This window comes from Ipomoea nil, unplaced genomic scaffold (genome assembly GCF_001879475.1).
Source record: "Ipomoea nil cultivar Tokyo-kokei standard unplaced genomic scaffold, Asagao_1.1 scaffold1576, whole genome shotgun sequence".
NCBI lineage: Eukaryota > Viridiplantae > Streptophyta > Magnoliopsida > Solanales > Convolvulaceae > Ipomoea > Ipomoea nil.
In genome coordinates, this window is record NW_017618004.1 from 242,577 (window position 1) to 365,872 (window position 123,296).

General features: G+C 35.8%; 8 protein-coding genes and 1 long non-coding RNA gene across 14 annotated transcripts; 3 read left to right on the forward strand and 6 right to left on the reverse strand.

Moving 5' to 3' along the window:
* Nucleotides 1–5,374: 5,374 nt before the first annotated feature.
* On the reverse strand, nt 5,375–11,656 carry LOC109190384 (bidirectional sugar transporter SWEET1-like). The gene is made up of 6 exons (XM_019340848.1): nt 11,543–11,656; nt 11,420–11,456; nt 10,602–10,697; nt 7,577–7,856; nt 6,599–6,718; nt 5,375–5,677 (listed from the first exon to the last, which is right to left on the reverse strand). The coding sequence occupies exons 1-6, from the start codon at nt 11,583–11,585 to the stop codon at nt 5,519–5,521; spliced, it is 735 nt and encodes a 244-aa protein (XP_019196393.1). The 5' UTR covers nt 11,586–11,656; the 3' UTR covers nt 5,375–5,518.
* A 27,999-nt stretch (nt 11,657–39,655) lies between these two features.
* Nucleotides 39,656–45,207, reverse strand: LOC109190779 (pentatricopeptide repeat-containing protein At3g29230-like). 2 transcript variants are annotated; one of them, XR_002055788.1, is made up of 3 exons: nt 43,285–45,207; nt 42,983–43,049; nt 39,656–39,894 (listed from the first exon to the last, which is right to left on the reverse strand). XR_002055788.1 is itself a non-coding variant. In XM_019341375.1 (1 exon), the coding sequence occupies exon 1, from the start codon at nt 45,161–45,163 to the stop codon at nt 43,316–43,318; it is 1,848 nt and encodes a 615-aa protein (XP_019196920.1). In that variant the 5' UTR covers nt 45,164–45,207; the 3' UTR covers nt 43,222–43,315. The 2 variants fall into 2 exon arrangements, 1 of the variants encoding a protein (XP_019196920.1); XM_019341375.1 differs by lacking the exons at nt 39,656–39,894; nt 42,983–43,049 and having other exon boundaries at nt 43,222–45,207.
* LOC109190284 (uncharacterized mitochondrial protein AtMg00810-like) lies at nt 39,845–41,195 on the reverse strand. Its single transcript, XM_019340759.1, has 3 exons — nt 41,073–41,195; nt 40,529–41,024; nt 39,845–39,894 (listed from the first exon to the last, which is right to left on the reverse strand). Exons 1-3 carry the CDS (start codon nt 41,193–41,195, stop codon nt 39,845–39,847), a joined length of 669 nt encoding a protein of 222 aa, XP_019196304.1.
* LOC109190781 lies at nt 41,302–54,451 on the forward strand. Its single transcript, XR_002055790.1, has 3 exons — nt 41,302–41,312; nt 48,459–48,465; nt 54,363–54,451. It is a non-coding gene; the product is annotated as an uncharacterized LOC109190781 (long non-coding RNA).
* Nucleotides 48,911–51,143, forward strand: LOC109190778 (pentatricopeptide repeat-containing protein At5g39680). The gene has a single exon (XM_019341374.1). It carries the CDS (start codon nt 49,003–49,005, stop codon nt 51,088–51,090), a length of 2,088 nt encoding a protein of 695 aa, XP_019196919.1. The 5' UTR covers nt 48,911–49,002; the 3' UTR covers nt 51,091–51,143.
* LOC109190780 (polycomb group protein EMBRYONIC FLOWER 2-like) lies at nt 52,582–77,505 on the reverse strand. Of its 3 annotated transcripts, XM_019341377.1 has the most exons (22): nt 77,468–77,505; nt 77,316–77,365; nt 76,538–76,602; nt 72,426–72,469; nt 72,190–72,308; nt 69,643–69,778; nt 69,254–69,309; nt 68,692–68,803; nt 66,590–66,758; nt 66,387–66,428; nt 65,739–65,878; nt 64,716–64,778; nt 64,576–64,625; nt 63,904–63,968; nt 59,280–59,332; nt 59,125–59,178; nt 58,987–59,046; nt 56,726–56,769; nt 56,490–56,608; nt 54,378–54,459; nt 53,697–53,774; nt 52,748–52,849 (listed from the first exon to the last, which is right to left on the reverse strand). In XM_019341377.1, exons 6-21 carry the CDS (start codon nt 69,772–69,774, stop codon nt 53,729–53,731), a joined length of 1,287 nt encoding a protein of 428 aa, XP_019196922.1. In that variant the 5' UTR covers nt 69,775–69,778; nt 72,190–72,308; nt 72,426–72,469; nt 76,538–76,602; nt 77,316–77,365; nt 77,468–77,505; the 3' UTR covers nt 52,748–52,849; nt 53,697–53,728. The 3 variants fall into 3 exon arrangements, 2 of the variants coding, with proteins under 2 accessions (XP_019196921.1, XP_019196922.1); XM_019341376.1 differs by lacking the exon at nt 53,697–53,774 and having other exon boundaries at nt 52,582–52,849; XR_002055789.1 differs by lacking the exon at nt 54,378–54,459 and having other exon boundaries at nt 52,831–52,849.
* A 15,267-nt stretch (nt 77,506–92,772) lies between these two features.
* On the reverse strand, nt 92,773–93,504 carry LOC109190285 (uncharacterized mitochondrial protein AtMg00810-like). The gene has a single exon (XM_019340760.1). The coding sequence runs from the start codon at nt 93,502–93,504 to the stop codon at nt 92,773–92,775; it is 732 nt and encodes a 243-aa protein (XP_019196305.1).
* A 3,905-nt stretch (nt 93,505–97,409) lies between these two features.
* Nucleotides 97,410–105,920, reverse strand: LOC109190743 (uncharacterized protein At1g04910). 3 transcript variants are annotated; one of them, XM_019341325.1, is made up of 13 exons: nt 105,724–105,920; nt 105,401–105,554; nt 104,648–104,801; nt 104,078–104,261; nt 103,909–103,993; nt 103,454–103,521; nt 103,281–103,369; nt 102,948–103,191; nt 102,456–102,568; nt 102,076–102,166; nt 101,132–101,260; nt 98,638–99,191; nt 97,410–98,341 (listed from the first exon to the last, which is right to left on the reverse strand). In XM_019341325.1, the coding sequence occupies exons 4-13, from the start codon at nt 104,237–104,239 to the stop codon at nt 97,912–97,914; spliced, it is 1,965 nt and encodes a 654-aa protein (XP_019196870.1). In that variant the 5' UTR covers nt 104,240–104,261; nt 104,648–104,801; nt 105,401–105,554; nt 105,724–105,920; the 3' UTR covers nt 97,410–97,911. The 3 variants fall into 3 exon arrangements, with proteins under 3 accessions (XP_019196870.1, XP_019196869.1, XP_019196871.1); XM_019341324.1 differs by lacking the exon at nt 104,648–104,801; XM_019341326.1 differs by lacking the exon at nt 104,648–104,801 and having other exon boundaries at nt 105,401–105,578.
* A 2,554-nt stretch (nt 105,921–108,474) lies between these two features.
* LOC109190286 (protein FAR1-RELATED SEQUENCE 5-like) lies at nt 108,475–111,354 on the forward strand. Its single transcript, XM_019340761.1, has 3 exons — nt 108,475–108,484; nt 108,863–109,706; nt 109,923–111,354. The coding sequence occupies exons 1-3, from the start codon at nt 108,475–108,477 to the stop codon at nt 111,352–111,354; spliced, it is 2,286 nt and encodes a 761-aa protein (XP_019196306.1).
* Nucleotides 111,355–123,296: the final 11,942 nt, after the last annotated feature.

A 123,296-nucleotide genomic window follows, 5' to 3' on the forward strand; every position in this document is an offset into this window, starting at 1 on the left:
CCAAAATGCTAAAATTCAAAAAGCTGCTCAAAACAGTTTTTTCGATAAGCTTTTTGAGAAAGTCACTTTGCATGTAATTAGCTAACAGCTAATTTACCAAACATCCTTCTATAATCAGCTAATGCTATCAACTACTCAAACTTACTAACATCACACTATCAGTTCGGATGAGAACCCAAATCCTGGGTGCTATGTGTGCACTTAAATCCTATTCAAATAATGGTGCATCTCCTACCATGTGGAGAATTCAAGCAATAGCTGTTAAATAGCACATATTTGCTTGATAACTTCACATATATCTGCTTATGTAGATCATTCATGTGGTGATGCATCAAGGATTCTTTAGGCTAAGAGCTCGTCTCCACCTGTTGGTAAGTATACTAACTGATAAATTTGGGGTTAAGACTTTTTTGAGAGGTTTGATTCTTTGACAATGAAATGGAAAGTGTGGGAGTAGAGGTTTAATTGTATTTGTGTCTCTAAACATGTATAGAGGGTCTTATATTTAGATACACAAGACGTGTTGTGGGTTATTACTACAATCCTAAGTTATGATTTATATTCAAGCATTCTACATTTTCCTTTGTGCTGGAGCATATACTCTCAATCTTATTGAATGTTTATTTCTAATAGATTCATTATATTTTTGTGTAGATTTATTTTTAATATATTGTAAGTTAAAATGAACTTGTAATATATTAAAAATGAATCTGTATCAAGGATTTCATCTTAGTATAGGGGTATGTGAAGCATGGTTCATGGTATAAGAATTGGAAAAGCTAGATGTTAGATGCAAGCTTTGCAAAAACTTGTAAATGAGGAAGAGATTTAGCATCAAAGAGCTAAAGTTGATTAATGTTGGTAGGGGGTTAAAAATACCAAGTTTTTGCAAGAGTACAAGAAAGTCGTTTTATTCTTACTTTTTGACTTAGGTTGGTCGAAAAATTGAATAAGGAACTAAATGTGGAAGAAATTGAATAGTCATGCATTAAAATTGAAAATCTTGATAGGCAGGGATCTAATTTGGGAGAGGTATTATAGTTGAGGTACCAAAAGTTGAGAAAACTCTAGCTATAACAATCCCAACCTATCACTCGAATTCTAAGAACTACTTGGAGGTAAAGGGTAATTAGTGGAACCATTGTTTTTGACTATCACTTCCTTTGTTACTCACCTGATAGACTATCTAAGGGACTAGTGCTATGCTAAAAAGAATACCTAAAGAATTTGGATCAAACCATGGGTTTTCGCAACTAGAACTCGTTGTCAACAAAATTTAGGGGAAGAGATGGAAAATTCTGTGTTAAGAGGAAATTACCTTATGAGAATGAATGAAGAATTAGCTTGCTTGCAGTACAGCAATGGTGGAACTTGCTGGAAATCGGGAAGTTTTCTTGAGTTTTTTCACTTTTTGTCCCATGAGTACGAGAGGACGAGACCATTTTTACATTTGATCTCTATAACTATTAAAATTTTCATATTTAATCCTACTACTTTTAAATCCTTGCCACATTACATAAATTATGGCTGCCGGTGACAAAATTATAGGCAAGTGAATGATCTTAAGGATAAATTTGTTATTTTCTAATACTTTTTTCTTAAACTTTTTTCCCCAACCCTCTATCATCCAAGGTTAATAGTACATATTTTCTATGAATTCTATCAAAAATTTCAATGGCTACAGGTTTAGGTTCATGCTTGATGCTTCCAAAATGCTAAAAGTAACAAAAATGATAGAAAGCAAGGATGAATGATTAAAAGGGAGGCTGTGAAAAAGAAGAACATAAAAGAAAAAGAAGAATGATGGTTGGAAAAAAAAGAAGTGATTTCATATATCAACATTTAGTTACCCTTAAGGATACTTAATAGGATCTACGAGAAATCTAACCTAGCGGAAGCCGTGTTGATCTCTGGTCATAGTTGATATCTTGTTGTGTTGCCTCTTGAATGGCAGACCATTCATGTGAACTGAATGTGTTATATAATGTATATATCTTGTACCCATCCGTCTAGGCTTTATATTAGGCACAGAGTCTGGTAAACTAACAACTCCCTAGTTATCCATTCCAACCAAATTACTCCTAGTCAACTTGCACCCCTTAATTTAAGGCTCTAATATATAATATAACTAGAAAATCTTACATGTTGGACTTACTTGATTAATCAACACCAACATGGTTGTTTGGAACATCTTAAAAAAAGATAAGATTGCAACACGTTTAGGTTTTGAAAACAAAATATTATCCTCATTATATTCATCCATATTTTGAGGATAATATCATGTTTAGGGCGTCCTGTTCCTGGGAAAGCAAATGGGGAGTAAGGGATGTTCTTGAGGACGTTAGATGGGCCATTGAAACTTATTTGACTTCTTGAGATGGATTGAAGTTATCATTGAACAAAATATTCATAGGAGGGAGAGGTCTTTTGTGAGCTTAGTATTGCACTTTTTGCACCTTACAAATTTTTTATTTGTTTATATTTTTAAGTGGGGTGTAAAATTAAGGCAATATTGTGAATGGTCGTCCATCTTTCAGATTTGGACCTCAAACTTCTGGAACAAGGGCGGCGGCGGTCATGGCCATGGCCGTCGCCTTCGTTCCAGACGACCGTAGCCGTCATGCTTGGACAGCACCGGCTGTCCGGCGAGGATAGCCGGTGCTATAATCTCTTTTTAATTTTTTTTTTCTTAATTTGTAATAAATATATTTTAAAAAAGTTAAAATTATTTAAAAAGACACATGTCAAATTTGTGAAGAAATAGCCTGTAAAATAGGTCAACTTGGACTTAATTGAAATTTTTTATTGGTTTAAGGGATCTGAATTTTTTTTTTTTTTTTTTTTTTTTTTAAACTTAGGGAACCCAATTACACTATCCTTGACTTAGGGGGTTAATTTGACCATTTTTCCTATATTAAAAGAACAATATTCGTGTACTGAATGTACATTATACAAAATAATGTATTTTCTTGTTAGTCCTATTATATTTGTAATGTTATAATGTTACATTATTTAGTTATAGTTGATTTAGTACTACTTATCTTATGTATAGGGTTAGTTGGTTAGGTTTAGACTCCTAGGTCTTTTGTATCTCTGTATTGTTGACAGTTTGAGTTATACAGAAAACACACGTTCATCTGGTATCAGTTAAACCTCAGGTGATCCCTTCTCTCTCCACTCCCAAAATGTCGACTAATTCTAGCGAACGCACGGTGACCGCCGCCACCGTGCCACCGTCGGCCACCCCGACTTCCCTGACCACCGCCCACCACCTTGTTTCCCTAAAGCTTACCGCGAAGAATTATCTATTCTGGTGAACCCAATTGATACCGTTTCTCCGAGGGCAAGGACTGCTGGGCTACGTTACTGGTGATACTCCCTGTCCGCCGGCGCTTCTCACGACTCCAGCGAGCAGCGACGTAGCTTCCGGTGGTACGACGGCGACGACAACCCCCAACCCCGCCTACAGCCATTGGATCCACCAGGATCAATCCATCCTGTCCCTTCTGAGTACTCAAATAATGTACTTTTTCTGAATACAATGTACATTTTTTATATATTAAAAGTACATTAATTGAAAAGGAGTACTCAAATAATGTACTTTTCTGAATACAATATACTAATATACTGAATGTACATTATTTGATAGTATAGTCCACACAGTTGTGTGGACCAATGATTGAAAAATTAATAGTGACATTACATGGCAATGTAAAAAAAAAGTTCATTTTAATGGATAGTTAACGTTAGTAATAAAATCATTAAGTAAAAATTGCAGTAATCCATAAATTTTTAGGCAGGTATAAATGTGGTCATTTTACCGGCTCATACCAAAACACTGGAATTCAAACTTGTGGTTACAAATTTATATCTTTAACCATCTTGTCTGGGATTATCTTTGGTGTAATTAGACCTTGTTATGATGGATGGAGTTATGTTGGACATAAACATAACTCACTACAAGATTCTATTACACATTAGAGATGATCTTGTTAGATGATTCAATCGATTTTGGATGGGGAAGAGAGCATTTATTGGAGTTTAGTGTATTTGTAAGGTGAGAATTTGAATTGTTAATAGCTAAAAAAAATAGGAATAAGGGTCAAATAGGCAATCCAACTGTACACGATAATGTAATTAGGCCACTGAACTTAAAAAAATCAACAATTAGGTCCCTAAACTAATCAATTTCAAATAATTCTTCCAATTTGAAGGTTTCCAACATGTCAACAGATCATATCCCAAATTAATTATTTTTTTAAAAATAAATTTTAAAAATTAATTATTTTTTAATTATAAAAAAAAAAAAAAACTGGTTCCGGCCATGGAGACAAAGAGTTTCTTCTTTTCCATGGTTGGAGACGAAGAAACTCTTCGTCTCCATGGCCGGAGACGAAGATTTTTTTTTTTTTTTTTTTTTAATAATTAATTTTTAGAATTTATTTTTTAAAAAATAATTAATTTGGAAGGATGACCTGTTGACCTGTTGGAAACCGTCAAATTGGAAGAATTGTTTAAAATTGGTTAGTTTAGGGACCCAATTATTGATTTTTTAGGTTCAGTTGAATTATAGTGTGCAGTTCGATGGCCAATTTGAACCTCATTCCAACAAAATATTTACAATATTCAAAAGTTATTAAATTGTACGTCCTTAATTACAACTCATGTTAGAAAGACGCGATTTTTTCCATTCAAAATAATAACCATAAAAAAGACTAAGGGTGTGTTTGGTTGGTGGGTTTTGCCCATAGGAATGGGTATGAAAGTGATTGTTGTTGTTTGGTTGATAGATTTTTAGAACACTACTATGGGTATCAAATACCCTATCAATTGAAAAATCCATACCCAAATACAATAAGTGTTTCATTCCCTTATCCATTCTCAAGCATTACTATTAGTAACCATTCTCATTCCACTCTACTACCAAACATGTTAAATACTTTCACCAAAACCCATTACCATTACCAAGTATTTGATACCCATTCCGATTCCGATTCCTATGTGCGAACCAAACACACCCTAAATGTGCCACATTGAACCAACTTGATTATTAACGTGAGTGACCATGCACTTTCATTTTTTTAAATAGGTCGGGAGTTGAAAGCCCTCTCTCGTATAGAAAAGCTATCACTTTACCTTTTAATTAAGTCGGCTCAGTGCGAACATAGATTAGTTTTAATATGATATGAGTTTAAATGTAACTCTTATAATTAGAAGTAGTATTATAACACTATATATATATTTTTTGAATGCATTATAACACTATATTAATTAAGGATGAAGGTAAAATTTTTTTAGTCTAATTATTGAAATATATAAAACGATATTTATATAAAAATAAATGATATTCTACCCTTAAAAGCAATCAAGCTGGTGGCCCACTGAACATTTTCTCCATTTTTTTTTCTCTCTCTCTCTTGAATTGGGTCTCCTCGTGGCTTTAGTACAATTAATTGAAAGAAAAAGAAACATAAAATAGCAGAGCACATTGTGATTGAGTAAATAATCTGAAAAGTAATTAAGCAGTTCCATCTTGACCGTTCACTTTGTTTCCATTCCCCATCTCCACACAACCATCACTGTTGTTAGCTTTCTTGCCTTCCCCTTTGTTACCACGATATATAGCATACAATATCAGCTGCACCATTCCCAACAGCGATCCGACACCGTTTGGCACCTGCATTACATTACATTACATATTATAAAAAGAGAAAATAATCAAATAAACACGTCAACAGTAGCAATAGCGCAGTTAAGTTATTAAAAAAAAAAACTAATTAAACCATTAAACCGTAGTTAGACTTTTGAATTTGTAAAAAAAAAAAAAAAATACAATTAGCATTTTTAGCAAGTTAGCACTTTTTTAATTATTTTTTAAATATCAAAATTAAATTAAATTATTATTATTCTACATTAATTCTAAAAATATACGGAGTACAATTTAGTGCCAAATCATAAAAAAAAAAAAAGTCATATGTCACGTATATATAATACTACGTAACACAAGTTACGGGATGATAACCTGTTAAAAGTTCTAATTACACTTATTTTACAAGTTTAAGGGTTTAATCTAATTTTATTTTTCAGTTGAATAGCCTACTTTTTTATTAGTTTTAGAGTTTATTTAATCATTTTGCCTTGTAAAAATTGTGACGAGTACTACTTAAATGTGTAAGTGTATGTGTACTTCAAGATAATGAATATTGTACGACAACAATGTGAGTTTCACTCTATGTATTTTGTCATTTGTCTTACGTTTTTCTTGTCAAAATTTTAATAATTTGACATAAAACTTCTTATAAAATGTCTCACACTTATACCACTAGACTAGATTATAAAGTTTTAAATGGTGATTTTGAATTTTGAATTTATACTTAAGATTCTTAATTAGTTCTTAGTAATTTAAACATTAAATCTTGAATTTTTAATTTATAATCGTATGATTTTGTAAAATTTATAATAAACCAACCGAGATTTATATTACTTAGTGCATAACATATATATATATTCATTTGAATTGAACTACGTACATATTATTTATCAAGTAAGTATGTAGTAATGTAATTGAATACAAATAATTAATTAAATAATTACTTACTGCAATGAAAGGGTCCTTGCCAAGGAGTCCATAGACGAACCATGAAGTACCACACAGGAAAACGAACAACGACAAGAAGAATGGCATAAACTCCACGCTTTTCGTTCTAATCACCATCATCTACGCATCAAAAAATTTTAAAAACAAAAAATTATCTTCATTAATATAAATGTTTGGCTAATTAGCATTTTGTAACTCCAAAATGCTAAAATTTAAAAAGTTACTCAAAGCAACTTTTTCAATTAGCTTTTTTATAAAAGAAATTATACCAAACAGCTATCAGCTAGCAACTAATTTACCAAATACGTTTCTACAATCAACTAATGTTATCAACTAGTTATACCCTCTAATTAACCCAATCAGCTAACAGCTAACAATCATTTACCAAACAGGACCTTTATCACAAATCAATGTTGCAGAATGCACTAGGGGCTCGGGGGCGCCTAGTGCCTAGGCACCCGTCTAGGCGGCCGGGTAATTCGAATATATTGTCTCAACTTTTTCCAGTAAATGTTAGGAGTTGTTAGACTATTATAATCATCCAAACTAGTCAAATGCATATGTTAGATGGTTAGTTGAGTACACAGTTGGAGAAATATAGAAGAGAAGTAGCCGAGCATGCAAAAAAATCACTCGATCGACTGAGTGGGGCACCGACTCGGTCAAATTAGGCCCCCAACTCGATTGAGTTAGGCGCCCAACTCGACTGAGTTAGGCACCCAACTCGACGCCTAGGTTGTCTAGTTGGCCCGTTAATCGATTGACTGACTAAAAGCAGCCTAGGACGGATCGAAATCACCTCGGTCTAGGGACGCGCTTAGTCGGTGCCTAGGTGGACCGATTTTTACAACAATGTCACAAATACGGAGTAATAAATTTTATATTTCAGGACATTATGCCAAGATGCAATAAAATAAACAAAAGAAAATAAAATAATGTTGAGAGCTAGGATATGATAGACATATAAGACATACATACCATGATAGAGAGAGGAGAGCCATACATAATGATGGAAAAAATTGTAGCAGCAAAACCACAGAGAAGTTTCCTGGCATGGGCGTGAAGAGCAAGCAGAGATACCAAAGCGACTGCAGAGAAAATAGAGAGCACCACAGCCAATAGGGCAGAGATTTTGGCCTTTTCTCTCTTGGGCGCAAAGATGAGGAAAATAAGCACATAGATTCCCTCAAGCCCTGCTCCTGTCCCATTGATGATTGATACCAGTTTGTTGTTTGGTGATACCAGTGGCAGACCATACCTATTATATATATATATATATATATATATATATATATATATATATAGGTATCTCATTGTTAGGATTAAACGTTTATCACTATATCAAAAGCTATCGTGACCTAATTTTAATACCACTTATTAGGATCAAACGATTATTATGCCTAAAGCTATATCTCATAGTGAATGCGTAACTTTATTTCCTTATATACGTACAATTACATTTTCGAGAGGCAGGGTGCTGAACTTGACTCTTCACCGGCGTCTGCCCAACAATCCCCTAGCCACCCATTACTAGACTTGACCCTTTACTAGCCTCCGCCCAACATACACCAAAATCAACATTTTTTTTTTTTTTTTTTTGGGTTTTGCAAAAACTATAATTCCATTTCAATTTATTTTTAAGGGAAAATGACACTTTTTCCCCCTCAATTATTTAGGTAAGCACATTAGCCCCCTCAATTATTCTAAAAGTGGTGATTTTTCCCCCTGATATATTAAATTGACATTTCTACCCTTAAAGTAAACATTTTATTTATTTTACTTCTCCAACAAATTATCGCGTATACGTAGGGATGACCACGGTTCAGATCAAACTGAACCGGACACTATAGCAATTGAATTAAAAGTTACCGGTTATGATTCAGATCTAGAACCTAATATTTGGATTTCAATTTATTAAAATTATGAATAAAAAAAAAAAGATCTTGAATCGTGAATCGGCGGTTCTGGATCCGGTTCGTGATTTTGAACCGTCTTTATTTTAAAATTTTATTTTTTATTTTAAATAATCTAAATTTAACAATAAATATATTTTATTTTTTCAGTTCGGAACATGAATCGTCCGTTCCGGTTCGCGATTTTAATAAACTCTAAATATCGTGTTTCGATTCTAAATTGTAATTGGAATATTTTGGTTTGGTTGCTATAGTGTTTGTTTGGGTTGAACCAAATTATTGTCATAATTTGTTGGAGAAGGAAAATAAATGAAATATTTATTTTAAGGGTAAATATGTCCATTTAACATTTCAGGGGAAAAGCAGCCACTTGAATAATTCAGGGGGAAAAAATGCTATAAGTATATAACTTAGGGGGAAGAAGTGCCATTTTCCCTATTTTTAATATTGTTTGAGTGGTTAAAGATTAATCTCATGATTTAAAAAAATGCAAAAAGGCCCTTTCAGGGAAAATTAGAAATACAAGTAGGGATGACAATTCTACCCGCATTCTATGGGTTCTCCGCATACCCGCACAATTTGAGTAATGGGTGCGGGTATGGGGAGATTTTGTATACCCGCGCGGGTATGGGGGCGGGTGCCGGGAGGTATCCTCGCCCCGCACCCGCACTTATGTGTGTGTTATTAGTATTCATTTATTATATAAGTTTATAATTAAAAATGCATAATGAATTAAACTTCTTTATGAGCTAGTGCCTCAGGGATTCAATTGAATTATAATCTCATTGTCTTAGTCTTTTGTTTATGAAAATTGAATACGAACAACACAAATAACATAATGAGTAATCGCTTAATACAATTTATACTACCAACACAATTTTAGTTCCAATTAAGGACTAACTTCATTGGCTCTTATTAAATTTTAGAGTTATGTTCAAACTTATAAAAAAATTCATGTGATAATTCGAATTGTAGTATAAATTTTTTATTAGATTTAAGTATAATATTAATAATTAAAGTTGCGGGTTGAATATTACCCGCACCCACAAAATCCCCGCAGGAACAAATATGGGGTATGAATTTCATTACCCGCGCGAGTGTGGGTGTGGGGAATGAGTTGGGAATGCGAGTGCGAGGGCGGGGGATATATCCCCACACCCACCCCGCCCATTGCCATCCCTAGATACAAATTACATATATAGAATAGTTTTACAAAGTCGTACATTCTGCTTTATAAGTTGTGCTCTTCTCTATATATTTTTGAGAAAGCACAAAGTACGACTTTATATATAGAATAGACGGCATTGTAAAATTTTCTTGTAAAATAATAGTGCTATTTCTTAAAATTTTCATGAAAGTCATAACACCTTTAACAGAAAGGATATCAGCCCTTGGTCAATCAAATTATGGGATGCAAATTATTAATTTTTTTTTTCTTATTCATAATTAATTTTATTTTCTGATTCAGAAAAATCAATTTTCTCTCTATAATTAATTCTCGATAATCTGTATTTAAAAAAAAAAAAAAAATCACCCCTAAAAAACACCCTGGCCTCCGGCCTCTTACTAAAATTTTTTTTTCTTTAAGGGCATTTTGATCATAAATTAGGTTGAAAAATAAAGAAAAAATGGCACGGCTGAAAATTATGGAATTTCCGACCACCTGAAAATGATCTTAAATCAAGTCGAAAGCCTTGTTCCGACCATTTTTGGTATCCAGAAAAATTTTTGTTGCTATTTCCGATCACTTTTTAGCTTTCGACTTGATATAAGATCACTTTCAGGTGGTCGGAAATTACATAATTTCCAGTAGTGTGGGTGAAAAAAATTTCCCCATCTCTTTTTATTTTTATTTTTATTTTTTAATTATTATTATTACCAATGATATGTTATAGTAATATATATTGAAACAAACTTGAAAATTATATGACATTTGAACTTATTTTTTATATTTACTAAAAATAGAAAAACAAAACATATGTAAACACAATACATATATGTTATCTTTAAGTAGCATAGAGTACAGTTGTCTTTGGAGTTAAGTATATAATATAATATAATATAATTAATTATTTGAACAGACGACATACCAGGTGGAGAGCAAGCAATTGAGTAGTGTCATAACATATGGTATTCCAGAAAAGTCCTCAGTTGATCTCTTCTTAATCACCCTCTTGAAAGTAATCCTAAGACAAATAATTAATAACAAATTAATTACCAAAAATAGAAGCAGCGTTAATGTTTTTTTTTTTTTTTTTTTTTTTTTTTTTTTTACCTAAAATTTTCACCGTAAAACATAGTGACTAATCTCCTTGCTGAATTGTAGGCACATCTTTTGTGCATTTGATTTAAGTTATCACATTCTCAAAAATAGCTCGTTACCAGCAATAATTTAAAAGAATGATATTTTAAGAATTGTGAAAAAAATTAGGGTGTGTTTGGTTCATTAGTTTAGCTATCGTAAATTAGTTGTTAAGTGATAGCTCATTACATGCAAAATAACATTCTCAAAAAGCTTATCGAAAAAATTACTTTGAACAACTTTTTGAATTTTAGCATTTTAAATTGTATAACCAAGTTAAACATCTAATAGGGTCAAATAAGTTAAAATTAACTGATAAGCTAACTATATTACGACTTTTTTTTTATTCAATTATTTGGTTCATTGAAGGAATAAATCTGAAAAATTATATACCAATGTTGGATTAGTTTGAGGAATAAAAACATAAATATACAACAGATAAAAATTACACTTTACTGGTAAAAAAAAAAATCAAAATAAACAATGAAATAAATTCATTTCCGTAAATTATATTCAATTTTGAAGCATTCTATGAATCAAACATGCTATAAGGATAAGGATGAATATTGGGAAGAGAGAGGGAGAGCTAAGAGTATAATATCTCACACTGGGGCCAAGAAGAGAAATAAGCCAGTAATGTTCCCTGTTGCATGAATACAGTAATTAATTAAATTCATTATTTAAGAATTTATTTAGTTTCTTAAAGAAATATGGAGGAAAGAAGTATACCAAAAACTCCGAACGTAGTGTGAAGAGCTTTGACAATCGCCATGGCGGAAATATTGAGATGTACTTTCTGGTCTAGAGAGATAGAGAGACAGAGAGAGGGGAGAGAGAGATTTATCAAAACACTACACGGATAATATCCATATACACAGACCTATATATACACATTATATATATATATATATATATATATATATATATATATATATATATATATATATGTATGTATCATGTATGTATATATTAATATTAATAATATATCTGGAATAGTATTGCGTGCCTGTGTAAAGTGTTGATAAACGGTGCGGTGGTTGATGAGGTGTGGGTGTGTGTTTGTATTAGCAGCATGCATAAATTCTGCCAAAATATAATGAGTTTTTGCTTTGTCGTATGGATACTTTTGCTTTCATTTCGGTGTATTATTTACGTGAAGTGTATGTATTATATTGTGGGTTTGTATAATTGTATCCCGTCCTTATCTTTTTATATATATATATATATGGAAGTGTTCGGTGCGAGTATTGCTTCTCGTGCGATTGTGTCGTGTTGACAGACCTTAAGCATTAAAATTGCACACCTTAATTAAGTACACAAACCACAAACCACGCACATTGAGTATACACAAACAAAGCACCTTAAGAACACAAACCACGCGCACCTAAAGCTTTAGGCCGACGCACTTTAAGTATGGACGGAGCGAGAAAATTATTTGAGAGGGGACGAAGTTTAAATGATGATAGAAATGTCAATTACAAAATATCAAACAGTCATAATTAGATTAAAATACAAAATACATTATAAATTATAATAGAATGTTTTTAATAGATTGCATGATAGTTAGAATTGGAGCAAAAAAATATACTTGAGTGTGATCAAAATGTGAAAATATTAATGACAAAAATATGAAACATAATAGATAAAATAATTTGAATAACACTATATTCATAAATATTTTTTAATTTTAATTTTTTTAGTTAGATCAACTTTAAATTTTTCTAAATTAATTCGAGTATACTCTATTAACTCTATTACAATGCAGTATATGTTCATAACTACTTTATCAACCTACTGAAACACAGAGAATCAATAGCGCATCCACTGAGACTTGAACTCACAACCTCCCGTATGAGAGTTTAACTTGGCTAAGAGAGTGTTTAATTTAGACTTTTTAATCTAAATGTTGATGCTGCAATCCGCCGGAGCTCCTATTTTAAGCATTGATGGCACAAGGTATTCTAGAATTAAATGTTGATGATGTAGTCTGAGAGGATATGAACAGGATTGGTATTAGCTGGATTTTACGTGACTATCGGAGAAATTTTGTGGCGGCAAGCTAAGTGCGATGGGTAATTAGATGGGAGCTGGTTTACTAAAGGAGGCTAAAGCTTTGACTATCCGAGAAGTATTGAGTTGGTTAAAGAGATAGAATTATGATCATGTCACCATTGAAATTGATGATGCTCAGCAAATTATCACTCAAATGCCTCTTGAAAATCTTTCGCCATATGGTTTGATCATATCCTTCATGATATTAATAGGTTTCTATATTTATTTTCAAATGTTAATCTCTATTTTGTAAAGCGTTCTGCTAATGTTGTGACTCACTTATTAGCTAGGAATGCTAATTTATTGTTATAGAGTCGATTTTGATTTGATATCAACCCATTTTTCTTTTTCATATTTTGTGTAATGACTTGATGAGAAATATATAAGTTCTTTGTGGTTTTGTTTCAAAAAATAAAAATAAAAATTGAAGCATTGCTGGAGGAGATACGGGTTAACGTAATGGGTAATAAATGTTATAATCTTGTATTTGTATGTTGTGAATTAATATCAATGCAAGATGCCACTTTTACCATAAATTATATGTTTATGGTGTTTTTTCTTTCTGAATTATTTATATATTTACATTAATTCCTCAATTATTTCAAAAATAGTGATCTTTTTCATTCTGTTAAATGGGCATTTAACGGCTAAAAAGAGAAAAATAGATATTTCATTTAATTTTTCTTCTCCAAAAAAAATAAATTGTTTATATGTGAAAAAACAAAATAAATGAAAAAGAAACCGACACTATTTGTAAATATTAGAATTATAATTTTAAACTAATGTTAGTAACAGAATTAAGACCTAAACACAAATAATTTATTAATGTTAATTTTACATTGAAGTCCTAATTCTATTATTAGCATTAGTTTAAAATTGTAATTATAATATTTGTAAATAATTTCTATTTTTCATATTTATTATAATTTTCGCATATAAACAATAATTTGTAGGAGTAAGCAAGTGACTTAAAATGCCTATTTTATCTTTATTTTTAATTGTTCGAAAACCCATTTAAAATAAATGAAAAAATTGTCAATTTCAAAATAATTGAGAGAGTTCATATGAATACATGAATAATTCAAGGAGAAACAACACTACAAGTATATATAATTCAGGGAAAAAAATACATTTTTTCTAATATCAATTTTAATGTGATTGAATGAAATATGGTTACATCAGATATTACGAAATTTGATGACCACAACGATAATGCTACGTCCATCAAACCAAAATAATAATAATAATAATAATAATAATAATAATAATAATAATAATTCCTATTCACGAGGTGCATGCATGTATTGTCAATCTGACCATACTCACCTTTGTCGGGTTATTGATTTGCTTTCTACTACATCTTAGACGATAGTCGATAGGTTATTTGACTGGGGATCAGACTGATAAATTCCAAAATAGAATTATAAAAATTAATCAAAAGGCGTGACATAGATAAAAGAAGTTTGAGTTATTAAAATATGATTCGACTAAATTAATTTAATCTTGTAAAATATAGTATTATATAAAATTATAAATAAATTACTTACCAAATTAAAAATAAAAAGTAATAAAGTTTATCCATTTCGCACCCTTACTTAAGTATGATAAGAATTACAAATTGATATGTCCTTTTTAAAAAAATAAAAATAAAAGGGATATATTCATCATGACCTTCATAGACTTTTAAAGTTCATAAAAATTTTTAAAAGTCTATAAAAATTATGATATACAAAGTTATGATAACATTTTATTTTGATACGCAAATTAAAGTTACGATAACATTTTTCTTTATGAAAAAAGAATAATGGTCAACATTTTTTCAACATGCATTTGTAAATACTAATGGTAGGTTTGTGACTCTATTACAATGCAGTATCTGTCTATACATCGAAATTCGAACTTGTGATGAGGGGAGAACCACATAAATGCCATTGAGCTACAAGATAATATTTTGATTTTTATTCTATAAGATAATATTTTGATTTTTATTCTTTCTACCAACTTTTTATCTCTAACTTCTAAACTTTTTCTACGAATTTTTTTTTTCCCTAAATACAAGAACACAACAAACTTTATATATGCTATCTTCAAATTTTACTATATGTTCTTCGTATAAATACTTTGATGGATCTCAGCACTGCACAATGCTTACTTCCCCACGTTTAACCACAAAGTTCTTTGGTTATTTGATTGTCATATCATTCTTAAAAACAATTGGTTATAAGTAGGTGAACAGTAACCATTTAATCGCATCCTTCCATGGTAAGTCAAGTCTTGAATTGAGTAAGGGCTGAACTCAACCGACGCCCAACATACTTGTACATTTTGATTTTTATTCTTTTTTTGTTTATATTTATGATAGAAATTTTTTCCTTTTTTTTTTTTTTTTTTTTTTTTTTTTTTTTTTTTTTTTTTTTAACACAGGCTGTTGCAAACAACGACAGACTATTATTCACAACAACCTGTTGATCATCAAATTGTTTAAAATTTTATAAGTTAAACCCTTTCAGGGATCAAAATGGTGATTTCCATATTTTTAAATTTTTATCAATTTGGTCCATGGAAAGATTTAATTGACGAAATTTTAAAAATTTTGAGGATCAAATTAGTTGAAATTGAAAACTAGAGACTACATTGACAGTTGGAAACAATTGAGGGACCAAAATAGTAATTTTCCCTTATTATTATTATTTAATTAAAATAATATTTTTTTGATATACTTGAAATTGTTTCATATTAATATATAATTGCTCGATTTTTTTATTCACTATAATAAGATATATGCCTATGAATTTATGTACATATAAACTTATAAAGTAAATACACCTTAATACCTACATATTTAATTGATTCACTTATGAAAATATGTTTCTAAATTGAATAATAACTATGAATTTTCATTGATTTACCTACAACTTTTTTTGTAAGTAAATTTCATTTTTTTTTTTTCATGTAGTGATTGCTTCATAATGATGAGGCCATGGGCCTCCGGGGGCTATTTTATTGAGAAGATCTTGGTCCAAGAGATTAGAGTGATCCATTTTTATTTGTGAAATTTTGGCGAAGAAGAATAAAAGTCATGGTGTGTTAGAAAGAAAAGAGAGGTTTTAGGACTCATAATAGAGGTGTTGATGGCCTAAGGAGAAAGGAAGGGTGGCCTAAGTGGGGTGGTGTTGGTTCCCAGTTGTTATATTATAGACCGCGGTGCATAATCGATTATGCACCGCGGCCCATATACGGCGCCGTTTCTTTAAGTAAAGAAACGGCCTGCCGTTAGAGTTAACGGAGTCCGTTTGTTTGGTGTATTAAACACCAATTGACACTACAGTATATCCAAACCGACACTGCAATTATATCAAAATGATACTGTAGTTATAGTGAAATGAAACTGTAGTGTATATAAACTGAAACTGAATAACATTTCACATATTTGAGTGTATATTATACAATGAAGCTGTAATTATATCAAAATGATCATGTAGTTGTGTTTTAATAAAACTATAGTGTATATAAAATTAAATTAAATAACATTTTCACATATTTGAGTCTATAAATATCGAATGAAACTATAGTTATATCGAAATGAAACTGTAGTTGTGTTCAACTGAAACTGCAGTGTATACAAAATGACACTGAATAACAGAGTTACTTTTTGTAAAAGGGTGCGAAACGGCGGAAATAAACACTGTTAATTTTCATTTAAAAAAAAAAGACGCGCGGTGCATAATATAATTTGCCGTTGGTTCCGTAGAACAAGGGGGTAGCATCTAGGATAATAAAATGATTATTTCGTATTCTCATTATATACATTTATACTCAATTTTTATCGTGGATTCGGTCCCGATAAAACTATCAATATATATTGAAAATATTTTAGTAAATCAATCTATATAACATAAAATATAATGCTTAACGAAGCAAGTTAATACTATATTTTCATAATTAAAAGGGAAAAGGGTTAAATAGACCCTTCAATTACATAGGTCAAAATGCAACTAATTAACCCCTTAAACTAACAAAAGCTTTTGACTTATAGTTGAAGGGTCTATTTGACCTTATCCCTTATTAAAAGTATATCTTTAAAAAAAAATTATATACGTAGTATAAAGTAATGTTACATTATATTTTAAAAACTATTCTTTTTTAATACTCCGTATCACATTCATGAACCAAACGCGATTAGTGTCAAAGGCACATTAGGGAATTTGTGGCAAATTATGCTGTGCATCCGTATGCACCATGCATGGTGCATACGAATGCAAAAATGACGTCGTTTTAATAAAACGCGCGTCTCTTCTTAAATAAAAAAATCAGGTTCGATTCCCAGCAGCAACATATGAACTAAAATTCCATAATTGATGAACTATAATTCCATAATCGATGAACTATAATTCCATAATCTAATCTATGAACTAAAAATTCCAGAATGAATGAACTAAAAATTCCAGAATGAATGAACTAAAATTCCATAATCTATAAACTAAAATTTCAGAATCGATGAACTATAATTCCATAATCGATGAATTATAATTCCATAATCAGTGAACTATAATTCCATAATCTATGAACTAAAATTCCAGAATGAATGAACAATATAATGTTGTTGCTGGGAATCGAACCTGAATTTTTTTTAAAGGGGAGACGCGCGTTTTTTAATAAAACGACGTCGTTTTGGCATCCGTATGCACCATGCATGGTGCAACGGATGCACAGCATAACTATTGGGAATTTGTTGGTTTCATCATCGAAAGCAGGTCCAGATTTTGGGCTGTGCAAGCTGGGCTACCGCACAGGGCCTCAAATTCTAGAGGGGCCCCAAATTTTAGAAGCTCAATATTTTATTTTTACCTAGTTAGTTTAGAAATAAAAATTAAAAGTTTTTAATTAAATTTAAAAGGCTTTATAAAGAAATGGTAGGAATATGTATTTATTATATTTTAACTTTGAGGTCTAAGGTTCAAAACTTGTGCACACTATTATTATTATTCCATAATATGTCTATTTTTACTGTGCGTTGCACGAAAAAGATTTGTTATAATCTTAAAATTATAACAACGAATATTATATAGTGCAATTGATGAAATGAGTTGTATCGATTATGTTTTTTTTTTTTTTTTTTTTTTTTTTTTATGTTATCCTTGCTTAAATTCGAGCAAATAATTACCCAATTATCCATGCGATGTGCGTACGATGCACGAATAATAATTTTTTTTTGTTATATATTTAGATAATAAAATTACGGTATTAATTTTATAGATTTTAATTTTGATAGGACCTTATTTATTTATCTGAACAAGACCACAAAAAATCTAAAAACCGGCCCTGAATCGAAAGTAATAAAAACAAAGGTGATTTACAGATTACAGTACAAGACTACAAGTTTATAAGTCATGTGAAAGGTCCCACTTGTGATCTGATCGTTTACCAGAAATTTCAGTATTCAGTCGTCGAAGCCAAAGCAACAATTCACTCTTTTTTTCTATTGGAATGTGTAGCCACACTGGGACAAAAAGTTAAAATAACATTAACAAAAACATCATCAACAACAACAATAATTATATTCTTCTCTCTAAAAAAATTTATCCTTTATATTGGAATGTTTCAAAATTTTATCCTTTTAAAAAGCCTAACGACATTTGTAATTCTATGAATTTTTTCACAATAATTTAAAATTAAAAATTTCTCAAACAATAAATTCGATTAAATTAAAGCGTGTAATACACATTTTTCTTAAAATTAATTTTCTTCTTTTCAATAGTAATAGAAGCATTGAAGCGATAATATCTTAACACATATAATAAATTACAATAGTATAACTGAGCACTCAAACATACTATTCGAAAGTAGTACGAGAGAGAAATGAGAGTTTTTCAATTGTGCAAAAACATTCTGCTCAACACCACTATTTATAGTAGAGTCGGAGTAATTAACACTAATGGCATTCAAATCTACTTTAATCTGAAATAACATGCACCACAGGTTACAAATTAAATTCTCAATTATATTTAAAAATTGGAGTTAAATATTATACAAAGTAACCCCCTTAAACTAGCGGGAATTTAATCACCCTAGTTTTTTTTTTTGAAAGTTACTGACTCTATTACATTGTAGTATCTGTTCATATACTTTCTCAACCTAGAAGCTCGAACTCATAATCTTCCAAATGAAAGTCCAACCCGGGTACCATTAAACCACATAGTCCTGGTCACCCTAGTTAATTTTAGCAAATTGCAAAACAGAAGAGATTACACGTCCACTTCGAAAGACAAGTCTTAATAAGAAGATCCTTAGGCAACTGGTAGATCCTTGGTCAAATCGTAAGGTAGATCGATCATCACAAATTATGCTGTGAAAACATGTTCACCATGCGCATGATGAACACAAGGGTAGATCTATAATTTATATAGTGTAGATTCATAATTTTGTTTTTCATTTGTTGTTACAGATATTATGAATCTACAGTATAGAAATTATGAATCTACAGTATAGATGTTATGAATCTACAATATAGAAATTATGAATCTACAGCTTAGAAATTATTGATCTATCCCGTTAACAACAAATGAAAAACAAAATTATGAATCTACGTTTTCAAAAAAAAAAATTATGAATCTACAGTATAGAAATTATGGATCTACCCCTGTGTTCACCATACGCATGGTGAACATGTTTCCATAGCATAACTATTGGTAGATCATAGCACCATATCCCACATGTAAAACCTTTTTTTTTTTTTTTTGAGAACACATGTAAAACCTTAATTACCCTGTATGTGTTGCCAATTCTTGGATGAATGGGTCATGAGTTCAAGCTTTCAGAGTTGCAGAGATATTTTTGTGATTTGATTTGCACCCTTTCTCTCTTCCCCGTGTAAATGAGAGAGAGTCTGTTCACATTCAAAACTCCATTGTTCTCAACTCAATGAGTACACTTTGAGATTTAATTTCTCTTTCACTCATTATTTATTTCGAGTGTATATTATATCAAATTAAACTTCCCACTTATAAAATTTTGAATCCACTTTGACTCAAAGCTCCATTGTTCTCAACTCAATGAGTACACTTTAATTTGATATTTAATTTCACTTTCACTCATTATCTGTTTTGAGTGTATACTATATCAAATTAAACCTCCCATTTATAAAAATTTGAATCCACTTTGACTCAACCCAAGTTGGGAGTAGACTCCACTCAAAAGTCAAAATATTACATCAATTCAAAATGACCACTTAAATCCATTTTAACTAATTTTTTCAACAATTCCCTATACGAATGAATATTGATTTTTGGGACTACAAAAATATGATCGTGTTCAACGAATGTACTCATTGTTTGATTCTGTGAGAATTTCTAAAGAATTTAACTCATACAATTCTCTTTTGAAGTAGCTCTAATTATCTCTAACATAAGTGATTCTTTTTCCTAGTATCCCGCATACTTTACTCATATCAACTGATACATAAAACTATATCAAGCTAACCTCGTGTGGGACTCATTGTTTCAATAAGAGAGGATATGAGTTCAAGACTTCCACAATGACCACACTATATTTTATAATTTAGTTGTCCCTTTTGAACATAGGTGTTAGCCAATTAAGTATTCACTATAGAACTTTTATTCAAAAGGTTTTAGTTTCATTTCTCGTGACAATTTCTCTACCAACTCTTGCTCAACTACCCTTTCGTTAGCAGGTCCACTATGTTTTCTTTTGACTTCATGTAGTCAACATTCAACAAGATAACACCTGTTGTAAAAAGTTATTTAATGGTATTATGTCGTCTACGTTGTATATATATGTCTTGACATACCATTATACATATTACTTTGTACCTTCCCAACTAATGCTTCTATCGCAATTATGTATACAAATTGGAGGTACAAGTTTTTCCAACTTGAAATATCATCTAGAAAATAATGTATCCATTTAGCATTTTCACTACATTTGTCTAAAGCTATCAACCATAGATTTATCTATCATATATAGTTTTCTTTGATGATTTTCATGATACGGTTGCATCGACTAATGTTAACATGCAGCCAAACTTAGGGTTGCTTCGACTAACGTTAACATGCAACCAAACTTAGAGTCCTTAATTAATATCTGATATCAAGTTAAATAAATTTATTATACGAAATAACATTTCACACGTCATGTAAATAAACTTTCAAAAATTTATATATCCAGACAAAAAGACTATTTTCTTCTCATAAAATAATGTGTGCGATATCAATACAAAGCAAAAAATAAAATAAAAAGAAAGTGTGATAAAATTTCCACACCACCCTATACTATTATTTTTTTCTTTCTTCTTCTTTTATTGCCGGAAAGTTATTATTCCGTATTTAAATCTGGAATGGGAAAATTCAAAATGAAGTAAACCTCTGAGGCACACAGCCCGATGCATGCATGCAACGCTATTACTTATCCATCACAATCCTACAGCCTACAATGAATGCCACTGCCTTTCTCAAAAAAAATAAAAATAAAAAAATGAATGCCACTGCAACAAGTCACACAATAATAATAATAAGAGAAAATTATAATTTTGGTCCTGTAATTATTGTGGTCTTGTTAATTTGAGTACTTGACTTTTAAAATTATCAATTTAGTTTCATAACTATGCAATTTTTAACACATTTGGTCTTGCTGGCCAAATCGCTGGTCAAATGTCGCCGAAAAATTTAAATCATTTTGAATTATTAAATCTTAAGGGCAAATCGATCATTTTATGTTACTTTCTTCTTCCTTTCATTACGGCAACGAAATCTGGTTTTCATCCGGATGAAAATGTCAATACGCTGCCACCATATTCCATTTGGATGAAAATGTTAAGCGGTGACTGAAATGAAAATGTTAAACCCCTCATAGATTTCATCGGGTGGATATATTTCATGTCACTTTTTTTTTTTTTTTTGAGGTGGTATTTTTAACCCCTCATAACCAAATTAACATTTGAATCTGGATGAAAACGTCGCCACCAGATTCCGTCCGGTTCTGGTTCCGAGAACTGCTAAAGTAGCAGCGCTATTCTGGCTGCCTGAAGCGTAGTTCTTGATTGCATGCATTTTCGGCTGTTTCGTCGACGGCCATCGCCAAGAGAAGGTGACTATCCGCCACCAATTCTTCCCTGTTAGCTGCAGTGTTCGACATAATCATTCCTACTCCGCCTGCGTCTTTGACTACTTTGCCTTTCTGAACTCGGGGACTAATCCCTCTGTCGCATATCACAAATTTTCCCGCGACGGGCCGGTGGTCTAGTGTGCCTTATAAGCAGAGTGAGCTTGGGTACTGCTTTTGTACCGACAGATTCATATTGCTCATATCTTTGTAAAGTGAAGCTTGAACATGGCCGAAAAATCCATGTCCATGGTACTGGCGCCAATTGTCAGATTCAGATTCCATAGCAGCGCTGCAATTCTGGCAGGAAGGTTCGAGGAGGAAGAAGAAAGTTACATGAAATGACCGATTTGCCTCTATGATTTAATAATTAAAAATGATTTAAAATTTTCAAGCGACATTTGGCCGGCAGGATCAAATGTGTTAAAAATTGTATAGTTACGTGACTAAATTGATAGTTTTGAGAGTTAAGTACTCAAATTAACAAGACCACAATTGTCACAGGACCAAAAGTGTAATTTTCTCTAATAATAATAATAATAATAATAATAATAATAATAATAATAATATTATTATTATTATTATATTATATTATATTATATTATATTATTATTATTATATTATATTATATTATATTATATTATATTATATTATTATTATTATTATTATTATTATTATTATTATTATTATTATTATTATTATTATTATTATTATTATTATTATTATTATTATTATTATTATTAGGGAAAATAGCGAGTTTGGTCCCTGAATTATAATGATAGTAATGACTCAGTCCCTGAATTATAATGATAGTAATGACTCAGTCCCTGAGTTATGACCGTATCCATTTTTAGTTCCTGAGTTATGAACGAAGTGGCACATTTGGTCCCTGACCGTTAAAACTGATGGAAAAATTTAAATTTTAGGAGTAAAGAAGGAAATTCACATTTTATTCACTTTCTTATATTGAAACCACTTTTGCATCATTATTTTCAACTTCCTAGCATTCTATTTCAAGGTTCTTCAATTCCAACAATAATTCAATAATCTTCATATGACTTGTTAGTAACCTGAGTCTCGTATAAGGAACTTGTGACTCAGTACAAACAAGAGAATACTTGATCATTGTCTTCAAGCATGTAAAACACACCATCCTAAAAGTTTCTGATTTCTCTTACTAAACATAATGGTAATCAAACCATAACTTTTGAAATACAAGAATATATCAAATTTCTCAGTTATTTTTATGACAAATTCACCAAGAGAGTAACTTGAGAATTTTAGTACGTAAAATTCTTTCATAAGCTCTGCAATAACTTAATCAAGAATCGTATATCCTGACAATATATGAAAATTATATTATATATATACCCATCACCTCCTCTGTCTTCTTAAAAATCAGAGTAATGAATGAGAAACCTAAGACTCAGTTATGAAAATTCTAAAAACTGTTGTAACTTCTAAAAACGATTATTGACGATTGCATATGAAAAATTTGTACATACTAAAAATCTCAAGTTATTCTGTTGGTGAATTTCTCATAAAAGCAACTTGAGAAATTTGACATCATTTTGTATCTCAAAAGTTCTGGTTTGATTACCTTTGTTGCTTAATAAAGAAAATTGAAAATTGATAGGATACTGTGTTTCACACGCCTGAAGACAATGATAAAGTGTTTCTTTATTTGTGCTCACTGCTGGAAATCCTGCTATTTCCGTCCAACTTATGAGGGTTATTGGTCGGAAAACGGGTTTCCGTCCAACATTTCGTCCAAAATGAGACATCGGAAAAATGAACATCGGTAATTCCGTCCAACATCAGATGTTGGTCGGAATTTACGTCCAACAAGTCAAAGTTGGACGGAAAATCCGAATGATAACCCACCATTTTTAGGATGGGAATTTCCGTCCAACTTTGACCCGTTGGACGGAAATTCCGGATGGCAATCCACTATTGGATTAGGGGTTTAAACGAGCCGAGCCGAGCCCGAGCCTGGGTATGCTCATGCTCGAGCTCGTTAATGATAGCACTACTCGAGCTCGAGCTCGAGCTCGTGAACTGATGCTCTTGCTCGAGCTCGAGTTTAGGTTAGAATTTGATACGGGTTATACGGGCCGGCCCGTGTAACCCATGGGCCAACCCGTATAACCCGTATCTCCCACGGGTTACAAGGGCCGGGTTGGAAACGGGACGGGCTGGAAATCCTCCAACCCAGCCCGTGTAAAATACGGGTTAAACGGACCCAACCCGACGGGTTGGGCCCTTTTTGACAGCTCTACCAAATGTGTCACTTCGTTCATAACTGAGGGGCTAAAAATGGATACAGTCATAAATCAGGGACTGAGTCGGAACTTTGGTATAACTCAGGGACCAAAGACGCAATTAATTATTATTATTATTATTATTATTATTATTATTATTATTATTATTATTATTGTTATTATTGTTATTATTGTTATTGGTAGGTAATATCCCGACCGACATTATTTCACCCCGACTTCTGTGCCTTTGTCTTTGTCTTCTTGTCTTTTCAGGTAACAGGTCGGGCTTCTTGTGTTTAACCCGGTCGGGGTCCGACCTGGAGTTGCCCGAGCGGCAGTGTCGACCTCCGAGCGGTAGCCCTTTGGCGAGAGAGCTGACAAAGGACACGTGGCGGCTCCGTGCGACGACAGACAGGGCACCCGAGGGGATGACACGTGGTGGCTATGTGGAGAGCATGCCGAGCGACCGCATTTGTGTCTCCGACGCAGCGGCTATAAATACCCACAGTAGCTACAGCATGGGGGACTTTTGGACGATCGATAGGTTGTTGTTAGAGAATCCCGACCGCACTCAGTCGGTACTCAGAGCAACCAACTAGATTGTACTTAGGGCCTTCGTCGTGATCAATAAAGATTTTTACTTGCTTTAGTTGGTCTCCTATTTGTTTAATTATTGCTTACGTGGTAATTAACACTATCATTTTGGCGCCGTCTGTGGGGACCCGTGCAAGAAAGCAACGTCTTGACGAGCACCCGGTCTCTCATCAACAATGTATCCGTGGGCACACAACAACTTCGCTGACGACCAGGCGGATGCAGCGAGCTCATCCGACCACCACGCCACCCAACAGCAAGGTCAGACGATGGATCTGAATCTCAATCTTTCACCACCGCATCCATCCAATACATACTCGGCCGCCCAACAGCAGGTGAATTACATCCAACCGGGATTCCAGACACCTGGACAGCAGTATCAACAGCAGCCGATGATGTATCCCGGCCAGTATCCATACCCGGTCCCACCTCAACCGTACGGGTATTGGCCAGGCCAACCGATATATTACACGCCCCCGGTTGGCTACCCACCATTCACGCCTGCGTACACGGCTCCAGCCGCTGCCCCTCCAGTTTACCCGGCCGCACAAGTAGAGCCGCAGCATCAGCCCACTTCCCGGGCTCGACGCTCGGCTCGTTCGCGGTTGGGGTCGGGGGGTGCTGATGCGATGGAGGCATCACGGCAGGCCCAGCAAGCACAGGAGGTTCCTGCCCGACCGGAGGACCCTGAAGAAGTTACCCGAGCGGTAGCTTTCGATCGTCTTCGACCGGAGATGCGGTAACGTTTGGGACCCCAAGACCCAAGCCGGCAGCTGGAAGACGTGCAGATGCATGAAGCCAGCCAGGAGGCTTCGTCCGGGCATAGCGGGTCGAGATCTCACCGACGGCGACGTGCTCGGGATACAGCCCAAGCCGCCGAGCTCAACGAGACCCGAGGATTGCTCTATAACCTCCAGGCGGAATTCGCGCAATTCAGAAACGCGCACCCTGCAACGCCCCGGTCGACCAATCGACCTTGCTTAGGACGCCTTTCACAGCTGAGGTAATGGCTCAGCCTTACCCGCTTGATTTAAAGGTTTCCGAGGAGAGAAGCTACGATGGCCGGACGGACCCTGAGGTCCACGTTAATGATTTCTACGGAAACATGATGCTGAAGGGGGTATCAGACGCCGTGATGTGTAGGGCTTTCTATTCCACGCTTACCGGTCGAGCGGCGGAATGGTTCCGAACGTTACAGCCAGGCTCGATCGGCAAATTTGTCGCCTTGGCGGTCAAGTTCGTGAGGAAATTTATCACCTCCAAGGCAGTGAAGAAGTCCTATATGTACTTGGAGAAGGCCAAGCAGCTCGAAGGGGAGAGCTTGACCGACTTCCTCATCAAATGGAAGGCGGCGGTCGGGGAGGTCGAGCCCATGGATGATGCGACCGCCACCCACATGCTTCACATTTCCCTCCGGGCGGGATACTTGTATCAAGATTTCATTTTACACCCCCCGGCTACGTATGAGGAGGCCCTTCGAAGGGTCACGGACCATGCCAATGCCGGCGAGGCAAACGCTGTGAAACGCTCGCAAGAGGTCGGGACGTCTTCCCGTAAACCGGCTGGCCGGGCGGATCACCGATCGGGGGACGATCATCCCCGGTCCCGCACCAGGCACGGTGAGTTTACGGCCCTGAACCGATCGGCAGCGGAGGCTATGTAGTATGCCCAGTCCTGCAACCTTATCAAACTCCCCCACCCCGATCAAGACGGCCCAGACAAGAGTAAGCACTGCGCTTATCACCGGTGTGCTGGGCACGACACCGAAGAATGCACCCACTTGCGCCAACTATTGGAGGATCTGCTTAATCTTGGGAAGTTGGACAAGTGTGTGGGAAAGAGATAAGAGACGAAGAAAAGTACCGAGCGGAGAGATCACCGGCGTCCACATCATCGCTCCGATCGTTCTGATCGCGACGGACGTTCCGACCGGTCTGACCGGGATTGAAGAGATGATCGAAGGGACGATCGTCGTAGTGACCCCCCCTCTAGTAGCTGACCAGCGGGGAAGCCCACAATTCATGTGATATTTGGTGGCCTAGACGATGCTTCCCGGTCGAGAGAAAATTGCCCGGTCGCGGTGGTTGATTCCCGAGAGACCGGGAAGAGGCAAAAGATGGAACCCATAACCTTCGCTCTTGAAGATCAGCCCAGCAGTGGCGACCATGGCATGGAGGCGCTCGTGGTCACAATTGATGTCATGGACGGATGTCCAGAGGGTTATGGTCGACACTGGCAGCAGTGTAAACGTCCTTTATCTGGACGTGTTCGAGAAACTTGGACATGACAGGAAGGAGCTGACTCCGGTCGGTGTACCACTGTGGGGTTTTACCGGGGCTCTTGTGTACCCCGAGGGAAAGATAACGCTCCCGGTTGAGATCGGCACATCCCCGAAGTCGATCAAGACGGAGCTAGAGTTCGTTGTGGTCAACCTCCATTGCGTCCACAACATTGTCCTAGGCCGACCCGCCATTATGAAGATCGGTGGGATAATTTCTATGCCTCACCTGTGCATGAAATTCCCCACCCCCAATGGGGTCGGCGTAGTCCGCGGCGACGTTCAATCCGCCCGGAAGTGTTACACTCGAGTGGTCAACAGACGCGATTCCGGTCCATCTTCCCGGGTGAACACTATAGCCAAAGAAGAGGCTAAAGATCGGAAGGAACAACCCGAGCCTTCCGAGGAAATAGAAGAAGTTCCCCTATCCGAGGACCGACCGGATAGGAAGATTAAGATTGGCCGGGCCCTCAGCCCCGATCTCCGAACGGAAATCTTGTCCATACTCCGGGAGTATGCCGACATCTTTGCATGGGGGCCTGAAGACATGCCCGGGATCGATCGATCGGTAATTTGCCACAAGCTAGCCGTCGATCCCGCAGCAAAGCCGGTCGTGCAGAAAACCCGGCACCTTTTTTCCGATCGCCGCGAGTTTGTCAAGAAGAAGTTAAAAAGATGGCGGCGATCGAGCACATCCGTCCGGTCATCTATCCCGAGTGGGTGGCCAACATTGTCCTCGTTCCTAAGCCCCCAACTTGGAGGATGTGTATTGACTTCACCGACCTCAATAAGGCCTGTCCGCTCGACCCGTATCCTTTACCGAGCATCCACCAGATGGTCGACGAGACGGCCGGGGCCGAGCTGATGAGTTTCATGGATGCATTCAAGGGGTATCATCAAATCATGATGCACCATGAAGACGAGAGCAAGACAGCCTTTATGACCCCGGACGGGCTGTATTGTTACCGAGTGATGCCGTTCGGCCTTCGTAACGCGAGAGCGACCTACCAGAGGATGGTCAATATGCTCTTCGCCGATCTGCTGGGCCGAACGATGGAAGCTTACATTGATGATATGCTGGTCAAGAGTCGGGACCGATTCGACCACACTCGGGACCTCCGGGAGTGCTTCCAGATCATGAGGAAGTACCAGTTGCGGCTGAACCCGACCAAGTGCACATTTGCGGTTCAGACCGGCAAGTTCCTTGGCTACATGATGACCAAGAGAGGAATCGAGCCCAACCCGGCCAAAGTAAAAGCGATTCTGGACATGCAACCACCTTCTACCGTTCGGGAAGTCCAGCAATTGACCGGTCGGTTGGCAGCCCTCAGTCGGTTCCTCTCTAAGTTAGCCGAGCGCGCTTTACCTTTCTTCAAGGTATTGCGAAAAGTCAATGGATTCGTCTGGGACGAAGAATGCCGAGCGGCTTTTGATGAGCTGAAAGAGTATCTCATGTCACCAATCGTGCTCTCAAAGCCCGAGCTCGGAGAAGAGCTAGACGTGTACCTCGCCGTCTCCGATCGTGCAGTAAGCGCAGTATTGTGCCGAACCGATCCGGAAGGGGTCCAGCGACCGGTGTACTATGTAAGCCACGCGCTACATGGTCCCGAGCTCCGGTACTCCCGGTTAGAGAAGGTCGTCTAGGTCTTGTACATTGCCGCGAAGAAGTTGGCTCCCTATTTCCAGGGTCGAGCAATTCGCGTGTTGACCGATCGGGCCAGTCCTCCGAACTGCTTCATCATCCGGTCGCCTAGTCAAGTGGGCGTTAATGTTGACCCAGTACGCGATCGAATACCGACCGAGACCAGCCATCAAAGGTCAGACCCTTGTTGATTTCTTGGTCGAGTGCACCGCCCGGGATACCCGACCCCCTGAGGTTGCGGACCCCGAGGCTGAGTGGTGGTCGTTGGCTACTGACGGGTCGAGTAGCAAGAAAGGAGCAGGAGGAGGAGTGGTGGTCACAAGCCCGGAAGGATTCAAGGTCTATTTTGCTCTCATGTACTAGTTCCATCCGACCAATAATGAAGCCGAGTACGAAGCTTTTGTTAATGGCTTACAGTGCGCTCGGGACTTGGGGGCTGAGTACGTTCGAGCTCAAACAGATTCCGCGCTCGTGGTCGGGCAGGTTCTCGAAGATTATGAAGTCAATGGAGAGCGTTTGCAGCTATACCGAGACCTGGCCATGGAGAAGCTCGCTCAGTTCCGAGGGTATACCGTCCGACATATACCCCGATTGGATAATGCTGATGCGGACATCTTGTCAAAGTTGGCTCAAGACGCCCCGGAACATATGTCGAAGATAGCTCGGATTTTGGTGATCCCGAGACATAGCATCCATCGCCTACCGGTCAATCCAATCCAGCCGGTAGAAGACAATTGGATCACCGATCTGAAGGAGTACCTCGAGCACGGTCGACTTCCGGACGACCCCCAGCGTGCTCGGAAGGCCAAGCTTAGAGCCCCAAGGTTCCAAGTCTTGGACGGTCGTCTCTACAGGCGATCGTACGGAGGTCCTCTTATGCGTTGCTTGACCGCATTTGAGGCCGATCTGGTTATGAAGGAATTGCATTCGGGGATATGTTCTTCGCATCAAGGAGGCCGATCGTTAGCCCGTCGTATCATGTTGATCGGGTACTATTGGCCGTCCCTCCAGCTAGACTGTGAAAAGTTAGCTCGGGAATGTGAGACGTGCCAACTGTTCGCCCGGATGCCCGGACGACCGGCAACCTTCTATCAGCCAGTCACGACTGCTATTCCCTTCGCTAGGTGGGGGGTAGACATCTTGGGTCCCTTCCCTCAGCTCTCCGGTCGGAGAAAGTTCGTGATTGTCGCCATCGATTACTTCTCCAAATGGATAGAAGCCGAGCCCTTAGCAACGATCACTTCTCAGCAATGTGCTCGGTTCCTTTGGCGCAATGTGATTTCCCGCTTTGGTATGCCCGTGCATCTCATCAGCGACAACGGCCGCCAATTCGTAAGCCAGTATTTCCAAAACTTCTTGGCCACGATCGGGACGACCCACGTCCGGTCGTCAGTGGCTTACCCGCAGGGGAATGGTCAAGTGGAGAACGCTAACCGGACGATTTTGGAAGGTCTAAAAAAGAAGCTACATTCGGCTGGTCGTAGTTGGGCCGATGAGCTGCCATATGTGTTGTGGACTTATCGGACGACCCCGAGGGAAGCTACTTTGGAGACCCCTTTCGCCCTGGTTTATGGAGCAGAAGCCCGACTCCCGATCGAGGCTTGGATCCCGACCGATCGAGAAAGGACCTACAATGCGGAGGAGAACGAACACGCGATGGTCGTGGATCTCGATGGGGTCGAGGAAAAAAGAGAGCTAGCCGCTCGGCGTATGGCCGAGTATCAGAAGCGAGTCAAGAGTTCAAAGGACGTCCGGGTCAACCCTCGCTATTTTCAGGTGGGAGATTACGTTCTACGACGAAGGGAGGCCAGTCAACCTTTGGAGGGTGGAAAGCTAGCTCAAAACTGGGAAGGGCCGTACATCATCAGCGCTATTGTACGGCCGGGGACATACCGACTGGAAACGACAACCGGTCGGGTAATCGAGGGGACTTGGAATTCCGAGCACCTCGTTATGTTTAGGCATTAGCCTATTTTTTGTAATCTTTGGACGAAGTGGGGGCTCGACCTGCGAGTCAGTCCCGGTCGTCATTTGTAATTAAATTTGTGGTTGTAAATACTTATCTAACCGCCTGCGAGCGGGAAGGTTTAATGTACACACGATCGGAGATTGCTCGACCGTTTGCATACGGCGGCCCGATCGGTTATTTCCTTTACCTTCATTGCGCGCAGATCAGTTCATCGTCAAGTTACATCGACCGTGCGAGTCTATCGACCGGTCAAATGCGCTCCTCTTCGGCGGACATTCGGGTCACGCCACTGATCGGGGAAGCCAGGAGCTCTCAGCACAATTCCCCGATCCGTCCAACTTCTTTCCACTATAGCACCCACTCGTGCCTCGAGGGCACAATAGTGAGGGGGCTGGGATGAAGGAAGTACCTACAGGCCCGTCGTTCGGGAAAATCCCGACCGTAGAGGCTTACCTATTTTCAAAATTTCGTCAAGGCCTGGAGATCGGGTAAACCTGATCGGGTTGGCCAGTATGACGTCGGAATCTCGGATTCACAACTGGGCCATAAGGCCACAAGGTTGGGTATCGAGCGAGTTGAGTAGTGCACGACCGGGCCAAAAGGCCGTGAGGTCGAGCATCTAGGATCGGAGCATGCATGTTGAAAACAAAAGTTTAAAGCAAGAAACGAGCGGCACAGGTTAAGCAAAAAAGAGTTTCATTGATTAGAAAACGTGCCCGGTACAACTCGGGACCGGGCTCCCGATTCGGTGCTTACAAAAGGGGAAGACAAAAGCAGCAGGCTTCATTTCTTCACGGCTTCGGCATCGGCCGGATCAGCAGTTTCGATCCCGGATGGCTTCTCAGCGGCCGCCCCGCTCGGGCCAACGACCTCAATCTCGGGGTCGTATGGGTCCAGCCCGGGGTCGGGGACTTCAGTTGGGAGGGTGGTCAAGACTAGCTCGAGGTCTTCGCCCTCGAGCGCCTCCCTCATGTTTGCCTCCGTCCTTTCCCTCATATCCCTTTGACCGCTGTTGTATGTCCAATGGCCGAAGGACCAGAAGAGCTCGTCCGCAATCGCGTTTTTCTGCATTTGCCGAACGAAGGCCATCCCGGGCTCGACATCCCGAAAGAAGTAGTCGATCGCTGCGGCCGGGTTCGTGCTTCTCTTGACCGCTTCTTCCCGAACCTCCTTCTCCTTCTACAACGCCTTCGATAAGGCGCTCCGGTCGGTCCGAGCTTTCTTTAGCGCCTCCTCGGCCTTTTTTAGCTCGGCAGACATCTCCTCCAGCTCCTTAAATCGCCGGTCGGCGACCTTTTTAAGCCTTATGGCCTCGGTGGCCAACAGCGCTTGGCCGTGAAGGGCCGCCCCGACTCGCGATGCCTGCAGAGTTAAGCATGTTAGCCCGATTGAGGGTCCATCATACAAAAGTGAAAGAAAGAAGAGTTCTTACCTCGGCCAACTCACGACCGAGCCATTCAGCCAGTTGGGTCGGACTTAGTTTGGTTAAGTCTATCTCGACCGACGTCAGATTACCGATCCGAGATAGAATGGAGGCATCAGCCATGACAGACCCGACCGCCGGGGCCGGGCTCTTCTCCGTTCTCTGCCTCTTGCTCCCGGCCGCTTCCTCGACCGCCTTCTCCACCGCCTGCCCCTTCGCCTTACTAGTCACTCGGGTGACCAATGTGTCCGAGGTGTCCAGGACCCCGCCCTCGTCGGTGATGATCGGGGCGGAGCCCAAGGGTCGGGCAACCGGGATGGAGTCCCCTCCCGAAGACCCGGCGGTCGTCTTCTTTCTCCCCAGAGTTATTTTCGTTCGGGGAGGAGATTTTGGAGCTGCGCTGTTGAAGCGTTTCGGCGCCATATCCGCAAAACGGAACAAGTTCATTAGCTCGGGAATAAGTTCGTTGTTCGGGAAGTTAGGATCGGGGAGTTAGTTAGGGTTAGACCTTTCTTCTTCCGTTTACCCCGAGCAGGGGGACCTGCCACCACCACGCCCATCGGTACGGGCTTGTACTTCTCTGTCAGATCATATACCTGGTCCGGTAACTGGGCAGCCTCAAGGCTCTCTGCCGACCGGAAGATCTTGTATTCGTGGATCTCACTCGAGATCCGGACGACAGCCTCCCGAAGAGCCGGGGTCTCGACCGGCGTAACTTGCTTCCTGAAGCGTGTGCTCCAGACCCTCTCAACCGGGAGGATCCATGGGTTATATTTGACCGAGAAAATCCTCCTCTTCCACCCTTTGTTATTCCCGGGCAGGCTTGCGATCGAGCACCTTCCTTCTCGGGATTGCACCATCAAGAACCCACCTCCGTAGTTGCCCGAGAGAATCTTCACTTGATAAATGTAGTTGAAGAGCTCCATCGTGCAGGTCACTTGATGCCGAGCGCAAATCTGGGGGAAGCATGCTATGATGCGATGCGAGTTCGGGCATATTTGGGCAGGCATGACCTGGTAGTAGCCCAGAAAAGCGGTCAAGATGGCAGGGAACGGGAAGACGACCCGTGCCAGTAGGGAGTCGTAGTGCATCCCGATCCACTTGCCCCGGTGACGCTCGATAACATTCCCGAGCCGCCGACTTGTGTCGAACTCCACTCGACCACTTAGTCTTTCCGCGATCCGCGCGGCCTCCCCGTGGGTCAGCTCGCTCATTTGCTGGGCGACGCTCTCGCTGTTCAGATACTCAAACCCGTTGTCCTTTCTGGTCGCGGGTTCGGTCATCTCTTCCTCGACCAGCTCGTTTCGGCCCAGTAGATCGTCTTCTCGAGGGATAGTCTCCGGGTGATCCCCTATCACTCGGGTGGGCGTTTCCCTAACGCCCTCGGACCGAAGAACTCGTCCACTCGTGGAGGTCTCCTCGCTATCCCTACCCGAGCTTCCCGACCCGCTCGAGCCCGATCCTGAAGAGTCGCTTGTGCTCGAGGATTCCCGCTGCACGGGGGCTCGCTCGGGAGCTTTCCCCGGTCGTTGGACGACCTCAGGAGAGTAAGACATAACGTCTATCTCCTCCTCGCTGATTTGCTCGACCGCGTCGTCGTAGTCGGCAACCGAGACGTTCTGGCTATCTGAGTCTGACATCTTTTCTACCTAGAGGTCGGTCGGGGTTAGTACAGGGCTCGGGATGTTAGTTTGGAGTTAGTCCTATCCTACTCCTATGCAAAGCTAAAGTTAAGAGACAAAGCAGGGGAGTAGAAAGCTTACCGATTGAGGGCACTTTAGGAAAGACTTGAAGTCTGGTTTGCTTGACTGGTTCGCTGAACTGCTGCTCGGGAGTCTCTGAGGGTACCGATCGCTTCAGTAGATTGACGAAAGTTCAAATGAAGGCCTCAAGGGCCTATTTATAGGAGAGCATTTAGGCGGGACACGAGTCCACTTGCATGACACGACCTGCGCTGATTCCGAGGCGACCGTTGCAGTCGCAAAGGCCGGCAGTGGCCGACACGTGGCGAGGGGAGGAATGACAGCTGGCTGGTCGGTTTGATGGCCGGCGGTTGGGCTTCTTCATCCCGTCCCGTTTTTTCCCGGACGGTCAAAAAGGCCCGGGCTGGGGGGCTCTTGGTAGGGAATATCCCGACCGACATTATTTCACCCCGACTGCTGTGCCTTTGTCTTTGTTTTCTTGTCTTTTCAGGTAACAGGTCGGGCTTCTTGTGTTTAACCCGGTCGGGGTCCGACCGGGAGTTGCCCGAGCGGCAGTGTCGACCTCCGAGCGGTAGCCCTTTGGCGAGAGAGCTGACAAAGGACACGTGGCGGCTCCGTGCGACGACAGACAGGGCACCCGAGGGGATGACACGTGGTGGCTACGTGGAGAGCATGCCGAGCGACCGCATTTGTGTCTCCGGCGCAGCGGCTATAAATACCCACAGTAGCTACAGCATGGGGGACTTTTGGACGATCGATAGGTTGTTGTTAGAGAATCCCGACCGTACTCAGTCGGTACTCAGAGCAACCAACTAGATTGTACTTAGGGCCTTCGTCGTGATCAATAAAGATTTTTACTTGCTTTAGTTGGTCTCGTATTTGTTTAATTATTGCTTACGTGGTAATTAACACTATCAGTTGTTATTGTTATTATTGTTATTATTATTATTATTATTATTATTATTATTATTATTTGAGTAGACCAAAATTTTTATTCAAGTTCCCAACAACTCTTTCAAAAAGCAACAAATAAAATAATGAATAATTAATATTCCCTCCGTCCATTTTATGTGTCTAATTCGATTAACGAGTCTGACTGAAGTTATTTTTAATTCAATTTTTCATAATATTAAATTTAGTATAAGTATACAAAATGTATATATTTAAAAACTACATTAAAAGTACTGTTAAACAAAAAAAAAAATCAAATTTAAAAATGAGTAAAAATATTAAAGAAAATAAACAAAGAACATAGAATTGGTTTACCAATGAATAGCAAGTATGACAGATAAAATAGGACAAGGAGTAATATGCTATGGATTGAGTGGTATCTAAAACCTATATATCCTCTTATTTTAATACTAGTTTTTTACGCGCATTGCGCGATTGGGATAATGCCCAATGTTTTTTTTTTTTTTTAAATATGTACTTTAAACTATATAAAGGCAAGATTATATTGAAATTCTTCATGCATAGATAATTGAATGTTAAATTTGCGTATTTAAATAAGCAATTTTAAGTTTACAAATGAAAGATAATATAGTCAAGATTGATTATAATTGTCAATAAAATAATTGTATAGGTATGGTTGAAACTAAATACGGGACATAAGGGAGAGCAAATAAAAATTAGGGCATAAAATATTAAATATATATTAATATTGAAGAGCTAACTGCTGATTGTCAAACAATAACATTGCGAGATAGTTTTCCACTTCAATTTGTTGTGTGATTTGAATACTTTTTTTGTCAATAAATCCCTCAAGTAGTTAATATGATTGGCTTAATTATATTTTTTATTTTTTAAAACAATTATTATTATTATTATTATTATTATTATTATTATTATTATTATTATTATTATTATTATTATTATTATTATTATTATTATTATTATTATTATTATTATTAAATATATGTATACGTATACCCTTAGGTCATTTTACATGTTAATCTAAACATCTAATTTTTTTAAATATCTTTTCACCAACCTTTGATATAATTCGCTGGTCAAATTCGCTAATATAATTCGCTAACGCTAACCGCTAACTGCTGATTGTCAAACAAGGACATTGCGAGGTAGTTCTCACTTTAATTTGTTTTGTGATTTGAATACTCTCTTTATCAACAAATCACTCAAGTAGTTAATATGATTGGCTTTATTAATTATATTTTTTTTAATTTTTTCATGGTATTAATAAAATACTTGGTAAATAAATATATAGCATTATTTTGTATTATAACTTTGATATTTAATTAAAAAATAGTGCACAAAAAAGATAATAGACAATGTAGTGATTATAATCAATTGATGAATTTGAATGTAAAGAATTTATAAATTGGAGAAATATAAAGACAATATAACTAATAAAATTATTTCTCTTAATTAATTTATTAATCATAAATAATTTTTTTTAATAAAGATATTGTAGGGACAATGTAGCGAATATAATCAATTGATGAATTTGAATGTACAGAAATTTTATATTGGAGAAAAATAAATACAATATAACTAATGAAATTATTTCTCTTATTTAATTTATTGATAATGAATAATTTTTTTTTTGAATAAAGACATTGTAGACACATAATTCTAAATTAAAGAAATGCATATGTATTATTTTTTGTTGTAGCCACTAAATTATTATTTCTACAAATCTAATAAGAGCGAATAATGTTAGGCCCTTAACTGGAACAAAAAAAAATGTCGGTACTAATTGTTTCTTAAAATGAATGGTTCATATTATTTTGATTTTAGTATCTTTTAATGATTTTCCTTATTTACCCTCTATTATATTATTTTCTTCCCTTAAATAACCCTAAATTCCGTTAGTTTAAACTTTAGTAACGGAATATTCCGTTAACTATTTATTTTTCTTAACATACTCTTAATTTATATAAGGTCTTAGGTTCGAACCTCATCCCAAGTATAATTGACATAATTGTTAAACATATATTATGAATATGTTAAAATGTATTTAAAAAATATATAATATAAAATTTAACATAAACTTTGGTCAAATAATTAGCTCGACTAAATACATAGCATTCAAAGTTGAGCATCAAATATTATAAATCAGGAACTACTTTAAAATTATTTGATTTTCTTGAATTTTTTTATTAAAAAAAAACAAATTTATTTTAAGTTTTTTTTTTTAAAAAAATTAATCTTCTTCTGATTATTTAGAACAAAACTTAATATTTCAATTATGCTTTTGCATTATTGGAATGATTTAGACCATTATGGTATTAATATTTTTTTTTGTATTTTTTTATAATGGTATAATTGTACATTACATTACTAATATTATACTATTATTTTTTTATCGGACAATGTTCTTACATCATTGTCTGCGCGGCCTAACTACAAAGTTGTTGACCATAAATAAAATTACACATGGACTCTAAAACGGTAGGATCATTTTTCAAATAATTGACAATGTTAACATCCTACTAGCTCCAATTGAACAAGTTTACACATCAAAATTTTATCAATGCATGAAAACTTCTAAAAAAATTTGTAAGTTAATTTTTACTATATCACTATATTAATATCTATTGTAACCATATATTTTGAATTATTTATTATCATCCTCTATTAACAGCAATTGTAGCAATTGTTATGGACAAACTCACAAAATAATTTGTCTCAACAAGGAATGGAAATAAAAAAAAAAATCATTGATTTCATTATTGTTGAAGAAAAGTATGTACGACACTTTATTACTCTTATTAATTAAATAAATTAGTAGCTACAACAAAAAAGAATACATATGCATTTAATTAATTTAGAATTAGATGTCTATAATGCTTTATTTTAAAAAAAATTATTCATTATAAAAAAATTTAAAAGAAATATAATTTCATTAGTTATATTATCTTTATTTTCTACAATTCAAAGATTTATTACCTTCAAATTTATTAATTTATTATATTCACTACATTGTTCATTGTCTTCTTTTTTACATTATCTTGTAATTAAATATCAAAGTTATAATACAAAACATGTTATATATATATATATATATATATATATATATATATATATATATATATATATATATATATATATATTTATTTATTTATTTATTTATTTATTTATTTATTTATTTACCAAGTATTTTATACAAATATAATAAATATTAATATTTCGTTCAATACTTTTACATGATAACCTGCGACACACACCTCACAACACATGAAACATGTAGGGAAAAAAACTATCACTACTAAATATCAATAGGTGTTTGTACGCTAAAGAGTTCATATTACAACTAAAATCTCAGTCATATACACAGCAAGGTAAATCTAAAACTTCCTACACCATAATCTCATTGCATGATGAATCCCTCTATGCTGCTACCAGTAACCTAATTGCACATGAAACACTACCAATAAAAAAAAAACAAAAAAAAAAAAGAAAAGAAAAAAAGAGGACATGTACTGAAGATGAAAACAATAACAATGCTATCCAAAAAAAGAATTAAGAAGAATTAGAGAAATTTAAATCAAAAGTAGTATTTATTTAGACTATCGCTTTAAAACTAAATATTTAGACTAACGTTATTACAAAGTTACAAACATTTATTTTAGGGACAATTGTAATCAATCTCTCATATATTATCTTGCATTTATATACTTTAAATTACCTATTTAAATAAACAAATTCAACATTTATTTACATATGCATGAAAATCTCCTATATAATATTGCATTGATATACTTTGGAATACTTATTTAAAAATAATTATTGGACATTATCTCATTCGCACAAAGTGCGTAAAAAAACTAGTAATTTAATAAGAGTAAAATAGAGTACTAATTATGCCAACTTTGATTGGGATGGGGTTCGAACCTTAGACCTTTCTTATTGAAATCAATGAGTAAGTTAACGGTGAACTAACCGAAATTAACAGAAAAGACAATATTTAACGGAAAAGTTAATAGATAATCATATTCATTAAGGATAAATTAGGAAATCTTAAGGAAAAATTAAAATCTGATCAATCTGAGCTATTCATTTGATTAAAAAATTCGACCGCCATTTTTTCTACCCATTATAGGCCTAACTCTCTTGGGCTCTTATTAGTATAGTAGATAGATAGTAGATAGTATATGATGAACTAATTAATACGTGGGATGTTTTTGTTTTTTTTTTTTTGTTTTTTTAAAAAAAACAATTAATACGTGGAATGATGTGCAAATGACAACATAATCATACAAGTTGGCGAATCGAAAATGGGGTGGGTCGTTATTTGTTAGTTGATATGTGATTCCAGTATTCGTAAATATGTTTAATAAAATTAATTGTTAATTTAGTAGTTTGTATATGTAAAATAACAAATAAATATATCATTTGTTTTTATTTAGTAATTTAGTAAATTTTTAAGAATATTTTAAAAGTTATAAGTGATTAAACACTTCCAATAAAAACGCGCACCTAAGTACAAATGTGCCCTGCACAAAACTATACTATCAAGTGTATTTGATAATATATACAAGTAAAATTGAAGAATAAATACATTCTATAATTTTATGTAATGCACTTTTTCATTCTCACTTTGACACATGCTAGACGCCTATTTTCACCTTTACCCACCCATATACATACACTCCCTCCCTCCCTAACAATAGGGATGACTATGGCTCGGTTCTAACTGAACCGTGTACTATGCCACCGAATCGTATGTAACGGGAACATGGGGTTTCAATTATGGTCAAAATCAAAACTTAAAAGGTTCAAGTTCAAGTATATATACATACATATATAATTTATTCTAATTATTTCATATAGGTAGTCGGTCGGCGGGCCAATAACACAGCTGTAAAACAATACGAACGTGCTTTAAACGAAATAAGACACAAAGAAAGATCTTGAAATATTCGCACCTCCCGCGACCAGGTCCCATGGTTCTTCCATTCTCTTAGCTACCAACCAACTGTCACCCCCGCCGCCTGACCAATGGTCCGATCAGACAACCTACTCGGCCTGTCTAAGTGGATACCCTACTCAGAATATCCATAAGTATTCTTGGACAAGAGCCTACAGAAAAAACCATTAGCTCTCATATTTAATAGGTGACAGAAAATATCATATTATTGTTCCACCAGAGACATATATAACTGACACAAAGGTTAAGAATCTCACATTAAAATTTAGAAGGAAACATGTGAATTTATATAGGGCTGTCCTCCATCTTTTATAATTTTGGATTCTCCCCTTTTAGTTAACTACTCCTCTAACCATTTACCAAAACAACATACAAAATATATATATGTATATATATATAGATATTGGATAAAATGAGAACTATTGCGAATTCATCATACTCTTTTTGTTTTGTTTTTTTGTTTTTTTTGAGTACTACTGACTCTGTTACAATGTAGTATCTTGTAGAACTTATGTAGTGAAGTGTATGTATTGAACACTGAATGAATTATAAGCTGTACAAAGAAGCCTATATATATATATATATATATATATATATATATATATATATATATATATATATATATATATATATATATAGTCTAACAGTAAGACCAGCCACTCATTTGAATTTCAAATGGGTAGCTGAGAGCAATCCTCTAACAATTTTCTAACACTCCCCGTCAAGTTGGAGCATAGATATCAAACATGCACAACTTGTTACATATATATAACACCCAACTCTTACAAAGCCCTTTCGTGAATATGTCAGCCAGTAGATCACCGCTCCGAACGTGTGTAAGAGATATTAGTTCTTGCTCCACTTTCTCCCGTATAAAATGGCAGTCAACTTCAATATGCTTCGTCCGCTGGTGAAAGACTGGATTACTCGCGATGTGTATGAGAGCACAATTATCAAACCACAAATCTATTAGTAACTTCACTTCAACACCCACTTCTTTTAGAATGTTATGCACCCAGACTATTTCACTCGCCACATGAGCCATAGCCCTGTATTCCGACTCTGCACTTGAGCGCGACACCACATTCTGCTTCTTATTCTTCCACGAGACCAAGTTGCCTCCTACAAACACACAATAGCCTGTCATAGATTTTCTGTCACTCGGTGAACCAGCCCAGTCTGCATCAAAGAACGCCTCAACACCCATATACCCGTGGTTAGCGTAAAGAATCCCTTTTCCAGGAGCATCCTTCAGATACTTCACAATTCGAATAACTGCTTCCTAGTGAGTTTGCGTAGGTGCACTCAAGAATTGACTAACCACACTCACTGGAAACGCAATATCCGGACGGGTAATTATGAGATAATTCAACTTTCCTACTAACCTCCTGTACTTCTCCAGATCTTCAAATGGCTCCCCCTCTCCTGCGAATAACTTCACACCTTGTTCCATGGGCGTGTCACACGGTTTTGACCCAAGCAGCCCTGTGTCACCGAGCAAGTCTAACACATATTTCCTCTGTGAGAGAAACACGCCCTTCTTAGAGCGCGCTACTTCAATTCCCAGAAAGTACTTCAGCACTCCCAGATCCTTAGTATGAAACTCAGTTCCGAGAAAGGACTTGAGAGCCTCGATTCCACCTACATCACTTCCTGTAATTACAATATCATCTACATACACTATCAACAAAACACACCCATAATTAGTATGTTTGTAAAAGATAGTGTGATCATATGCACTTCTCTTCATTCCAAATTCAACAATCACGTTGCTAAACCTTCCCAACCACGCACGCGGAGACTGCTTTAGCCCATATAAAGACTTCTTCAGCTTGCACACTTTCCCAGACTCCCCCTGAGCAACAAACCCCTGTGGTTGCTCCATATAGACCTCCTCACGCAAATAACCATGTAAGAAGGCATTCTTCACATCAAGCTGGTACAAGGGCCAATGACTAAAAGCTGCCAAAGAGATAAATATACGCACAGAAGCTAACTTGGCTACGGGAGAGAATGTCTCGGTATAATCTATACCGTATGTCTGTGCGTACCCCTTGGCCACCAAGCGTGCTTTGAGTTGAGCTACAGAACCATCCGGGTTCATCTTAACCACAACTCATCTCTAGATTTCATGAGGTATAGCCAAGTATGTCTAGAGAAATCATCTATGAAAGTTACAAAATATTTAAACCCAGACTTCGATACTACTCGACATGGACCCCATACATCTGAGTGAATCAATTGAAATGAAGATTCTACTCTATTATTGACCCTAGGAGGGTATGGAACCCGGCAATGTTTAGCAAGCTTGCATGACTACACCACCACTGCAGACGTGCTGGGTGTTCAGAGGCGAGCCCAACGGTACCTGCCTCGACCGGAGTAGACGCCGGAGAACTGCGCACGCGCCGGCGCGTGGCGTCGGAACCCTAGGATTGCGGTGGCGCGTGAGGCCTCCGGTGGCTGTTCCGCTTCTTCCGACGGCGTCGTCTCCTCTTTCCGACCAAAGCCCACCACCCACACTCACCGCTCTGATACCATGTAGAACTTATGCAGTGAAGTATATGTATTAAACACTAAATGAATTATAAGCTGTACAGAGAAGCCTATATATATACAGTCTAACAGTAAGACCAGCCATTCATTTGAATTTCAAATGGGTAGCTGAGAGCAATCCTCTAACAATCTTCTAACATATTTGTTCATATCTACTTTCTCAACCTATTGAAGTACAAAGAGTCAATACCGCCCCCAAGGTCATTGGCGAATTCATCATACTCTAAAGCAAGGGAATTTGGAAAAAAAATAAATAAATACAGTGGCGTTTTGGTAAATATTTCAAACTTCGTAATACCATGTTATTATAATCGAGCTACAATGCATATGGACCAAATCACACTAAAAAACTTAATCCAATTAATTAGTTAAATTAACTCATGCTCTTATAAAAACCCATATGTTCTCTCTTATTTTTCACTCTTAACATAATCATTAGATACACCAAGAAGTTTATGGTCACTGTTCAAAATCCCAGTAGTACAAAATGAACTAGTATGATGTAAAATAGGTGCTCAATTCCCAAAACAATTCTACCACTACACAATATGACAATATAAAAGCAATGCATAGGATACGTGAGAAGGTTTCAAATTAAAAGAGCATTGAATTGAAAAAATGTTCATTAGAATTTAGAACATGCTGGAACTAATGTTCTGCCTGTTGAGGCTATATATTATTTACCTGAGGATATTGCTCCCATGATTCTTCATAGTTCAACTGCATTATGTTGTCTTGACATTGTAAGATTCTAAGAAAAAACATAACTTTAGGCAGAGCAAAGAAACTGCTGAGAGAATGTGCAGTGAATGGATATTGAAATTTCAAAAATAAAATCAAGTTCGATCTCTATGTCATAGATGAGTATACCTCTTCTGATCTGCAGCGCCGAAACCTTGGAAAAGTCATTGGTAGAAATATATGAAATTGGGAAATTCTTTTATGATATCATCTTTCAAAACCCCACATTTTAACAATAATTTTACCCTTTCAGTTATAATTGGCAAAAGGAATATCTCAATCAAAAGCAATGACCATTGCCTTTATTTCACTGTCATGTGATGACATCAAGTGCCCATTTAAAATACCCAAGACTCCATAGATCTCCTCTCGTTGTGTATGCCTCGTATCCTTTGCTAAGAACTCATGTACACTATTCCCGATTTGAATCGAGCTGCAACCAGGCAACTTTTCCTTTCCCTGATGTCTTGTTGCCATCCTGAAGTTCAACGTGTCTTGCCACCGCCCAACTGATGAGCTCAAGTTTGTAATTAGTGTTAAGTAACTAGGATTATTGGGCTCTTTCTCCATAATCTTCTTCGATAAGGACTCCAACAGTTCCCCGTTTCTATGAATTTTACAAGCAGAAAGTAATGTAGCCCAGATTATGGCATTAGGTTCCAAATCCATTGTTTCGACAAAACTCATTGCTTCTTCTAAGCAGCCAGTTCGACCAAGAAGATCAACCATGCAGCCATAATGCTCGATTCTCGGTTTGATTCCAAACTTATGAACCATCTGTTCAAACACCCTTTTGCCCTCTTCTAACAGCCCTCCATGAACACACGCTGAAAGGACAGCAATAAATAGAACACCATCCGGTTTTAATCCTTCTGAACACATCTTATCGTACAGATTTAAGGCTTCTCTGCAATGTCCATTGACAGCCATCCCATAAATCATCGTAGTCCAAGTAATAACGCAACTCCTACTCATATTCACAAAAACTGACATCGCGTTTTCCATGTCTCCACATTTCACATACATATCTATTAAAGCATTCCCTAGGGGAACTGCCAAGTCAAACTTGAATCTTTTTATATAAGAGTGTATCCATTTTCCTTGCTCGTGACATCCCAGGTGTGCAGAAGCGGATAGTATACTGATTAGAGTCGACTGATCAGGATTGCATTTCCCATCAATCAGCATATGGTGAAAAACAGAAAGAGCTTCATCAAACATGTGGTTATGAACATACCCCGAAATCATAGCATTCCATGAGACGACGTTTTTTATAGGCATCTGATCAAAAACCCTCCTTGCCGATTCAAGATCACCAAGTTTAGAATGGCCCGACACCATTATTGTCCACGAGGCAACACTCTTGGCTGGCATGTCGTCGAATATAGCTTGTGCAGTTCTCAAGTCACCCGAATTTATGTATGCAGAAACCATCGTATTCCACGAGACATCACTCCTTTGTGGCATACGCTGGAAAACAGAATGTGCCAAGTCTATATCCCCAGCCTTCACAATCCCAGAAATTACTGAATTCCACGTCACAACATTCCTTTCAGGCATTGACTCAAACAAACAGAAAGCAGATGCCATCTCTCCGTGAGCCATATAAGCTTGGATCATAGTGTTCCATGAAACAACATCTCTTTCAGGCATTACCTCGAACAGTTTACGGGCCATCTCCAAATCCTCACAACACTTGGCATAAAAATCCAAAAGAGTATTCTGAACAAACACGCTCGACTCAAATCCCAATTTTACAATGTGGCAGTGCACTGCTGTACCGTCTTCAAAAGCGTCAAAGCATCTTAACAAGAAGGTAAAAGTGAAGCTGTTTGGCGAAATCATCGATGCCCGCATTTGATTGTAAGTAGATAGGGCATCTTTGTGAGTCTTTCCTATGAAACATTTGATCAAAGCATTGCAGAGGAATGTACTAGGGTTGCCCACGCTTAGAAATGCACGAGCAGCATAGTCGAGAGAAATGAGGCCAGCGGACTGGCTAATGAACTTGGGCACAAGAAAGTTACTGTCTTTGAGGCCATTGGTGATGATCTGAAGATGGGTCTGCTTCAATTGTTTGGAAACCCTGCATTTTGTCAACAAGTGGAGCAATTTTTGCTCCATTGCTCTTATGGGTCTTTGAAAATTGAAGCTTTGAATGGCAGTTAATACCGTTGGAATTAGGTCGCAACTGGCAATAGTCTTATACTATATGTACTCCCTCATCTTACTCTTTCAAATTTACTTTGTGATATGACGGTGATAGGTTTTTTTTTTTTCTTTTTCAGGCTCTTATAAATGTGTTTACATCAAAATTTTAAAAGCAACTACATCAGCTTTGATCTTTACACGATTTTTAAGATGCCCTTAGAGAGATAGGAGGGCAAGAAAAAAAAAAAAAAAAAACGTGCAGTGCACGCGCCAGGCTGGGCACCTACATCTCCAGCACGCGAAGAAAGACAAATTTCTTTATTTCCATTTCAGTAATAGTGAGCCCTACTAAAGTATTGAACTTTCAGGAAATATAAAATTTAAAAAAAAAAAAAAAAAAAAAAAGACATCTCCCATTCTCCCATTAGTCTTCAAACTCAAAACTTTAATTTTTTGATTAAAAAAAAAAAACCTCTCAAAAAATCACAAATATGATTACTCTAACTCTCTAAGTGTGGAAATAAAAATTGAGAGTAGATAATAGAAGTACATATAGTATTTTTCATAAAAATTCTACAAAAAAATTCTGGGTTATAACTTGTGACTTTGTGAGTAGTTATGCTGTGCAACCGTGTGCACTATGCATGGTGCACACGGTTGCAAAAACGACGTCGTTTTGATGTCCAATTTAAAAAAAATAAATAAAAATTAGTTTCGATTGCCATTAACGGCGTTATGTTGTGCATAATTTGAACTATACATCCATAACTTTATAACTATACATTCAGAATTGCATAACTACACATCTATAACTTCATAACTATACATTCAAAATTGCATAACTACACATCTATAACTTCATAACTATACATTCAGAATTGCATAACTACACATCCATAACTTCATAACTATACATTCAGAATTGCATGTATAACTACACATCCATAACTTCATAACTATACATTCAGAATGTGAAATAATAACTTCATAACTATACATTCAGAATTGCATGCATAACTACACATCCATAACTTCATAACTATACATCCAGAATTGCATAACTACACAATTTTTTTTATAAGTAAAATGACGGCATTTTTGCATCCGTGTGCACGATGCATGATGCACACGGATGCATATCATAATTTGCCTGACTTTGTAAGGTATGCCACCTTTTTTTTTATATCATAAATTTAATACAAATAGGAGTCAGAAGTAGTTTCCTCTCTAGCTCTCTCCAACCTCCAGCGCAGTAAGACCAACGAGCCAGTGACACACCGCCCTCACACCTCCACCGCTACTTCATCATCACCGTCGTAGCCACCATCGCGCTGCCACAATCATCGGATTCACCGCCGTAGCCACCAGCCCACCATCGCCAAGCGCCGTAGCCACCAGCCCACCATCGCCAAGCGCCGTAACCACCAGCCCACCATCACCGAGCGATGTAACCACCAGCCCAGCCAACGCCGAGCGCCGTAGCCACCAGCCCACATCCGCTGTAAGCCTATAACTATCAATCGTTATACCCTGCATCACGGCGCACACAGCGCTGTGCGCCCTGCGCCTCCCAAAACGACGTTCTTTTGTTAAGTTGTGTAGGAAGTTGACGCGATTTTGTACATTATGGTATACAATTATGTACATTTGTTTATATAATTATTGTACATTTTTTTAATACAAATATGTACATTTTTTTTATACAATTATGTACATCCGAAACAAGAAATTTATGTGTATTATGTTAAGAGTTGTTAGGAATAAATTGTAATAGATTTTGATATGCCATATTGTAAATCGTTGAACCCCAAGTTTATTTTGGTTAGACTAGTCGAGTCATAGACCAAGAAAGGGAAAAATAAATTCATTAGTTGAGGAAATGGATGAAGAAGAGATAAAGCCTAAAATCAAGAATTTGCCTAGAGAAAATGACAAACAAAAGAGGAAGATGTATGCGTATGAAGAAGTTATGAAGACTGTCATCTTAAGAAGAAATCTCTCAAGAATTCAAGAAGAAATCCCTCAAGAAATCCCAAAAAAGAAAGAACGTGACTTAAAGTTTGCATGAAGCTATCTTGAAGATCAAGCATCTATAGAAAGAAAGGAGTACACCAAGTGAAACAAGATAATGACTAAAAAGTTGTATGGACGAGTTGGTACAAGCTTGAAATATTATATGTAAGGTCACAGGTTCAAATCTCACATCCCTAAGTTTTGGCGATGGTTTGGCCGAAAGGAAGCAGTTCCCAGATATAAATAGCAAATTACTAGTCTAATCTACACCAGATGAAGTTTTTGGGACGCCATTTTTGCTAAAACCTCAAGCTCAATTTGCAGAGAATCTCTGACATATCTGCAACGTTATCTTATCCTCTGAAAAGGCTATACAGCTAGATGAAATTAAAAAAATGAGAACGTTTATTTCCAACGGACGGATTCTCATTACGATCTATAAAAGGATGAAGATTGAAGCAGTGGAAAGCAGAAGCAAGAATACAAAGAGCAAAGAACAGGGCTAAACAGAGCATACAAAATTCAAAGAAAGCTTTCCATCTCAAGAACTTAAATTGATATATTCTTAGTGAGATAAACACTCAGAGTGATACATAGCTTACAAAAGAAATATCCAAGAGTGTTAGAATCTTCATCAATTACAAGAGACTTAGCGCACCATTGAAGATCATCTACAGAGTCTCAAAGTTGGAAGCAAGGCAAAACTTTATTTTTGAGCTAAACAAGAGAAAGGAGGAAAATAACACGAAGTTGTGAAATCCTGGATTGTCACACGAAGTTGTGAGATCCGAAGCAGGAGTGTCGGAAGACATTGAGCGTGATTAGTGCAGGCTTTGTGATCAAATCACTAGATCACGGAAGGATACGTTTCTACCGGAGTGTAGAAGACGGGGGGAAAGTTATGCGGAGTCGTGAAATCCTGGGAAAGTAACGCGGCGACGTGAAGCCCGAAGCAGTAGTGTTGGTGGCACTGGACGTGATTAGTGTGGGCTTGGTGATCAAAGCACTAGATCACGGAATTCATTGTATCTTGGAACCAAGAAGTGGTGGATATAGTGAATTGCTCTTGGGCGATAGCAAGTGGAGTAGGAGGATTACACCACATCCGAACCACTATAAATTGCCTTGTGTTCTTTACTGCTTTCTTTACTTACTGCTCTTGCTTGCTTCTCACGAGAATAATCTTGACACAATCTACACACACCGTATCGTTTATTATTTCCGCTGTGCACCGGACTCTAACAATCTAGTTAAGAGTCTTGGTTTCTCTGTTGCCTTAGCAATTGTTGTACTGTGCTAAAGTTTGAAAGTCTATTCACCCCCCCCCCCCCCCCCCCCCCCCCCCCCCTCTAGACTTTCACCTTACATCTTTTGGGACCAACAAGAGTTTATGTGTATTATGTTAAAAGTTTACGTGTATTTATGTATTATGTTAGATTAGGTGTATTATCTTTTCAAAAAAATTATGTGTATTTTTTTTATACAATTATGTACATTTTTGAAACATGAGATTTTTTTTTAAAGAAAATTAACAATCGACATAGGAAAGAGGAATTTCTAGAAAAAAAATTTCAAAAAGACGTCATTTTGCACCAGGGCGCACATTGTGCACGATATAACCTGCCTGTAACTACCGTGCCCCTTTATGTTTCAAAACGACCTGGTGTACGATATAAACTGCCTGTAACTACCGTGTCCCTCTCTATTTTTATTTCATATTTACTCGTATGAACAATAGAAGAATATTTTAAGGTGAAGGAGTTGCCAATAGAACAGCATAGAAAGAAAAATTGATTCTCATGTTTTCTATGGGAATTTCTTCTCTCCCCAGCGTACATCAAATAATCTTCTCCATTGAACACACTACCAAATTGCTAAAAACTTTAGCAGACAATAAGAACCTCAAATTTGGAAAAATCATACATGCCCTTTTGATTGTATCCAATCAAGCCTCTGAATGCCATGTTGTCCACCATAATTCTCTTATTGGTCTTTACTCGAGGTGTGGCCAGCTCCCCGTTGCCCGCCATCTGTTCGACAGATTGCATGCACGAAACATAGTTTCCTGGAGTGCTATAATGGCAGGGTATTTCCGCAGTGGTTTTGTGGATGATGTTCTTGAACTGTTCAAAGACATGATTGCAGTGGGCAGTTTGCGTCCAAATGAGTATGTTTTATCGACAGTTCTATCTTCTTGTTCAAGCAGTGGTTTGTTTGATGAGGGGCGGCAGTGTCATGGGTATGTGGTGAAGTCCGGGTTGTTGTCTCATCAGTATGTGAAGAATGGGCTTGTCAGCATTTACTCGATTTCTTCAGATGTGGAAGGAGCTATGAGGGTATTGGATTCGGGATCGGATAATGTCACTTACAATTCTTTTATCAATGGCCTTTTGGATGGCGAGTATGTAAGTGAAGCATTGGGTATTTTGAAAAGAATGGTGGGTGATGGCTTAAAATGGGATAATGTCACATATGTTAATGCTTTTGGTATCTGTGCTCGGCTTAAGAATTTGAATTTTGGTTTGCAAGTGCATGGCAAGTTATCGAAGTCCAGTGTAGAGTTTGATTTCTTTATTGGTAGTGCAATAATGGACATGTATGGAAAATGTGGTGAAATTTTTTCTGCAAGAAAAATCTTTGACTCTCTACAAACTCGAAATGTGGTCTCTTGGACTACATTGATGGCTGCTTACTTGCAGAGTGAGTGCTTTGAGGAAGCACTGAAAATGTTCCCACAAATGGATATGCAGGGTGTTTCGCCAAATGAATACACTTTTGCGGTATTGCTGAACGCTTGTGCTAGTCTAGCAGCACTTGGGTATGGAAATTCATTACATGCATATGTTGAGAAGACGGGATATAAGGATCACAGTATTGTTGGGAACGCTTTGATCAATATGTACTCAAAGTGTGGCCTCATTGAAGCTGCTCGTACATTGTTTTTAAATATGGTTTACCGAGATACAGTGACTTGGAATTTGATAATATCTGGTTTATCACATCATGGATTTGGCGAGGGTGCGATTAACATGTTTAAGAGAATGTTGGCTTCCAAAGAACAGCCAAATTATGTAACTTTTATAGGAGTTTTATCTGCTTGTGGGCACTTGGGTCAAGTAGACGAAGGTTTCTACTATTTGAACCATCTAATGAGGGAAATGAACATTAAGCCCGGGTTGGAGCATTATACCTGCGTTGTTAGCCTTCTAGGTAAGGCTGGAAGACTCAACGAAGCCGAGAACTTTATGAGGTCCACATCTATCACATGGGATGTTGTTGCCTGGAGGACTTTGCTTAATGCTTGCCATGTCTATCGAAATTACGCTTTAGGTAAGAGGGTTGCGGAACTTATGTTGAATATGTATCCTTATGATGTGGGAACCTATGTCCTGTTGTCTAACATGCATGCTAGAGTGAAGAGGTGGGATGGAGTTGCAAGGATGAGGAAGCTTATGAGGGAAAGGAATGTCAAAAAGGAACCTGGAATAAGCTGGACAGAAATTAAGAGTAACACCCACATCTTTGTTTCTGGTGATAACATGCATCCAGAGACTGTTCGGGTTCGTGAGAAGGTAAGAGAGTTGTTGAACATGATAAAACCGTTAGGTTACATCCCCAATATAGCTTCTGACCTGCACGATGTTGAGGAGGAACAGAAAGAAGATTACCTTAGCTATCATAGCGAGAAATTGGCTATTGCGTATGCTCTCTTGAAGACACCTCCTCATGCACCGGTTCGTGTGATTAAGAACCTACGTACGTGTGATGATTGTCATTCTGCAGCAAAACTTATTGCAATGGTCACGCGTAGAGTTATAATTATTAGAGATGCTAACCGTTTCCATCGCTTCCATGATGGATTATGTTCCTGTGCTGATTACTGGTGATAACTGTGCCCCAATACATCTGATATGGATTGGATTGGATTAAATTGATTGGCATACCCATTGCGGCGCTGCCTAAATCTCTCAGTGCCTCCCCGGAGATGCCACTGCCGCTGACGAGGAGGAGCATCAGATCAGACGCCACTACTGCCGCCAACGACACTGCTCCCCGCTGCCTATCCTAGGCTGAACGTTGCAGACTCTCAGTTGGGCATCCAGAGGTGTTGTCAACGGATCCAGATATTGTTTCTGCCCTAAGGTAGTCACCACTCACCAATGACACTAGATCCAGCTAAAAATTAAGTATGTTAAATATATACGAAACATCAGGAGGACAATACAAGAATATCTCTGCAATCGTGCTGACAAGCATCTGGTGTTGAAGGTTAACAACACTATAATGCTTACAGAGGAGGCATGAGGCAGGAGAAAAGGTTTGTGATCCCACCACAAACACAGTTTTTGTTGTTAATGAGGAATACCGGAATTACCGTGCTCTCTACTTATTCCTTGAGCTATAAGGGTATGTTTCAAATGCTTCAAAGATGGAATAAAGAAGGCAAAATGGATCAACCTGTTTTGGTGCATGTAGGACCTTAAGGGTGTTCTTGTTGGTAAGATGGAAGAACATGACAGATGAATGATGAATTTGGAAGAAGGGTTCTTGGACTTGTGAGTTAGTTTTTATTATTTATGTATTGGTACAATAATTTTTATTATTAATTGAAGCATTAAGTTAAATAAGTCAAATTCAAGCTCAAATTTAAAAGTTTGAGCAATCTTGAGCTCAAACACTCGAGCTGCTCAAAAAATGACGAGTCGAATTCGAGCTTAGCCTCCCTATTAGTAATTGAGCTCGAGTTCGGCTCAGCTCGTTTGCACCTTTATTAAGTTATCAACTAACGGTTAATGTACCAAATGTTTTTTTACAATTAATTAATACTATCAACTAGTCAAAACTACTAACTCAATCTTCTAACACCCCTTAATTTCATATCCTCCCTTTGTTTCCTTCTCAGCTCGTTTGCACCCTTATTAAGTTATCAACTAACAGTTAATTTATCAAATATTTATTTACAATCAATTAATGCTATTAACTAGTCAAAACTACTAACTCAATCTTCTAACACCCCTTAATTTCATATCCTCCCTTTGTTTCCTTCCTCACCTAATCAATTTCATTACAATATTATAATTATCCACTTCGACCATTCCATTTCCTTCCTACTTTAAGTTTCTTTTCACTCTAATTCAAATCTCCGGACGCTTCATAAGGCCTTCAGCAAATCAGCAAATGAATAAATGGGAAAAAAGATTAATGTAAATAAACATCATTAAAACTTAGTAAAAATAAAGAGAACAGATAAATTATGTGTTCGCAATTAATATATTTTGTACGTGCAATTAACAGTTATAGTGCCTGTAAATAAATTGAAGGCACAAACACATAATATCTTAAAAATAACATATTATGTGTAAAATATGTCAACTGCAGAAACATAATTTTTAGACCTTTATGGCATAATAATTGAAAGATTTGTCACATAAATGACATAATAGATGCTTAGACAGTAAAACAAAGACAATCCTTCAAACTGGAGTTAACTCACTCAAGCTACAATAGTTGCAATCTTCAAAACCAAAGTCATCAAACCATTGTGCCAAAACCATAACAGGCAAGAAATCAATTATTTTAATCAGTTTGAAATACACATCAAGGATAACTTCACTCCACAGTTTGATCATAAGCAGTCTCCACCACCTGCAAAAAAAACATTAAAAGATGATCAAGGCAGGACTAAGAATTTAGACAGTTTGAGGTTTGCAAAGGGCAACTAATTAAAGCAGATACTCCCCATGGCACTTAGGCAATTACAGGTAAACCCAAACACAGATTTGTTGACAAGTGGTTGATCAGGGTACTTCATAATTTCTACTTAACAACCCAACAGGGTAGCTCAAGTGACAAATGAGCTCTCTTTGTGGGGAGAATTCCGGAGTAACCCGGGTTCGATTCCCACAAGTGACGATTCCCTTTGGGCCAGCTCCCGTGCCTTTCGGAGCGAACATCGAATGGGGATTAGTCGGGTGGACCAGGACCATTAAACAGATAGAAAAAGACCCAGACCACCTCGTGGTTTACACACACACACAAAAAAAAAAATAATAATCTACTTAACGTTTTCTTCCATTTTGTTGCCATTACAAACTTACTAAGGAGATGAAGGAACAAGAAGAGCCAAGTGTTACTATCATAATCCTTAGAGGTACATGTGAAAATATCCCTCCTTCCTAGTACCCATATAATTTCTAGACAACATCAAGAGAGAATTATGGGGCTAACTAGGGATCCTAATCATGCCATTAACACCTGATCATTGGTTCCTAAATTATGTATTGACACTATTTTAACTCTCAAAAGACATTCAAGTTGCTTTTTGGCCAAAAGGGTTAGAGAAAGATATAATCAGGAGGCAATGTATTTGAACATAGAGGCTTCAAATCATTCATAAGCGATAAATGAAAGCGTTGGCTTGCACAATGCCAAAGCAGGAAATTGCAGTAAAGAACCAAGAGAAAAATTAAATGTCCATAACTTTTAAGATCACCTTTGCTTTCTAATAAATAGTTCCAAGATGCATCAAATGTCACTCAAGCTTGGTGAGAGCCAAAGAGTCAATGGGCATCTGCAATGAAAGCAATTAATAATAAGGTAAATTACTTACGTACAGAGTATTAGCTTCAATTTTCTATTCCAAGATTTTGACTCAACCATCTCTAAATCATCCATACTACAATATTCCTTTCTTTCAAAGCCAAAAGTAGTGTGGAGCCAAATGGGAAGTGGAGCAAGGCATCAGAACAAAAGCATCATATTTCTATTAAACGGTTTTAAGTAGCCATTTATCTAACGGTATATAACAAACACTGATTAGTATGAAACACAAAAAATATACCACAGTTGCAAATGCAGTTACAGTCACATGCTGTTGAAAATGCACTTCTAGAGGTCAAGGAACTAAGCAACTTATACCGCATTGCAAATAAAGCACTAGTCCACCCACCTCTACATAGTGCAGATAGTGGACCGCTTTTGTTATTTGGCTGTTGTCAGGATCTTTTTTTGTTTTTTTGTTTTTTTTTTTTACAGGAAATTCAAATACATCTAAACAAATATTTACTATTACTGTACCCAAAAATGTATATCCAAACACAGTTGACAGTTCAAAATGTTATCAATTTATAACCTTCATCTAAGTTACTAAAGAAAACAGAAGCAGCGATCTTACTTCTTCGGATCAAAGCATTCAACTGATGCCCTCCAATTTTGATTTTGAAGCCTTGCAGAAGGTGCAGAGCTGCTCTCAGGCACTGATTGCATACAATGAGAAAGATGGAAAATTGGTGGCATTAGCACACGACACATTCTACAAATTTGGTAGTACATCTAATAGTTACTCCCTTTGTTTTATTTTGTTTGTTTATTTTCATTCCTCAATTGTCAACACAATTTAACTCTGATCAAGTTTTAACATCTACATATTTTAGACTTTAACATTCCAATTTTTTAGGCAAGTTAAACTTTTTGTATAGTTTCTTAATATATAATCTATTTAAAATATTTAATTTAGTTGTACTAATTAAGTTAAAATTTAGTAAGCTGACCAAACAAACGGAAGTGACAAACTTAGTGTGACGGAGGGAGTGCTAGTAATTGTTATTGATAACAATTGGCAAGTATAGCAGTGTCTAATATGCAAACTAGGGACTTAGAGATCATTAAAATTAAATGCTATTCAGATTTTCAAATTACCACATATTCATAGCATATTAAGCATTTTAAAACATCCAAACAAGGATAATACATAATACATAAACAATAAATACATTCAAGTACAACTCAACTTGACTATGCATTAATCCCAATTAAATAATTAAAATAGATGAAACTAATCATTAATGTGACGTTACATTGCATTTACAAAATGCGACACAACACTGCTTTAGAGAAATGAGACATCAGGATCAGGTACTATTTACATATTACGAAATACATATTTTGGTGCATCTCCCAAATCAACCATGCTTAGGATTCACACTTCTTTGAATAATTTTTAGTATTTTGAGGCTCTTGTTTTTGTGCACACTTCTTAGACACTCAATTTTCTTACATCGCATTAATGTAATATTACATTGCATTTTCTAAATGCGACACATCATACATCATGATCATGTCTCATTTTCCTATTGTGAAATACATATTTTGGTGCATCTCCCAAATCAACCATATTTTGGTATACAAGATGCTTAGGATTAACACTTCTTTGCATTATGTTAAGTATAGTATTTTAAGACTCTTGTTAATTCAAACTTCTTCACATAAAGTTTAGTATTTCAAGGCTCTTTCTTTTTGCTTTTGAATATAACATATTTAAATCACTTGGAGGAATTTATGGCTTGTCTAGAGTCCTTGCAATAGTGATGCTCAGGGAAATTGGCTACTCCAGCTTGGTATTGCCTTTTTGTAAATTATAAAGTTTACCTATCAAAGGAAATAATTAATAATGACTTGTCTATATTTCCCTTTTAAGTGTGAAGTACTCTAGTCCTTACTATTAAAGATTCTAAAAACGGGAAGTTAACTTTTCTCTATCCAAGGTTTTTTATATTTAAAAAGGTGCGTGTTAGTTTACCTGTTACAGATAACTCGACTTTAGGTCCTTTGACTATAATGACATACACTTCCATTTTACTCCCATCTTTTAACCATTTGTTGTTAAATAGTCAGCTTTTCTGCAAGGTCCATTGACTATAGCAGAACTTCAATTTTACCACCAACTTTCAAGAATTAAACAGCATTTGTCTTCCAATAATTAGCTTCTCTGTAAACTTCTCATAGGCATTATTGTCCATTCTATACCCCTTAAATGTAAAATCATAATCATAATCTTCACTAGTTATCTTCATTATCTTTGCTTCCCAAGCTCACTTAGCAAGAAGTTTGTCCACTTTGATATAGTAAAACTTCCAAAAAAAAAATTCCAAAGCAGGCTGCTGATGCTAATATTGACAATATTGGTTCTATTTTTCAAGGCATTATCAGTATCTTGATTTGGTTTAATCAAAATCATTGAGTACAGACGATATGCTACTAAGGGGCAGAGAATCACATTTACAAGAATAGCAGGTGAAGCAATTTAGAAGGAGCACCAGGATGCTGAAGAAAGTAAGCAAATTATAACTAAAGAAACATATAACTAAGCAATTTAGAAGGAGAAAATTATAACTAAAGAAACATATACACCCAAAAAAAAAAAAAAGATAAAAATCAGCCTTACAGAAAACAAACACAAAAAAAATCAGCTGCCAGAAAAATTTAACGCACTAAGCAGAATTACTACCGTCAGTCTTGTGCTGGAGTTCATTGACTGCTGTAGGGAAGACCAAATCTGAGATATGTTTTGCATGCTTTGGATATTTGACAACAGTCTGAGACTTTCTGCGTCTTAGTGACTTTGAACTGTAAACAAAATACAGTGACCTTATTCACTTTTTAAAATTATACTACTCATATTGTCATAAGATAAGAAAGACGAGCAATAGCCAATTAAGATTCTAATATAGAAAAGTAATATACCTGAAAATGAAGGTTTCCGCCCTAGGATCAACAACATCAGCAATCTGAGAATAATATCAGCAAAGTTATGTCACAAACACAAAAAGTGCACTTCTATGAAGTCATTTATAGCATGTGGATTAGCTTGGTTAATTACTTTGACAGATACAGAGGAAAGCAGAAGAGGAGAATAATTTACAATAAAACAGACAGAAAAACAAGAGGTAAAGGAAAGGAGAGCTGAAGCAAGAATATGCTATTACCCTTGAGCACATTTAGGCCCCTGTTTGGTAACATCGTTAGTTTATCAACCAATTTTAGCTTGTTTGACTCTTTGACCACTATTAGCTATTTGACTTGGTTTTTGGTTAATCAGTTTTTTGTAACAGCTTATTGCTCCAAAACGCTAAAATTAAAAAAAGTTGCTCAAAGCAACTTTTTCGTTCAATTTTTTGAGAAAAATAAATTATACCCTTAAAGGTCATTTTGCATGTAGTCAGTTATCAGCTAACAACTAATTTACCAAACATTTTTCTTCAATCAGCTAATGCTATCAACTACTCAAACCCGCTAACACAATCCGCTAATAACTATTTGCCAAACACCCCCATCTCAAACCTCCCTTCGTTTCCTTCCTCACCTAATCAATTTCATTAAAATATAGTTATCCTCTTCGACCATTCCATTTGCTTCTTACTTTTAAGTTTCTCTTCACTCTAATTCAAATCTCCGGACACTTAATAGGCCTTCAGCAAATGAATAAATGGGAACGAGTAATGTAAATAAACATCATTAAAACTTAGTAAAATTGAAGAGAACAAATAAATTGTTTTGTCAATTGCAAATAAAAAGGTGGATGTTCGGTGTTCAGAGGGTGGGAAGAATCACTGCCCCACCATCAAGGTACAAACTATGAAATGCGTTCTTTGGAAAGTCATATCAGCGCCGGATCCGAAATCGCATTGAAGATATACAGGCAGGAAACTGAGGGAACAAATCAAGATGATCTTTTTATTTCCTTTGTTAGTGAATTTATTTTAGGAAGACAATATTCTGCCTTCCTTTTGAATTATGTAATAGCTTTGCTATAAGTACAAGACTCTGGAAAATGAATAAAACAAGCATTGAAGTTTAAGAAATTAAGGAGCCGGAGACTCCAGAAACTCCTTCTATCTTTACATTATATTTCCAACTCCCTTCTTTGCAACCTTCATTCTTTCTTCCATACACTATAGCCAAGTCTGCCTCTTCACCAACCCCAGCTTCTCGGCCATTGACGAGAGCTTTTTGCCGAGAACATAACAGTCTGTGAATCGTTCTTCTTTCTTCTTCTTTGAGAGTTTTAACTTGGATGTTGGATATTATTCTACTTTTTTATGGATATTTCATATTTATTTATTGTGTGTTATCTAGTTGGTGACTTGATGTATGTTGAATATGTTTAATTGTTTAGACTTTAGAATGTTTAGATATAGATTGTATTTTTTAACTTGTCGCCTAGGCGACAAGGCGGTCGGGGGGTGCCGTGACTTAACAGGGCGCAGTGATAAGCTTGGTTAAGAATTTTAAGATTAGGAGAATGTAATCGTAACCTATTTGGTTAAAGGTTATTTTTTCTAGTAAGAAGATTATTTTACGTTAGTTCCCTTAATATATGAATAAATATACATATTAATAAATTTATAAATTAATAAATAAATGTACATATATGTGTGTTGGTTGTTATGTAAGTATAAGGAAATAAAGTTGCTCTTTTGCTACTAACTATAGCTTTTGGCGTAATGGCAAGCGCTTGATCCTAACAATGTGTTTTTACTTTTTATACACATAAATATATACAAACACACACATGTATACATGTGTGTACTTTAAAGGGAAAAGATGGAAATCATGTCACATTACCAAGATTATATTACAATACCTAAGGTATAGAAGTTAATCAGATTATCTTAACAAAATTCCAAAATCTAATGTGGCAATAATGTTACATACTTACATTACCAATGAGATTATATAACATAAATATGCTCACATTACCTTGGTTATATTATATAAATTGAACCAAACACCTCTTGAGAGCTATCTTTCCACACATTAAAAGGAAGTGTTTAATAATTAGAGGAAAGTTCAATGGAGACATAATTTCAGGTATGTAAATTTATTAATATATTTTTAATTGTTACAAACGTATGGGTTAAGTATTTTTGTGGCCTAATATATCAGAAATATTTCTTGATTTTTTTTTTTATCTTGGGTTGATGAAGAAAATTAAGAGTTTGTACCTCAGATTTCCTTTGATCAAAATTGACAGAAACATATACATCTGGGACATCATCAGTCACCTGAAACATATTTAGGAGTTCAAGCTTTATAGCTAAAAAAACTAAACATCAAAATGCCATAAGATCAGAGAAGCTTACTGAGTACTTAAAGTTGAATTCACCATGACAAGCAGAAAAGTGACACTTTAGCCCCTAAATAGAATTAAAATATTTTTAAGAGTCCATAACATGTATTCAGTTATGTATGATCTTGATCAAGGAAAAATGAGCAAGAAAGATAATGCTAGCCATACCTCAAAGTCAAGGCAACTTATTGAGCAGAAAGGACACGAGAAGTCCTGTGCCACTACAAATGATTAAAAAAAAATCAGCTCATTCCCAATTTACATAAAAGAAATACTAAAATAATGCAGATTTGTTGAGGGCCATCAAAAACTATATAGAAAACCCCTATCAACGTACGTTTCACAAAATAATATACAAATAAATAAATAAAGTTGTTTGAAATTCAAATAGTAAAGTGAACAAGTAAAATGGAACAGAATGACAATAGTAGTATAGTACTATTTGTTGAATTTGGAAGATGGAATGGTCTGGCGGGTGGAGAATAATACCACCCGCCAGTTAGGCGGAAGCAATATAAAGAATCAAGACTAGGAAATGAATATAAAACTGAAATTATATTGGTATATTCTCTCTGTTTCTAATACAGAAACACAGTATGTATATATATATACACAAATACATAACTGTAATTAACTACCCGTAACTGACACCTATTCATAAACAGACACAACCCTATGGATAAAACTAACTCTTTATTTTCAACACTCCCCCTCAAGCTTGAACATCTGGAAGTTTCAAGCTTGGATTAAAGCATACACTCTACCTTAGAATTACAAATGAAGATTAAAAGCAACTAGAGAATAACAGTGCTGGATGGCTTCGGAGGAACAATGCTATAAACAACCCTTGGGAATGAAGGCACCAGAGCTTGTCACAAACTGACACGAACACCCTCACAGCAACATAAGCACTCTAGGATTTGCCAACGACAATCTTCATCACGAACGACAAAGCAAACCAATCTGAGCAGCAAATGGGAGGTAGTAGAGCCCACATGATGGTTGTATGAATACCGAGAAAACCACATGATTGTTGTTTATACCTCTTATAGGATAAGTGAATAACAAAAGAAGCTTCCGGAAATAAACAAGGTGCCAAACATGAAAACCCTAGGGACTAAGTATGGTATACCGAATATAAAGAAACAAATACGGTTATACCAAAAACACCCCGGAAAAAAGTTTGGCAACAAACCGAAAAAGCCTTCAAACTTTCACCAAAAGGTCCAAGGGCAAAACAACAATCTGGAATTTTCACCGGAGAATACATCACAAGGAAAAATACACCACAGCCAAATCTACGCAGATGGGGTTGCGGGGTACGGACAGAGGCTTCTGGAGAATTTCGTCGGAAAATCACGCCGGAGGTGGGCTCATGCGCCAGCGCATGAGGGAAGGTCGCCGGCGCGATTCCGAGAGTGACTGTGGTTTTAGATTTTGAAGCAAACCACCATAGATACGTCGGAATTCAAGAGGCAGTCTCAGGGCTACTATTTATGCCGGAAAATGTAAGGAAAATGCCCTAGAAAAGTGGCTCTGATACCATGTTGAATTTGGAAGATGGAATGGCCTGGCGGGTGGAGAATAATACCACCCGCCAGTTAGGCGGAAGCAATATAAAGAATCAAGACTAGGAAATGAATATAAAACTGAAATTATATTGGTATATTCTCTCTGTTTCTAATACAGAAACACAGTACATATATATACACAAATACATAACTGTAAGTAACTACCCGTAACTGACACCTATTCATAAACAGACACAACCCTATAAAACTAACTCTTTATTTTCAACACTATTAACTGCCATACTGTTCAGCCTTTATATCAACACAAACCAAGTATCACTCAATAGTTTCCAAGCATTTCAAGAGAAATATTTCAAGGTTCCAATGGAAAATTGACAATTTAGTTTTGTAGTCATAACTCAATACTTGGACTCAAAAAGTTCTTGGAGATTCTGCTGTAGGGCATTCACAAAATTATCCTCCAACTTTGAGCCCAAGATTTACTCTACATACTACCCTTTTATTTAATTTTATTTGACTTTATGATAGGTAAAGAATATATTAAGAACACCAAGGGAGTGCATCCCATATACAAAGAAAACTGAAAAATGACAATAGAAAACCAAATCATCATCCTAACACTGTTTGTAGTTGAAGTTAAGTTGGTGATCTAATCAAATCCAACTATTAGAAAACAAAACAAAATAAATGATGATTGTGAAAGGAAATATAGATAAACATAAGTACATGTAGAAGAACTAAGAAGTGGATACTGAGTCCCCAATTTTATCTTTATGCATGTTCAAAGAAATATGAAGTTATATTTGTTCTATCAAGTTTCAATTCTAGTTCTTTTCACCAATCACCAAGGATTTTAAGAAAAACAAAGTTTTTATTTCCTAAGCAAACTCAAAATACATCTATTTTAAACCACATCTTGGCTTGCCTACACAAGCTTTAATCCTTGTTTTGTCAATGCAATTAGAAATGAAAATAATTATTGATCCTATATTGTTTTCCCAATAAGCAAAACAATTGTTCATATATTCTTCACCAAAAAAAAAAAAAAAAACAATTGTTCATATAGATCTACCATATTTGAGAAAAAGCAATTTTTTAAAAACGTGTTAACTTTCTGTTTCAAACCTTAATTTATAGAATTCCCAAATTTCTCAAAATTATCCTAAACATAATCAATATGCAGACTTTTGGTTCTGAACATGACAACATGTATTGACTCCAAATTCTCAATGATGAGCCAGTCAGTGCTAGAATATTTGCAGCAAAAAATCATGATAAATTGAAGAATCAATACTGAAACAATTATGATTTGTAGTTGAATATCTAATCTGAGGAAGATTGTTTTGAATGGCATTATCTTTGTTAAATTTGATGGGAGTTGCGGGTTTAACTGTCTTAGTTACAACTAGATATACATATACTTCATATCTGTTACCATTAAGGACTAAAGAAGAGAAAATGCAAAACTGCTATTTTCTCTCACACACATAAATTCTATTGATATTACAATGTTGATAATTTTTTTTTGAAGAATATATAGAAGTGGAACATGAAAGTTGCACCTAGTGTAGTGGACAAGTGCACAATTATTAGCAGTTATATTTGTGAATTTAAGCCCTGAAGAAGCCTCTCCAAGAGCAAAGATAAGGCGATGCCCATGTTCCTTCCCTAAATCCAGCACAATGTGAAAGCCTTGCTTACTGGTTAACTAGGGTCCGTTTGGAAACCTGAAAACTGACTTCCGGAAGTCATTTTCTGGATTTCCCAGTGATTGGCTATGAACTAAAAATGAAGTCAACAGCAAATACTCATTCTGGTCAGAGGAAAAATAACTTGTTTTGGCGGAAAATGTCTTTCGAGATTTTTACTCGGAAAACATTTTTTGGATTTCTAATTTTCTATACCACGCTCAATTCTCTCTCTCTCTCTCTGTAAGAGAAAAGAACAAGGAGGTATTTTGATTGACTAGAAACTAAAGAAAAGAAACAGGAAGTCACAAGACTTTCCCCAACAAGAGTTTTAAGCTCTTGCCCCACAAGAGTTTTAGGCTCTTGCCTAGCTACTAAAGCTTAAAGACTAAGGAAGATTATTGGATGCCCTCCTTTCTTGAGGAGGTTACAATTTATAATGCAATGCAGAAAATAAATATAGTAAAGGGAGAGAATTGAGAAGCTGATTTATTTCTGTCAGGTTGCATGATTTAAGCTTATCCCATGATCAGTGTGTTGATTGTTTGATTTGCCTGATTTGCTGTCCAGATTTCTTGCTTTCCAATCTTGTGTTGATTCCCTTTTTTTGCGTGAGTAAACCACCCATTCCCTTGGGTGTGTATCACTCTCTCTCTCTCTTCCTCTAAGTGGTGTCAAATGGGCGGGTTGTCTCGCCATCTATCTAGTTATTATTTGAATTGGATTGGGCTAGTCTGGTTAAAATATGGGTCTAATCTAGCTGGGCCAAACAATAAAATCGATGTCCGACCCGGCCCATAACCCAAATCTTTTATTAAAAAAATCTTTAATTTCTTTAGTTTAGACTTATTACACTTATCAATGGCCAATTAAAATATAGATTGGGTTGAGCCGGATCAAATCCCACAACCCAAAAATTTTAATAAAAAATAAATAAAAATTATTCAATTTCTTTAGTTCAGAAATTAAATATGAGTCGAATTGGGCTGAGCCAAACAAATAAAATTTTGGCTCGGCCTAACCCACATCCCCCCCCCCCCCCCCCCTCTCGACCCCCAGAAAAAGTAATTTTTTTTCTTCAATTTCTTTATTTCAAAATTATTATATATTTCAATTTATGTATTTATGTTTACTATAATAAGTTACAAGTGAAAAATTATTTATTTAGATCTTTTTGTTATAATTGTTATTAATCATTATCATTATAACTATTATAAATTTAAATTTATAATTTTATTTTAATATAAATAATTATTATCATTAAAATAATTAATATTTTATAAGAAATAATTTAGTAATAGATTTATGTTCATGTTTTTAAAAATGAACCAAACAGAAAATATACAATTTTTTTACTTTGACCAAGCAGAAAAAGACTGCTTTCTGACTTTCAGTCAAACACTAGAAAATGAAATTGTTTTCTAGAAAACATTTTCGTGTTTCCGAATAGACCCTTAAGGTATCCCGTCTGTCCAAAAGTGGGTATCATAAAACAAAAAGAGATTGAAAACTAGCCAAATATAAAGGCCAAAAATAGGTAAAGCATATATTTTTATCAAGAATTTATCTTACCTTGAGTCTTGTCAAATTTGTCATTATTGTATGAAAAGTGGAAGCAAACACTTCCTCTCCTTATCCTAGAAATTGTAAACATTAGAAGGGTAAGCAACTAGCATGTTTTTCATAAATAAAAATAAGAAACATACTAACTACAACCCTACACACTTTTATGAATAAACAAAAAGCAGACCAAGGAATATGAGCATTTTACTTAATTAGAAAAACAAACTAACTATAAGAAAAGGAAAAGAGAAGAACCTCAGTATTCAGGAAAAAGTAAAATATTAAGGAGTTACAGCACTCATGAGCTACAGAAATTCCTATCCAAAAAGCCATGAGCCATGGCCTCAACTTGACAGACTAATGTGATATCACACAGTAAAAAATATCCAGTTTACTTCAATTTTGAATTACATAAGCCCACATCATTTAGAAACTCAAAATACATATAACTACATCATTTACATGAGCCATGAAATGAATTTTGAATTTCTTTGAGGCCTACCTTCAACTGATTATATACAACAGTTTAATGCTAATGCAATGGTATTAGCAATTCAATCACCATAAAAAAAAAAAAATTAAATAAAATAAAATGAAGTATTGTAAGTAATCTGATTCAAGGGAGTGAATATAGTTAACCTCTTTTGCGTAAGGAAAATGCGAAAATTATGAAATGTTCACCTGTGAATATGCTGAGTAGAAATCGCAACCTGCAGCTGCTGCAATGGAGCCTTTGGAGGCCAAAATTTCGAAGATTTAGTAATAAAATTATTTTAAAAACACACAAATGTAGAAGTAAAATAGAATTGAGAGGAAAGTACCTCATTATCTTCAGAAGATGGGATAAGCCGAAACGAAGGGATTTCGAATTGCGAGCAGCTTGACTGAAAACAAAAGAAAATATAAAAACCATTGTTTAAAAATATATTTTACTTTTTGTGTACTCGGTGTTCTATGAAATTATTATTTATACAAATATATATATATTATTAATTCAGAGGTTAATCGATTCATTAATAATTCACAAAAATAAATAATTTTTCTTTTTAAATTTGGAAGTGATAATTATATCATTTATAAGTTATCGCGATCAGAGAAGTGTTAAGTTGGTTGATTCAGATTAGAATTTCGTCAGTTTATGTTGAGTCTGATTCCTAGCTAATTATTCAAGGGCTAGGTAATATTCGTTGCAATTCTTACATTGACCTTGTTCTTAGCGATATTAGTTTTATGTTTGTTAAACGATCCGCGAACACGGTAACTCATTTGTTGACAAAAAATGCCGTGTTCAATGCTGGTTGTACTGTTGTATGGAGTGGTTGTCCTCTCCTTCTTCCTTTGTTTCGGATGTTATTTTGGCTGAGGCCAGATATTAATGCATTGAAGTTTTCCTTTCAAAAAAATATATGTGAGGGATAATTTTTCTTAATAAAATGAGAGTTTCTACAATATATTTTACCATAATGTATTTTTTGTAAAAAAAAAATGAAAAAAATGAAATGTTTTGTCCACGTTACATTACTATACCTTTTTTTTTAGTACTACTGACTTTGTTATAAGCTTCCATTTAAGCTCAAACTCACAATTTCCTATATGGGAGGGTATCTTGATGCCACTAGACCACAAGGTGTTTGGCTTGTCAACCCACTTAATATAATCAAAATACACGTTTAAAAAAAAAAAAAAAGATATTGGAGCAAAACATATTGTAATTTTTTTTTTTAAATCTTCTTCACTATATGTACTTACTTTTATATCATTGAAATATCAACTTATTGTGGGTTGAAAATGATTGAAGTATAAAGTGTTAAACGAAAATATTAGTATAGATCGATATATCATACCTGTATAAAATATGGGTATAATTTGACAGATTTATGAAGATGAGCATTTTCTTCCGAAGCAAAGTTGGGAGTATTCATCCATGAGTTAAAAACTAATTCAAATGGCACCTTTCCCACCAAGCATTTCCCTTCAACGTTTGCTATCATTCCACAAAGGATTAAATTAGAACTATTAAAAAAAAAGTTTATATATAGAATGACCAAGAAAAAAGAAGAAGAAGAAGAAGAAGAGAGAGAGAGACAATATACCAAAAGAATCAATTGAAAACATTGAAAGAAGTTTACACTAGTAGTTCAATTGGTCATGTAGGTAAAATTCGTTACAAAAGATCAATGATCGAATCTTTTTGTCACAAAAAAATATAGAAGAAGAAAAAATAATTGTAACGGACAAATATTTTTACAAAAGTATATATCTTTACTAAACTTCTATTTATATAGTATCAACATTTATTTATGTAGTTAAGTTGGTATCTAGAAGACTAGAACACCTTATAGTATTTAATTAATATGGAACCCTAAATTCCACATTGTATATATAGATCATTATAATAATTAATTATTTCAATAATAATAATAATAAACAAAGACATGCATCTCAACTATGACATATATACACAAAGTTATGGATTTTGCATGTGTACTTACAAGGAAACGAGGACAAATCCTTATGATTCTTAGCAATTTCAGCTGTAAAAAGAGATAAGAAAATAATATTATTATTACATATATATATATATATATATATATATATATATATATATATATATAAAATAAAGGTCAAGTTTATTTTTATTTAGATAAATTAATTAATTATAATTAGGGAATATAATAAGTATGTAACAACATACCCGTGCTAATGAATAAAATGGAAAGAGACTCTTCTTTTATTTTCCTCAATGTTTCTTCTACTTGAGGTAGAACAAACTTAACGTCAGTGTATCTCTCCCTTTCCCTTCCTGCAGGACAAGCGTCAAGTCTCCACATTCCTCCAATGGAGTACTCAAAGGCTTCAATTTCCTTTTTGTAGGTATTGCAAAACACATACGTATTAAAAGCTAACCATGTATATATTAATATAATATGTTGTATGTATTTATAAGTTATGTTAAATGCTCAAAATTTATATGTAATCTTATATAATCAAAATGCAATCAGATCACCCTCATTTTTTTTTTTTTTTGTGAAAGGATCAGATCACCCTCATTATTTGTTGGTAGGAGACACTAGAAACAATGACACCAATATATGTGCAAGCACACAGTATACATTAAATACTCAGTCTTGAAGGTGAACTATAGATCGATCGGAACTTTGTTAATCTCTTAATTGTTTTCTATATTAAAATATAGATAAATAAATAAATAAACTAAATATTGTAACTCACTTTAATCTTTCACACATATGTCCAATTCAATTAGAATTTAAATGATAGATGCAATATAATATCACATCATTCTCAAACCATTTAAATTTCATTTTAACACTTTTTTTTTTTTTTTTGCAACACTTTTTTGAAGGATTTAAGCCATGAAAATCATGCATATTATTCATTTTTAGTTATCCTTCAAAAAGTTTTACTTTGTCGAACAATACTTGAAAGTCGTGCACTCGTGCTCTTCCATTATTTGCTTAACTGTACTCATATTTGTGTTAGGTCATCTCCAACCTATTACACCAAAAGAAATATTCCCAACATATTCTTACACCAAATTTTATTTATCTCCAACTCATTACACCAAATTTTATTTCTACACTAAAATAATTTATTTTCTCATAAATTAAAACTTTAATTTTTTTACTTTAATTTTTTAATATAAAATTTAATTGTAATGCAAATAATATTTTTATTGCACAATAATATAACATATAACAACCATTCATTTAATTTTCAAAATAACCGTATCATTTCCACAAATGTTCAATCAATGCATTACGAAGTGCATAATGCGGAGATTATTAATTCTAAGTATGTTTTGTTTAATTTTGGATGTATTCAGTTTAATTTTATGAAAAATATGTTTTATGTACTTTAATTTTTAATTAATCTATATATAATATTAGGTTTGTTTTAATCTTCTTGATACAATCTTTCAAATAATATAATTTATTTTTAATTATTAAAATTTTATGTTTATGTATTTAACAAAATATGTAAATTCATAAAAACAAAATATGGATACAAAAGGAATTAATTAATAAAAAAGACAATGGGCAAAGTTGGGATAAAATGGTTTACACCATTTTGACGTAAAACTACAGTGACGGCGCTACACAGTAGACAATCGCCAAACTGGCGCCCAATTTGGCGCCTTCACTGGAGAAGGTTCAGCGCCAAATTGGGCGCCATTTTGGCGTTTGGTGCCATTTTGCCGCTCCGCTGGAGTTGGTCTTAGGTTTATTTGGCAAAGTCAATACACATGTATATATAATCCAAATAAACATGAAACTCATTTGCAATGAATTAGAATTAATACTAATGTAATTTGTTATCCTAAATGGATGCATAATATATATATATATATATATATATATATATATATATATATATATATGGGTTCCCATGTAGTTGACCTTCTCAGGTGTGGTTGTGTGGTTACTTAGGTGCGTTATTTTTTTTCTTAAAGTGCGTGAGGTGTTGAAACTTAGGCGCGACATTTTAAAACCTTAGGTACGTGCGTGGTTTGTGTTCTTAATGTGCGCGGTTTGTGTACTTAAGGTGCTTCGTTTGTGTGCTTAAGGTGCTTTGTTTGTGTGCTTAAGGTGCATGATTTGTGTATTACTTAAGGTGCGTCAATCGCACAACCGTATAGAAAGCTATACCCACACTTGAACCCTTCGATATATATATATATAGATAATTAAGTGTGGTTTTATCATAAACTTTACCTATCACAAGAGTAACACGGTAATTAAGAGTGGAGAAATATAAATGAGGAATAAGAAAAATCACCTTAGTTGTTGGAACTGAAATATCTCTAGCCAACAATATAAAAAGAGGGAAGCAACTTTGCATTTGTGATTCATCATTATAAGCGGTTGACAAAGAAATTATCATTTGTGCCCTAAAACATAAAAATAATATTTAAAAAAAGTTAATATATCATATTGAGTTTTAAATCAAACATGTATAAATTAGAAATACTAAAAATATTCAAGTTGAATTGAACGAAAACATTAAGGGGAGTTTGTTCAAATATAACAATTAGAATTATTTTTTTTAAAATGTATGTTTTACTAAAAGTAGCTTTTTTAAAAAAAAAAAAAAAAATTAATAAACTGAAATCAAAATCATTATTATTAAAATTATTGTTTAAATATGTACAATTTGAAATTAAAATTAATTTTTTTAATTTTACTTTTGAAAAAAAGCTATTGAAACATTAAATGCTGTATTTCATGCCAAATGTTTGGCTAGCTAGAAAGAACTATTCTTACATATATATTTAGTGTTGAAAAACCAGTATTAATCGACATAGTGAAAGTTTAGGTGAATTTTTGGTTTGAAAGCATACCTCTTTTTGTGTTCCTCTGGTAATACATAACTCATACATTTATTCAGAAACACTGGCTGCACAAAATTACATTTGAAGTGAAATAAAACTTTAACAAAAGGTAAAATAACCTCTCTATATAATTAATTAGTATTGAAGAACAAACTAGAAATTAACAATTGAACGAATACATATATATATATATATATATATATATATATATATATATATATATATATATATATGCGAGTTAATTTCATTTTTATTCATAAATTATATAATTATACTTTCACTAGTACTAAAAAATCTAAAAACTAGTTCAAATTAAAGTATAAGAATTGAATATGAATAATGCAAAGAATAATGGATGAATATATAAATCAATTTAAGAATTATGTAACATTACATACTCTCTTAGTAACCTGCTGACTGAGGGCGTTGTACAAGTCTACAGCCTTGCAATAATACTCAAAACTTTCTTCTCGTGCAGCTTTCTCTTCAAGTGATATCAAGGCATGAAAGCCATGAAAGAATGAATCCATTTTCCTGCATTTAATTTGTAGAGTAATACTTTTAATTGAAATCAATTTTTAATTTGCTTTACAAATTAATTGATTGATTACACACACAAAATATATAAGAGTAACCCCAATTGTACTTTTTTTTTTTTTTTTACTTTTACATAGGAAAAATCAAATAGAGGTTTTTTTTACAAACGGGAAGATGAATTTTGGGGAGATTTTTTTTGTTTTTTTTTTTTTCCAGCAAATTAAGTTTTTTTTTTTTTTTTTTTTTTTTGTGGGGCCCACCTTTTGAACAAAGTGACGCGCAATCCATGCGTGATGGGAAACTCTGCACCCAACACGGCACATGAAGTGCACATGCCATGCTCGGCGTGTCTACATACATTTTTTTCTTTTAATTCTTAGACTTTTCAAATTGATCAAATTTAATCTAAAATATATAAAATATTATTATACAAAAAAGAGTAGATTTTGGTGAAAGTGAGGACATTTTTGAATATTTTAAATTGAATTTGACTGATTTTGATAAGTATATCTATAATTAATTACTTGTTTTAATAGATTTGCACTTAGATGTGTATATGCACAATGAATTAAACGATGCATATATGTATGAATGGTTCCAAATTATGGTTGGTTGATGTTTACACAAACACATATAGCTACATGAAATGTGGATGCAAATAACGAAGAAGAAATGTGAAGGGGGGAGAGAATGAGCATGTACCTCAAATCTAGAACTTGATTTTGTTGAAAGAGTGAAATTTCTTTTGTAAGAATTAGAAGATATAGAGCAAAATAAATCCTTTCAAAAACAACAACAAAAGAAAAAAAAGCAGAATAAATAGAATTTTTGTACCACCGTATATAGAAACATTTCGGATTTAATTATTGATGAGCTGTGTAGGGACGGTGGGGTACATCTCAAATATTGCAAATCTGAGGAGTTAATTATCGATTTGGTCCCTCGATTATGGAGATTTCACCAATTTGATCTTCGACTTTCAAAATTCTTCAATTTAATCCCCGATTATGTTTTTTTTTACCTGAAATGGTCATAACCGTTAGATGTCCGTTAACTCGGGACCAAATTGGTAATTTCACTATAGTCAATGGATTATTTCAGTAATTAACTTTTGAAGAAAATAGTGCATGTGATGATCGAAATGGTTCCTTGACTATAACAAAATTACCAATTTGGTCCCAAAATAACGGATATCTAACAGTTAGGACCATTTCGGATAAAAAAAACATAACCAAGGACTAAATTGAGAATTTTAAAAGTCGAGAACTAGATTGGTGAAATCTCATAGTCGAGGGACCAAATCAGTAATTAACTCTAAATTTGAGTAAATACTCAAAATGGTACCTTAATTATTATCCTATTTTGTCTCCTATATATCCTATTTTGTCTTTAATCCTTATCCATTTTCTTCCCTTTTTGTGGGTTCTACTCCTCCACATTCCTACACATCATCCACTATTTTATTCACTTTTCTACAATTAATAATTTCAAATTTTAATTTTAAATAAAATAAATTTAAATAACAAAATAAAATAATTTTTGAATTATTAAATATAATTTCAAACTAATCAAAATAAATTAATTCAAAAATTAAAAAATAAATTAAACATGAAAATTAAAAAATTAATAATTAAAAATAGATCTCCACTAGTTATGTTCATTATCTTTGCTTCCCAAGCTCACTTAGCAAGAAGTTTGTCCACTTTGATATAGTAAAACTTCCAAGAAATTTTCCAAAGCAGGCTGCTGATGCTATTCCTTGGGGTTTCAAATACAAATATACAATACATCTTTCATTAGTCTAGTATTTTTTTCTTTCAATTATTATATTTTCACAGTGGTATTGTTAATTAAATTAATGGATATAAGTCCATGAATTCAATTCCTCCTCCTTTTGTCCTTAGGCAGTGCTTCTCTATCATTTATTAGGGATTCTATGTTTAACTGAACAAGTCTGGGGCTGTAAAACCTCCCACTGTTTCTATCTGTTATATAACCTTCCTTGGAGCATTTTATTCAATACCACTTCTTGTATTAATAAAAATGTTTCTTTTTCCCTATCCTCAATATTCATATTCCTGTAGTTTTCGAGTCTGCTCAATTTCTTTCCTCAGAAAGTATTCCTATTCACAAAGGATGTAAAAACTAACCTTAAACCCAATGTTAGAGAATATATATATATATATATATATATATATATATATATATATACATATACTTGGGGACACTAGCAACCAAAGAAAGTCTAAGTTTAGCATCACCGTGGTCAATTTTCTACATATTACGAGCAAATTATAACTAAAGAAACTTATACACCCAAAAAAATAAATAAAAATCAGCCATTACTGAAAACAAACACAAAAAAATCAGCTGCCAGAAAAATTTAACACGCTAAGCGGAATTACTACCGTCAGTCTTGTGCTGGAGTTCATTGACTGTTGTAGGGAAGACCAAATCTGAGATATGTTTTGCATGCTTTGGATATTTGACAACAGTCTGAGACTTTCTGCGTCTTAGTGACTTTGAACTGTAAACAAAATACAGTGACCTTATACACTTTTTAAAATTATACTACTCATATTGTCATAAGATAAGAAAGACAAGTAATAGCCAATTAAGATTCTAATATAGAAAAGTTATATACCTGAAAATGAAGGTTTCCGCCCTAGGACCAACAACATCAGCAATCTGAGAATAATATCAGCAAAGATATGTCACAAACACAAAAATGCACTTCTATGAAGTCATTTATAGCATGTGAATTAACTTGGTTAATTACTTTGACAGATTCAGAGGAAAGCAGAAGAGGAGAATAATTTACAATAAAACAGACAGAAAAACAAGAGGTTAAAGAGAGGAGAGCTGAAGCATGAATATGCTATTACCCTTGAGCACATTTAGGCCCCCATTTGGTAACATGGTTAGCTTATCAGCCAATTTTAGCTTATTTGACAGTTTTACACTTTGACCACTATTAGTTGTTTGATTTTGTTAAACAACCAATATGAGTGTTTGGTTAATCAGCTTATTGCTCCAAAACGCTAAAATTTAAAAAGTTGCTCAAAAGTCAAAACAGCTTTTTCGATTAGTTTTTTGAGAAAATAAATTATACCCTTAAAGGTCATTTTGCATGTAGTCAGTTATCAGCTAACAGCTAATTTACCAAACATTTTTCTACAATCGGCTAATGCTATCAACTAGTCAAACCCGCTAACAGCTATTTCCCAAACACACCCTTATTCTCATATCCTCCCTTTGTTTCCTTTCTCACCTAATCAATTTCATTACAACATAGTTATCCTCTTCGACCATTCCATTTCCTTCTTACTTTAAGTTTCTTTTCACTCTAATTCAAATCTCCGGACACTTAATAGGCCTTCAGCAAATGAATAAATGGGAAAGAGTAATGTAAATAAACATCATTAAAACTTAGTAAAAAATGAAGAGAACAAATAAATTGTTTTGTCAATTGCAAATAAAAAGGTGGATGTTCGGTGTTCAGAGGGTGGGAAGAATCACTGCCCCACCATCAAGGTACAAACTATGAAATGTGAACCAAAGAAATGGAGAGGAGAATAGACACGATAGATAGATAGATAGAGATGAGAAAATAATAGAATGACTTGATCACATATTTGACATGCACAGTAATATTAAATAATCCTAGTAGTTAAGTTTTGCAAGAAAAAAAATGTCAACAATTATACAAAAGCTTCCCAAAGGAAGTGGGAATCGCTCAAACATCAGATGGAATTGGGAATATCATATTAAACCAAGAAGCACTGGATTGGACAAAGAAGAATACAAACAGCAAACAGCACATGAAATATGGCTCAGATACCATGTTAGAATCAATGAGGTCTAGCAAGTGGAGAAGAGCACCCATTAGCAAGGCAAAAGCTATCAAGTCAGAAACACAATTAGAATTAAAATGAACGAAATATATGGCATATAATAAGATGATCAGATCCTTGATCACATATTCTAAATTCAAATTGTCTATATTCTCTATATTAAATAATACAGGACTCACAAGAAATAGGAACATATTCTAGTTTATTATCTATTCTTGAGGATAAATATATCCTCACTAATAGCTAAAGCTTTAAGTTGAGGTGAAACACTGTTAGAGTAAAGAGCAGATGAGGAAGAAGCAATGCAGAATTGAGGAGATTAAAATGAAAAAGGGCAAACAAGGTTCTTCCAGCAAGAATGGATTCTTGCCCAGCTACAATAGCTATTATTTTCTAATCAATATTCGATACCTTCAACACTAGCGGAGGCTCCGGATCCTTATTTATAATCCCATGCAATGAACAAATTAAGTAAATAGCATAAATTTATAAATCAATAAATAAATATACACACAAATAAATATACATATATGTGTGTTGGGCGGAGGCCTGAAGGGCCAAGTCCAGCACCCTGCCTTTCGAAATGTGGTGTTGGTTGCTACGTAAGTAAGTATAAGGAAATAAAGTTGCACTTTCGCTACTAACTATAGATTTTGGCGTAATGGCAAGCGTTTGATCCTAACAATGTGTGTTTTTATACACATAAATATATACAAACACACACATGTATACATGTGTGTACTTTAAAGGGAAAAGATGGAAATCATGTCACATTACCTAAGGTATAGAAGGTAATCAGATTATCTTAACAAAATTCCAAAATCTGATGTGGCAATAATGTTACATACTTACATTACCATGGGTTATGTAAGAACTTAAACCAATGAGATTATATAACATAAATATGCTCACATTACCTTGGTTATATTATATAAATTGAACCAGACACCTCTTGATAGCTATCTTTCCCCACATTAAAAGGAAGTGTGTAATAATTAGAGGAAAGTTCAATGGAAACATAATTTCAGGTATGTAAATTTATTAATATATTTTTAATTGTTACAAACGTATGGGTTAAGTATTTTTGTTGCCTAACACATCAGAAATATTTCCTGATTTTTTTGTTCTTGGGTTGATGAAGAAAATTGAGTTTGTTTGTACCTCAGATTTCCTTTGGTCAAAATTGACAAATACAAATACATCTGGGACATCATCAGTCACCTGAAACGTATCTAGGAGTTTAAGCTTTATAGCTAAAAAAACTAAACATCAAAATTCCACAAGATCAGAGAAGCTTACTGAGTACTTAAAGATGAATTCACCATGACAAGCAGAAAAGTGACACTTTAGCCCCTAAATAGAATTAAAATATTTTTAAGAGTCCATAACTTTTATTCAGTTATGTATTACTTTGATCAAGGAAAAATGAGCAAGAAAGATAACGCTAGCCATACCTCAAAGTGAAGGCAACTTATTGAGCAGAAAGGACACGAGAAATCCTGTGCCACTACAAATGATTTTTTTTTTTTTTTTTTTTTTTTTTTTTTTTTTTTTTTTTTTTTTTTAAATCAGCTCATTCCCAATTCACATAAAATAAATACTAAAATCATGCAGATTTGTTGAGGGCCAGCAAAAACTATATAGAAAACCCCTATCAACGTAAGTTTCACAAAATAATAAATAAATAAATAAATAAAGTGGTTAATATAATCCTTCAGCATTTCTTCTATTAATATAATCCTTAGTTTTTCAAAAAAAAAAAATAATAATAAAGTGGTTTGAAATTCAAATAGTAAAGTGAACAAGTAAAATGGAACAGAAGGACAAAATAATACTATTAACTGCCATACTGTTCAGCCTTTATATCAACACAAACCAAGTATCACTTAATAGTTTCCAAGCATTTCAAGAGAAATATTTCAAGGTTCATCCAATGGAAAATTGACAATTTAGTTTTGTAGTCATAACTCAATACTTGAACTCAAAAAGTTCTTGGAGATTCTAACCTTAGATGACCATGTTGGTATGCTAGAAATGGTACTCAATTCATTCTGAACCATATGAAATAGTATCTGTTGTAGGGCATTCACAAAATTATCCTCCAACTTTGAGCCCAAGATTTACTCTACATACTTGATACTACCCTTTTATTTAATTTTATTAGACTTTATGATAGGTAAAGAATATATTAAGAACACCAAGGGAGTGCATCCCATATACAAAGAAGACTGAAAAATGACAATAGAAAACCAAATTATCATCCTAACACTGTTTATAGTTGAAGTTAAGTTGGAGATCTAATCAAATCCAACTATTAGAAAACAAAACAAAATAAATGATGATTGTGAAAGGAAATATATATAAACATAAGTACATGTAGAAGAACTAAGAAGTGGATACTGAGTCCCCAATTTTATGTTTATGCATGTTCAAAGAAATATGAAGTCATATTTCTTCTATCAAGGTTCAATTCTAGTTCTTTTCACCAATCACCAAGGATTTTAAGAAAAACAAAGTTTTTATTTCCTAAGCAAACTCAAAATACATCTATTTTAAACCACATCTTGGCTTGTCTACACGAACTTTAATCCTTGCTTTGTCAATGCAATTAGAAATGAAAAAAATTATTGATCCTATATTGTTTTACCAATAAGCAAAACAATTGTTCATATAGATCTACCATATTTGAGAAAAGGCATTTTTTTAAAAACCGTGTTACTTTCTGTTTCAAACCTTAATTTCTCAAAATTATCCTAAACATAATCAATATGCAGACTTTTGGTTCTGAACATGTATTGACTCCAAAAGTGGGTAGCATAAAACAAAAAGAGATTGAAAACTAGCCAAATATAAAGGCCAAAAATAGGTAAAGCAAATATTTTTTATCAAGAATTTATCTCACCTTGAGTCATGTAAAATTTGTCATTATTGTATGAAAAGTGGAAGCAAACACTTCCTCTCCTTATCCTAGAAATTGTAAACATTAGAAGGGTAAGCAACTAGCATGTTTTTCATAAATAAAATTATAAAAATAAGAAAAATACTAACTACAACCCTACACACTTTTATGAATAAACAAAAAGGAGACCAAGGAATATGAGCATTTTACTTAATTAGAAAAACAAACTAACTATAAGAAAAGGAAAAGAGAAGAACCTCATTATTCAGGAAAAAGTAAAATATTAAGCGGAGTTACAGCACTCATGAGCTACAGAAATTCCTATCCAAAAAGCCATGAGCCATGGCCTCAACTTGACAGATTAATGTGATATCACACAGTAAAAAAATCCAGTTTACTTCAATTTTGAATTACATAAGCCCATATCATTTAGAACTCAAAATACATATAATTACTGACACTAAAACAGTTGTAAGAGTATAATTTCACCAAAAATAATTACATAAACAGGAAGGGTTAATTTTCAGCTCAATTGAGTGCAAAACAATTAGTATCAGTCACTCGAGAGTCATCACATCTCTACTACAAAACTGCAAATCTCATTCCTACACAAGTGGAAAGCATGAAATGAATTTTGAATTTCTTTGAGGCCTTCAACTGATTAGATACAACAGTTTAATTCTAATGCAATGGTATTAGCAATTCAATCACCATAAAAAATAAAATAAAATAAAGTATTGTAAGTAATCTGATTCATGGGAGTGAATTATGAAATGTTCACCTGTGAATATGCTGGGCAGAAATCGCAACCTGCAGCTGCTGCAAAGGAGCCTTTGGAGGCCAGAATTTCGAAGATTTAGTAATAAAATTATTTTAAAAACACACAAAATGTAGAAGTAAATTATACTCCGTATAGAATTGAGAGGAAAGTACCTCATTATCTTCAGAAGATGGGATAAGCCGAAACGAAGGGATTTCGAATTCCGAGCAGCTTGACTGAAAACAAAAGAAAATATAAAAACCATTTTTTTTTTTTTTGAAAGGCATTGTTTATTTTTGGGATAAAGTACAAATAAATCACTAAACTATATGAGAAACATCAACTAAGCCATCAAACTCAAATAACCTCAAAATAAGCCATTGAACCCAAAAAAAAAAAAAAAAAAAAAAAAAAAAAAAAAGGACAATCAACATTTTTAACAGGTTAACCCTAAGTTTTTGCTGATTGGATTGCCACATTTTTATTTTATTTACATTTTTTCATTATAATCCACCCCATACTAATATATTTTAAAGTAATTATAATCAAAATAATTTTGTCTTGTCGGGATCTTATTTATTTATTTATTTATTATTTTTAAACAGAATATTCAGTGAAAAAATAATAAAAAATAAATAAATCAAATCTCGACAAGATAAAACTATTTTTATTAAATTATTTTAAAATATAATATTATCCAAGCAGATAATATTAATATTAATATTAATAAGAAGAGACGTAAATAAAATAAACATTTGGTAATCCAATCAGCAAAAATCTAGAGTTAACCTATTAAAAATGTTAATTGTTCTTTTTTCTGGGTTCAATGGCTTATTTGTTCTTTTTTTTTTTTTTTTTTTTTTTTTTTTTTTTTTTTTTTTCGGATTCAATGACTTATTTGAAGGTTATTTGAGTTCGATGGCTTAATTGATGTTTCCCAAATAGTTCAGTGGTTTATTTGTACTTTATCCTTTTACTTTTTGTGTACTCGGTGTTCTATGAAATTATTATTTATTTATGCAAATATATATATATATATATATATATATATATATATATATATATATATTATTAATTCAGAGGTTAATCAATTCATTAATAATTCACAAAAATAAATAATTTTTCTTTTTAAATTTGGAAGTGATAATTATATCATTTATAAGCTATCGCGACCAGAGAAATGCTAAGTTGGTTGATTCAGATGGGCATTTCGTCAGTTTGTGTTGAGTCTGATTCCCAAGCTAGTTATATGTAACAGTCATGGAAGGAAGAAGAGGGAAAAAGAACCATGAGAGAGCGGATCAAAGAAAGAAGAAGAAGTTGAGGGAGGGAACTGATCCTGGAATGAAAGAACAGTCACAAAACGTTGTCGTAGGATCACTGGCAGTTGAGGGTGGTTGAGCTGTATCCAGCGACGTCGTATTGAGCCCAACGGTTGGCTGTTAAACGAACTGTCAAACGGCGTCGTATTAATGCTGAGCTGTTTTATTCTTTTTCCCAATTTGTTAAGTAGTTATGTAATTGGTGAGATGGATAGAGTGAATTACGCGCACTACTTAATCACTAAGTTGTAATGGCAGAGACTATGCTGAATTTGGAACAAAATCTTCTATTCTTCTCTTCCTTCTCTCTAAACCCTACCCCCAATTCTTTCTTGTTCTTTCCCTTCTGATACGCTTCATTATGCTGAGAAGTGTGGTCTATTACATTATTCAAGGGCTAAGTAGTACTCGTTGCAATTCTTACATTGAGTCTGATTCCCAGCTAGTTATTCAAGGGTTAGGTAGTATTCATTGCAATTCTTACATTGACCTTGTGTGACAACCCAACATTTAATTTTATAAATTCGGTTTTAAGAAATTCCAAAATAGCCATTTTTCATCATTCCAAAATTTTTATGAGAAAAACAGTGGTTGAATAAACTATTTTGAGTTACATTTTAAATAAAATTTAACACCGGGACTTATTTTAATTCTAAAATCCTAAATTCTCGGGTACATTGCGTACCAAGTTTTTTTTATCTAAAAGTCAATCTGAGTGAAACTGTGAGAAATCTGAGAAACCTAAATTAAGTGGTTGTCTAGAAAGTATTTTTGAAAAAATCTATTTTTACCCCCCAAACTATTTAAAACCATCTTTTTAGACTATGTCCGTGATGCAAGGTGAACCATAAGCTTTATCAAAACTTTGTCGGATCTTTTAGAAGCCAAGCTAAATTACTCTTTTGCCCTCCATCAATCATTGAAGATTATCCTAGGGTTTTGAGCCATATAAATAGAATAGTAACCTCATTTTCTTACCTGATCTCATTCCCTTGCCTCTCCCAATCTTGTCTGCTAGAAGAAGAGAAAACACACAGTAAGTTCCATCCTTCACCAATATTCATCTTCTCCTTTTTGTTTTGGTGTCTTCTTTGCTTTCATTCTTTGAGTTCTCTTAGGCTTAGATGGTTGTGGTTGTTTGGGGTGTTTAGGTGGTGAAGGAAGTAGTGGAAGTTGGGTGGAGAGGAGGCTGAGATCCACACAAGAAGAAGAGACAACAAAGGTATAACCTATGGACTCCCACCTCTTTACTTAGACTCTGTGAAGTCAAGTTTATTGATGAAAATGTGTAAAAATGCTAGATTATTGATGTTGTTGAGCTATTAGTGATCTATTGTTGATCTATGTTTGTGTTGTTGAGGATTTGGGAGTGTTGGATTGCTCAAAATGGTTGCAGGTGGAGAAGAAAACCTTCTGCTGCACACTGTCTATGCACCAGACTAGCTCACGAAGCTAGCTAATGGCCCTAGGCAGGGACCGTCGGCTAGAACCATGGCCTTAGGCCGCTGCTTGGCGGAGCCAAGTGGCGGGGCTCCTCAAGCCCCGCCCCAAGCTCCGCCAGGCCAAACCAGTGCAGTGGTCGGGCCCTTTGTGGCTCAGCTACGTGTCGTTCAGACTGGGACTCGTGGGTCCTTGAGGCTCGGGCACTCGGGATCGTTACGACGCACTAGTAGAATTTGACTTCATTGAATTTGGAGTTGAAATGAGTAAATTACAGTAGAAATTGTGATGATTTATGCTATAGAAGTAATCTGTGTATTACTTACAGTGAAGAAAAATGTGAAGTATTTGGGCTTAGCTATTTGAATAAAAAACATGATCATTATTTTTCAAGTTTTCTTGATTAGCATGTTTATATAACCATTGTGAGTTATTGAGAATTTTGTCAAGAATATGAGATATTTGATTGTGTAGTGTATGAATTTATTTGTCCAGTAAAGTGAAATATTAGAGCATGATGTCTATTTTGAGTTCAAAGAGCATGATCAATACTTGTTAAATATTTGCTAAGAAGTTTTGATATCTACGAAGTGATAAGCATGGGAATAGCACATTGTTGGCTTAAAGCATAATCAAAGAGAATTTGAGATATTCTTTATAGTGAAAGAGTATGTTTAATATATCATGAACTTAAGTGCATTAGCGGCTCTAAGTAAGCCTAAGTATTCTTTCAAAAACCTATATCTATTTTGAAAAGTCATTATCTAGTTGCATTGAGAAGTTGCATGTTACTTGATTTCCAAATTGTGAGAAAAGAGAAGTTGTTGAGAAGCTATGTGCATAAGTTTTCATAAGTAAAGTTGTTGCATGAGTTATATCTATATGTACCTAGTGTGAGTAATCTGAGGTTTTGGAGGCCCGTTAGGACTATGTCCTTTCGGAAGGAAAGAGAAAGTAAAGAAAGAAACGGACATTGCGATCCGATGTGAAGTAACGAGGTCGATATTTCCGAGTTACTAGGCAGGATACTACCCGCCGGGCTTGGAATCCCGGTTAGAGGGTGTGCACATTGACAAGTACGATACCTGATTCCACAGAGTTTGAGAAACGAACCAAGAGAGTGGTCCGGTGGGCGAGATGAGTATTAGACCGGCTAGATGCCAAACCCAGATAGGTCCGTTCACATTATGGTGAAGTTCCTACCTCGCCCACGAGTAAAAGTAAAGAGAGAAAGCGAGTCAACGTGACTCAAGAGAAAGAAGAGAAAAGCGAGTCATTGTGACTCTAAGAAACCTCTTTCGAACAAGTGTTCCTTGTTACCAAAGAAAGAGTGTATGTGTATATCTATCTATACTTATACTAAAGCATCATGTTCATTTTGTTGCATGATTATAAGAGTTGCATGTTTTACATGAAAGTATGTGAAGAAGCATGGCTTTATATTGTCGTTTATTTAATATATGATAGCATGAGATTGCTTATTGAGATGTATGTTAGCATGAGATTGCTTATTGAGATGTATGATAGCATGAGATTGCTTATTGAGATGTATGATAGCATGAGATTGCTTATTAAGATGTATGTTAGCATGAGATTGCTTATTGAGATGTATGATAGCATGAGATTGCTTATTGAGATATATGATAGCATGAGATTGCTTATTGAGATATATGATAGCATGAGATTGCTTATTGAGATATATGATAGCATGAGATTGCTTATTGAGATATATGTTAGCATGAGATTGCTTATTGAGATTTATGATGACATGAGATTGCTTGTTGAAGTTTAAGTATATTATTACCCATCGGTTTGAGCATGATTAGTGTATTTCGCCATGATAAGATATGTATGTGAAAGCATGAGATTGTTGATGAGTTAACTGATTGAGAAAGTATACCTATTTGATAAGTAGGTTGCAAGCATATAGACATACTGTTGAGTATGTTTGAATGTTGTTTAAGTGATTGAGAATACTTGATCTAAGTGTGTGAAACAAATGTTTTCCAAAAGTATATGCTATATTATTTTACAGGGTTGAGTGGCGTTATACTTAACTTCGTGGTAACGGATTGTTTTCTACTTGTTTGTTTGTTAACCCCTTTCAGGTGGGCCAAGCTAAGTTCTTGAGAGTGATTGAGTTAGACTAGCTTAGCTTAGAGTGCTAGTTGTAGTCTAAACTCTTATCATTTATGTTTATGTTGAGACTTGGTTGTAGACCTATTTAGATGTTTTGTTGGTGTTGGACACCGGGATTATTCCCCAAGTTTGTTTAAAGTTAGTAAGCGTGACTATGTTTAGATCCTATCCTTGCCTATGCAATCACAATGTATGGTGATTGTGGCGGTGACACCTCTTGAAGTTTGTTTAGTAAGTTTTTATGCATGTTTAGTATTCCTTTCTAAGTTAAGTATTGTTATTAAGATTTAAGAAAAGTGGGGTGTTACACCTTGTCCTAAGAGATCGGATGTTTTTGGCTGAAGCAAGTTATTAATGCATTGAAGCTCGAATTACATTGAGTTTGATTCCAAGCTAGGGGTGTAAACGAATCGAATCGAGTCAAATATCTCAGTATTCGATTCGAATTCGACTATATATTCGAATATTCGTATTCGTATTCGTTTAATATTCGAATATAAAATTTGATTCGTATTCGATTCGACCAGTTTATTCGAATATATTCGATTCGACTCGACTATTTGAATTTGAAATGCCTAATTTAATTTTTTACAAAATTTTCTAATAAATTAAGATAAAATGTAATAAAAATTTATATTTAAATAACATAAATATTCGAATACTATTCGAATCAAATACACTCTAATTCATATTCGTATTTGAAAAATATTCGAATCGGAAAAAGTATTCGAATTTGGATTCGAATCACGAATCGAATTTTTTTTATTTGATTTGTTTACACCCCTATTCCCAGCTAGTTATTCAAGGGCTAGGTAGTATTCGATTCTTACATTGACCTTTTTCTTAGCGTTCGGATGTTATTTTGGCTGAGGCCAGTTTAATGCATTGAAGCTCGAACCCACAACCTTATATACTATTGTATTTGCTTTTGTCAACCCATTCTTTTTTTTTTAGTACTACTAACTCTGTTACAAGCCTCCATTGGAGTTCGAACCAACAACTTCCTATATGGGAGAGCATCTTGGTGCCACTAGACCACAAGGTGCTTGGCTTGTCAAGTCACGATGAGAGTGGGAAAGATAATTTCATTCAATAACAGTAACTTGATAGAATAATACAATTAGAAGAAGTCCATGTACAATAGGCTATAGAATAGCTCAACTAATCTAAGCACATAAAGTATTAAATATTAACTATACTAACACTCCCCCTCAAGCACAAGGTTGGAGGACGACAACATTGAGCTTGTCTCGAAGAGTCCCAAATTGTGCAGCTGGCAACGGTTTGGTGAAGATATCAACCAATTGGTCCTTTGTAGACACAAAAGAACTTGAAACTCCCCGAAAACCATCTTGTCACGGATGAAATGATAATCAACCTCAACATGCTTGGTGCGAGCGTGGAAGACAGGATTAGCGCAGAGATAGGTGGCCCCTAGATTGTCACACCAGAGAGTAGCCGATGTGTCTGTGTGCAAACCAAGTTCACGAAGTATTGATACAACCCATGTAACCTCTGCACATACATCGGCAAGACCCTTATACTCAACTTTAGCTGAAGATCAAGCAACAGTGTGTAGTAATATACCCGCGCTAATGAATAAAATGGAAACAGACTTTTCTTTTATTTTTCTCAATGTTTCTTCTACTTGAGGCAGAACAAACTTAATGCCAGTGTATCTCTCACTTTCCCTTCCTGCAGGACAAGCACCAAGTCTCCACATTCCTCCGATGGAATACTCAAAGGCGCCAATCGCCAAACTGGCGCCCAATTTGGCACCTTCACTTGAGAAGGTTCAGCGCCAAATTGGGCGCTATTTTGGCTCTTGGTGCCATTTTGCCACTACGCAGGAGTTGGTCTTAGGTCTATTTGGTAAAGTCAATGAACATGTATATATAATCCAAATAAACATGAAACTCATTTGCGTGAGCTGTTAAAACTTAGGTGCGTCATTTTAAAACCTTAGGTGCGTGCGTGGTTTGTGTTCTAAAGGTGCATGATTTGTGTACTTAAGGTGCATGGTTTGTGTACGTAAGGTACGTCGGCCTAAACCTTTAAGTGCACGTGGTTTGTGTTTTTAAGGTGCTTTGTTTGTGTACTTAAGGTGCGTGATTTGTGTACTACTTAAGGTGCATCAACCGCACCACCATATATAGAAATATTTCGAATTTACATTATTGATGAGCTGTAACCAAGGTGGATGTAGGGTACATCTCAAATATTGTAAATTTGAGGAGTTAATTATCGACTTGGTCTCTCGACTATGAGGATTTCACTAATCTGGTCCTCGACTTTCAAAATTCTTCAATTGAGTCCCCGACTATATATATATATATATATATATATATATATATATATATATATATATATATATATATATATATATATATATATATATATATATATATATATATATATATATATATATATATATATATATATATATATATTACCCAAAATGGTCCTAACCGCTAGACGTCCGTTAACTCGGGACCAAATTAGTATTTTCACTATAGTCAATGGACCATTTCAGTAATTAAATTTCGGAGAAAAAGTGCATGTAATGATCGAAATGGTCCCTTGACTATAGCAAAATTACCAATTTGGTCCCGAGATAACATATATCTAACAATTAGGACCATTTCGGATAAAAAAAACATAATCGGGGACTAAATTGAGGAATTTTAAAAGTCGAGGACCAGATTGTTGAAATTCTCATAGTCGAGGGACCAAATCGGTAATTAACTCTAAATTTGAGTAATTACTCAAAATGGTCCCTTAATTATTATGTCATAATTATATTCACAAATCCGTTATCGACTATTAATTTTATCAATTAAGTCCTTAAATTAACTATTCAAATTGTACTCACTAATTCACAAGTCAATCATCTGTTGAGAACCTTATTGAGTAAGAATTGAATAGTTGATGACTTTTGAATAAGAATTGAATAATTGAGAACTCAATTTGTTAAACTTGATAGTCGATAACTAATTTGTGAATTATGTTCTAGCTAAGGGACCATTTTTGAGTATTTACTAAACTTTTATTAAAACATCTCCAACTCCTTTTCACATTTTGTGTGTCCAACTCCTGGCCTCTACATAACAATAATATAATCTCCTATATATCCTATTTTGACTGTAGGGTGTGTTTGGAAACCCGGAAAATGATTTCTGGAAATCATTTTCCGAGTTTTGAGTGTTTGGTAAGTAGGAAAACACTAAAGTCAATGGAAAATGAAGTTAGGTTAATGAAAACTAGAACCATTTTTATGGAAAATGACTTCCCCTTTTTTTTAGGGGAAGTCATTTTCCGCTTCTTCCTTCTCGACATCACTTATTCAATTCTGGACATCGCTTCTCGTCATCGGAAAACCAAGGGGAAACACAAATTCTGGATTTCCAAGTCGGAAACCAGGAAATCCAAGTCAGCGGAAACCAGAAATTGGCTCTCTAGTTTCCGGCCGCGGAAACCAGAGAGTAAGTACTGCTCTCTGGTTTCCGACCACTGGAAACGAGAGAGAACGACGGATACGTCATTTTTTTGTTTTTTAAATTTTTTTTTAATAAATAATATTCTTATTTGATTTTAAAAATAAATATTATTATTTATAATATTATTGTAAATTTTATATATTTTAAACAAAATAATTACTTATATAAAATGTGTAATTATACAATTCTACATCATTTCCAGAAAATGAGCCAAACACCAAAAGGCAATTTTCCATTGTGCAGCCAAACACCGGAAAAGAAAATGACTTATGGAAAATGACTCATTTTTCAAAAGTCAGTTTCCAGCTTTCCAAACGGACCCTTAATCCTTATCCATTTTCTTCCCTCTTTGTGGGTTCTACTCCTCCACATTTCTACACATCATTCACTATTTTATTCACTTTTCTACAATTAATAATTCAAATTTATAATTATAATTTCAACTTTTAATTTTAAATAAAATAAATTTAAATAACAAAATAAAATAATTTTTGAATTATTAAATATAATTTCAAACTAATCAAAATAAATTAATAAAAAAAATAAAAATAAATTAAACATTAAAATTAAAAATTAATAATTAAAAAGAATAAAAATTAAAAACTAAAAACAAACAAATATATTAAATAAAAATGACCTCAACGGTAAATGATCGTTGAGGGCAAACTCTTTTTTAATCAAAAATGATTTTTTTTTTTTAAAAAAAAAATATAAAACAGGAGGTGAGAAACTCTTTATGTAGGGCTGTGCAAACCCGACGAACCCGGCCGATCGGAAATCCGAAACCAATCCATCCGACCCGACCGCCATCCGAAATTCCATATCCGATCCGCAGCTCATACGACGTCGGATAAAGGAGTTCGGATGGGGTTTGGTTTTTTCCCATCTGACCCGTCCGATTACCTGAAGATTGCTAGGGTTAGGTTTTAGGTGTATGCTAGACGACGTCGTATGAGGTTAGTATATATGCATGTTGAAGGCTATTGTGAGCCAGATGTGCAGCTCTCTAGTTTCTTCTCTTCTCTGAGACTCTCAGCTCTCTTCTCTCGTTCTCTGTTCTCTCATCTTCTCTGACTTCTCTCTCTCTCTCAAATCTCATCCTCTGAGTCTCTCATAGTCTCACCTCTCTCTAGTCTCTACTCTTTGAGAGTCTGACTGTCTGAGACTCTGAGTCTCTGAGTTTCTACTCTCTACTTTCTCTATCTGTTATGTGGAGTCTTCGATTGTCCGATTGTCCGATGGTGGACTGGTGGAAGCCCTTCTCGAGTTGGTGGTGGACCGTGGACTGGTGATTAGAGACCCTTGTTCTTCGGGGAATATTAAGGGGAAAACAAGTAAATCACAAACCCTAGTTTTTGTTTTTGTGATCTGTTGATTATTTTCTCTCTGCATGTTCAGATGTTCGTATATTTGTGTTTGTCTGTTAGATTATGCTATGTTTTGTTATATTTTATGATCTATTATGGTGGAAGCACAAACCCTAGTTTTTATTTTTGTGATCTGTTGATTCTTTTCTCTCTACATGTTCAAATGTCGTATATTTGTGTTAGATTATGCTATGTTCTGTTCTATTTCGTGATCTATTATGGTGGAAGCACAAACCCTAGTTTTGTAGTTGTGATTTGTGTGGACTGTGATATTGTAATCTGTTGAGAAGTTCCAGATTGCATGTCACTTGTCTAGTTGTCTCTAATTTGTGATAGTTTGATAAGGGTTTATGTGATTGTGATTTCTGTGGACTATGATAAATTGGTAATGTGATATTGTGATCTGTTGAGAAGTTCCAGATTGCATGTCACAGACTCACAGTGTCACTTGTGTATAATTTGTGATACTTTGATAGTTTGATCATTTGTGATACTTTGGTGGAAGCCATTAAATATTTAAATGATAATATTTGCATAAAAGTTAAAGGCTTGAATGTGAAATTATCAAGTTTCAAACTTGAAATTTTCATTTATTGGTGGAAGCCATTAACTGAAATCCAGATAATGATGAATTAGATACAATTCCTGAATCTGGATTTCTTTCATTCTTTGAGTATGTTTATGGATGTATTACCCATAATTGAATGTAAATATGTAAATATGAAAATGTGAAATCTTGATACATGATGACACAAAAAGTGTCTGAATCTTGATTTCTTTGTATGTTTATGTGATTGTTGGCTTGTTGCCTTTGCTGAGTACTTGAAGTACTTGTATTTGTTGGACCTTTAATTGATGCCCATCATTTTAGATGGAGAGCATCAATCTTCTTGACTCTGGACCTCAACCCTAAACTCAAGAGGGACATGGAGGACAAGCCCAAGGCACTGAGAATCCTGCTCAGCAGCCTTAGGTTGCGCCTGTTGTTCCTGCAAACAAGAGGAGGGTGGTTGAGTCTAGATCTCCAGTCTGGGATCACTTTGAAAAGATCAAAAACTCTGAAAATATAGTGGTTAAAGGCAAGTGCATTTACTGCCTGAAAGTGTTTTTCTGTGAATCTAAGAAACATGGCACATCATCTTTGAAAAATCATATGCTGGCATGCCTTAAAAATCCTGTTTCAAAGGATACTAGGCAGTCCCTTCTCACATTCAATATTGTTTCAACTTCTGCAACAGAGTCCCCTGTGGGGGTTTTGGGGACATGGGTCTTTAATCAAGAGGCTATTAGGAGGGCATTGTGTGAGATGATCATTATAGATGAACTCCCTTTTAGGTTTGTTGAGGGTCAGGGGTCCAAGAAGTTTATTCTTGTAGCTTGTCCTAGGTTTCAGATTCCTTCTAGGTGGACTATTTCTATGGATATCTACCAAATTTTCCTAGATGAGAGGTTGAGTCTTAAGAAGTTGTTTAGGGTGGGCACCTAAAGGGTCAGTTTAACCACTGATACATGGACTTCTGTCCAAAGGATTAATTATATGTGCATTACTGCACATTTTATTGATGACCAGTGGAGGCTGCAGAAAAAAATAATTTCCTTTGTCCCTGTTTCTTCTCATACGGGAGGGGGGGCATATTGCCAAAGCCTTAGAGAGTTTTTTGTTGGAGTGGGGGATTAAAAATGTGTTCACTGTGACAGTGGACAATGCTTCTTCTAATGATACAGCTATGGGATTTTTTAAAAGCAAACTGTTGTCTTGGGGTTCTTCTTCTGTTAGGGTGCAGTATATGCACATGAGGTGTATAGCCCATATCTTAAACTTAGTGGTTCAAGATGGCTTGAGGTTTGCAGATGAGTCAGTTAGGAACTCACCTGCTAGGTTGAATAAGTTCAGAGAGCTTGCTGAACTCATTGGGGTGGAAGCCAAATCAGCTTTGCAGCTTGATGTCCCTACAAGGTGGAACAACACCTACATTATGCTCAACACTGCAATTCAATATCAAAGTGTCTTTGACTCATATCATCAAAATGATCCTTCTTTTTCTACTGACTTGGGTTCTGCACCTTCTTTCCTTGATTGGGAGACTGTTGAAAGCTTAATGAAGCTTTTGAAAACTTTTTATAAAATGACAGTGAGAATATCTGGTTCTCTTTATGTCACTTCTAACACATTCTTCTCTGAGATCTCTGATCTAAGTTGCATGCTGGAAGATATGACTAAAGCTGAGAATACTGAAAAGGTAAAACACTTGTGTTTATTTGTGTAATTGTGTATAACTTGCCAAGTTGTATGTGTTTTTAAATGTTTATGCTTTCTGAGTTTCTGTATTTATTAGGAAATGGGGACAAAAATGAAAGACAAGTTTGATAAGTACTGGGGAGATCCAGAAAAATGAACCATCTCATTTTCTTTGCCAATATTCTGGACCCCAGAGATAAGGAGGAGTACATGCCTCACCAGTTTGTCCAGTTGTATGGAGATGTCAAAGGCAAAGAATGTTTTTCCAAGGTCCAAACTGCAATGGTTGCATTGTATAATGACTATGCAGCTACATACTCTGACAGTTCATCCTCTAACCAACCTGTCCAGTCTCAGCCTACTACTTGTACAGTTGGTAGGTCTGTCTCAAGGATGAAGAGTGAACTTAAAAAAAAAAAAAGAGATTGGAGAGTGGTGGTGGAAGCAGTAAGCAGACAGAGCTACAAATTTACTTGAGTGAAAATCTGGTTGAGGATGATGAATCTGTGAGTTTTGATGTTCTAAAGTGGTGGAAGAGTCATAGTGAGAGATTTCCTATTCTCTCCAAAATGGCTAGAGATGTGCTTGCAGTTCCTATTTCCACAGTTGCATCTGAGAGTGCATTTAGTACAAGTGGAAGGGTGCTTGATGCATTTAGGAGTTCCTTGACTCCTAAAATTGTGGAAGCCCTACTGTGTACCAAAGATTGGTTGAGGTTACATAATCAGTCAATCACATTTGAGGAAAATTTAGATGAGGTTGAAAGATTGGAGAAAGGTAAATATATATTTCTTAAATCATTTCTTTTTTACTTTTGTAACTTGTAAGTCTAGAACTAACTACTTATACTTAACTGTTTTGCAGAGTTACCCACTGGAGCTGGAACTACTCTACCATCAATGCTGTCATCCATTCCTGTAATGTTTTCAGTAATTATTATTTGTTTAACTAGTTATTTATCTTTATATGTTATGGTGTTGTACTGTTGTTTGCTGATGGCCTTCACAAGATGAAACTCTAAGAGTCTTAACAGTCTAAGTGGCTTGGCAACTTTCTATAATTATATTATAGAAATGTTGCCCCACTTAGAGTTGAGCAGTATTCACTATTCAGTACTGATGTCCCATACTCCCATTACATCCATTCTGGATCTCTGGTATTTCTGTCATCCTCTTAATTGATCTCTGTTCAGTTTTAATGCATTATTATTTATTATTACTTATTTTTTTGGCAATGATGATGCTTCCACCACTGTCTGAACAAATGGTATAGTGTTGCTATGTTGCTCATGTGTTATAATAACACATTTGAGCAATTTGCCACTATCCTTACTTGAAATGGAAAATTGCAATCTGAGCCTATAAGGCTATTAGCCTAATGCCCCTACAGCATAATATTGTTACTTAGTTAGCTGTTTACTACATAGGTTGTCTAATAATCTAATATTGTGTTAAGTTTTCATATTAACAGGAAGAAGTGTAGAAATGGTGATTGATGATTTGATGTCAGCAGATTTGCTGAAAAGGCCTAGACTGGATTACTGGAATAATTGCTGTCTTGCTGAAGTTTAACTGTTTAAGTGATTAACTTCGAATTTTTGATGTTTTGGAAGTTAAACACTTAAACTTAGATTCATTTTGTATTGGTTAATTTGGTTTACTTTTTGCAATTTTGTTTGTAAACTTAAATTATTTAGCTCTGCAAACTGTCCATTATGTTTTTTCAGTTTTTAATTTTCAATTATTAATGAACTTTTCCAAATCCGAATTAGGTCCGAAATCCGATCCGAATAATCCGAAATCCGACATAACATATCTGATAGGATTTTAGTTTCAAAAAGGACGGATAAGACTTCAAAATTTCAATCCGCAATCCGATCGGATGAACGGAAAAACCATCCGATCCGATCCGTTCGTTGCACAGGCCTATCTCTACGTGTGAAGTTGACGTGTAGCCAGCATGCACTATTTCATTAACGCGTGATAACCACGCACGGTGTTTGCTTCGGAGATATCAATCTTTCCGGAGCAACTTTCTTCTTTCCCCTCCCATGCTTCTCTCATCCTTTCTCCCTCTTTCCCCTTGCATCTCTCCGGAGCAACTTTTTTCTTTAATTTGGTATGCATGTATTGTAGGTAAAATTAACGTTGACCCCTCTAAAGCTTTAATTTGTAAATATTATATTAAATTATTAATATATTAATTTAACTCACAAATACACGTTATATTTTAATTTTTTGGATGTAATTCGAGTTTCTACCATCAAACATGGTGACTAATAATCCATTCTTACCCAAAGTCAAGGATTGAACCCGGCCTTGACATTTGATTAAGGATAGATGAATCTCTTACACTCAATCACACCTAAGGTTAATACACTTTTTTTTTTTTTTTTTGAAATACTCATGATTCACACATATAGTTTCGTAACTTACATAAATAGTGTATTTAGTGGTTTCACGCAATTAGAAACAATGTTGGTATGTACTCCAGGTACATAATCTATTAACTATAGATTTATAAAATCAATTCATTAAGTCCATAATAAAAACTTACTAATTTTCAATCAAATATCTCTTAAAACTATACTATAATCATGATTACATGTCAAATACGTAATTTATAAACATTTACGTATAAATTTATTTACCTACATTTCACATATTATGAATTTAGAACAAGATTAAAATTATTTGACATTATATATTTATACTTTACATATTATATACATATTGCAAATGTTAATATTGATCAAATGGGAAAAAAATGTTGCACTAATTTAAACAGAATAGCATTATTTTAGACCATGATTCACAATATAATTTGTGTGCTTATTGAGATAAAATTTAATTTCAACTTTCTTCTTTTTTTTTTAGATGCCCCCCCCCCCCCCCCCCCCCCCCCCTCTTTTTTTTTTTTTTTTTGGATGCCCTAAATGCCTTCCATAGCCCTGATGAGTTTAAATCTTGATTAGTTAGTCTTATTCTAGCTGGGATTAACTAAATATAACCTAAACTTTTACATATAACCCTTAATTTTTTTTTTAACCAACGAACAAAATATTGATGAGAGAGACAATTCAAATTGTATTCATTATCTGATAAATTACAATAATACAATACTATAGGAATTAAGAAACGTAACACACTCAAGTCTACTAAAAAGTTGAACCCCAACCCGGCCCGACAGAGCATTTGGGAGGATGTAAATAATGGGAACTCAACTGAACATGGACCACAAAGGCTACCTTTAGGCTACCTTTGCTTACTGCGCACAAGGAGCACCCCTCACTTTGAGAGGTTACTCCCACAGTGCTGCTGGTGAAACACGATCCCTGGTCATTCTTCCAAACTTTCACCTCTATGACCAGTTGATCTACCTATGCAGGCACACATAATACAAATATTACTAACACACCCCTCAAGCACAAGGTTGAAGGGAGACAACATCGAGCTTGTCCCGAAGAGTCCCAAATCAAGGAGCTGGCAACGGCTTCGTGAAGATATCGACCAGCTGATCCTTTGTAGACACAAAACTAACCACGAAGTCCCCATAGGCAACCTTATCCCGGACGAAATGATAATCGATCTTGACATGTTTAGTCCTTGCGTGGAAGACGGGGTTGGCAGTGAGATACGTTGCACCAAGATTGTCACACCAAAGAGTGGCTGGGTGTCCTGAATGCAGACCGAGCTCTCGTAATAACGAAACAACCCACGTCACCTCGGCTGATACAGTAGCTAGCCCCTTGTATTCAGCTTCAGTCGAAGAGCGAGCCACCGTGCGTTGCTTGCGGGAAAGCCAAGAGATGAGGTTGGACCCGAGAAATACTGCGTAACCACTGGTTGACTTCCTGTCAACCAGACACCCGACCCAGTTTGAATATGAAAAAACATGAATGTTGGAAGAGGATGAAGCTGATAAGCGTAAACCGTAGTCCAGCGTGCCCTTTACATAACGTAAGACACACTTAAGCAGCCACCAGTGGTCATTGGTGGGGGAATGCATAAACTGACACAGCCGATTCACCGCATAGGAAAGATCCGGTCGAGTGATAGTTAAGTATTTCAGGGCCCCCACTATACGACGGTACCGTGTGGGATTATTGAACGGTTTAGTTGATGGAGTGACAGCCTGCGTCACAACAGTTGGAGTTGCCAGAGGTTTGCAATCAGTCATACCTGCTCGGGTCAGAATATCGCCCATATAGCAGCGCTAAGAAAGCATGATGCCCTCGTCGATCTTAAGAGTTTCAATGCCGAGAAAGAAGCTCGGTGTGCCTAGATCCCTTATCTTGAAGGTGGAGGATAAGCGGCGTAGCAGCGTATCAATTAAAGAGGAATCATTGCACATCATAATGATGTCATCTACGTACACCAACAAGAATACCCGTGAGGTGCCAGGGGAGTAGTGAAATAGGGACACATCAGTTGTGGACGCCAAAAAACCTGTAGAGATTAAGAAATCATGTAAACGTTTGAACCAGGACCGAGGCGCTTGTTTGAGCCCGTATAGAGACCGCTGTATGTGACATATATGACTAGGATGTGTGGGGTCCTCATACCCGGGAGGCTATTTCATGAAGACTGTTTCAGCTATGGGCATCCAGTTGGCGGAGAGACCAACCATTCGATACCGCAAGAGAAAATAGCATGCGCACCGTAGTCGGTTTGACTAGGGGCTAAAATTGTCAAAAAAATCTTCTCCGACAACTTGGTTAAATCCTTTTGCAACCAGGCGCGCCATATAGCGCTCTATAGACCCGCCTGCTTTGTGTTAGGTGCGGTATACCCATTTGCACCCAATGATATTCATATGTGGCTCAGCCGGAATGAGTCGTCGGGTGTTATTATGCAGTAGTGCGTTGAACTCCTGATCCATGGCATCACACCATTGTGGGTGCCCCACAGCTTGAGAATAACAAGTTGGATCAACGGTCGCACTGAGAGCAGAAAACTACTCACTCGTGCCCCGTGTCACGCGACGTAGTCGCATGACGTGACCCCGTTCTTGTGGTTGAGTCCGGGTGGCATGGTTCCCGGTGGAGGTAGCTGCGACTGGACCTTCTAGAGCTAAAGATGCAGGTTCCTGAGCCAAGGGGGTGGTCATTTGCACCGGTGTGAGCTCAACGCGTGGTACCACGGGCCCGGATCCCTGGGGTGTAGTAAAGACCACTGGTTGCGGCTTATCCTGCAATGATGATTCTGTAGAAAAGGGGAAAACAGACTCATCAAACCTTACATGGCGACAGATAAAGGTCTTTTCAGTTGTTAAGTCCATGCAGTGATAACCCCTAAATGACGCGGGTAACCTAGGAAGACACAGGGTGCAGAACGGTACTCTATCTTGTGTCGATTGTATGGCCTAAGATAAGGGTAACAACGGCACCCGAATACTCGAAGGAAGGTGTATGTGGGTGGGGATTTGTATAGACGAAAATATGGACTATCAAACTGTAACACAGATGAGGGGAGGCAATTTATAAGGTAAGTGGTTGTTTCAAAGGCATAATCCCTGTGTTTTAGAGGTACCGAGCCTTCAGCGAGAATGGCTAAGATGGTTTCAACAACGTGTCTATTCTGGCGCTCAACGCGCCGTTTTGCTCGTGTATATAAGCACATGATTGCCTGTGCACAATACCAAGAGATTCAAAAGTGTTATGCAAACGGTGGTATTCACCCCCTAAATCTGACTGTATGGACTTGATAAAACACGAAAACCGGCGTTCTACCATCACACGAAACAACTTAAATATTTTATAGATATCCGATTTTAACCGTAAGGGATAAAACCAGCAAAAACAGGAGTAATCGTCTACAAATAAAACAAAATAGCAAAAACCAGTCGCAGAAATAACGAGGGCAGGGCCCCAAATGTCCGTGTACAATAAATTCAAAACATTTCTACTAGAAGAAGCTACTCTATCTAGGGGAAAACAGGTGGATTTGCCAAGTTGGCAGGCCGTACACAATCCCGACGAACCGAACTTATTCGGAGTAGCTGGACAACTTTGTAGAACACGCTGGAGGACACCACCATGCGGGTGACCCAATCTTTGTTGCCACACCACGGATAAAGCTCGAGCACTTAGAAACGCAAAATGAGACCGGGGAACTGATAACTTGTATAAACCACCCAAGGTAGGACCTTTAAGAAGAACCTCCTTGGTGGTGCAGTCCTTCACAGTAAAGAAATTTTTATGAAACTCAAAAAATACATCATTTTCATTAGTAAAACGATAAACAGACAAAAGAGGCACATATAAATTTGGCACATGTAATATATTGGACAAACTAAGAGATTTAGACACGGAAGTGATAGTTGCATGACCAACACGGGACATACCCAAACCTGTGCCATTGCCGATCCAAAGCACATCCCAGCCAGTGTACTCTTCCGATTGTGCCATCATCGTAGCGTCCGGTGTCGCATGTGATGATGTCCCGGAATCCGGATACCAAGCGTCCATCGCCGTTGCTGCACTATCATCGCCGGAGACCGCCATGTTGGCCTGAGCCGGTGGGTGGCCGATGTACCACTTGTAACAGTACACGGCGGTGTGCCCATGGGATCGACAGATCTAGCACTGGGGGGAGTATCGCCGCAACCACGTCCTTGTCCGCCGCGACCGCGACCCTGTCCTCCATTCGAGCCTTGCCGGCTGCTGGACCCACCGTCTCCACTCTGCCGACGACCACGACCGGCGAACATCATAGTGGGAGAATCGTCGGTGACCGCATCATTGCCCAACGGAAATTCATCGGAATAGATGAATTTTTGAGCCTGTAAAAAATCCGAAAGCTGTGGGATAGTGATGGGTGTACCTGAGACGGTGAGGGACGCCGCCATGGCACGAAATTCCGGCCGAAGCCCCCGAAACACGTACAAATTCTGTTCATGGAGAGACATGGGGCGGCCGGCCAAAGCGAGGTCCTCGACTATCAGTTGCGCCCGGCCAAGGTATTCTGCCGGCGAGCTGTTGCCTTGGCGGAGTGATTGGAACTGCCCGAGAAAGTTGAGGCAGCGAACGCGGGTGGAAGAGCCTAACGCCACCGTGATGGAGAGCCGATGGTGAGGTACATCACCTCGTCGGAAAGAGATGAGATGAGTAAAGAGAGGATCGACTAGTCCTGTTGAATCCAGGTGGCATGCGCAGGGTTCGGCGCCGTGGTGGAGGCTGTCGCGCCGGAAGCAGTGTCGCCGGAGGCAGAGATGGTGTTGACGGTGGCCGGAGGGCACAACAGTTCACCATCAACGTACCCAAGGAGTCTCTGACCGCGGAGGAACGGAACCAACTGGGTGCACCAAAACAGGTAATTCTGCGACTTGAGTTTGATGGACACAAAGTGGTGGACTGAGGAGAGGGAATTTGGGGTGGTGGCCGGAGCAGGTACGGCGGCGGCAGTCACTGTACGCTTAGGGTTGTTAACGAATCGAACATAAACGAACGGAGGTTGTTCGTGTTCGTTTGTTAAGAATTTTGGAGTGTTTGTGTTCGTGTTCGTTTGTTAAGGTTTTTAAAAATCATGTTCGTGTTCGTTTGTTAAGCGTTCATTAGTGTTCGTTAACGTTCGCGAACCTATTGTATAGGAGTGTGTTACGTTTCCTAATTCCTATAGTATTGTATTATTCTAATCTATCAGATAATGAATACAATTTGAATTGTCTCTCTCATCTGGTATCAGTTAGCGTTAGGTCTCCCTAATTTCATCCCCTCAACCCGATGTCGACCAACTCCTCCGAGCGTACGTAGGGGTGTTAACGAACAGAGCTTTCGGCAAACTACCCGTGTTCGTGTTCGGTAAGCATTCATTTATGTTCATTTGTTAAGGTAAACCATCATATTTAATAACATTCATCATGTACTATTTCATAATATATATTCAATATGATTATAAATCCAAACCTTAATATACATAAACACTAAACTACAAATACATCACATTTATTTCCATCCCTCTATAGTAGGTTCATAATATTCATTCTATACGGGCATAGAGTTATTCGCCAAAATGATGTCGTTTTGGCAAATATATACCTAAACCTTAATGTATATAAAGAATCAATGCCCCATCACCGGGGTTCAATACCACCATTCCAAAATGCATGCAGGCCTGAAATTGTTTGATCTTATTATGAATGTGCTGTGCAAGGTTTTGACAACCAATAAAATTTCAGGTCTATACCAACTCATACAAGACAATGAAATTTCAAAGATGACAAATCAAGAATACCTATGCTTAGTAAACGGTTCATTTTCTCTGTAGGTCTTACTTACAATGATATAGAACTCATGTTTCAGTCTAAACCAACAAAACCAGAGGAGGGAGAAAAGGGAAAAAAGAAGTATACATCTTTCATATTTCCTGTGAAGTTTAAAAAATGCCATTTCCTTTTTCTGACTCTCAATAAAAGAATCGCTACCTGGCCGCAAACCTGTGAAAAGAATGAAGAGCTAGCTAGCTGTGAGAGATTCTGCAATTTTTCAGACAAAATCCAGAAACTGTGCAAATGTTATCAGCAGATTAGCATGCAACTGAAGATTGTTCATTGTTGCATCAGCAGACATCTGTAATTGAACTGGAATGGAGGTTCATAACTTGGGTGCTGAAATCAATCATCGGGATCCATTTCCTCGTCCTGTTCCAAGGACGGGATTGCATCAGGTCCACTGTTTCCATCAGAGTCTGGCTGTCCCTCCATTTCCATTTCGTCTTCGTGAGAGTCAACCTCGTCAGCATCAATCTCCTCAAACTTTACACTTTGCACTATCTCTCTGGGGCATTGCTCTTGTCCTTCATACAACAATTGGAGACTGCTCTTCTTTTCAGAACTCGGAATCTCAGTAGACTTCACGGTTGAACAAGAACATTCTGGTATAGGGTGAGAGAGGAACAACTTGGGTTTCATCCGTTTAGATTTCTTTATAAGCCCCTCTTCAGTGATGCTTCTATTGAGATGTTCTCTTACAGTGAGAGTCCAGTTCCGTGGTGGATAGTACAGACGCTCACTGGTAGTATTAAACATCTCTACAAGATATTTCCTGCTTGGTCAAATAATCATTATCAAACAAAAGCACAAATATAGGTAATCTGTAACACAAGTAGCCAGGAACATCTCATATTGTTACAAGAAAGACAATTCACAAGTGGCCCAACAAATAAGGACAATGCCATAATGATAAGGTAATCATGAAATTGAAAGAAGAATATTTTATATCCTGAATATAGTGATGAGCATAAGATGTGAACATGGGACAAATTGCATTGCTTAAAAGTTACACCTACAAGTTCATTTTAGACCAAGCAAATAGAACCATTTGGAATACTTAAGTTTTACCTGTCAGGACGGAATGTTCTAGAAGATGCCATCATATAAAGCCGGTTTCCCATCACCAAACTGGAAAAATCAGGCCATCCGTAACCATCATTATCAAAACCTGGGAAGAACGCATCAGCTTCCACTGAAACAATGTAATCGAGAGCATCCCACAGTAAGCGGTGAGCCTGTTCCCTTAAATCATGAGGTGAAGGGTCTGGCTCAGAATCCTTTTCGGCAATCCAACCATACCAGCCTTCCTTTTCATGGCGATATATAGGTCGATCAGGAGGAGGAGGAAGAGGCCTCGGTCGAGGCCCAGCCTTGTCCCATTCTTCTTTGAGTTGCTTCTCACTTTTCACAGGCAGGAGCAGGATGGGATCTGGAGGAAGCGAGGTTTCTGGGCCAATTAAATTGGCCAGCTCAGTTCTGCTGCACAATGAAGTCCGATCCACTAAGTTGGGGTACATGCCACGTAAAGGAATTAAAATCCGCTGACCACCAAAGGATTCAGAACCTGCCAGGTATATTCTTGTTCTAGGAGGGTAACCCATTGCACGAAGAAGTAGTCCTACCTGCAAATTGTAGGCCACTAAAGCATGAGCATAGGCTTCAAAAACAAAGTGAAAGGGCAAAATAAACAGTTCTTCCCCATAATGAAAATAGAGAGCATATGAAAAACAATAATATATTTAATCATAATAGTGCAAATTACAATTTTTTTCACCAAAACTTTCTAATTCCTGCAATGATTGAATTTTTAATACCAAAAGTTGTCCAGTAGAAGTAGGGATTGTATAGCAGTCAATTGCAGGATATTCAATAATTCAATGAGGTAGCCCCACAGCTTGTGCAGTGTATATAAGAACTCATACTTTAAAATATTAGGCCATTTGGAGTCTTGGCAAATTCAGTTTTAGATAAATGAGATCCTTTTTGTGCAAAGCAGCTTCTAGGAAATGTGGTTTTCCACTTGTCGATGATGAGCAATTTCAACTTCATAGGGTAATAACTTGATAGTCAAGGTTGTTTCTAAGGTCTAGCTTTGATAGGGATCCTTATTCCATTTAGGGGAAATTGCACTTTTAATCCCCAACTTATAAGATAATAATAGATTTAACCTCTGTATTATGGGTCCTTCAAAAAAAAAAAAAAAAAAAAACTCTGTATTATGGGTGTCAAGACTTTTAGCTCCCAAGTTACCAGCACGACACTTTTAGTCCTCCTGTTAATGGATCTATCAAAACTGTCCATTACTTTTCAGAAAGTTTAGTTGACCACAACTACTAATGGAATTTTACCTATTATTTCTCTTTTTCCACTAGCACTCTAACTCCACACTTTAGTGGCTAGAAACACCAAAGATTGAGCATTGACCTTGATTACACGATAACTGATGTTAGTGATCTACATTTTGGCATTTGTAGTCACAAAGTTGGAGTGTAATTTGGGACTTTGGGTGGGTAGAAGAAAAAACAGGAGATAACATTCCATTACTAGCTAGCTCTAGTCAATTAAGATTTTTTTAAAATAACAATAAATTTTAATAGAATCATTGACAAAAGGATTGAAAGTGCTGCTTTATCGACAACTCAAAGACTAAAAGTGGTGACACCTATAACACATGAACTAAACCCACTATTACCCACTAACTCAAGGACCCAAAGTGCAATTCCCCCTTCAATTTATTCTTGTATCTTTTTTTCACTTTCCACTTTATTTACTTTTTCTGTGGCTCTCTTGTGATTCTTGTCCTCTTTGATTGACACCTTTTTCCATTAAAACCTTATTTTCTTCATAAATATATCAGGAGAAAGAGCTATTCTCTACATTGAACTATACATTTTTTCATTAGTAACTTCTTTTCATAAATATGTCAATAGAAAGGCTATAATGCATGCCTTGTAATGCCAAAAAGGCACAGTATCCTTAACTCTCAAGTTATGAAAATAAAGAACTAATTTCACTTTTGATCACTTGACCACATGTGAAATTTCACATCTGGTCATCGTGCAGCAATGATATAAATTATTGAAAAATGGGAAGCAATGGTCCTTTAGGACTGTTTTTGTCCACTGTAAGCAGTTGGATACTAGGATGGTAACTCATCTACTCCTGTCCACAACCAAAAGTAGAATTCCACGGTAATTGAGAGCAAAAAGTAGAATTGACTCAAACTACAATAAAAAAGAGATGAAAGTATGAAACAACACATTATATTATATAAATTTCATGTTTGTATATTCTTATACATGTTTGAACATTATCATGCTCTTGCCTAAACATAAGTAGTACACCCATAACCCATAATTATTCAAAAATGAATTCATGCTAATATATTTTGATCTAAGATACTTTACCCCAATTTGGAATGGTATTTTGGTTATCTTTGGATTTTTTAGTGCACTTTTCTCAACACCAAGTACCATCTGAAAAGTATTAGATGTAAAACTATACATTTATGTATTAAGTTATGTCTGAAATAATTAGTGCTTAAAATAAAGATCAATTTTACCTCTTCAGGCATAAGTGGGCATGAGCCATTTCTTCTTCGAGCATGAGAATCCACACTCAGCTCATCACGAATGCTACCTTCTTTAATCATTTGTGCTCGCCTAGATTGTATGAGCTCTGTGTGGACATCCTTAACCAGCAGAAACCATCATTAGCACTCAACAATCATATATGGAGAAATGTATTCAGCCACCAATGATCTTTAGTAGCTAAAATTCTTTTTAAGTGAACAAGGTCTCAAGAAGATAAGAGATATTGACAACAATTCTCCAACATAAGTATGAATTCAAGTTTTGTCAAAATTCATTAGTACAGGGATAAATAAAAGTAGCGGGGGTTAAGTACTTTTCAAATATGAAAGTGTGGGGGTAAAGATATTTCCAAATTTCACTCCAAAGCAGTTAATTTTAGTCCCTAAGAAAATCCAGACTACTTCATGCAATTTTTAATGTTTACAAGTAGTGAAGAGAAAAATGGGAAAAAAAATTATAATTTTAAAACTACTAAAAGTTGCAAGTAATATGGACTTCTACAGAGATTATAGAGTTGTGCATCACTGATTGGAAAAGATCAAAACACTTCCTGCTTATTAACAGAAGACAGCATGTTTAGCATTTGAACTCCACTACTACTAAATGGTTACAGTTCATTAAAAATCATGGCCAATACTATTTTGTTACAGGTTAAAATGAAAGAAAATGGTGTAAGTATAAAATGAAAGTTATGAGTTGAATAAGGTAAACTGTATAACTTTATTTGCCAAACAAAATAAACAAAAAGAATATCAAAGAGAATTTCCAATACATAAGTATAAATTCTTATTTATGTGTCAGAGAATGTCAATAAAGCCAAACTGTAGTGGATAAATATGCTTAAATTTTACAGTAGCAAATTATCCAGAAAATATGTGCATTCAGCAAGCTATCAATTAGGTTTGCTATCAACCTGAAAAAGTTCAGCACAACCATTATATGCTAGGTTGTCTCTCGTAAGCCCTGTATGATAAGCAAGGTAAGGTTGGCCTGCAGCTTGCAACCTGTGTTCAATAAAAGATCTTAGTAAGTCCCATAAATAAATAAGTAATCCCTCTTCCCAGCAAGAAGGTTTTAGGAGAATATATATTAATACAGTTTGGAAAATTATTTTAAGTGGGTATAATCATAAATGTATTAAATACATAATTAATTTAATTTCAAATTCCTATTTGATGGGCATTTTGTTCAGCCTCTAAATAACCACATTAGAGCATTAATGAATCTATTCACCAATGAATCCAGATTAAAAAACAATTTAAATCCAGAAGGGCTGAATATTTCATATCTCACCTTTCCACCATCAGCCTGCCAAGAGATAGGATTTCAGTGCGGAATTGAAGTGCATGAAATGCCACACGACATCTAAGCCTTTGATACTCAGCCAAGCTAGGTGGAAGGATGGACTGCAAAGATATGAAAGAACATTTCAAAACCACTTTTTCCAGTTCCTGCCCTATTTACATGCTTTTGCAGAGGGTACCAAGGCATTGAAGAAAAAACTAAAATGAATATTTTCATTATTTTGGTAAATCAAAATGGACAGGAAAGATGGGATTCAAGTCCATGCAAAATGTCGGGAAAGGTTAAGTCCTAACCCCTTAATGGTCAGGATCATCTAAATTTAAGGCTAGAAGAGAGAAAAGGAATGAAAGTAAGCACTGGGTTTTTTTTTTTTTTTTTTTTTTTTTTTTTTTTTTTTTTTTTTTTTTTTTTTTTTTTAACTACAATGCACACATGTAAAGGAATCTAGGGTAAAATAAAAAGCAAACTGGATGGAATTACCTGCAGGCATCCTCCATCCGACAAAATTAACCCAATGACATTTGCTTTCTTCAACTTTGGTAGAACTTCAGAAATATAAAAGGTAGGAGAAGTTGTAATCCTGGGCTTAAAAGTTGCCAACTCTTTTCTTCTCCTTGCATTCTTCAAGGTTGGTGGTAGCTCCTTCACTATGATCACATCATTTGCCAAGCTTGCTATGAACTTTTCCTCATCATAAAGATATGAAAAACTCCTAAATTTTGAACTGCAAAATTTTCAATGCAATACAAGTCTAAGACATAAAATAGAAATATACAACAAATGTGCTTAACATCTGTGCAAGTTAAAGCAAACCTGATGCCTTTCGACTGGGTACTTTGTTGGACCTCTGGAATGACAAGGGTAGCATTTAGAAGTCTTGCAACAGTGACCAGGTCACAGATCTAAGCAAATGGGTAAGATGTCACAACCTAAGAACTGTAGGGCATGAAAGCTTATGAAACCTTCTGAAGTTAGTATGAGCATACCGAGTTCCTAATCTTCTCGAAAGAACCAAAAATCTTGGCATAAATGAAGCCATTGTTCTCTACTGGAACTGAAAGAATGAAAACCAATTTCAGATGATAATAAAAGTGTATTTGAAGAAAAAGTGGAAAAGAGGTTCTAAGTCACCATCAAATGGTTAAAGGATAGTAATTAAATTTTAACATAAAGCAACAAAACCAAAACAAGAGAGTAAAATAAACATAGAATTCCAACATATAGTGTTAATAATTTAGCCTAATTGAAGGTCCTTGGGGCACCCATTGCAGCAATTGCCTGCCTAGAACACAGGATATTAGGTTCTCTTAGATTGTACATGCAAGTATAAAATAGAAAAACCAAAAAAAAAAAAAGGTATCATATAGGAGTACGACACATAATCAGGCAGGATCCATCACACAATTTGAAGCACAAGGCTAGTGTTTATTGTGCATATTACCTGGATATGTACTTCTTGGATCTGCAAAATGTTGCAGTGACTCCAAAGACTTGACATTTCCCCACAACCTCCGATATGCAGCACCCTTTTTGAATTTTGAAATGCCAAATCAAGCATAAAATAATATCTAATAGTACCATTATCATTAAGTGTACAATTTTTTGTTTACCTTTTTAATTGGAAGATTAGGAGTTAGCTCATCCGTAAAAACAGTGAAAGCAGTGTACTGTACAAGATCAGCACTAGATTTGGCTAAAAATAAATGAACCAGCAAGGAAACAAATGATAGCACCAGCCCACCTAGTGCCGCCCATTTTATCTTTGATTTCATTGCACTTTAATCAAACTCGAATCTGCAAATGTGATTCCTCAGTTAGTGCACTTGATTAAAGAGCACAGAAGAGAGATGCTTACAATCACAAGCAAAGGTGGTGGGTGTGTATGAGTTAAAAGTGATTATTGTTCCATAATTATGCAAAATTATTGTTTCGCTTAATAATGATTTAAGAAAATTCATTATGAACCTACATTTTGAATCAGATCTTAAGCCGGGTAGCAAACAGGAAAACATTAAGTATACATGGAAATAATAAAATCATCAGGGAGATGAGTCAGATAGCATACACATGTCACTCCTGGAAACTCCAAGAAAATCTTACCAGAAACATCAAACATGCACAGATTTCTACCATTATCTAAAAGAAATTATAGAATATTTGAAGAGTAACAGCTCCAGTACATGTAAAAGTTTTCTTTTGTGCATGTATGTGGTTGTCAAATTTAGTCTTCAAGTGAGAAGTGGAAGAGATCATCCAAAGCTCTGGTGGAATATATCTATAATCATCATAAATCCATTCCTTGAAACCCTGCCTCACCATCTCTTGAGATTCACCCTAAACATTACGAAAGATTACTATTTGTCAGTTTTACATGTCTCTGGCACTTGAAGATGTTACTATTTGCCAGTTAATCAGTTATACAGGTAAACCATCTTTCTACAAGTGCAAGACCCTGATGTAATGATAGTGTCCCTTTCACCTAATTTAAAACGACAGCAGGTGCTTTAAATTCACTGGATTTCTCATTTAATTTTCTAAATTGCAGTCACCAAGTGTTCAAATGTGGTCACCAAATTTAAAAAGACAGCAGGTGCTTTAAATTCACTGGATTTCTCATTTAATTTTCTAAATTGCAGTCACCAAGTGTTCAAATGTGGTCACTATACAAAAGAGTGGAAAACCAGACAATGAAAGAAAAGCAAGCAATAGAAGAAGATTCACATTCATTAGCCACATTGTAGTTCAAACTTTGATCAATATCAGAACCAGAGTCTTGAATTACAAAATTTGGGCCTAGCTTATTTCCAGCATATACATCAAACCAAGAATTGTACCACAAAAAGTCCAAATATCTTATTATCAACCAGCTGAATCAATGGCCACTACAATAACCAAATCAACGGCAAACTAGGCGGTAAAAGAACAGACAGTACCTCATAAGCGGTGAGGATTGATGCAAGGGATCGATATGGAAATGGGTGAGATCACAGAGCCTCCTCCGAAATATCCAATTCGAGAAAAGACGTTCTTTTAGATCCCAGATTGGTTCATGGTTTTCAATAAAGACTTGAGTGTCAGTGAGCAGAGCTGCCATAGTTGTGCCGACAACAGCTTTCGTGGTCAGATTAAAAAAATAAAATAAAAATCATATGCAAAATACAGCAAAAAATAACAATATAATAAGAATAAAACTTCAAATTGTGTAAATTACAAGCGCGATCTTGCGCTCCTAGAAATACACAGACAACAAACAAACCTGAAGCTTGAGAGCGACAGATTGCACGGCAATGGATCTGGGATTTCTTGAACGGCCTTGAACTGAGACTCAGAGAGAGAGAGAGATAGAGAGAGAACGTTTATGAGGAGAGAATCGAGTGCGAAGCGTCACGGTTCAGTAACATGGGTGATGGGTGTGACCAAGTGAGAGCTCAGTGGATTAACTGATTTTAGGGTTTTAACATTTCATAATACCAAATGTTCCATTTGGAATAAAATAGAATATAGAATAGTATAATAACAACAGTTAGAGGGTGAGTGAGATTTGGTGTGATTAAATTGCTTTATTGCATCATCATTTTTATTAAACTTTTATTTCTCTTGTGAGTTGTAATAAAAGTGGAATCGTCCACTCTAAGCGCCTTCATACTCTGAAATTTTTATTTCGATCTTTAATTTTTATTTTTATTTTATTTTGTGAATGAAGCAATTACAATTGATTGCAAATATTAAATGCAATAAATTTCAGTTTTAGTTTTCAATAATTGTGACATTGTCTTATTTAATCTTACACTTTTAATTTTGTCACTAGTGTTGCAAATATCTCGCCTATGCACCGATTAATCAACGCTTAAGCGCTAGGTGTCGACCGGCCGACTAAGCCGCTTAGACGCTGACCGCTTAAGCCTCCTAGGCACAGACTAGGTCGCTTAATCAGCCGGTTAGTTATTGTTTTTTTAATGGGTCATTTTACTCGAAACAACATCATTTTGAGCAAAATAATCCTCAATTGTTTAAAGTCTAGATGTTTTGAGGTTAATATTTAATATTTTAGTATTAACTATTAAAGTATTAAATAATTTATAATTATTAGTCTTAAAAATTTTAAAATTTTAAACAATTTTTTTTGAGATAATTTTAAACAAATTTTTTAAAAATAAAAAATACACGGGCGTACGATTTTTTCAACCATGTTTGTCACATAATATCCCAAATTTGATTTTCTTACTTGATCGATCGTATTTTGACATAACTTTGTGTACTTTCACCATTAACGAAAATGACTAAAATGTAACTTCATCATTCCTTCAAAGTCCAACCCAAAGCCACTTTTTTTTTTACTCCATTGTGACATTTCTCCCTCTCTCTTCACTTGTAAATTCTTCTAGTTACATTCTAAGAACTAGTGATGAAGTAATAAAATTATAAATTTTAACAATTAAAATTCTCACTAGAAATAACAAAAACTAATAAATAAGTTTAAGGTGAATATATATCTATACATATATATATATATATATATATATATATATATATATATATATATATTGGTATCATTATGAAAACTAAAAAATCATATCAAGACGAAATTCTCTAACCATATATTTGTCTATGAGTTGGGCATATGTATACACTAGGTGATCAATATATATATATATATGTAACTCGGATCTTTTTATAAATTAATAAATCAGCTAAAGACGAGAATCTCTAATCATATATTTGTTTATGTGTTAGATATATATATGTATATCAAGGCCTCAAGGGGTTGGGGGTACTTAGGTAATTCATCTCATTGTATTGTTACCTTATCCATTTGTGTGTATATGCAATATACATAAAAATATGCATGTGTTTTTTATATATATTATGAGGAGTACATTATGCAGTGGTTGTGTTTGATGTCCTATCCTTGTCTCTCCTTATGTCTGTGTACTGTGTACATGGCGTTAAAGGGGACCATTTTTTTTTATGTTTTTTATGGTGTTTTAATTATTTTTACATATAAGCAGTAACTAGTAACAACTAACAAAGAATGTAAATGGGGGCCACTTGACCCTTTTTATCCCCTTTACCTAAACTCTAGTAGTCAGTATACTTTTAAATAAAAATTTTAAGTTATATTCATACTATGATACTAGGAAACACTCGAGAATGGAAGTACACGTATTAGGTTGAAACAAGTACAGTCTGTTACTTTATGTTATATTATTTTATATTTCATCATATATATAGCATCAGATCACCTTGAGCTATTGCATGGTGGGAAGATGAACAATACTTAGCTTCAATATCAAGATATATAGCTAGGTAGGGGATGTTTGGCTGCGCGGGATTAGGTAAATGTTGATGAGTGAGGCTTCATTATTTTGACGTCACGTTTGGTTCATGGAATATAATTAAAAATTAAAATAGAGGGAATTGGAATAGAATTTAATAGATAGAAAAATTATTTCATTGTTTGGTTGAATTATAAAATTACACAGAAAAAAATATTCAAATGTTTCAATGGTTAAAAAATTAAATAATTAAATGACTAAATTACCCATACTCAAAATAATAAATACACATGTGTGCACAAACGACTGAAGCGAGCGTGTGTGTGTGTGTGTGTGTGTATATGTGTGTGTGTATATATATATATATATATATATATATATATATATATATATATATATATAGATTTCTAATCTGGTGAGAACACGGGGCTTAGGTGAGAACGTGAGGTTGATTTCTGGCCCTTGATTTCTATTGATCTGGCGGTGTTTTTTTTGTGTGGATGTATTACGGTCGGTTATTTTAATTTAATTATTGGGGGCATTTTAGTTATTTTGTATTTATTTTGTATTTTTACTTTTCTTTTTATAGCGGTGTAAGAATGTAAGATAGGGAATCCCGGTATTGTCGCGCGTTGTCTCCTTCTCTTGGTTTCGTTCTCTTACTGCAGTGGGAAGCAAAATTTGGCTTCGGAACGGGTTCGCGTAGGTTCTGCGTCGTCCTTCGGTTTCTAATGGCGGCAGGTTAGTTTGTTCTCATCTTGTTCTTCTTTTGTTGCTGTATTTTGTTCTCTGTCTCGTCTCATGCCAGGGGGATGGGGGGTTTATGGTGGCTATTTTGCGCAGGTTTTGTTTCATCGGGGGTCGGGGGGTTGATTGATGGCTAGCGTCCTTTTTTTTTTTTTTTTTTTTTTTTTCAACGAAACATTGTTCGTGCATGAGAGATGGGGTGAAACAAAACCGGTCATCGCGGTGCACCTAGGGTTACTGTGTATGTTCAAAGTTTTGCTTCCTAGCGTGCATGTCCCTTTAATGCAGTGCATCATCTCTGTATATATATCTCAATTGCATTCATGGTGTCATGGTTTATTCAATAATTGTGCTCTATTTTTTGCGGTGTAGGTGATCGCGGGGACGGATTGTTCGAGGATAGGTCAGTATGTCGCGTGGAGATATCGCCGGGGTCAACGAAATATTGGTGTCCTATTTCCGATGATGGTAGTAAGCCAGTTTTAAACCAGGTTTTTGAAACATTGGGTGGTGGGGTTGAATTTTATAAGAAATATGCTGCCGCAGTGGGGTTTGATGTTAGGCACAGTAGTAAAAAAACGGGCCGGGATGGAGAAGTTGTGTCGAAGTACTTGGTTTGTAGTCGTCAAGGGTTTAAGGCAGTGTCGGGTCAGAAGGCTAGAACTGTAGAGGGAGAAGGGGATGATGATGGGTCTGTGCCTGTGAAGCGGCGACGGATCTCTAATAGGGTGGGGTGTAAAGCTAGAGTTAGGTTTAAGAAGCTTCGTACTGGGGGTTATCAGGTGGTTTCTTTTGAGGATAGACACAATCATTCGTTGTGTTCTCCATTGTCTAGGCAATTCTTGAAGGCTCACCGTAAACTTGATTTAGGACATCAAATATTTGTTGCTAATTGTACGAAGGCGAATATTGGATCAAGTAAGTCTTTTAGGTTATGTAAGGAGTTTATGGGGGGTTATGAATATGTCGGGGCGACAAATGTCGATTTCCAAAATGTGAGGCGTGACCTTCGTGTATATATTGATGGGGGTGACGCGCAGTTGGCGATTGATAAACTCGTTGCGTTAAAGGAGAAATGTGCTGCATTTTTTTATAAGTATGACATGGATGAAAACGACCAACTACGCCGTGTGTTCTGGGCTGATCCGGTTGCAATCCGAAATTGCTCAATTTTTGGGGAAATTGTATCCTTTGACGCTACGTACTCGACTAATAGGTACATACGTAACTAGCCAACTGTGTTCTTTTCCTAACAAAGGTGCCTTTGTGTAGTATTAGTTAATAACTAAGTTAGTGATGGTTGTTTCCCCCTTTTTTTCGATACTCTGTATTAACCCATGTAGTGCGAACTAGCTGTGGGTGTAGTGCAAATATGGTTCTGGGCTTTTTTTGAGTGGTGTAAACTGGTAATTGATTATTCATGTTTATGTAGGTACAAAATGGTTTTTGTCCCGTTTACAGCTGTGGATAATCACAAGAGGTGTGTAACTGTAGGAGCTGGCTTGTTAACCAAAGAGGATATCCCATCTTACGTTTGGTTGTTGGAGAGGTTTAAGGAGGCGATGGAGCGTGTACCGGCATGCTTTGTGTCAGACCAAGACCCGGCTATGAAGGTAGCATTAGCTCGTGTATTCCCCGAGTCTCGCCACCGGTATTGTATGTGGCATATTATGACTAAAGTTAGTGAAAAGGTAGGGCCCTCATTGTCGAAGGATGAGGTCTTCCGGGGCAAGTTAAATGCAATTGTGTGGGATGAAATGCAGGACGCTGATGAGTTTGAGGGTAGGTGGCGTGGATTGATGGAGGAGTATGGTCTGGTGGATCATGCTTGGTTTACACAGTTGTGGGAGGCCCGATCATTTTGGATTCCTGCTTATTTTAAAGACATGTTCATGGGTGGATTAGTTCGTACTACATCTCGTTCTGAAGGGGAGAACAGCTTTTTTGGAAGGTATCTTTCCCACACATCTAGTCTAGTTGAGTTTTTCAGCCATTTTAATTCTGCACTAGAAGCTCAAAGGCATGCACAGTTGAAACTTAATGCCGAGTGTGAGGGACATTATACAGATTTAAAAACACCATTGGCTATAGAGCGTCATGCTTCCGTTGTGTATACTGTTACTGTTTTCTATGAGGTTCAAGCTGAGATCTATGCCGGGTGTTTCTCTTGTCGTGTGGTGTCTTTACGTGAATGTGGGGATGGCATTGTGTATGGGATAAAGGGGGATGATGACCATCAGTTTACTGTTCAGTTCAACCAGCTAGATAACAGTGCAACATGCAGTTGTTCTCTCTACCAGCGGATTGGATTGCTTTGTCGCCACATTTTTATGGTATATAAAGATGCTCAGGTTACAAATATCCCTAGTTGCTATATCGTTGCCCGTTGGACAAGAGAAGTTTGTTTACAACCTGTGTTTGAGGTCAATGGTGAAATAGTTGACTTAATCGCTGGGTTAGACAGTACTCAATCATTAGTTAAACGATTGTGGTCTGAGATATATTCGTGCGTGGGATTAGCAGGTTCCAATAATGACCGTGTGTTGCAACTCACACGGGTGCTCCAACAGCAGAAGGATGCTTTTATGGGGGACGGAGATGCACCGATAGGGTCGAGGGGTAACAATCCGATTATCCAGGCGTTTTGCGGCGCGGCCCCATCAGTGGCGGTTTCTATCAAGCCACCTGTTGTGGCAAAAAATAAAGGGAGTGGGAAGAGATTGAAGGGGGGTAAGGAGAAATCTATTCAGGCTAACTTGAAGGGGCGGCGGAAGTGTCATGGGTGTGATAAGTATGCCGGTCATAATAGCCGAAATTGTCCAGTTTTGCTAGCTTTGAAAGCAGCAGAGAAGAATGAAGTTTAATAGACATAGCTAATCTTTCAATCTGTACATATATAAACCATAATTTAATACTTTCTCTATTCGCCTCTTTTGTAGTCTATTCATATTGTGTCATTTAGCATAAATGGCAAATGCACACCACAATTCAATATTAGATTTTTTGGAAATAATAAATACGCATCTTCAGCTATGCCATAACCTACTGTGGGATTAATATTTTTTCACCTTGCGGCAGTATTGATAATCAAGCATGCAGTGCAACCTCTGGAAATAACAAATGCACAAATACACACCACAATAGCGTATTAAAAATTGCTTGGAAATAATAAATACCCCTTTTGTTTTCAAAAAAAATAAATAAATGCCCCTTTTAAATGAAATACCCCGTACTAAGTACTAACTAGTATCAAAATTATTGATGCACTGCATAATTTGGTAATCTGCATGGGTTGGCACTTGGCAGTAATGTAAACTACACCCACAGTGCAAACTATTAAAACCAACAGTGCAATCTCAAAATCCAAATGAATCATTATCACATACCCGTGCGTGTAATGCTTGAAAACAATGTCAGACCACCTCAATACAATTTATCTGCCAGTACCATTAACAAAAATCTAAACTGTTACAACACTAAACAGTGTACACTAAAATTCTACGTGCTTGGGAAACAGTCGTTATACAACTAAGCCAAACATAGCAGAATACTGACTCAGCGTATTCAGATATCGTACGGTCTTGTATGCTTGATAATCGACTCTCTATGATAGTTCATATCTGACATTAGTATGTCATGCATATATTTTTGCCGAAGATTATGTAGCTGCACCATGTTCCCTTTTTCAATCCCACAATCCCATGCATGGGAAGCTTCGCCCATATACGTTTCCATGTGCCTCATGGCATATATTCCACTGTCTACTTTGTTTGTTGTCTCGCGCCACGGCATCCTCATTCTTGTAGGCTTCAAGTTGCTCACAATGGCAGCCTTAAGCCCCTGTTTCTTCTTCTCTAGGTACATGGACAGCATATCTAGCTGGTTCACACCAAAAAAACAATAAAAATTGTATACAAATTTCCGATAAAACAAACCAATAAAACTGTATTTTAAAAATGCATGTGCTTAAATCTTGGCCGGTATATTTGCACCACACTCAAGTGGGAATTGCACAAGCACATGTAGGGAGATGCACTACTGTAGTCAGATTGTTGCGCATGCCAAATTCATAAATAAAATTAGACTCCATTGCATTAAAATTGACCAAATTAAACTGTATTAAAAAAATCATGCACTTAAATCTTGGCTGATATATTTGCACCACACAGAGATGGGAATTGCACCACCACAGGCAGGGACTCGCACTACTGCATACAGACTATTGCAAATGCTAAATTCATAAATAAAATTAAATTCCATTGTAATAAAACTAACCAAATCATTTGGAATTTCCTTGTACTTCTCTTTCTTAGTCGAGACAGATGAATTATCTATAATATCAAACCGACGAGCCCGTGTGTTGATGCACACAACGTAGTAGTGATCCTCGTGTAGAATAGGGAAGAAAAACTGTTCACAATTTAAATAAATTCAGAATCAGGTGTCCAAATTAATTCAAACCATATAAAACAGCATTATGGGGACAAAAATAAAAAGCTTGTGCTAACCAGTTCAACTGTTGCATGGTTGATGTGAGGAGCAAGCGCCAAGTCCCCATCCAAGTGTTTAATAAACCACTTTAACTGGCTATGACGGTTAGTGGTTGCATTCACAACAGTTTTTAGCTGGATGGGTACAAGAACACATTCATGCGCAGTAGAAAACATAAACTCAAATGGAATGTTGGGTGAACAAACTACACCAAATAAAGAATCAACCAGTGCAAACTGTATACCGTTAAAACGTGGAGTTTAAGATAGTAGTCTATTTACGTACCGTTGTATTTGTAGAAGCAAAGAAACGACTGGGCCTGTAATTCTTAATCCTTTTTTCCTTCTCATTCAGCACACAACTCCAGCAATCCAGTACGCCTACACGGACTTGGGTATCAAACTGCAGCGACAAAAAATCTTCCAAGCGCCCAATTCTCATGTTGTAGGCGAACATCACCTCATTGCTAGCTCGCAGTTGTGCAGACAAGTTAGATACCTGGTCATGATATCTACCAAAAAAATGTGTATAGGGGCCAAACTTACTTGGTATGTTCATTGTGGTTGAACACCCAACGCCAAAGGACAATCTGTGATGGCGTGTACACTTCATGCGTTTCCTTTGAACCAGATTTAACTCCAAACCTGTTCAACAGGTTTGCACTGACCAGATCTGTATTCCAAGCCCTTTTCTCAGGGGGTGCTTTCTTCAAAGGCGCCATCCCTAGTATAACCCCTCTTGCCCCGCCCAATTCAACCGTGGGGGGCTCTTCAAACCCATGCCATTCATGTCTCTCTTGCGTTTGTGTTAGGCCTAAACTAAAACTTGGTATGTCGTCCAGCTCTCCATTTCGCTTCTTTGCATTCTCCCTTTCCACCGCATCAGCAAGTTTGGCAGCGTCAGCCCAAAAGGCGTCATCCTCTTCAGTGCTAGTAAGCTCAGGTGGCGTGCCATCTTTCCTTTTTAGTCCTAACAGCTTTTCTGCTGATTCGAGTACCAATTTGAAGTTCATGTCATCATATATCTCTTCCCGACCATCATTCACCATTTGCACAAGCTCATCAACTGTCGCTGCTAGTACTTTTGTGGTAGCAGCAAATCTTTCCATAAAACTCTGCAAAAAAACCACCCGGTATGCAAGGAAACTTATATCACACATGTTGTTACCCATACCCTAGTACTTTAGTCTAATCGTGCAAACAAGGTACTAAGCAACTTAACAACATTTTCCACATCTAGCATTACCTGGTTGTGTCTCGTCGGGCTTGTCAAACATCGGTCTTCATTTGCACCACTTGGTTCCCGCAACGGAATGTCGACTAACCCCAGCCCAAAGCCACCACCCCTAATCTCCATGAATTCTCGCTCCTTCATTAGTTTAGATGTCCAGCCGATAAAGGCAGGAATAGCTCTTGGGATGCCCCGCGCTCCAACCACCACTCTATCCAAGTAAAACATCTGCAATATGTCTCAAAATAGAGTAGCAAACACAATGAATAACGCAGAACTGTTTGACGCATTTTAATCTAATTGGAAAGATTCTGCTCACTTACCGTGAGGAAAAGCACTGGGCCAGTAAATCGCTGCATTATGTCATCCACCCAATCATGGTGGGTTTTAACTAACCGCTTTAGTAAATACCCACACCAATCCAACTCCCGGATCCTTTCTACATCGTCCAAGTGGTGTAAGAACTGCTGATTTGCGTACCCGTTCTGTGTGCTTTCAATAAATATGGTCGCCACGGCCACAGAGAAGTGGCGCTTGAACCAATCTCCCCCATCCCTACATGACGACATGACCTCACAAACCTTTGGCAGTGTAACTGTACTGTCCCTTTTCCCCATCTCACCACGCCAGTCACTCAATTCACGGCCGACCTTCTGGCTCGGCCGACACATAATCTCTGTTGTGCCTAATGGCATCCCAAGGGTTGTTGCTACATCTTCTTTAGTGATTGGTATTGTTTTCCCACCGCTAAATTCGAGTGAAAGGTTCATCGGGTTCAGGTGTGTCACCAACCACCGTCCTAGCCGCAGTGGGGGGTCGGTAATTTCTAGCATCAACACACCTGACATCCCTATCTCCTCAACAGCTCGTTTTTGTCGTGCACTGAAATCTTTTATTGCACGCACAAAGTCTTTAGATGTGCAACGGGTATTAAATGATGGGAACCTTGATTGCTCATCCAAACTTAGTTCTAGATTAGCAGTATGTTTTTGTGGACTATCTACAACATTTCTTGCTTCATGACTCAACCTATTTGAAGGGTGACTAACTATGCCATCATCGGGCACTGTTTGATCACACTGTCGTTTTGAACCTGAAATGGAATAAGTAAACAAAGTAAGCGTACCCACTAACCCACTATTTAGTGGTAGATAGGCATTTAGTGTCCGTGAGCTGCATCAGGATGGTACCAATAAAAGATAGTGTGAAGACTGAAGCATATAGGATGCTTCTAGAATAGAAACCAAAATACATCAAAAGTGTATACACAACAAACTGATTAGTAGAAATTGGTGCTTTTAATTTGTGCATAAAAAAATCCTATCCCAGTACCCATGTGTTCTAGAATGAGGAACCAGGAAAACATCGGTCATTCGTATGGGCGTGCGTTTGGTGAGTACTAGAATACAACACTTGTTTAAAATTCCAGCATCAACGCACACCATGCCCCTCGTGCAACCACACCTCCGTCTTAACAACGCCCAGAGATGCAAGATAAACCAGCACTGTAACCCAACTCGTAACATATACGGCTTTAACCTCAACTTTACACATTCAAAATCCACCCCTTCCCAATTTTTTTCCCCTTTAAAAAAAACAGAGAAAGTTGAATGGGATTGTCGGACTCTACCTCTGTCCATGGCGCCGTCGGGATTCCGCGTTCCTGGACCACGTTTACGCAAGCCGGAGGACATGGCGTGTTCGAACCTTGGTTTTGCACAGCTCCTCGGAGTTCGTTGTTTAAGGTGTCGCGTCGGATGGGTGGTATTAGGTGGCTTTGTTGCTGTGCAATTCGTTTCAACGAAGGATATAAACTTCGTGATTCCCGGACTTTTATTACCAAAATTACGGATACACCCTTAGTTTAAAATCATAACCCACTAATAAATCTCTAAGATCCCCAATTTTAGTGTAATCGTTACTTCAATCCTGGCCGTGCAAAATTTAAAATTAATGGCCAGAATACAACCTCACGTACTCACTTAACCCTCTGTTCTCACCTGATTGGGAACCTATATATATATATATATATATATATATATATATATATATATATATATATATATATATATATATAAGACGAATCAGGTGAGAACTACATGCCAAGAGGAATAAGAACACATCGCTTTAGATAAGAAACACTTAAAAAAATGTGGTGGCATTTTTATAAATAATTCGAACTATGAAGTGCAAGTAAATTGTGTTAAAAGTGCAAGTAACAGTTCCATAGAGTACACCTAAGTGCAAGTAAAATGTATTAAAAGTGCAACAATATAATGTACACTGAGCAACAATATTAAATGGAGTTAATTTCAATAATGGTCCCCCGGCTATTGCGATTTTCCAAAATTGGTCATCGACTTTTAATTTGGACAAAAAAACACTTGACTTTCTAATTTGTTTCAGCAATGGTCCTTCTGTTATCTCTTCGTCTGTTAGGTGTTAATGTAGGGGCTAAAATGGTCTTTTCCTTGCTTACTTCTTCCTTTCCAGCAGACTTGCACACTGTATATCAGGATTTTGCGGGAGACTCATTAATTACCTCGAAATCAAAGAAGCAAGCAGCTTTATCCAATGTTCTTGATCATTTATGAGTCCAGAAAATATATAGAAAAAAATATATATGTATTTCTCATTTCTCGAGCGGCCAAAGAATAACATGAAAACACATTTCCTAAATCTATGGGAGTGTTAATATACAAAATGATAGTATGAAAAAAAAAGAATCAGATTTTTAAAACCCAGAAAATCCACCCGCTTTTGATATTATCATTGTCCACAATTTCCCCCGTGTGGGCCATAAGGCAAATTCGGCGGTGGGGCTTAATCGTTTTTTTTTTTTTTTTTTTTTTTTGCTGCAAACAATGGTGACCTCAAAACCATAAACATCTTCAAAGCACGAAACTAGGTGTCCCTTCTTCTTCACTCCCAGCTATTTTGTCATCCCTTTCGCAGCTGCTTCCTCTAGTATCAAACTCTCCCCACACGCACCCTTCGGGTTTTGGTCCACGGCCTCCGTCGTCTTAGCCGCCTGCACAGGCGATGGAGGATCCAAATTCATTAACTCCGCCGCCCCCATGGAGGCCGACGGCCCGATGTCGAAGCAAACCTCCGATCCGCCGTTCATGGCCGAGCTGTTGAAGACTGACCTCGCTTTCGCTGAAAACCCCCCGGCGGCCTCAGTATCCGGGAAAAAATGCTCATTTTCTTCTCCAGTAAATTTCTGCAATCCGACGACGAGCTGCTAACTTTGCTTTTCACCGGCTTGCTGCGCGAGGCGGATTTGAAAAGCGCAACCCCCATGTTGAGCATCCCTTGAGGGTCGCCAGAGGGGCGGCGGATCTGGAAAGCCATGAACCTCTCGTTTTTATTCCCAATATACAATGTGCTGGTCTGGTGGAAAGGAAGAAGAAAGCAAGGGAAAAACCATTTTAGCCACTACATTAACACCTAACAGACGGAGAGATGACAGAAGGGCCATTGCTGGAACAAATTAAAAAGTCAAGTGTCTTTTTTGTCAAAATTAAAAGTCAAGGACCAATTTTAGAAAATCACAATAGTCGGGGGACAATTGTTGGAATTAACTCATATTAAATGCATATAATGTTATCATTATGGGGCACCACTGTGAAAAGGTAAATTACTTGCACTATTAAGTTAATATGGTTGCACTTTTAAGTGATTTTACTAGCATATTTGCACCAGTTACTTACACTTTTAGCACATGTTACTTCCACCAAAGTTAGAATTATTCAAAAAAAATGCCACCATATTTTTTTAATTACATCTAATCCGTTAGATCTAGACAGATTGATAGACAATTGTAATTGGTTCTCATTCCTTTCTTTGGCGCCCGATCACACATGAACGCGACTATATATATATATATATATATATATATATATATATATATATATATATATATATATATATATATATATATATATATATAATTTAGTACCCGTGCGGTTGTGCGGTTAAATCTAAGTCATTGATCTTGTCTAAATCAACGTCCAGAATTAACAGTGATTAAGAACGCACGGTGGCAATTTGGTCTTTTTGCATCTAGGTCAAATTTAAGGTGCGTGGTTTTCCTTCTTAAGGTGAGTGTTTTTTGTACTGTGTGGCTTAAGGTGCGTTAGGTGTTGAAAACGTAAGTGCGTCGATCTAAAGCTTTAGGCGCGTGGTTTTCATTTTTAAGGTGCGTCAGGTATTGAAAACTTAAGTGCGTCGATCTAAAGCTTTAGGTGCGCCATTTTAAAAATTTAGGTGTGTGGTTTGTGTTCTTAAGGTGCTTTGTTTGTGTGCTTAAGATGCGCAAATTTAATGCTTAAGGTATGTCTTTTTTTGTTAACCGCACATCCGCACGGGAAGCTATATTTGCACCAGAACTCATCCCTATATATATATATATATATATATATATATATTTGATCATATGAGTACAAGTCCATAGGAGAAAACTAAGAACTAATCACAACCTTACATCTGGAATAAATGAACGCACCAGATCAGATTTAAAAAAAAAAACTAAAAAAAAAAACATGGTGGCAGTTTCGTAATTATCACCAACTTTACTATGCAAACGTAAACACTAAAATCTGCAATTTTTAGAATTTTTCAAGATTGCACATTTAGTATTAACGTTTTATACATTTAGTGTTAACATTTTGCATATTTAGTATTAAAATTTTGCACTTGCAAAAATGCGGAAGTACATTGCAATTAGGGTATCGATTTTAGAGTTTTATAATTGAATTTTTTTTATTTTATTTGGTCCAGTGGTTCACTTTCTACTGCTTAAGGTCTAACATTTACGGTTTAGATTTAAAATCTAGCATTTTCGTTGATTTTATAGAATTTACCAGGTTTGCATATTTAGTTGTTAAAGATTGAATATTTAAGTGTTAAAGTTTGCATAGTGGAGTTGATGATAATTACGAAATTGCCACCGCATCTTCTTTTTTTTTTTTTTTTTTTTTTTTTTTTTTTTTTTTTTTTTTTTAAATCTGATCAGATCTGTCGAATTTTTACAGATGTAAAGGTGAGATTGGTTCTTATTTATCTCCTATGGGAGTGTTCTCACAGGATCCATATATGCTAATTTTCTAGTGAGACAACATTTTCTCATGAGACTGTGAGACACAACATGAATACACACTATATTTTTTATTTTTTTTTTGGTGCAAACACGCACACACTAGATTGTGTGCACTCATATTGTCAAAAAACAGGGATTTATATAGTTTTACTATACAAAAATAATCTCAACCGCAAACTTGTACGAAACTAACATGTTCGAATTTAATTATAGATACAAAATAAATAAAATGAAAAGAGGGTTTTATAAATTAGTATGGTGCGATATTAGTGCTGGTTATGGTGCAGGGTTATGCAGTGCTGACCCGAGGGTTTGTTGCGGTTGTGTGCAGTCCAATCTGGTGCAGTGGTGATCCGTTCGCGGCCTCGCGGGCGAAGTATGGACTTGCAAGGAGGTGCTCTCGTGGCTCAGGAATAAAGGTATTGAGGATGTTACTATTTTATCTGATTGCGATAATTTATGTAATGCCTTGTGTGGGGGGAGAAGGTTAGTCGGTCTTATTTAGGAATTTTGATATATTAGTGTATTCTGGTAGGCCATTCATTTAGTTCGGTGTCTTTCTCTTATGTTAATCGTTCTTTTAATACTGCTACTCATGTTCTAGCACAAAAGGGTGTTGAATTGCCCAATGAGGGATGGTGTACCGCATGAGACTATTGTTAATTTGTTTCTTATAGTGGTTTAATGATGCTATTGTGCTGGATGTTTCAAAAAATAGCATTAAACAATGGCATTAACATTTTAAATAAATTCAGATTTGTAACTTTTCTTAATAACAAATAACTTAATCTGGAATTCAACACAGTTGTTATGACGGTTAATTTTTTAAAAACAAATTGAAATTAATTCGAAATTAATGCCTAAGGATCAGAATTAACACTTCCAGAACGGTACTCCGAAGAGTACTTCTGGGGATCTTACAAGATCGATCGGGCTGGCTGGTTGGGAATGTAACACCCCCATTTTCAACACCCAAAATAGTTTCGAAAAAGGGCATACATTTATTTAGAAAATAGTGCAAAGTTGTGGAAGCAAAATAAAACAATAAAAATAAGAGTGCTACTTCCACACTTAGATAAGTACATATATCCAAACGCAAGGCGAAACCAACTCAAATTAAACCAAATAAGATTTAAGGCTCAAAAACATCCTATATATAATAAAGTTATATGGTCTTGTGAAAATTAAATGGTGATAATCAACATTTAATTTTCACAAGACCATAATAATATTGTTGTTAATTATAATAACAATAACAATAATAATAATAATAATAATAATAATAATAATAATGATAATAATTGCAATAATATATATATATATATATATATATATATATATATATATATATTTATATTTCAATTTCTACTGGCAAATTATTGTGCGAACGATTGTCCACATAATTGTATGGATCATGAATATCAAATACATTGTTAATATATTAAAAATACATTATTTTTATATTGAAAGTACCTTACATACATATATAATGTACCCTTAGTATATTTAAAATATACTTTTTATTGCATGCAACCTCAAAGTTCATAAGTTTGAAATTACTATATGGCATAGCTAGGCGGCCTAATATTTAAGATTGTTGATGTGAATATTAAGGACTACGGAGACAAAGATGCGTTATTCGTGGATTCATCGGATACTATCCAACAACACTCTCCAATTTAATTGACGTGAAGTAGGCTTAGTAACATTAAGATTATATTCTCGAATTTTTAGTTCTCATCTTTTATTGATTACACACTTAATTCGATAGTATTTTGAAGAAAAAATCAATGTTTGAACTAAGATTGTGATTTTGGTCTTTAAAGGTCAATTGTATGTTGCTATACCTAGAGTTAGAAATCTCAAAGGTCTAAAAATTGTGATCCGTGATGACTCTAAATTGTAATTCAATTACTATTGTATTTTACTAAGTTCTTAAAAATTTGTAATATTAAATATTATCTACTAAATTTTTAATATAGTTTAAGATTTGTAGTAATCACCCACCTTAAATATTATTTTAATTGTTAATATATTTATGTTCATAATTTTATCATAGGAATTCACACATAATAATTATTAAATAACAAAAATTTTATATATAAATAAACCTCATATAGAGTATATTTTTATAACATATTTTCCGTGCATCGCACGGGACAAATACTAGTTTTATAAATAATATCCCAACTAATGCAAAAAGCAAATAATACGAATCGAATCTAAACGAACTAATTATCCAATTAACTAACTAATATATAAATGATAACATCACTAGGTGACTCGCTCTCATGCTAATACTTTACTCACACCAAAATAATATTTTTCTCACACAAAAATAATATTTTAAAATTAATATATGCTACATTGGTTCCTTAATAATATATATTATATTTGTTTTATTTTATTTTGTTGACAGTATTTAATGGCGGAATTTTTTTTTTCTAATGTGATCTTTTCAAAATACAATCTTAAATAATGTTGAAAGAAAACTCCAAAATTTTCATTGTCGATTACCATGGAAGCTATTATATTGCGTTAAGTTCATGCATGAGTTATAAGATCGCAGTACGTAATGTTTGAATTGATAGTCTTAATTACAATTAAGTCCATTGGTGTAAAACTTGAAGAAGCTAAGGGAGAAGTTTCAAACCCACTTGAAAATGCTTTCACGTAAAATTAGGAAAAAAGTCTTCTAATGTTCCAATGCATGTAGGACAAAGCGTGAAAGAAAAGCTTTTGATCTTTAGACTTTGCATTATTGAAATTGCAAATTGATTGGACGAACTAGCTAGTGACATAAAATTCTTAATATTCTTTTATCGGATTTTCCATATCATTTTTCAAAAAAACAAGCTACTACAAATTGAGTTCATTGTGAGAAGCTCTCATACATCCCTGGGCTTCTTGATTTGCTCCCACAATTTCATCAATAGCTTCATTCTGATAATGTATCTTCAGTACAAAAATAATGTATCTTCTTCGCCTCAATTATTGCCTCCATGTATGTCAGCCCCATGCTGATGATGATGAACTTCAACTTCAACTTTCAACTTTCAACTTCTTCGTCTTTCTCTCTCGTATTGTAAGTCTAAACAAAATAAGTCAAATTATTGTGTGGACCATGAATATCAAGTACATTTTTAATATATTAAAAGTATATTATTTTTATACTGAAAATACATTATTTTTGTATTGAAGGTACATTATATAAAATAATGTATCCTTAGTATATTAAAAATGTACCTTATGTACATAAATAATGTATCATTAGTATATTAAAAATGTACTTTTTATTTCTCTGGTCCATGTAATAATGATTGACAAAATAATGTAAAAGCTTTTGCATTGTATTCTTTGGGTAGACAGAATTTAATCACAACTCAAATTCTCTCATTTTTGGAGGTGATTGGAAAGCTAGAGCTTTTGAGCAAAAATGATCATACCAAGAACTTTGAGAATTTTTTTTAAAAAAAATATTTTCATTATTTTCGATCACCCCATTGAAAGTTGTTGAAAATATCGACAATTACCAAATATCATAATTGGAATTTTTCTTTATTTGTTAGACGATTGGTATTAAATTATCTTGTTACCATATTTTGTCATGTTTATTATGCCCATACAAAGTGAGGGGATAAAATGGTTTGTAACATATTTTCCACATTAGTATCATCAAACACATACCAAAGAAATTGATTGTTTTACATGAATATGAAATATAATTATTGTACAATTTTGATCTCTATATTAGTATACAATTTTAAAGACAAGAACTAATTTATTTTTTTACTACCTATTCACAATTGAGATATTAAGTATTATTTCCTAATATTTATTATTTATGGTTCACGTATCATTTTTTAATAGGATTTTATCTTTGACATCGCATAAAGTAATAAATAAGTCTTAAACAATATATACAAATTAAGTGTTTAAATTCATAGCAAACGTTAATCATTTTATATTTATAAATTAAATTAC

Bases quoted from the DNA above. Each gene is read 5' to 3' on its own strand.
- LOC109190384 (XM_019340848.1), bottom strand. From the start codon at position 11,585: ATGGCGATTGTCAAAGCTCTTCACACTACGTTCGGAGTTTTTG. The intron at 11,457-11,542 runs GTATACTTCTTT...TTCATGCAACAG, and splicing joins CACTACGTTCGGAGTTTTTG to GGAACATTACTGGCTTATTT. The intron at 10,698-11,419 runs GTGAGATATTAT...TATTTGTCTTAG, and splicing joins TTTCTCTTCTTGGCCCCAGT to GATTACTTTCAAGAGGGTGA.
- LOC109190284 (XM_019340759.1), bottom strand. From the start codon at position 41,195: ATGGAACAAGGTGTGAAGTTATTCGCAGGAGAGGGGGAGCCATTTGAA. The intron at 41,025-41,072 runs GTGAGTGTGGTT...CAAACTCACTAG, and splicing joins GTCCGGATATTGCGTTTCCA to GAAGCAGTTATTCGAATTGT. The intron at 39,895-40,528 runs GTAAGAGTTGGG...TTTTTTCTGTAG, and splicing joins CATATTCACGAAAGGGCTTT to GCTCTTGTCCAAGAATACTT.
- LOC109190285 (XM_019340760.1), bottom strand. From the start codon at position 93,504: ATGGGCGATATTCTGACCCGAGCAGGTATGACTGATTGCAAACCTCTG.
- LOC109190778 (XM_019341374.1), top strand. From the start codon at position 49,003: ATGTTTTCTATGGGAATTTCTTCTCTCCCCAGCGTACATCAAATAATC.
- LOC109190286 (XM_019340761.1), top strand. The intron at 109,707-109,922 runs GTACATACGTAA...ATGTTTATGTAG, and splicing joins GCTACGTACTCGACTAATAG to GTACAAAATGGTTTTTGTCC.
- LOC109190743 (XM_019341324.1), bottom strand. From the start codon at position 104,239: ATGAAATCAAAGATAAAATGGGCGGCACTAGGTGGGCTGGTGCTATCA. The intron at 99,192-101,131 runs GTAAAATTGATC...TACAATTTGCAG, and splicing joins GCCCACTTATGCCTGAAGAG to GTAGGACTACTTCTTCGTGC. The intron at 98,342-98,637 runs GTAAAACTTAAG...TTGACCAAGCAG, and splicing joins AGAACATTCCGTCCTGACAG to GAAATATCTTGTAGAGATGT.
- LOC109190780 (XM_019341376.1), bottom strand. From the start codon at position 69,774: ATGGATTCATTCTTTCATGGCTTTCATGCCTTGATATCACTTGAAGAG. The intron at 69,310-69,642 runs GTATGTAATGTT...AATTTTGTGCAG, and splicing joins GTCAGCAGGTTACTAAGAGA to CCAGTGTTTCTGAATAAATG. The intron at 68,804-69,253 runs GTATGCTTTCAA...TTTATGTTTTAG, and splicing joins CCAGAGGAACACAAAAAGAG to GGCACAAATGATAATTTCTT.
- LOC109190779 (XM_019341375.1), bottom strand. From the start codon at position 45,163: ATGGAGCAAAAATTGCTCCACTTGTTGACAAAATGCAGGGTTTCCAAA.